This window comes from Somniosus microcephalus, chromosome 18, assembly GCF_052327205.1.
Source record: "Somniosus microcephalus isolate GS21.2 chromosome 18, FLI_Smic_1.0, whole genome shotgun sequence".
NCBI classification, from domain to species: Eukaryota; Metazoa; Chordata; class Chondrichthyes; order Squaliformes; family Somniosidae; genus Somniosus; species Somniosus microcephalus.
The window spans coordinates 45,756,451-45,900,629 of record NC_141004.1 but is presented as its reverse complement, the minus strand read 5'-3'; the positions used below and the strand labels follow the sequence as shown (position 1 = coordinate 45,900,629).

At 43.2% G+C, this 144,179-nt stretch overlaps 2 protein-coding genes across 7 annotated transcripts; one reads left to right on the top strand and one right to left on the bottom strand.

Annotated features, from left to right (window-relative positions):
- Positions 1–3,460: 3,460 nt before the first annotated feature.
- ube2t (ubiquitin-conjugating enzyme E2T (putative)) lies at positions 3,461–53,468 on the bottom strand. Of its 4 annotated transcripts, none has more exons than XM_086011406.1 (7): positions 53,420–53,468; positions 25,181–25,304; positions 23,149–23,218; positions 21,420–21,525; positions 18,028–18,126; positions 9,139–9,228; positions 3,461–3,679 (listed from the first exon to the last, which is right to left on the bottom strand). In XM_086011406.1, the coding sequence occupies exons 1-7, from the start codon at positions 53,465–53,467 to the stop codon at positions 3,560–3,562; spliced, it is 657 nt and encodes a 218-aa protein (XP_085867532.1). In that variant the 5' UTR covers position 53,468; the 3' UTR covers positions 3,461–3,559. The 4 variants fall into 4 exon arrangements, with proteins under 4 accessions (XP_085867532.1, XP_085867534.1, XP_085867533.1 ...); XM_086011408.1 differs by lacking the exon at positions 53,420–53,468 and adding an exon at positions 52,126–52,147; XM_086011407.1 differs by lacking the exon at positions 53,420–53,468 and adding an exon at positions 36,210–36,519.
- An 8,243-nt stretch (positions 53,469–61,711) lies between these two features.
- Positions 61,712–122,644, top strand: LOC147105247 (ADP-ribosylation factor-like protein 8A). Of its 3 annotated transcripts, none has more exons than XM_086011403.1 (7): positions 61,712–62,111; positions 85,223–85,303; positions 86,829–86,902; positions 87,572–87,665; positions 106,504–106,571; positions 114,972–115,042; positions 118,492–120,684. In XM_086011403.1, the coding sequence occupies exons 1-7, from the start codon at positions 61,989–61,991 to the stop codon at positions 118,773–118,775; spliced, it is 795 nt and encodes a 264-aa protein (XP_085867529.1). In that variant the 5' UTR covers positions 61,712–61,988; the 3' UTR covers positions 118,776–120,684. The 3 variants fall into 3 exon arrangements, with proteins under 3 accessions (XP_085867529.1, XP_085867531.1, XP_085867530.1); XM_086011405.1 differs by lacking the exon at positions 118,492–120,684 and adding an exon at positions 120,700–122,644 and having other exon boundaries at positions 61,723–62,111; XM_086011404.1 differs by having other exon boundaries at positions 62,037–62,136; positions 118,492–120,693.
- Positions 122,645–144,179: the final 21,535 nt, after the last annotated feature.

Genomic DNA, 144,179 nt, shown 5'->3' with positions numbered 1-144,179 from the left:
TTATGAATTTATTAAATTCCTCCTCTGTCTCTTCTACCATACTCCTTCCTGAAATCCCTTCAATTCAGTTTTTGCTGTTTTCTAGTTTTATTTATTTTCTGCATTGGCATTTGTGCAGTTAGATGAACATCAGATTATTTCACTGGCAGACAAAAGGATCAGCAGAGTAAAAACAGCATATGAAGTAGTTTATTTTGCTTAGTACATTGTTAGATTAACATGCATTCTATTATGCCACATGTGGTTTTAATTTTCAGCCAGATTTGTTTTATTTGTAAAATAATTTAATGAGGCTTTCACTGATTTCATGAATGCTTTGTTCTGTTGAATGGCTGGTAAGTTAATTCTTATGGGATTGTGTGGATCTGGCTGCTACAAAATGGTTTGTTGACCCATTTCACCGTATGCACTATAGGGGAGCAACCTCAACTAAAGATAGCAAATTTTTGTTAGCCGAAAAACACAACACAGCTGAGAGAAACTGACGTTGTGGAGGCACAAGTTAGTACTATATATTTGTGTATATAGCTATATTTCTCCTGAGAGTACGTGGCATTGTTGCTCCTTTCCCAGAGTGTGTTTTTGAACCTTGACTTTTATTTCTTCCTTTCAGTATATCCTTCACTCCTTCTTACCCCAGTTCCTGCTGCCTCGTTGAGCCTTGGGCCGTTCCCCTTGCCATCACTGGACTTCCCTGGTCCTGCTTCTGATCTTTGTATGGGTCACAACTCGTTCATGGGATGTGGGCATCGCTGGCAAGGCCAGCATTTATTGCCCAGCCCTAGTTGCCCTCGAAAGTGGTGGTGAGCCGCCACCTTGAACCGCTGCAGTCCGTGTGGTGAAGGTACTCCCACAGTGCTGTTAGGGAAGGAGTTCCAGGATTTTGACCCAGCAACGATGAAGGATTGGCGATATACTTCCAAGTCAGGATGGTGTGTGACTTGGAGGGGAACTTGGAGGTGGTGGTGTTCCCATGCGTCTGCTGCCCTTGTCCTTCTAGGTGGAAGAGGGTGCAGGTTTGGGAGGTGCTGCCGAAGAAGCCTTGGCGAGTTGCTGCGGTGCATCTTGTAGATGGTACACACTGCAGCCACGGTGCGCCAGTGGTGGAGGGAGTGAATGTTTAAGGGGGTGGATGGGGTGCCAATCAAACGGGCTGCTTTGTCCTGAATGGTGTTAAGCTTCTTGATTGTTGTTGGAGCTGCACTCATCCAGGCAAGTGGAGAGTATTCCATCACACTCCTGACCTGTGCCTTGTAGATGGTGGAAAGGCTTTGGGCAGTCGGGAGATGAGACACTCGCCACAAAATAGCTAGCTTCTGACCTGCTCTTGTTGCCACAGTATTTATGTGGCTGGTCCGGTTAAGTTTCTGGTCAATGGTGACCCCCCCCACCCAGGATGTTGATGGTGGAGGATTCAGCGATGGTAATACCATTGAATGTCAAGGGGCGGTGGTTAGACTCTCACTTGTTGGAGAGAGGCATTGCCTGGCACTTAAGTGGCAGGCAACATTCGCGCCACACATCAGCCCAAGCCTGAACATCACCCAGGTCTTGTTGCATGCGGGCATGGACTGCTTCAATATCTGAGGAGTTGTGAATGGCTGAACACTGTGCAGTCATCAGCGAACATCCCCATTTCTGACCTTATGTTGGAGGGAAGGTCATTGATGAAGCAGCTGAAGATGGTTGGGCCTAGGACACTGCCTTGAGGAACTCCTGCAGTGATGTCCTGGGGCTGTGATGATTGATCTCCAACCACCACAACTACAGGCACTTCTACCCTCATCATATTGGGCATTGGGCTTCTGGCCTTGGGCCACCTGCCTACCTCTCCTGCCAACTACCGCTCTCCATCTGATGTCTTTTGGGTCCTCTTTTGACAGTTTCTCACCGGGAATTGGCATTTCTTCCCTTAAAGTTCTTATACTCTTCAAATTACCGTATAACTACTTTAAAGAAACTAAAAGTTAATGTTCGCAAATGGACTCTTAGTATTTTAAAGTTTGGGGCTGTATAGATGGAAGGGGGTGGGGGGGGGGAAAACAGAGGAGAAAGAGGGACGAAGAAACTAGACCAGGATAGAGAAATAGTGGGGGGGGGGGGGGGGCGGGGTGGAGGGAATAGGAAGAAGAGCACAGCAAGAGGGGGGAGCAGAGGAATGCAGGACAGAGCAAGGTAAGGAGTGGGGACAGGGGAGGATGGGAAGAGATGAGGGATGAGAGCTCGGCTGACTTCGAGGTTGTAGGAGTAATGAGGCAGAAGTCAATAGAAAGCAGAAAGGGAGTAGAGGTGGTGTGGCAAGAGTGTTGAGGTCATAATTCAGGGGAAAAAGGACAACTAAAGCAGCAATGAGACATTAGCAACAGGAGCATTCCATATAGCTGTTAATGCTACCGAACTGTGGATGTACCAGAGAAGGAGACGAGGGTTAGGGTGACTGGGAAATGACTAGTGGTGATTGTGGACTAAACGGTGCCAGAGTACAAGGAATGTGATGGGCAAACGACAAATACATTGTAAGCATTTTAAATGACTTAACGCCTCCTCAGTACTGAATACCTACTCTGTGAGATGAGAAGATAAAGAGACAGTCAGAAAGTAGAAGACAACACGGAGACAAGCAGAAGGAAGAGGAACACTCCTCTGACTCACCGTGAACAGTGCCATAAGAAATCCAGTAATGCTTTATAAATTTAGAAACTACACATTTTTTGTTAGAAAGTTAAAATTTCTTATTAAATTAGGTATGTGAACATTTGTCAGATCACATTCCACAGCCTCCAACATGACCCCACTCTCAAACACACCTTCCTTTCTCCTCTCTACTTTCCAAAGGGACCGTTTCCTCCGACACCCTGGTTCACTTTTTGACCACCTGCTACCCTTTCCTGGCACCGTCCCGAACAAGCACAAGAAATGCAACACCTGTCCATTCACTTCTCCCACATCTCTGCCCAGAGCCCCAAGCATTGCTATGAAAGACAACAATCGATGTGAATTTATGCCAACCTAGTTTACTGCATCCACAGTATAGTCTGCTCGATACCGGGTTTGGGTGGGGCGGGGGGGGAGAAAGAAAGAGAACAAGTGTGTAGATTAGGTGACCACTGCCAAACAACTCCGTTCTGTCCACAAGTGCAGTCCCAAGCTCCCCTTTGCTTGCCACTTCAATTCCCTGTCTCACTCCCCCTCTGCCAATAGCCATCCGCACCGTTCCACTAAAGCTGAACACAAGCTTGAAGAACAGCACCGTTTCTTTCCAGTAGATACTTTTCAGCCCTCTGACCTTAATATTGTCCAATCTTAGCCATCAACTTTTCCTGTTTCAGATTTGCCTCTCATTCTGCATCTCTTAAATGTCTTTCATTTATTTTATTCTGCTTCATCCCATCATCCCATGTTAATATCACTTCCACCATTTATCCATCTCCTGTTTTCTGTTTAAGCACTTTACAGGTGGTTTACTGCCATAGCCAACAGCTATATTTTATTGAACCAGTGACAACTTTACAGGATAGTTACAAAAACATTAAAAATTAACATCTAAATACAAAAATATTTATAAACAGAACTTTTTGGCACTTTCAGAATCACTTGCAGACCTTTTCCTCGATACTAGTGTATCCTTAGTCACAGCTGGTTCCATCTGGCTCCGATTCTCTTTGAGGCAAGTGGACATCTAAACCAAGGAAGAGAGGTTTCAAGTCATCCACTTGGAAAAAAAGTTACATTTCTCACTTAGTCTGATGGTCTCATACTTGGGCGCAGACGTAAATTGTGACATTAAGCGATACTACTTTGCTCATAGCAGAACTGGTTGTATTGCACACAGAGTGGTATTCTGGTTTCTTACAAAAATCCAGACCGCCACTGCACATGTCATACGATGTACAAACAGGTTACACTTGTGTACTGATGCTTTGGTTTTCAGAAAAACTGGACACCCGAGCATGCACATGCAATTTCATCCAGCTGAATGGGATGGATCTTGCTGGAGTGGGGCAACCAGAGGGACAACGGAGAAGGAGGGAAAATTACAGTCAAATCAGGTACAGAAAGGGAAAAAGAGAAGTAAAAAAAAAAAAAAATCTCCGAGGTATAATTTACTACATGCAGTTTAAATTGTTGCCTTTCTGGGCCAGACAGGTTGATTAGCATAGTATTAACAATTATCACGTCATTAAAAGGGTACTTACACTCTTAATTACTAGCCATAACTTTCTGCGAGAAGTTTCCTGGTCAATTAAAGTTGTTAAAAAATAACAGGGAGGCTTAGGAGGAGATGCCGTTTGTGCAAAGCAAATGGTGGAGCAGCGTAAATCGATCAGCAGGTTCTGGAGATTCGCAACTCGAGGTGTTTCTCTTAATCCCGAGCTTGCTTGCTCATTTGTGTGTTAATAATGGCATCGTTAAGACGCTGTTATTTTTCCAGCAAGATTCGACCCAATATTTACTAGCATGAGTCGCTGAGTTTTTATTTTGGGGGGGGGGGGGGGGGCTGCGTGGTCATATACATATTTATATACCAGTGCAGGACAATTTCAGAGCCATCACAGACTGTTTTGAAACCGCTGAAAGCAGCAAAAATGTCTTCCAACTGCGTAGATCTTGGCAGCGGTCATGCAAGAATACCAGTATCAGATTCATCAAATACGCAGTTGCCAAATTCAGCACTAAGGTGGAAGTCGTGTAACTAAAGGAATGCTCCATGATCTCGTATATTGGGCCAGAATTTGTAGTCGGTATGACGCTGTACTGTCAGAATACGCCGTCATACCGCCTTTGAAATGGACAGCAAGTTCGTGATTTGCGTATGCACTAAATCCCAAACTTGCAATCTGTCAAGTTCCGACATGACCGATCATCTGCTCCGACTGTGAAATCCTTATTGCTGGCGCAGAGTTGAGCTAATTGCCCACCAACTGCCCAGCAATTACGTAGTAAACTTTTACGGGTGGTGCAAACAGGCACAGGAGCCTGTTTGCAGTGTATGTGGAGGGGATATGTAGCAACTTGAAATATACACCCATCATGATAAAAAAATCTTCAATAAATATCTATATTCACCTAACTATCTCCTGATCCCAACACAACTCTACTAAGAATGAGACACTATTTACCGGGGTGAATGAGACTGATTTATTTATTAATATACCGGGGTGAGCGAGACTAAATCATCATGACTGGGCATTGGAGATTTCTGTTCCCTGATTGGAGCACAGCCCCACGTGATCCCAAGTACGCTCACGCACACGGTGCGCCGCGGGATCCACGGGCCACTACGCTGCGCTCAACTCCACAGCGAAACAACGCGAGTTTTCGAAGGCGGCCTCGCACCCGGTAAGTGCGGATTTGTTTCGGAGGTCGGCAGCGTACTCCTTAGCTACGCCTCCGACCGCAATTTCAGGGCCACAGAACTTATTGTAGCTTTTCTAGGTTATAGCATGAACTGTAAGAACTTTACAAAAAACGTGTTGACTTGGAAAGAAGATTCGAAGAAATGTGTTCTCTCGTGCGCCCTGAAGGTAGTGACCGTTCAACAAGAATCAGTATTTATTGCTATTCATTTGCTCTCCATGTACCCATTCTTCATGTGTACAACTAGACAGTCAAATGGCAGGCTATTCAACCATGGGAGGTGATATACCTATCAATTCATCCAATGAAAAGCGACGAGTTAAGAAAGTAACTATAGGTTTTTATTGGCTAAATAACAGAGCCCACCCTCGTGGGTGATCGGATCCAACAAGGAGGAATGCCAGCCAGTCGACCACCTTTATACCTGGGCAGGTAGGTGGAGCCATGGGCGGAGTCAGCAGTGGTCAGCCCAGGTATAACAGCGTGACAAGAGGCGACCTCGTATAGTGATACAACAGTGTGAACAGTGATAACCATAGAGTAACGATATAACAGTGATAACTATAGTGCAACGATAAAAGTGGTTTACCACATTCACCCCTTGTTTAGATTTGAGTCCGGCGGGGTGAAGTGTACTACCAGTTCTGGTATGTCAGTCTGTCCGGAGGCCTCGTAAGCCTTTCTGATCGTCGCAGCGGCGGTGTTGCGTTATCCGGTGTTAATGCTGGTGTCTGCGTGGTCGGCGAAGGCTCGTGGGGTTCCGGCATGCCGTCTACCTGGGCTGGAATTGGGGGGGTGGTGGGGGGTAAAAGGTGGTGTCTCCGGAATGCCCGAGGGTGCGAGGTCTCGTAAGGAGACTGTGTCCTCCCGCCCGTCTGGGTATGCCACATAGGCGTACTGGGGGTTGGCGTGCAGGAGGTTCACCCTCTCGACCAGGGGGTCCGTTTTATGGGCCCTCACGTGCTTTTGCAGCAAGACGGGCCCCGGAGAGGTCAGCCAGGTTGGTAGCGTGGTTCCCGTAGTCGACTTCCTGGGGAAAACAAACATTCGTTCATGGGGGGGTGGCGTTAATGGCAGTGCACAGTAGTGACCGGATGGAATGCAGCGCTGCCGGGAGGACTTCCTGCCAGCGGGAGGCCCTTAGACTTTAAGGCTAAGAGGACGGCCTTCCATACAGTCACATTCTCTCTTTCCACCTGGCCGTTCCCTCGGGGGTTGTAGCTGGTGGGTAAAATGGCGGCGCCCACGAGGTTGGACAAAATGGCGGAGAAGATGGCTGCCCCCACAACTCACATGAGGCACTGCTGGTGTCGGTTGCCTGGATCAAAGATGGCCACCCCCATAACTCACACGTGGGGATGCTGGCATCTGTGGCCTTGATGGAAGATGGCCGCCCCCACAACTCGCATGAGGCACTGCTGGCCTCTGTTGATCTCCCTCTGCTGATCTCCCTCTGCAGGCCTTAGCAAAGTGGCCTTTCTTCAGGCAGCTTGAGCACGTCGCGTTTCTCGCTGGGCAGCGCGCCCTCGGGTGTTTCGCCTGGCCGCAGAAGAAGCAGCCAGCGGCCCGATCGCGGGGCTCCGATGTCGCAGCCGGTACCGGTCGGGTCCGGGACGCCGACGCTGAGGTAGGTCCCAGGGGCGGCGCTGCGAGGGGTATTGCGGTCGGGGTCGGTCCCGAGTCCCAGGGTCGCGAATTACAGTACCTGGAGTACGCCTCGAGGTCCCGATGGGCCACTTCTAGGGAGCGAGCGAGGGCTGCAGCTGTGTTCAGGTCGAGGTCCTTTGCTTCAAGCAGTCTTTGCCGTGAGTAGTCGGACCGCAGGCCTTTCACGAAGGCATCGCGGATATTATCTTCAGTATTTTCTGCCGCCGTTACCGCTTTAAAGTCACAGTCCCTGCCGAGTGTTTGTAGCGCCCGTAAAAATTCATCTACAGACTCTCCTGGCTGTTGCGGGCGGGATCTTAGGAGATGTCTGGCATACATGGAATTTACCGGGCTCTGGTACTGTTGTTTCAGCAGGTTGATGGCGGCCTCGTATGTAGTAAGGTCCCGGATGAGTGCGAATACTTTAGGGCTCACTTGGGCGGTCAGAACTCTTAGCTTGGATCTCTGAGGCACGCCGGATTCTCCCAGGTAGGATTCGAAACAGCTCAGCCAGTGTTCGAAGTCGAGGGCTGAGTTTGCTGCCTGTGGGTTCAGATCCAGGTACGGTGGTCGGAGGGCTCGCAGCCAGGCCGGCTGCTGTGGCTGTTGTAGCTGGGCGTCTGGCTGGTCGTTTGGCTGCTCAAGTAACGACATTTTAAAATTTAGCCAATAAAATTGATATACCTATCAATTCATCCAATGAAAAGCGACGAGTTAAGAAAGTAACTATAGGTTTTTATTGGCTAAATAACAGAGCCCACCCTCGTGGGTGATCGGATCCAACAAGGAGGAATGCCAGCCAGTCGACCACCTTTATACCTGGGCAGGTAGGTGGAGCCATGGGCGGAGTCAGCAGTGGTCAGCCCAGGTATAACAGCGTGACAAGAGGCGACCTCGTATAGTGATACAACAGTGTGAACAGTGATAACCATAGAGTAACGATATAACAGTGATAACTATAGTGTAACGATAGTGAACGATAAAAGTGGTTTACCACAGGAGGCATTAAAGATTAGCCTGATCATGTCCTTGCCCAACACCTACACACAGGCGCTTTTCAGCCGAAGTCAATTGATACAAATCAGGAATAGGAACTCTGGTTGATTCCCCCCTCACCCCCACAATCCCAGGAACACTGCTGTCGACCATGTCGTCCCACCTCTACTTTGACTAATACTGGCTAACTCAGCACAAACTAGGCATCCAGCCTGCAACTTCACTGGTCTGGTTGGACCAGTACCATTCACATGCCGAGATTTCCCATTATGTTAGTCAGCATTTAAACCAGTTTGTGTTTTAAATATTAGGTTTGCGGGCACAGAACACAGCTGAGGCCAATTAATTTACAAAGTGAATAAGCCAAATCCATTTTTATTAAACAAGATTAAGAGATTTTCACTAGTGTTTCGTGGTTTGCATTCTGCAATTTTTTGCATTTTTTCTGATGTAAACTGCAAACCATAGCTGTACAACTGATTCCCTCCGCACCAAGTTACCAACCTCAAGTCCACTACTCAACAGGAAAGAAAGAGCAGCCATTCAGGAATGTCCTTGAACATTTAGCAGTCAGTTACAAAGCAGTACAGGTAGACTATCCTTTATCCGAAAACCTCGGGACCAGCTGAGTTTCGGATAAAGGGGAATTTCGGATTTCGGAAGGTGGGTCGGCGGGGGGTCGTGCGCACGACTTACGCTGACGCTCAGCGTAAGTCAGTCGGGGTCCGCGGGGGGGTCGGCGGTTGTCGGGGCCGGCGGTTGTCGGGGCTGGCGGGGTCGGCGGCCGCGGGGGGGGGGGGGGGGGGTCGGCGGTTGTCGGGGCTGGCGGGGTCGGCGGTTGTCGGGGCCCACGGGGGGGTCGGCGGTTGTCGGGGCCGGCGGGGGGGTCGGGGCTGGCGGGGGGTCATGCGCACGACTTACCCTTTATCCGAACTTCCGAAACCGGAACCCTCTAAAAACCGAAGGTTTTTTCGTTCGTACGCACGACTTACGCTGAACGAAAAAACCTTCGGTTTTTAGAGGGTTTCGGTTTTCGGAAGTCCGGATAAAGGGTAGTCTACCTGTATTGGCACACCCGAGGAATACAGTTATACATTCCCCTGCTTCTCTGCAAATTTTGAGTAAGTTTAAACATACCGCATCCTTTTTTGTTTGTGTTGCATGCTTTAATGTCCATTGCTTTGCATTTTCCAGGAAAGACTGCCTGTTATATTTGAATTCAGATGACTAAAAAAAAAGAAACTATATTAAGAATACATTTTACTAGTTTGTACTATACTGATAGGCATACAGAAAATTAGCTCAATCTAAACAGGGATCTTTGTCTACTGGTGAGTGCGAGCTTATAGGTTTCGTCCACCAAAATATAAAAGCGCAGGAGGGAGGTGGAAGAGGAAATAACCAAATAAGACTGTTTACAGTCAGAAGAAGTAACCCACACCCTTCACACTGTAAATACAACCCTAAATTTCCAACTACAGTATAAAGATAAGTTTAGATATAATAAAATGGAAATGAGAGCGCAATGGAAATCCTTCCACAGATACCAACTGGCTTTTAAAATGTCAGGACCAAGTACAGATCAATGAAACCACTTTACAATTTCTGGCAATAACTAAAGTTGCAAAGATCTTAAAGAGGAAAGGTTTAACAATATATGAAGCCTCCCAAAATACTTTATCAAGTCAAGCATTTCTTTCAAACAATAAAATGCTTCTGTAGATGATTAGTCACATTTCAGTGAGGCCAAAGACAAAAACATTAAGGGACCATGAAATCTTAGAAGTGTTAATTAAATTCAATAAAGTATCGATAGGGCTCAAAATATTTACCCCTCAACAGCTCGTATTTCAAGTTATCCGATAATTCACTTTTTGTAGCACTAAATTCAAATTAAGCAACATATATGGCAGTGGGAATTTAGTGCTGAAAATGAATGTGGGAATTTGATAGAATCTTACATCCTTTTGACCACTGCCATTTACATTGCTTAATTTGAATTATTGGATAACGTAAATATTTTTAGTACAAAAAAACTAATTTGAATCATCAGGAGTAAATTATGATTAGCTGTTCTTTGATAAGCAGTGCAGGGGTGCAGTTATTTTGTGGCACACACTGTTGTAGGGCACAGCACCAAAACCTTCAAGGACTTATTTTGCACAGGTCTGTGTAATAGCAGTTTGTAACACTAGAGGTCCTCTGTGAGCTATGAAGATGGACATACGCCCTCTAGCAAAGCAAAAAGTGCAACATTTCTACTCGTCACACCATTTATCCCCTAGCTGACAACATAACTTTCATATTAAGAACTGCAAACATGCTACCAATTTGTAACATTTTAAAATTATTAAGCTAGTCAAAATGCATAAACTGGTTATCACCCCTTTTAGAGCAACCATTTGCAAATAGGATAAAGAATTTAGGAATGTTAGTTTTCATAATTTAAGTGTGTTTAATGAGTACCCAGGGATGTGCACTGATGATTGTGAATCAGCTCATTTTCAAAAGAAGCACACACTCAAAATGTCATGTTTGCTTAAAATGTAAGTGAAATGATTTAATATGTATCAGTATGTGCAGATGCATGCAGTTCTCTAAATGTGTTTTCAAAATTAATTATGTAAAGCTGACTATTCTGACGCAACAACCTTGCAGATACTGTTACAACAGCATTTTACTCAAGCATAACTGTTCAATAGCTGACCAATTTACACACATCTCCAGGCAGTTTAAAACATCTTCTCAGCTAGAATGAAAAGGATAGCTATTTTAGAGAGCCTAAACTAGTCTTAATTTAAATGATGGAATATGAAACGCGGTAGTACATTTGCAACAATTCCATTACATGCTCAGTATTCAACCACAACGGAATTAATAAATTTAAGTATTCATTATAGGAACAGGGGCCATTAAACCCCTCGACCCTATTCCGCTATTCAATGAGATCATAGCTGATCGGTATCCTAACTCCAGCCACCCGCCTTGGCTTCATATCCCTTAATATCCAAGGCTAGCAAAAATCGATCGATCACAGATTTAAAAATTATTAATTGAGCTAGCATCTACTGCTTCTGTGGGAGAGAGTTCCACACTTCTGCCACCCGTTGTGTGAAGAAGTGTTCCCTAACTTCTTTCCTGAATGGCCTGGCTCCGACTTTAAAGTTATGTCCCCTTGTCCTCGACTCCCCCACCAGCAGAAAAGGCTTCTCTCTATCTACCCCATCAGTTCCTTTATCCTCTTCCTCTACGGTGAAGAATAACAAAGTCATTATTCAACAAGTTTGCCATTTCCTTATTTTCAGTTGCAATATTACCTGCATCTGTTTTTAAAGGACCCACATTACCCTCGACTATCGTTTATCTTCGAATATAATTTTAAAAACTTTGTGTGTTAATCTTGATAGCCCTGGAAAGTTTATTTTCGTATTCCTTTTTGCAGCTCTTACTATCTTTTATGTCTTCCTTTGTTGTTCTTTATTATCTCTCCCAGTCCCCTGGATCTACACTATTCTTTGCACTTTTGTGTGCTCTTTCCTTTAGTTTTATGGTATCTCTCACCTTTGTTACCGACCATGGCTGTTTTATAGGAAACTCTCTTAACCAGCACCTAAATATCCGGAAATCTCTCTTAACCGGCAAAATTCAGGAGTAGGTTCAGGTAAGTTTTACTGTACATTAGTGGCCGTGTAACCGGGGTTCCTGCACCTGTGGCCGTGTAACCGGGGCTCCTGCACCTGTGGCCGTGTAACCGGGGCTCCTGCACCTGTGGCCGTGTAACCGGGGCTCCTGCACCCGTGGCCGTGTAACCGGGGCTCCTGCACCCGTGGCCGTGTAACCGGGGCTCCTGCACCTGTGGCCGTGTAACCGGGGCTCCTGCACCCGTGGCCGTGTAACCGGGGCTCCTGCACCCGTGGCCGTGTAACCGGGGCTCCTGCACCTGTGGCCGTGTAACCGGGGCTCCTGCACCCGTGGCCGTGTAACCGGGGCTCCTGCACCTGTGGCCGTGTAACCGGGGTTCCTGGATCTGTGGCCGTGTAACCGGGGCTCCTGCACCTGTGGCCATGTACAGGGCTCTCGTACCTTGGTAAGTATACCTCTCTGTAATCCGGACTTTTTGATCAACCGGCACCACGCCGGTCCCGTCAGTGCCGGATAAAAGAAAGAGTTTCCTGTATTTGGCATGGAGATCTCTTGCTCCTTACGGGTATATACTGATCCCATATTAAGCTAAATTCTTTTTTGAATATCTCCCACTGTTTATCTGTAGGTTTACCCGATAACAGTTTTGACCAGTTTGCTACTGTCAGTCTCTGTCTCATCCAGTTAAAGTTAGCCGTACCAAAATCTAGAATCTTAGTAACTGTTACATTTTTCCTTTTCAAACCCGACATTAAATTCAATCATATTATGATCACTATTAAATAAATGTTCCCTTACCATTAGATTATTAACTAAGTCTGGCTCATTACTAAATCTAGTATGACCTGTCCTCTTGTTGGTTCTACAACAGATTGCTGCAGAAACTATCTTGAATGCACTCAAGAAATTCACTACTTTTCCAACGTGAGCGACTCTGCTCTTCCCAATCTATATGAAAATTAAAGTTTCCCATTAAAACTCTGCTTTTGCTGCAAGCCTCTCTAATCTCTGAACTAACACACTCTGCCACTTCATTGCTATCAGGAGGCCTGTAGACAACTCCCATTACAGTTTAAGTCCTCTCCTATTGCTCAATTCTAGCCATAGAGTCTCCGCTGATTGCTTTCCCTTACCTATATCCTCTCTTACTAATGTTGTAATCTTCAATCAATAAGGCTATCCCTCTTCCAGTTTCCCTATCCTTTCTGAAGACCTTATAACCTGGAATATTTAACTCCCAATCATGACCAGCTTACATAGAAGATAGGAGCAGGAGTAGGCCATTCGGCCCTTCGAGCCTGCTCCACCATTCAATGAGATCATGGCTGATCATTCAAATTCATTACCCTGTCCCTGCCTTCTCCCCATATCCCTTGATCCCTTTAGCCTTAAGAAATATATCTAACTCCTTCTTGAATATATTTAATGAACTGGCCTCCACCGCCCTCTGTGGCAGAGAATGCCACAGGTTCACCACTCTCTGGGTGAAGAAATTCCTCCTCATTTCAGTCCTAAATGTCCTATCCCTTATCCTTAGACTATGACCCCTGGTTCTGGACTCCCCGACCATCGGGAACATCCTTCCAGCATCTAGTCTGTCTAGGCCTGACAGAATTTTATAGGTTTCGATGAGATCCCCTCTCAATCTTCTAAACTCCAATGAGTATAAGCCCAATCGACACAATCTCTCCTCATACGTCATTCCTGCCATCCCAGGTATCAGCCTGGCGAATCTTCGCTGCACTCCTTCCATGGCAAGAACGTCCTTCCTCAGGTAAGGCGACCAAAACTGCACACAATACTCAAGGTGTGGTCTCACCAAGGCCCTGTACAACTGCAGCAAGACATCCTTGTTCTTGTACTCGAACCCTCTTGCTACGAAGGCCAACATACCATTTGCCTTCTTAACCGCCTGCTGCACCTACATGCTTACCTTCAGCGACTGGTGCACAAGAACACCCAGGTCTCTTTGCACTTCCCCTTCTCCCAATCTATTGCCATTCAAATAATAATGTGCCTTCCTGTTTTTGCCACCAAAGTGGATAACCTCACATTTATCCACATTATAGTGCATTTGCCATGTTTCTGCCCAATCACCTAACCTGTCCAAATCATACTGGAGTTTCATGACATCCTCCTCGCAGCACACCCTCCCACCCAGCTTTGTGTCGTCTGCAAATTTGGAGATATTACATCCAATTCCCTCGTCCAGATCATTAATATATATTGTGAACAGCTGGGGTCCTAGGACCGATCCTTGCGGTATCCCACTAGTCACTGCCTGCCACTTGGAAAATGACCCGTTTATTCCAACTCTTTGCTTTCTGTCCACCAACCAGTTCTCTATCCAAGTCAATACCTTGCCCCCAATCCCATGTGCCTTAATTTTGCACGCTAATCTCTTATGCGGGACCTTATCGAAAGCCTTCTGAAAGTCCAAATGCACCACATCCACTGGTTCTCCCTTATCTATTTTACCAGTTACATCCTCAAAAAATTCCAGTAGATTAGTCAAGCATGATTTACCTTTTGTAAATCCATGTTGACTTTGTCCGATCCTGTCACTGCTTTCCAAGTGCTCTGCTATTACATCTTTTATAATGGACTCTAGCATTTTCCCCACTACCGACGTCAGGCTTACCGGTCTATAATTCCCCGCTTTTTCTCTGCCACCTTTTTTGAATAGTGGGGTAACATTAGCTACCCTCCAATCCATGGGTACTGTTCCAGAGTCTATCGAGTTCTGGAAGATGACCAGCAATGCATCTACTATTTCTAGGGCCACTTCCTTAAGTACCCTGGGATGTAGATTATCAGGCCCTGGGGATTTATCGGCCTTCAGTCCCATCAATTTTCCTAACACCATTTCCCTACAAATACTGATTTCTTTCAGTTCCACCCTTTCATCAGACCCTATGTTCCCCGGCATCTCTGGGAGGTTATTTGTGTCCTCCTTTGTGAAGACAGAACCAAAATATGTATTTAATTGGTCTGCCATTTCTTTGTTCCCCATTATAAATTCCCCCGATTCTGACTGTGTAATGAAATCTGTTTGTCTTGATTCTGTATTCGTTTTGCACTCATGTATATTACCCTCCCCCACGGTGTATAGTTTCACTTCCTCTTTCCCGACTAACCTGGAAGGTTCCAGGTCTTGGCTCTTGGCTCCGCCCCTGACTTCTCTTACATAAAGATCCCAGGATCTGTATGACTCATTCCTGTGAACCAGTGTTGAGATGTTAGCTCTGATCTTAGTGATTAAAAGCCAACTTGTTTAAGTCTATAACTTCTAGTTTTATGGTTATTGAAGGCACATCAGACTGCAAGGGACCTACGCTTGACTTCACCAATCTTTTTCTCTTCACATATCTATAAAAGCTTTTAGTCAGTTTTTATGTTCCCGGCAAGCTTACTCTCATATTCTATTTTCCCTTTCTTAATTAATTCCTTTCTCCTTCTTTGTTGAATCCTGAACTGCTCCCAATCCTCAGGATTATTGCTTTTTCTGGCCAATTTGTATGTCCTCTCCTTGGATCTTATGCTATCCCTAATTTCCCTGGTTACCCACGGTTGAGTCACCTTTTTTGTTTTATTTTTATGCCAAACTGGGATGAACAACTTCTGTAGTTCATCCATTCGGTCTTTGAATGTTTGCCATTGCCTATCCACCGTCAACCCTTTGAGTGCCATTCCCCAATCAATCCTACCCAGCGCGCTCCTCAGACCATCGTAGTTTCCTTTATTTAAATTGAGGACCCTTGTTTCTGAGTCAACTATTTCATTCTCCATCTTAATGAAGAATTCGATCATATTATGATCGCTCCAACCCAAGGGGCCTTGTACAACAAGATTGCTAATTAATCCTTTCTCGTTACATAATACCCAGTCTAAGATGGCCTGATCTCTGGTTGGTTCCTCGACATATTGGTCCAGGAAACCATCCCGTAAACACTCCAGGAATTCCTCCTCCACAGTATTGTTACCAATTTGGTTAGCCCAATCTATATGTAGATTAAAGTCACCCATGATGACTGCTGTGCCCTTATTGCACACTTCTTTAATTTCCCTTTTAATGCCATCCCCAACCTCCGCCTTACTGTTTGGAGGTCTATATACCACTCCCACTAATGTTTTTTTCCCCTTAGTATTTCTCAATTCCACCCATACAGATTCCACATCATCAGAGCTAATATCCTTCATTACAATTGTGTTAATCCCTTCTTTAACCAGTAATGCTACCCCACCTCCCTTTCCTTTTTGCCTATCTTTCCTGAATATCGAATACCCCTGGATGTTGAGTTCCCAGTCTTGGCCATCCTTGAGCCACGTTTCCATAATCCCAAGCAAATCATATTCGTTTACCTCTATTTGCGCAGCCAATTCATCCACCTTATTACAAATGCTCCTCGCATTAAGACACAAAGCCTTCAGGCTTGTTTTTTTAACGCTCTTAGACCTATTCAAATTATTATTTACTGTGGCCACGTTTGATTTAAACCGTTGATTTCTCTGACTGCCACTTTTGTTTTTCTCCTTCCTATCTTTTGCTTTTATCCTTGTTTCCCTTTCCTCTGTCTCCCTGCTCAGGTTCCCAACCCCCTTCCATTTTAGTTTAAACCCTCCCCCACAGCACCAGCAAACAAACCCCCTAGGACATCGGTTCCAGCCCTGCCCAGGTGCAGACCGTCCGGTTTGAACTGGTCCCACCTCCCCCAGAACCGGTTCCAATGTCCCAGGAACTTGAATCCCTCCCCCTGGCACCATTCCTCTAGCCACGTATTCATCTGAAGTATCCTTCTATTTCTACTCTGACTAGCACGTGGCACTGGTAGCAATCCTGAGATTACTACCTTTGAGGTCCTGTTTTTTAATTTACCTCCTAACTCCCTATATTCCGCTTTTAGGACCTCATCCCGCTTTTTACCAACATCGTTGGTGCCTATATGCACCACGACAACTGGCTGTTCACCCGCCCCTTCCAAGATGTTCTGCAGCCGCTCGGAGACATCCTTGACCCTTGCACCAGAGAGGCAACACACCATCCTGGAGTCTCGTTTGCGGCCGCAGCAACGCCTATCTATTCCCCTTACAATTGAATCCCCTATTACTATAGCTCTACCACTCTTCTTCCTCCCATTCTGTGCAGCAGAGCCACCCCTGGTGCCAGGAAGTTGGCTGCTGCTGCCTTCCTCTGATAAGCCATCCCCCCCAACAGCACTCAAGGTGGTGTATCTGTTGGAGAGGGGGATGGCCACAGGGGATCCCTGCACTACCTGCCTGCGCCTAGTACTCTGCCTGTTGGTCACCTGTTCCCTTTCTTCCTGTCCAACCTCTACCTGTGGTGTGTCCAACTCCCTAAACGTACTATTCACGATGTCCCGAGCATCGTGAACGCTCCAGTATGCATCCAATCGCAGCTCCAGCGCCGCAATGCGGTCTGTCAGTAGCTGCAGCTGGGTGCACCTCCTGCACACGTAGTTGTCAGGGACACAGGAAGTGTCCCTGAGTTCCCACATATCGCAGGAGGAGCAGATCACGGGGCCGGGCTGTCCTGCCATGATTTAACCCTTTAATTAATTGAGTTTAAATTAAATCAATCAATCAATCAATCCCACTAATTACACTACAGTTAAATAGTTTTACCAACAGTCCCCGCTACACCAGAGAGACCTTAGAAACTATAAACCAGAGTTAAAGTTTAAAATAGAGAGAAATACTCACCAACCAATCACTTACCTGCTTCCTGCTGACGTCACACTTCGATTACTTTTTACCTCTCTCCCCTGCTGCTGAATTGGTAAGCCTCGCTGCCGCCGCCGCTTTTAAATTGCCACTGCTGCTTTCTCCCAGGTACAGGTCCAGGCTCTGTGGTCGGGCCTCGCTGCCGCCGCCGCTTTTAATCTGCCGCTGCTGCCCTCTCCCAGCCATGTCTCAGTAATGACCACGTCATAGCCTCCAAGCTGTATTTGAGCCTCTAATTCACTCAATTTCTTTCTTAAACTCTGTGCGTTAGTATATTTGGGCAAGAGACCCTAACCTGTTCTTTTACCCTGATGTTCAGTTAAACGGTGGGAGAAAGACAACATGTTTCTTATTTGTCACTCCTGCTGTAACTACTATAGTTATTTTAGTATTCCCTTCATCTGGAGTATCTATATCACTGTTTGTGACCTGAACTCTGCTGTTATACACTTTTTTTAAATTAAACTATTTTTATCATTGCTTCTAACCGAGCCCTCCCCACCATTTATTAGCTTAAAGTCCTTTTTACATATACATTGTATATTTTCCACTCACTATCACAATACTTTCATTTTGAGGTGGACTCTGTCAACATTTTTTGTATAACTAAGCAATTGCAAGTTTAAAAAAAAATTAACTCACAATATCGGCCATGAGAGGATCATCTGGATTAGGTTCAGACATCAATAAGTGAATGGAGGTTAACACAGTAGAGATATTAAGAGATGGCTTCCAAGCTCCCTAGATAACAACGTTAACATCTTAACACATGGTTTATTTCAGCATTAAACATTTCTGGAGATCATTTCTTCACAAGTATTTGCATATTTAGAGTACATTATTTCACATCAATTACCCAGGAGTTATTGAGGCCTTTAATCAGTCGCCAATTTTACAAAGTGAATATCTGTGCAAATGAGAATTTAGACAACATGGTGTAGTTAGGGTCACTATCTCCATGAGGTCAAAAAAGCACTGACATACCTAAGGGAGAGAAAGCTAGTCTATTGCAAGTATTTCACAGTTGAGAAATTGATGGCGGGAAGTGCACTTTGGGGTCCAGTGACACAACACTATTCAATTTTTAGCCAACTTCATTTAGAAAGACACGGATTAATCAAGGATAGTCAGCACGGATTTGTTAAGGGAAGGTCGTGCCTGACAAACTTGATTGAATATTTTGAGGAGGCAACAAGGAGGGTAGATGAGGGTAGTGTGTTTGATGTAGTTTATATGGACTTTAGCAAGGCTTTTGATAAGGTTCCACATGGCAGACTGGTCAGGAAGTTAAAAGCCCATGGGATCCAGGGCAAAGTGTCAAGTTGGATTCAAAACTGGCTCGGAGACAGGAAGCAGAGGGTAATGGTTGATGGGTGTTTTTGTGACTGGAAGGCTGTTTCCAGTGGGGTTCCACAGGGCTCAGTACTAGGTCCCTTGCTTTTTGTGGTATATCTCAATGATCTAGACTTGAATATAGGGGGTATGATTAAGAAGTTTGCAGATGATACTAAAATCGGCTGTGTGGTTGATACTGAAGAAGGAAGCTGTAGACTGCAGGAAGATATCAATAAATTGGTCAGGTGGGCAGAACAGCGGCAAATGGAATTCAATCCGGAGAAGTGTGAGGTAATGCATTTGGGGAGGGCTAACAAGGAAAGGGAATACACATTAAATGGTAGGACACCGAGTAGTGTAGAGGAACAATGGGACCTTGGAGTGGATGTCCACAGACCCCTGAAGGTAGCAGGCCAGGTAGATAAGGTGGTTAAGAAGGCATACGAAATGCTTGCCTTTATTAGCCGTGGCATAGAATACAAGAGCGGGGGGGATTATGCTTTAACTGTATAAAACACTAGTTAGGCCTCAGCTAGAGTACTGCGTGCAGTTCTGGTCACCACATTACAGGAAAGATGTAATTGCACTAGAGGGTACAGAGGAGATTTACAAGGATGTTGTTGGGAGTAGAGAATCTTAGCTATGAGGAAAGACTGGGTCTGTTTTCCTTGGAACAAAGGCAGCTGAGGGGAGACCTTATTGAGGTGTATAAAATTATGAGGGGCATAGATAAAGTGGATAGAAAGGACCTATTTCCCTTAGCAGAGGGGTCAAAAACCAGGGGGCACAGATTTAAAGTAATTGGTGGAAGGTTTAGAGGAGATTTGAGGGGAAATTTCTTCACCCAGAGGGTTGTGGGGGTCTGGAACTCACTGCCTGAAAGGGTGGTAGAGGCAGGAGCCCTAACCACATTTAAAAAGTACTTGGATGTGCACTTGGGATGCTCTAACCTGCAGGGCTACGGACCAAGAGCTGGGAAGTGGGATTAGGCTGGATAGCTCTTTGTTGGCCGGCGCGGACACGATGGGCCGAAATGGCCTCCTTCCGTGCTGTAACTTTCTATGATTCAATGAACTTTTTCAATGTTATAATGTGATATAGTGAGCTACGTCTTTTCAACTAACAAGGGGAAAGCCACATTAGTAAAGTAGCTTCTTACAATTCAAGTTGACATCTACAATCTAAGGATATTAAAAATGTTGCTGCAATATCTTCATTATTAAGATAAGACAACTGTATCATTACATCTTATAGAATGGTATATTTAGCACTAAAATATGACTGACTGAAACGCTTTCTCCATTTATTCAATGGCGACCTTGTCCATCATGGTCTTAACTAAGGCAATAATAACTGTGAGCTGACCTTCACCCTAGAGCAATTCAAGTTATCCCTTCAGACACGTTTACGCTGAATGTCACGGACAACAGGCGTACAGTTCTTCCATTGCCGCCAACACTGTCCAGTTAAAGCTGGTGGATGTGCTAACTGCAGAGATCCACATTTTCGTGGGTGCCACAAGGTGGTGCTAATGGCAAGATTTGGTCTCTCCTTCCACTCCACCCCCACCCCAACAGAAGCAGCACCATTAAACAAATAGAGAGGAGAAATGAAACAAAATTATTCAAAAACAAAAGTTTGGATCAGGGCAGTAAACTCAGTTGGTAGTAGTCACATCAGGGGCAGCCATTCACTCCCTTTTTTAATATAAAAGTAAAAGGCAAACTGGATTTACATTATGGTTGTTGCACAAAAAAATGGGTCTTATGAGCTGTAAAATCATTTAGCCAGTCAATGTGAGAGATGTTCTCAATGTTATTAAAATTGCAATTTGGAGGATCTTAGTATTTTTGTTCGTGGGACGTGGTGGCATTTTTGCGCCCAGGAGTTTCAAGTATAGCACAGGATGGACCCACCGCAAAACTCCAACTCTGCCCCACCTCCACTGCAGCTTGCAACAAAAACAAGTGCCCCTATTGTATCAATGTGATATTTCTTAAAGCAGTTATCATTGTGTCCCTCAAGTGAGACTAATAATTTAGTGAGTTTGTGCTGTTGCACAAGAAGCTGTTTGCTGAGGATTTTCACCATTACAGACTAGGCTGTCAGACAAAAATCACAGGAGTAAGGCTGGATTCCAACAGGTTAAAAAATGTAAATTCTAATCCTCTGAATCCCCCATATTTCATTTCTGAACATAAATACTACTAAGCGATTAATGGAATGACACTGTAAATGAAGATATCCCAAGCAGGCAAGAAACTGTCCTCAAGGCTGGTATTAATACATGAACATCTGGTTTCCCAGTTCAGTATCTGGGGTTGAGAGGTGAATAAACAGGCACTTGAAGCAGTTGGCTGATGATATGGACATGGCTCTACCAAAGTCCTGTTCTCAGTGAAAATATTGCCCATTTAAATTAAATGTTTGCCTGCATTGTGACCATTACAAATCACTAAATGTAGGTTGATCATTTCAGTTGTTAGAAATAGTACACAGTTGTTGCAAAAAGGTAGTCGCAATTGCAAGATGCCACATCACTTTGCAAATTAGTATTTATTTTTCCTCCAAAGCCAATGAAGAAAAAAATGCACCTTTTAAAATTATAAATGAATGCACTAAAATTGGTGAAACTGATGAAAGTTACTTTCAAGCAAAATATCAATAGCAATTATATCTTGAAAAACAATTCTGACTACCTTCGGAGGCAGCTTCAAGATATCCAGGCAGATCCTCCCTGCTGTGTCAATGTTAGGATGATAGATTGGAGTAAGAAAGCGGATTTTTGGAGGTTCAAATGGATATCTAAAATCAGAACATTTAAAAAACATTAATTAAAAACGAGATTATTCAAGTCATCTTAAGAACCTTCCTGGCCTGTATTTATTTATTTTTAAATGAGACAGGATATTTATTATTACAGTTTAGTTGCTTCAAATTATATCCTGAATTATATCCACTTATAGCTCACCATTCTAGATTTAAAATTTTACATTAAAAGCTTACAGAAATACTAGAAAGTAATGCTTATTTTTACATCTGTTCCAGTTGCACATCCACACAAGATTGTAGTTCATTGTTGATGAATAAACCCAAACAGGGAACGTCAGCTATTTGACCATGACAGGCACCACAGTCCTACCCAATCCTATCTTCACCGCATGGCGACACAAGTATACTTTCCAGCAAGGATCATTAGAAATCAATCGAGGTTGGAATACTAGAAGATTTAACTATCCTCTCTTAAACCCAGACACAAGTCAGCCAGAATACCTTAACTCTGGGCCAACCAGGAATTTAATTTTGAAGTTATTGGCCCAAATAACTAAAAGACATTTATCCACAGTTATCGGGGAGCGCACTTTTAAAAAGAGTGGAATATTAGAAGCATGGCAGCCACGCTAATACCTTTGGGTATTATATATACGTAAATAAAACCTGGTGCAGTTGTGAGGTTTGGTATATACCTAACCATCACATGCTGTGATACCATTATTGTGGGATTGTAATTTTGTTTTCAAAGGGATGGGATATTGGTCAGCTGGTGCAATGCTGTCCAAGTTAGACAGCTCTGGGTCAGGTGCCAGACAGATCCAAAATTCTTATTCCCATTGAAATGAATGGAGGTGCTTCAGGACTCAGGCAGCGCCTCTATAAAAGGCATCGCTGGATCAGCTGAGGAGACGACACACAATTACAGATCTTTGGAAGGACACTAAATTTATATATTTGTGGCTCTATTTTGAAAAGAAAGTACTTCAGCTAGACTGTTTTCACCTTTAAGTATGTCGATTACACATCATAACATGTAAGCAAAACTCAAATTACTACTTTTCTATTACAGGAAACTTTGGTTTATCCGGAGGTTGTATGTCCGGAATACTCGATCTAAAGGCAAAATTCAGGAGCCGTTTTCTGTAAGTTTTTTTTAGATCTCATTCTTTTTCCCCCCCCCCCCAAGTCAGCTACTGCAAGGTCTGTAGCTATAGCAACAGCTTCAGCTACAGACACTTACAGCTGCAGCCGACTCTTTAGAAGCTGTTGCTAAGCAACAGGGTTTGTTGTCAGATACGGAGATGAAAACCTCCGTATGCTTCAACATTAACTTTGTATGTCTGGCAGTTTTGATAGATCGGCAACACGCCGGTCCCGTCGGTGCCGGATATCACACAGTTTCCTGTAATGTATTACAACAGTTGTGAAATAGTAATACATATGGTATGATTTAGAAGGTTAACAATGTATTACAATATAGTGTTGTGATAGCCACTTTTGTATTCAGCACAGATAGAGGGAAGGACACAATTCAACCGCAGCTGTAATTAGATTAGCAAACCAGGGAAGGTGCTAGAGAAATTATGCTGTGCAGGTGAATGTGATAGCAGGAAAAGCAAAATATGCATTTGAGATATTAAAAGCTAACTATACCTTTCAGGAACAACAATTTCAAGATTAAATATTCCACCTTCATATGGTGAATTGACATTTCCCAAAATCTCTAAAGAAAACAAATTAGAGAGTTAATATACATAACAATTAGGCCTTCTGATTTTTTTTTCTGAATTGGGGTCAACAGAAATATTGATGTCAGCTGTGACATCTCGGATCAAAAATAAAACGTTAAATCGGAAAACAGTGCTCCACTAACAATTTAACGTTGAGGAACACATACTTTAAGCAATAAAAGTCTACAATGTTCCACATGAAGGATAACAAAGGGCTAATAATACACTCATTAGCTGCATCTTCAGCACCCAGTTCCCCATGTAACTTTGTTCAGTTGTCCAGTGCAATACAGGCAACTGCAGATGCATTCCAAGTTGCTGTTATTATTCATTGGTAGAAAGATTAATACTCCCTGTGCCAAACAAGGAAAGTGATTGAATGCACAGAAGTGCAGAATGCTGATGTTAACATTTCTGGATTTTACCTGGCTGAATTCCAAAATTTAGGTTCACTTTTAACTATTAAGATTTATATCATTTTAAACCCCAAAATCAGAAGGTTTGCACACCATGAATAACCAGGAACCAGAAGTACATCTATGCATTTAAATATAGTCACAGTAAGATTTAATTTAAGAGTTTACTGAAGTCTTACCACACTGACAAGATAAAAAGACAAATACTGTATCAAGTTACACTATCTGGCAACAGTACTCACAAATAAGGGTCAGAATAGGAATGTAATACTTCAAAGTTAACACATCACAATTCAAGTAAAAAATAAATTGAAATCATGTTACAATACGAAGGAATCATGTCCTTTTATTCACTAAATTAGGTACCTAATAAACGGCTCACTGCCAGAACCTTTTTTCTGATTTGGTGAGATATTGGATTACTATACTATTCTTTCACCCTTAGAGCTGGTCTGGAATCGAGCCCAGACTGACCGGATGAAACTTTTTTTCTTGTAGGTCCTTCTAGATGACAGATACCAGTTTCTGACGGTTACCTAAAAGAGTAACCCGAGGCACCTCAAAGCACTGGAGAGGTACCACCAACGCTGCCTCCGCAAGATCCTGCAAATCCATTGGCAGGATAGGCGCACCAACGTCAGTGTTCTCGCTCAGGCCAACATCCCCAGCATCGAAGCTCTGACCACGCTCGATCAGCTCCGATGGACGGGTCACATTGTCCGCATGCCCGATACGAGACTCCCAAAACAAGCACTCTACTCGGAGCTCCGGCACGGCAAGAGAGCACCAGGTGGGCAGAGGAAACGTTTCAAGGACACCCTCAAAGCCTCCTTGAAAAAGTGTAACATCCCCACCGACACCTGGGAATCCCTGGCCCAAGACCGCACAAAGTGGAAGAGAAGCATCCGGGAAGGCGCCGAACACCGAGTCTCTTCGCCGGGAGCAAGCGGAAGCCAAGCGCAATGAGCGCGTGTCAACCAAAGGACCCCACCCACCCGCCCCTTCAACCACCGTCTGCCCCACCTGTGAGAGACTGTAGGTCCCGCATTGGACACATCAGTCACCTGAGAACTCATTTTTAATGTGGAAGCAAGTCATCCTCGGTTCTGAGGGACGGCCTAAGAGAACCCGAGTTATAATGCTGCCATTGCATTGCACCAAGCTGAGTGACAAAGTTGCCCTCTGCACAAGCTTCTTCGGAACAACAATGCACAGCCAGGCAATTTATTTTTCATGTTCGATAGCAATATTTATAATTCAACCAAGTCCTCCTGGTCTATTTTCAATATTCAATTTAAATTTTGGCAAGACCACAGAATAAAGCTGGTAGTCAATTTGCATGCAAATATAGTGTGTGCATTAGGTATCAGGATCACAGACTGTCAATTGGGGGGGGGTGTGGGGGGGACGAGTTTCTGAATTTTAAACTTGGTACAGTCACAAACTCTAGCTTTTAAGATTCCCTGATATCTTGTGCTTTCACTAAGGGAAGGCAAAAAACAGAGACCATGTTTTTCCAGTAAGGAGTTAGAAACATACGTGCTCGTAAATCATCCATTTGATCATGGTTCTGCCAGCAAGAAATTCCAGGTGGAGGCTGGTTCGCCAACAGCTGCATTTCTTTTTTTAACCTCGTAACTCTTTGCATCGTCTTGCAATTAACCTGCAGTGCACATAAATACATAGACAGATGAGAAAATTACAGCTGCAACAACTTGTATTTATATAGCACCTTTAACATAGTAAAACATCCCAAGGCGCTTCACAGGAGTGTTATCAATCAAAATTTGACATCGAGCCACATTAGGAGATATTAGGGCAGGTGAAGGTTTTAAGGAGCATCTTAAAAGGAGGAAAGAGAGGTTTAGGGAGGGAATTCCAGAGCTTAGGGCCTGGGTAGCTGAAGGCACAGCTGCCAACGGCGGAGCGATTAAAATTGGGATTGCGCGAGAGGCCAGAATTGGAGGAGCGCAGAGTTCTCGGAGACTCGTCGGCAATGTTCCCGCAAAGCCGCGCATCAATCTGGAGGTCCCGTGCAGGCAGCTCACTGGCTTTTATATGGAAGGAACAGCGCATGCGTAAAAATTTGAACGGGCCAGGCAGCCAGTTAAAGGGACCACGCACGGAAAAAAAATTAGAGGGAACATTGGTTGTGGGGCTGGAGGAGATTAGAAATAGGGAGGGGCGAGGCTATGGTGGCATACATAGAAACATAGAAGATAGGAGTAGGCCATTCGGCCCCTCGAGCCTGCTCCGCCATTCAATGATATCATGGCTGATCATCCAAATTCAGTACCCTGTCCCTGCTTTCTCCCCATATCCCTTTAGCCTTAAGAAATATATCTAACTCCTTCTTGAATATATTTAATGAATTGGCCTCCACTGCCTTCTGTGGTAGAGAATTCCACAGGTTCACCACTCTCTGGGTGAAGAAATTCCTCCTCATCTCTGTCCTAAATGGCTTACCCCTTATCCTTAGACTGTGACCCCTGGTTCTGGACTCCCCGGCCATCGGGAACATCCTTCCTGCATCTAGTCTGCCAGTCCTGTCAGAATTTTATAAGTTTCAATGAGATCACCTCTCATTCTTCTAAACTCCAGCGAGTACAAGCCCAATCGACCCAATCTCTCCTCGTACGTTCCTGCCTTCGCAGGAATCAGTCTGGTGAATCTTCGCTGCACTCCCTCCATGGCAAGAACATCCTTCCTCAGATAAGGCAACCAAAACTGCACACAATACTCAAGGTGCGGTCTCACCAAGGCCCTGTACAACTGCAGCAATACATGCTTGTTCCTGTACTAGAACCCTCTCGCTACAAAGGCCAACATACCATTTGCCTCCTTAACCGCCTGCTGCACCTGCATGCTTACCTTCAGCGACTGGTGCACAAGGACACCCAGGTCTAGTTGCACTTCCCCTTCTCCCAATCTATTGCCGTTCAGATAATAATCTGCCTTCCTGTTTTTGCCACCAAAGTGGATAACCTCGCATTTATCCACATTATACTGCATCTGCCATGCTTCTGCCCAATCACCCAACCTGTCCAAATCATACTGGAGTTTCTCAGCATCCTCCTCACAGCACACACGCCCACCCAGCTTTGTGTCGTCTGCAAACTTGGAGATATTACATCTAGTTCCCTCGTCTAGATCATTTATATATATTGTGAATAGCTGGGGTCCTGGGACCAACCCCGACGGTACCCCACCAGTCACTGCCTGCCACTCGGAAAAAGACCCATTTATTCCAATTCTTTGTTTCCTGTCTGCCAACCATTTCTCTATCCAAGTCAGTACCTTGCCCCCAATCACATGTGCCTTAACTTTAAGAACATAAGAAATAGGAGCAGGAGTAGGCCAATCGGCCCCTCGAGCCTGCTCCACCATTCAATAAGATCATGGCTGATCTGATCCTAACCTCAAATCTTCTATCACTCTGCATCCACCCGAACCCATGTGATCTCCCGGGAGAGGCGAAAAACCAGATAAAGACCCAATGGCCAATTTGGGAGAAAAAAATCTGGGAAATTCCTCTCCGACCCATCTAGGCGATCGAAATTCTTCCAGGAGATCACTCTGTCCCTATATTTTCTACAGTACTTACCTTCTGTAAAGGTGATCTCCACCCCAGCCAGGAACAGGAATAAAACCATCTCCTGAAATCTAACAGAATTAGAACACAGTAGGAGCAGAACAAGTTTACACACTAATCTCTTATGCGGGACCTTATCGAAAGCCTTCTCAAAGTCCAAATACACCACATCCACTGGTTCTCCCTTATCTACTCTACCAGTTACATCCTCAAAAAATTCCAGTAGATTAGTCAAGCACGATTTACCTTTTGTAAATCCATGTTGACTTTGTCCTATCCTGTCACTGTTTTCCAAGTGCTCTGCAATTACATCTTTTATAATGGACTCTAGCATTTTCCCCACTACCGATGTCAGGCTTACCGGTCTGTAATTCCCCGTTTTCTCTCTACCACCTTTTTTGAATAGTGGGGTAACATTAGCTACCCTCCAATCCATGGAAACTGTTCCAGAGTCTATAGAATTTTGGAAGATGACCAGCAATGCATCTACTATTTCTAGGGCCACTTCCTCAAGTACCCTAGGATGTAGATTATCAGGCCCTGGGGATTTATCAGCCTTCAATTTCCCCAACACCATTTCCCTACAAATACTGATTTCTTTCAGTTCCTCCCTCTCATCAGACCCTATGTTCCCCAACATCTCTGGGAGGTTATTGGTGTCCTCCTTTGTGAAGACAGAACCAAAGTATGTATTTAATTGGTCTGCCATTTCTTTGTTCCCCATTATAAATTCCCCTGATTCTGACTGCAAGGGACCTACGCTTGACTTCACCAATCTTTTACTCTTCACATATCTATAAAAGCTTTTACAGTCAGTTTTTATGTTCCCTGAAAGCTTACTCTCATACTCTATTTCCCCCCTCTTAATTAATCCCTTTGTCCTCCTTTGCTGAATCCTAAACTGCTCCGAATCCTCAGGTTTACTGCTTTTTCTGGCCAATTTATATGTCCGCTCCTTGGATCTTATGCTATGCCTAATTTCCCTTGTTAGCCACGGTTGAGTCACCTTTTTTGTTTTATTTTTATGCCAAACAGGGATGAACAAATTCTGTAGTTCATCCATGCGATCTTTGAATGTTTGCCATTGCCTATCCACCGTCAACCCCTTGAGTAACATTCCCCAATCAATCCTACCCAACTCGCGCCTCATAACATCGTAGTTTCCTTTATTTAAATTCAGGACCCTAGTCTGAGTCAACTACTTCACTCTCCATCTTAATGAAGAATTCTATCATATGATCGCTCCGACCCAGGGGGCCTCGCACAACAAGATTGCTAATTAATCCTTTCTCGTTACATAATACCCACTCTAAGATGGCCTGATCTCTAGTTGATTACTCGACATATTAGTCCGGGAAACCATCCCGTATACACTCCAGGAATTCCTTCGCCACAGTATTGTTACTAATTTGGTTAGCCCAATCTATATGTAGATTAAAGTCACCCATGATAACTGCTGTGCCCTTATTGCACGCGTCTCTAATTTCCCGTTTAATGCCATCCCCAATCTCCGCATTACTGTTTGAAGATCTGTACACCACTCCCACTAATGTTTTCTGCCCCTTGGTATTTCTCAGTTCTACCCATACAGATTCCACATCATCAGAGCTAATATCCTTCCTTTCAATTGTTTTAATCCCCTCTAACCAGCAATGCTACCCCACCTCCTTTTCCTTTTTGCCTATCTTTCCTGAATATTGAATACCCCTGGATGTTGAGTTCCCAGCCTTGGTCACCCTGGAGCCATGTTTCTGTAATCCTAATATCATATCCATTTACCTCTATTTGCGCAGCTAATTCATCCACCTTATTACGAATGTTCCTCGCATTAAGACACAAGGCCTTCAGGCTTGTTTTTTTAACATTCTTACACCTTTTAGAATTATTATTTACTGTGGCCATGTTTGATTTAAACGCTTGATTTCTCTGACTGCCACCTTTGTTTTTCTCCTTCCTGTCTTTTGCTTCTAGCCTTGTTTCCCTTTCATCTGTCTCCCTGCTCAGGTTCCCAACCTCCTGCCATTTTAGTTTAAACCCTCCCCCAGAGCACAAGCAAACACTCCCCCTCGGACATCGGTCCCGGTCCTGCCCTGCCCAGGTGCAAACCGTCCGGTTTGTACTGGTCCCACCTCCCCCAGAACCGGTTCCAATGTCCCAGGAATTTGAATCCCACCCCTTGTACCATTCCTCTAGCCACGTATTCATCTGAAATATCCTTCTATTTCTACTCTGACTAGCACGTGGCACTGGTAGCAATCCTGAGATTACTACCTTTGAGGTCCTATTTTTTAATTTACCTCCTAACTCCCTATATTCAGCTTTTAGGACCTCGTCCCATTTTTTACCTATATCGTTGGTACCTGTATGCACCATGACAACTGGCTGTTCACCTTCCCCGTCCAAAATGTTCTGCAGCCGTTCTGAGACATCCTTGACCCTTGCACCAGGGAGGCAACATACCATCCTGGAGTCACGTTTGCAGCCGCAGAAACACCTATGTATTCCCCTTACAATAGAATCCCCTATTACTATAGCTCTCCCACTCTTTTTCCTCCAGTCCTGTGCAGAACCACCCACGGAGCCAGGAAGTTGGCTGCTGTTGCCTTCCCCTGATAAGCCATCCTCCCCAACAATATCCAAAGCGGTATATCTGTTTGAGAGGGGGATGGCCACAGGGGACCCATGCACTACCTGCCTGCGCCTACTACTCTGCCTGGTGGTCACCCATTCCCTTCCTGCCTGTGCAGCCTTTACCTGCGGTGTGACCAACTCCCTAAACGTGCTATCCACGACGTCCTCAGTATCGCGAATGCTCCAGTATGTATCCACTCGCAGCTCCAGCACCGTAATGCGGTCTGCCAGTAGCTGCAGCTGTATACACATCCTGCACACACCGTCATCAGGAGAAAGCACTGGAGAGGTACCACCAACGCTGCCTCCGCAAGATCCTGCAAATCCATTGGCAGGATAGGCGCACCAACATCAGTGTTCTTGCTCAGGTCAACATCCCCAGCATCGAAGCTCTGACCACGCTCAATCAGCTCCGATGGACGGGTCACATTGTCCGCATGCCCGATACGAGACTCCCAAAACAAGCACTCTATTCGGAGCTCCGGCACGGCAAGAGAGCCCCAGGTGGGCAGAGGAAACGCTTCAAGGACACCCTCAAAGCCTTCTTCAAAAAGTGTAACATTACCACCGACACCTGGGAATCCCTGGCCCAAGACCGCACAAAGTGGAGAAGCATCCGGGAAGGCGCTGAACACCTCGAGTCTCTTCGCCGGGAGCAAGCGGAAGCCAAGCACAGGCAGCGCAAGTCAACCCAAGCACCCCACCCACCCGCCCCTTCAACCACCGTCTGCCCCACCTGAGACAGAGACATTAGGTCCCGCATTGGACTCATCAGTCACCTGAGAACTCATTTTTAATGTGGAAGCAAGTCATCCTCGGTTCCGAGAGACTGCCCAAGAAGAAGAAGAAGGTGGTCGTCAGGGACACAGGAAGCTATTGTAAACATCCACAGATCAGAGCATTTTTAAAAAAAGTTTATCTATAATAAAGAAAAGTTTACATTAGCACCTAGAAAGATTTGTCCAGTATTAAAACATTCTGCAATTCGTTATGAATTGGAATAATACACTTTAAAAAGGTTACTCATGCAGTGGCCATGACGGTGAGTGAGAATAGATACATAGAAGATAGGAGCAGGAGTAGGCCATTCGAGCCTGCTCCGCCATTCAATGAGATCATGGCTGATCATCCAAATTCAGTACCCTGTCCCTGCCTTCTCCCCATATCCCTTGATCCCTTTAGCATTAAGAAATATATCCAACTCTTTCTTGAATATATTTAATGAACTGGCCTCCACCGCCCTCTGTGGCAGAGAATTCCACAGGTTCACCACTCTCTGGGTGAAGAAATTCCTCCTCATTTCAGTCCTAAATGGCTTACCCCTTATCCTTAGACTATGACCCCTGGTTCTGGACTCCCCGGCCATCAGAAACATCCTTCCTGCATCTAGTCTGTCCAGGCCTGACAGAATTTTATAGGTTTCGATGAGATCCCCTCTCAATCTTCTAAACTCCAGTGAGTATAAGCCCAATCTTTATTATCTCTCCCAGTCCCCTGGATCTACACTATTCTTTGCACTTTTGTGTGCTCTTTCCTTTAGTTTTATGGTATCTCTCACCTTTGTTACCGACCATGGCTGTTTTATAGGAAACTCTCTTAACCAGCACCTAAATATCCGGAAATCTCTCTTAACCCGCAAAATTCAGGAGTAGGTTCAGGTAAGTTTTACTGTACATTAGTGGCCGTGTAACCGGGGTTCCTGCACCTGTGGCCGTGTAACCGGGGCTCCTGCACCTGTGGCCGTGTAACCGGGGCTCCTGCACCTGTGGCCGTGTAACCGGGGCTCCTGCACCCGTGGCCGTGTAACCGGGGCTCCTGCACCTGTGGCCGTGTAACCGGGGCTCCTGCACCCGTGGCCGTGTAACCGGGGCTCCTGCACCTGTGGCCGTGTAACCGGGGCTCCTGCACCTGTGGCCGTGTAACCGGGGTTCCTGGATCTGTGGCCGTGTAACCGGGGCTCCTGCACCTGTGGCCATGTACAGGGCTCTCGTACCTTGGTAAGTATACCTCTCTGTAATCCGGACTTTTTGATCAACCGGCACCACGCCGGTCCCGTCAGTGCCGGATAAAAGAAAGAGTTTCCTGTATTTGGCATGGAGATCTCTTGCTCCTTACGGGTATATACTGATCCCATATTAAGCTAAATTCTTTTTTGAATATCTCCCACTGTTTATCTGTAGGTTTACCCGATAACAGTTTTGACCAGTTTGCTACTGTCAGTCTCTGTCTCATCCAGTTAAAGTTAGCCGTACCAAAATCTAGAATCTTAGTAACTGTTACATTTTTCCTTTTCAAACCCGACATTAAATTCAATCATATTATGATCACTATTAAATAAATGTTCCCTTACCATTAGATTATTAACTAAGTCTGGCTCATTACTAAATCTAGTATGACCTGTCCTCTTGTTGGTTCTACAACAGATTGCTGCAGAAACTATCTTGAATGCACTCAAGAAATTCACTACTTTTCCAACGTGAGCGACTCTGCTCTTCCCAATCTATATGAAAATTAAAGTTTCCCATTAAAACTCTGCTTTTGCTGCAAGCCTCTCTAATCTCTGAACTAACACACTCTGCCACTTCATTGCTATCAGGAGGCCTGTAGACAACTCCCATTACAGTTTAAGTCCTCTCCTATTGCTCAATTCTAGCCATAGAGTCTCCGCTGATTGCTTTCCCTTACCTATATCCTCTCTTACTAATGTTGTAATCTTCAATCAATAAGGCTATCCCTCTTCCAGTTTCCCTATCCTTTCTGAAGACCTTATAACCTGGAATATTTAACTCCCAATCATGACCAGCTTACATAGAAGATAGGAGCAGGAGTAGGCCATTCGGCCCTTCGAGCCTGCTCCACCATTCAATGAGATCATGGCTGATCATTCAAATTCATTACCCTGTCCCTGCCTTCTCCCCATATCCCTTGATCCCTTTAGCCTTAAGAAATATATCTAACTCCTTCTTGAATATATTTAATGAACTGGCCTCCACCGCCCTCTGTGGCAGAGAATGCCACAGGTTCACCACTCTCTGGGTGAAGAAATTCCTCCTCATTTCAGTCCTAAATGTCCTATCCCTTATCCTTAGACTATGACCCCTGGTTCTGGACTCCCCGACCATCGGGAACATCCTTCCAGCATCTAGTCTGTCTAGGCCTGACAGAATTTTATAGGTTTCGATGAGATCCCCTCTCAATCTTCTAAACTCCAATGAGTATAAGCCCAATCGACACAATCTCTCCTCATACGTCATTCCTGCCATCCCAGGTATCAGCCTGGCGAATCTTCGCTGCACTCCTTCCATGGCAAGAACGTCCTTCCTCAGGTAAGGCGACCAAAACTGCACACAATACTCAAGGTGTGGTCTCACCAAGGCCCTGTACAACTGCAGCAAGACATCCTTGTTCTTGTACTCGAACCCTCTTGCTACGAAGGCCAACATACCATTTGCCTTCTTAACCGCCTGCTGCACCTACATGCTTACCTTCAGCGACTGGTGCACAAGAACACCCAGGTCTCTTTGCACTTCCCCTTCTCCCAATCTATTGCCATTCAAATAATAATGTGCCTTCCTGTTTTTGCCACCAAAGTGGATAACCTCACATTTATCCACATTATAGTGCATTTGCCATGTTTCTGCCCAATCACCTAACCTGTCCAAATCATACTGGAGTTTCATGACATCCTCCTCGCAGCACACCCTCCCACCCAGCTTTGTGTCGTCTGCAAATTTGGAGATATTACATCCAATTCCCTCGTCCAGATCATTAATATATATTGTGAACAGCTGGGGTCCTAGGACCAATCCTTGCGGTATCCCACTAGTCACTGCCTGCCACTTGGAAAATGACCCGTTTATTCCAACTCTTTGCTTTCTGTCCACCAACCAGTTCTCTATCCAAGTCAATACCTTGCCCCCAATCCCATGTGCCTTAATTTTGCACGCTAATCTCTTATGCGGGACCTTATCGAAAGCCTTCTGAAAGTCCAAATGCACCACATCCACTGGTTCTCCCTTATCTATTTTACCAGTTACATCCTCAAAAAATTCCAGTAGATTAGTCAAGCATGATTTACCTTTTGTAAATCCATGTTGACTTTGTCCGATCCTGTCACTGCTTTCCAAGTGCTCTGCTATTACATCTTTTATAATGGACTCTAGCATTTTCCCCACTACCGACGTCAGGCTTACCGGTCTATAATTCCCCGCTTTTTCTCTGCCACCTTTTTTGAATAGTGGGGTAACATTAGCTACCCTCCAATCCATGGGTACTGTTCCAGAGTCTATCGAGTTCTGGAAGATGACCAGCAATGCATCTACTATTTCTAGGGCCACTTCCTTAAGTACCCTGGGATGTAGATTATCAGGCCCTGGGGATTTATCGGCCTTCAGTCCCATCAATTTTCCTAACACCATTTCCCTACAAATACTGATTTCTTTCAGTTCCACCCTTTCATCAGACCCTATGTTCCCCGGCATCTCTGGGAGGTTATTTGTGTCCTCCTTTGTGAAGACAGACCCAAAATATGTATTTAGTTGGTCCGCCATTTCTTTGTTTCCCATTATAAATTCCCCCGATTCTGACTGCAAGGGACCTACGCTTGACTTCACCAATCTTTTTCTCTTCACATATCTATAAAAGCTTTTACAGTCAGTTTTTATGTTCCCTGCAAGCTTACTCTCATATTCTATTTTCCCTTTCTTAATTAATCCCTTGGTCCTCCTTTGTTGAATCCTAAACTGCTCCCAATCCTCAGGATTATTGCTTTTTCTGGCCAATTTATATGCCCTCTCCTTGGACCTTATGCTATCCCTAATTTCCCTTGTTAGCCACGGTTGGGTCACCTTTTTTGTTTTATTTTTATGCCAAACTGGGATGAACAAATTCTGTAGTTCATCCATTCGGTCTTTGAATGTTTGCCATTACCTATCCACCGTCAACCCTTTGAGTGCCATTCCCCAATCAATCCTACCCAACTCGCTCCTCAGACCATCATAGTTTCCTTTATTTAAATTGAGGACCCTAGTCTCCGAGTCAACTACTTCATTCTCCATCTTAATGAAGAATTCGATCACATTATGATCGCTCCAACCCAAGCGGCCTCTTACAACAAGATTGCTAATTAATCCTTTCTCGTTACATAATACCCAGTCTAAGATGGCCTGATCTCTGGTTGGTTCCTCGACATATTGGTCCAGGAAACCATCCCGTAAACACTCCAGGAATTCATCCTCCACAGTATTGTTACTCATTTGGTTGGCCCAATCTATATGTAGATTAAAGTCACCCATGATGACTGCTGTGCCCTTATTGCACGCTTCTTTAATTTCTCTTTTAATGCCATCCCCAACCTCCGCCTTACTGTTTGGAGGTCTATAAACCACTCCCACTAACGTTTTTTTCCCCTTAGTATTTCTCAATTCTACCCATACAGATTCCGCCTCATCAGAGCTAATATCCTTCATTACAATTGTGTTAATCCCTTCTTTAACCAGTAATACTACCCCACCTCCCTTTCCTTTTTGCCTATCTTTCCTGAATATCGAATACCCCTGGATGTTGAGTTCCCAGTCCTGGCCTTCCTTGAGCCACGTTTCCGTAATCCCAACCAAATCGTATTTGTTTACTTCTATTTGCGCAGCCAATTCATCCACCTTATTACAAATGCTCCTCGCATTAAGACACAAAGCCTTCAGGCTTGTTTTTTTAACATTCTTACACCTTTTAGAATTATTATTTACTGTGGCCATGTTTGATTTAAACCGTTGATTTCTCTGACTGCCACTTTTGTTTTTCTCCTTCCTATCTTTTGCTTTTATCCTCGTTTCCCTTTCCTCTGTCTCCCTGCTCAGGTTCCCAACCCCCTGCCATTTTAATTTAAACCCTCCCCCACAGCACTAGCAAACACTCCCCCTAGGACATTGGTTCCAGCCCTGCCCAGGTGCAAACCGTCCGGTTTGAACTGGTCCCACCTCCCCCAGAACCGGTTCCAATGTCCCAGGAACTTGAATCCCTCCCCCTGGCACCATTCCTCTAGCCACGGTTTAATGCTGCAGTCAGTTATACTGCGGCCGGGCTGAGAGTTTTGAGGGCACGTCAATGCCAAGTGGTGGCAATGGGCAGGAAGCTGCAAGGCCGTCTCAGGGCGGCTGCAGGTGGCACAGAGTGCGGCTTCCAACTCCAGCCGCAAAATCTGCGCTGCCAGTCAGGGTGGGGGAGAAGCGCAACACCGTCACCAGCCGCCCGCTAACTCTACACTCCGAGTATCGCTGACACTTTCCCCGGCGCCAATTCACCGAAGGAAAGGCGCGGCTTGAAGCCGCCAACATTTGCCACACCTACCGTCCGTCACCCGCCGAACTCCTGACGCCGAACAGCGGCCCCGCTCCGCTCGCCCGAGGATTTCAAATCGCCCGCCAATCCCCGCTAGCGCAACGGCTCCTTCCGCTTCCCGCAAGACCCGGTGAGGAGCGAGCAAGCTGTGGGACTGGAGCAGGACGGGGAGGAGCGAGCAAACTGTGGGACTGGAGCAGGGCGGGGAGGAGCGAGCAAACTGTGGGACTGGAGCAGGGCGGGGAGGAGCGAGCAAACTGTGGGACTGAAGCAGGGCGGGGAGGAGGCAAAACCCGGTTAGGATTAAACAAGCTGTGGGACTGGAGCAGAACGAGGAGGAGGCAAAATCCGGTGAGGATTAAACAAGCTGTGGGGCTGGAGCAGGACGGGGAGGTGGCAAAACCCGGTGAGGATTAACAAGCTGTGGGACTGGAGCAGGACAAGGAGGAGGCAAAACCTGGTGAGGATTAAACAAGCTGTGAGACTGGAGGAGGCAAAACCTAGTGAGGAGTATACAAGCTGTGGGACTGGAGCAGGACGGGGAGTTGGCAAAACCCGGTGAGGATTAACAAGCTGTGGGACTGGAGCAGGACGGGGAGTTGGCAAAACCCGGTGAGGATTAACAAGCTGTGGGACTGGAGCAGGACGGGGAGTTGGCAAAACCCGGTGAGGATTAACAAGCTGTGGGACTGGAGCAGGACAACGAGGGGGCAAAACCCGGTGAGGATTAAACAAGCTGTGAGACTGTAGCAGGATGAGGAGGAGGCAAAACCCAGTGAGGAGTATACAAGCTGTGGGACTGGAGCAGGGCGGGGAAGAGGCAAAAACCCAGCAAGGAGTGAGCAGCTGTGGGACTGAGGCGAGGTGGGGAGGAGGCAAAACCCGGAGAGCAGCTGTGGGACTGGAGCAGAGCGGGGAGGAGGCAAAACCCAGCAAGGAGCAAGCAAGCTGTGGGACTGGAGCAGAGCGGGGAGGAGGCAAAGCCCGGTGAGGAAGGAGCAACCTGTGGGACTGGAGCAAGGTGAGGAGGAGGCAAAAATCTGGCGAGGAGCTGGTGGATTGTAGTAGGGAGGGGCGGAGGCAAAACCCGGTGAGGAGTGAACAAGTTGTGGGGCAGGAGCAGGGTGAGGAAGAGGCAAAACCCTGCGGGAGCTAAGGGACTGAAGCAGTGTGGGGAGGAGGCAAAACCGAGTGAGGAGCTAACAAGCTGTGGGATTGGAGCAGGGCAGGGATGAGGCAAAACCCAGAGAGCAGCTGTGGGACTGGAGCAAGGCGGGGAGGAGGCAAAACACGGTGAGGAGCTGTGTGACTGGAACAGGGTGTGGAGGAGGCAAAACCTGGTGAGGTGCGAGCAAGCTGTGGGACTGGAGCAGGGCGGGGAAGAGGCAAAGCCCGATGTGGAGCGAGCAGCTGTGGGACTGGTGCAGGGCGAGGAGGAGGCAAAACCCAGCATGGAGCTGTGGGACTGGTACAGGGTGTGGAGGAGGCAAAACCCAGTGAGAAGCGAGCAAGCTGTGGGACTGGAGCAGGGCGGGGAAGAGGCAAAAACCCAGTGAGGAGTGAGCAAGCTGTGGGACTGGAGCAGTGCGGGAAAGAGGCAAAACCTGGCAAGGGGCGAGCAAGCTGTGGGACTGGAGCGGGGTGGCGAGGAGGCAAAACCTAGCGACGAGCGAGCAAGCTGTGGGACAGGAGCCGGGCGGGGAGGATGCAAAACCCGGCGAGGAGCTGGGGGACTGTAGTAGGGTTAGGCGGAGGCAAAACCCGGTGAGGAACAAACAAGCTGTGGGACTGGAGCAGGGCGGGGAAGAGGCAAAACCCGGTGAAGAGCGAGCAAGCTGTGGGACTGGAGCAGGTCAGTGCACTGCTCCCCGGGGGCTTGCACACACACACACCATTAACCAGCTCCAAACCCAGGATCAAAGCAGCCTGAGCAAAATGTACATGAGAGTGAACAAGGGTTGCATTTCTATAGCGCTCCTCATCTTGGATGGCAAAAATAGGTGATGGTAGGAGGGAAAAGGGGTTGGCATGAGTGAAGAGGAGGGTGTGGCAGGAGGGAAGAGGAGGGGATGGCAGGAGGGAAGGTGGTGGCAGGAGGTAAGAGGGTTTGAGCAGGAGGGAAAGGGGTAGGAAGAGGTTGTGGGTGTCAGGAAGGAAGGGGGTGACAGGAGGATAGGAAGAAGGGGGTGGCAGGAGGGAAGGGGTGGCAATAGGGGGGGTTGCCCCAGTGTCAACAGTGAAATGAATCTCCATGTTCCCCTTTGATTTAAGGAAGCACAGCTATTAAAAGAATTGAAACATGAAGTCCAATTTCAACAGAACAAAAGGGAAACTTATTAAAGTGAAATCATACTGACATTGCGTGTATCTATCAGTCACTCTATTCCCTGTGTCTGCCCACCGATCGCGGAAGGGAAATGAGTGTGTCACCCCCAAAATGAGGCTCATTTAGAAAGTCTGCGAGTGAAGCAAAAATGGAGTAATGGCCTCAGTTCCTACTTTGCTGCTAAGCCATATTATAAGACACAGAAGTGAGTTGGAAAAAATTGACTTTCTAAACAGCCCACTCAAAAATCAAACTGGTCTGAAAGCTGACCGGTGGCAACACTATTTTTTGCATTGATTCAAGACTAGAAGCCAAATACTTGTCGGGAAAAAAATACATATACACACACACACACACTTTCACTTCTGTCATTTGAACGATAGGCTAGAAATTCATTGGCACCGCGCTCATTTTACAGGTATAAATCGGCCGCCTACGTTTCCAATATGACGAGTATTGCCTGCTATATTGGATTGGGCTCCTCCGTAGGTGTCCTTAGGCTCGTGCTGGAATGATTCAGGAAGGGTTTAAATATTGTAGCGCCCTGTCGTGAAATTGGGCTAACCCCAGCAGCCCATGTCTTGCCATGTGATAAGCCCGTTCAGCAACTCATGGCGCCAACCGCTAGCAAGGACCCTTCAGTAGTGCTATTTAAATGGCTCATCTCCTCCATACAGATTAGTTGCTGGTTTGCCTTTTAGTCTGCTGGTTAACTTCAGGGCACTTACTGGCCTATTTTCTGACTTTTACAACTTAATTCTGACTTCTGATAAGTTATTGCTGGTGATGGACTGCTATTGGTTGCTTTCAAAGTTTTACTGCAGTCATGGGTGGTCTGGTAGGACTGCCTTTGGGGCTGGAAGATGATGGGGAGCAGACAAGAAGGCAGGAGCAGCTCAAAGAGGGAGGAGGAGGGCACTGCACAGCAGTCATACCCATAGCCAGTCTTTAAGAACATAAGAAATAGGAGCAGGAATAGGCCACTTGGCCCCTCGAGCCTACTCCGCCATTCAATAAGATCATGGCTGATCTTGGGCTCAAAGCCACTTCCCTGCTCGCTCCCCATAACCCTTCACTCCCTTATCTTGCAAAAATCTGTCTATCTCCACCTTAAATGTATTTAATGACCCAGCCTCCACGGCTCTCTGGGGCAGAGAATTCCACAGATTTACAACCCTCTGAGAGAAGAAATTCCTCCTCGTCTCAGTTCTAAAAGGGCGACCCTTTATTTTGAGCACACCTTGTACCTGAACTTCACTGCTCATGAACTGCACTGCTTACTTCACTAAGGTGCCTTCACTTCTCAAAGGAGGCTTTGCAGCCACAACTTGAGCCTCGAACCATGATTCATTCATCCTCTATGCTGCCTTTATTCCAACTAGGCCGTCAAGTCACAGGCTGGCTACTGGGTGACAAGGGATATCCCCTTCAGACATGGCTCATGACTCCTGTCAGGAACCCGGACACATCTGCAGAGTTGACCTAAAACAAGAGTCAAGCTGCCGCCAGAAACATCATCGAGCAGACAGTCGGCATTTCAAGTAGCTCATCCAAAAACGCATCAAGTGAACCATCCCTCTCTACCCCAATACACCTGCAGTCCCACAATCCTTAACATCACTGTCCTTACTACCACCATCCGATTGCCTTCAGCCTTATGGTCTTACCCTCATTCACTACAAATATTGGGCTGGAATTTGCTGAAAAATTAACGGCGTGTGAACGACGCATGTTGCTATCAATGTGCAAATCGGCCAGCAACTTGTAGCGAGGAAGAGGTACCTCCGTGAATTGCGAATTGCCACAAGTTGCTGGACGATTTGCGCCGCTGCACCGTTACCTTCGTGAAAACTCACCCTTAATCTCCCCATGAGTTTCATGAAGTTGCTGCATTTGCACATTAATTGCCTCATAAACTTGCCACAGAAACTTAAGTCTCGTAATAGCGTAAGTATCCTTTTAACGATGTGATAATTGTTAATTATCACTGACTGGCAGTGGTTGAAAGTGTGGAGTCTCATTTCTTCAGGTAGTGAATTGTTGTTGGAGATTTTAAAAATGTCAAATTTTAAATTTAAATGTTTTTCTTATTTTTCTTCTCTGTTTCTCTGTTCTCTTTCTTAGTCCAATTTTTCTTTCCATCTCTTTATTTCTCTTTCTGTAGCTGATTTGACATTGAATTCACCCACTCTAATTCACCCTCCATCTCAGTCCTTCCTCTGTTTATTTCTCAATCCTTAAATCTAATTAGCTAAGGAGGTACACTGCTGGTCTCATTGTTCACCCTGGTGCCCTCGCTGTGCCATTATCAGTTCACACTTCCAGCAAGTTACAGGGCAAAATATATTTGAGCTAAAGGGTGTAGGAAATAATCTAACTAACCAGACATGCCACAAGGTGTCCTGCTCCAGCAAATTCCAGCCCATTAACACCAACACTAAATCCAGAAAAGAAATATCCAACTCAATTACATCTGTGTGTAATACAGGAAACTCTTTATTATCCAGCACTGACGGGACCGGCGTGGTGCCGGTTTATCAAAAAGTCCGGATTACAGTGAGGTATAGTTAAAAGGTACAAGAGCTCCGTACACAGCAACAAATCCAGGCTTCCCTGTTGCTTAGCAACAGGTGCAGGAACCTCAGCCACAGACCAAGCATCCCTGTTGCTTAGCAACAAGTGCAGGAACCCCAATTACACAGCCACAGATCCAGGAACGGCCACTAATATGAAGTAAAACTTACCTGAACCTACTCCTGAATTTTGCCGGTTGACAGAGATTTCTGGTTATTTAGGTGCCGGTAAATCGAGAGTTTCCTGTATTTAACAGGAATAATTAAGAATCATCCTAATGCAACCCAGTAGTGCCTATCTTCTGTGCTCGCTTACCTATCCAAATGCTCCGATGAAGTCTATCGCCAGTGGCTACAGCTTGAGAGGTGGAAGGCTCCTGAGCTTCTATTGAGGACACCTCAGATGGCCATGGTGGGCAGCCTCGAGCAGTTACAAAGTATTACAAAGTATTTACAGCACAGAAACAGGCCATTCGGCCCAACAGGTCCATGCCGGTGTTATTGCTCCACATGAGCCTCCTTGCACCCCTCTTCATCTAACCCCATCAACATATCCTTCTATTCTTTTGTCCCTCATGTGTTTATCTAGCTTCCCCTTGAACGCATCTATGTTAGTTGCCTGAACTACTCCCTGTGGTAGCAACTTCCACATTCTAACCACTCTTGTTCTTAGCCTTGAGGGCCTGGCTGCAGACTGCAGCATCTTGGCATGAGCCGAGTCAGTCTGGCCCAACTGGCTGTGTGGCACTAACAAGGGCAATGGTGGATTGGGTGGCGGGGAAGTAGGCACGCTGCCACCCTGAGAGGAGACAGCAGGTGCCCCTCCCATGGAGCCAAGGTCACTCTCCTGGAACTATGCCTCAGCAGTCATATGGCTCTGTGCGAGAGCAGAGTGCAGGAGTGATGTGCTGTTCTGAAAGCCCCTGTCAACACCGGTCCCCCCAGAGCCAAGATAACAACCGTCTGAGCTTCCATGGACATAGTGTGAGTTCCATCATGGTGGGCACCACTGTCTTGTTCATGGGGCTGACCACTCACTCCATGTTGGACAGAGTGGTCTCTGTACTCTGCACGAAGCCCCAACACAAGTTGGAGCTGGACTCCTCTATGCTCTGAGCCATTGTGCGTAAGCTCATTTGCAAGCCCAGTGCACTTAGCATTTCCTCGTGTGTGTCCATAAACTTTCTTCGGTAACCTGGGCCCGCGAAAACTGCATACGAGTCCACTGCTAGTATGTTATGGTGCCCTTCAGTGAGCTGGCACCTGTGGCATACTATCCCCCTGCCCTAGCTCCTGCAAACTTGTGGCCAGTGATTCACCATGTGACTAGCAGTACACAGGTGCCTGTCTCTGAGCTGGTGCTTGCTAGGGTCAGAATGAGTGACGGTGCATCTTCAGGAAGGCTGGCTGCATGTTCTTGCAGTGGCAGAGGGGTGTCCACCTTTTCAGCACCTGAAATGAGAGGTACAAGAGTTAGTGTTCAGTGTGAAGCTAGAGCAGAGGAAGAAGTCGCTGGATAAAGCAGTTGCCGTTTGTTGTGCAAAGTGTATAGTCATGAGATAGAGGTAAGAAGGGAAAAAGAGGGTAAGGGTGTGAAGAAACGCTGTGTGGCATCTTCTCCAGCATTGCCACTCACCATGGTTATGACTCTCCATGGCACGGTCAGATTGTGTAATTGGAGTGACAGGTTTACTTTGGCTTTTTCCAGTATAAATATGGACATAGAAATTCAGAATGGAAAATGTTCACACAAAAATTGCGACAAAAATATGGCAAAAGGAAAGCAAGTGGCACAAACAGGAAGTGCACACAGGAGTAAGATTTTTAACATATTCTACAGAAATATATATATAGTTATTTCTAGTCAATCTCCCTTGGCATTGCACACAGAAAGTCAAGACCAAGTATAGTCTTCAGATGAAAGCAGGGGATAATTGGACCAAAGTGTGCATATGTAATTCAGTCCCCATTTTAGATTGATACATTGTCTTTGTTTTAAATTTCCTTTATAAATTCCTATGTCCACATTTATAATGGAACCTGTTTATGTAAACATGTCACACTGTAATTACACCTTTCTGCCAGTTGTGGCACTGCAGTGCCTCCATTGGCAGGAGGGTGTACAGTGGGATACATTTACATTGGCAATTTTAAATGTGAACATAGGAATATATAATGGAAAAAGTTGACGGGAAAGTGCATACATGTAGATGTGAGACTTTTAATATATTTATAAATAGATGTTGGAGATTTGCTGAATTTATAAACAATTTTGCATCTTTTTTCCAAAGGCTTCAAATCCATGAATTTAGCAAACTTTCATGGTTCAAATATTTTTTTGGGGAGTGGATTAAAAAAAAGGTATATGACAGAAAAGGGGTGGGATGAGTAGGGGACTCATGAGTGACCTCAGTTGCTGCGGTTAGTTCGGCTATTAAACAGAATATATCATGGCCAGGCATGATTATGGTAAATATCTCTACTTAGAAGGTTGACCATTGCCTATTGGTAAATTACCCGGTCAGCCTCAGTTATGTAGATATTTGTAATTTTAGATGGTTGGCGACGTCATGTCCTCCATATTATAAAACTGTTCTCATAATAACTGGAAATAATGCTCATGTTACCAAACTTTGATAACAATAGCAAATATAACAACAACAACTTGCATTTCTATAACAATCCTGCTGTAATTAGTGATTGCTCACTAACAGTCATGTATATCATAATTAGCCACTAGCCATATGTGGCTTATTGCATTTTTGATCAGTGAATAAAAAACGAGTAATAGAGCAAACTTTCATGGATCAAATAGTTTTTATGGGGGTAGTTTAAAAAAAGAGGTGTATGACAGAAAAGAAAGGGGTGTGATGAGTAAGGGACTCATGACTGACCTCAGTTGGGGCCGTTGTTAGGCATGTGATCTCAATGCTCATATTTGCACGGTGTATGCACGTGTAAGTTAACCTTTTTGTGCAGAGCATGCAAGTGTTATTTGATCACTATCTGTGCTTTACTTCCTTGGTTACTGCTTATTGGTTATCTGTTAAAATGGTGTGTGCACAGGTGAAAATGCTGGACTTCAGCACCGTGGAAACACCAGCAACATTGTATGGAGAGGAGAGCTGTCATTGTGGTCAGCTCGACCAATCGGAATAACTGTTCCAGGCAGCCAAAGAAAGCAAGCCCAACCAATAATGAGCAGCTCCCACAGGACACCTCAACAGCAACAACAACTTGTATTTATATAGCGCCTTTAACATAGTAAAATGTCCCAAGGCGCTGCACAGGAGTATTTTGAGACAAAAAATTTGACACCGATCCACATAAGGATAAATTAGGGCAGGTGACCAAAAGCTTGGTCAAAGAGGTAGGTTTTAAGGAGCATCTTAAAGGAGGAAAGAGAGGTAGCGAGGCGGAGAGGTTTAGGCAGGGAATTCCAGAGCTTAGGGCCTAGGCAACAGAAGGCATCTCATGGCAAAGGACAAGCAGCATCCGATCGCGTTCTGGATGGAGAGCAGGGGCAGGTGTGCCGGCTCTCGTTGTGCGAGTCGACATTCTCAGCAATCATTCAAAGTAATGCTCGCAACTGCGGGACAAAATCTTCGAAGCTGCACTAAGATGTGCTCTATCTGACATAATCACGCCAGAATTCCAAATCGGTGAAAAAGACTTGCAAAGTTTCGCACTGAATGGTGGTAGATGTTTGTTAAGTAAAGATACATGTGAAGTACCTCTTGTGTGTAAGGTGTTTTCTACTAAAATTAGTGCATGTGGCTAAAATGGTCTCACTGTGGCCACACCTGTGGCTAGTCAGCCATTTCTATTGGACAACACAGATTAATAGATTGTTCTTATCCTACAATATTTTACTACTAGTTTTTTGCATGACCTGCAATTTCTAGCTACCCCAAGCTACAGGTATGGTAGCCTCGTCATTATGGTACCGGATTAGAAATCCAGAGATTCTGAGTCCACGATGCCACCATGGCAAATTGTGAAACTGAATTCAATAATCTAGTAATGTATAGGCAAGCACCAGAAACTGACCAGGAAAATGACCAGATTGTTGTAAAAATCCAATGGTTCACTAATGTCTTTCAGGAAAAGGAACCCCTAACTCATCTGGCCTACGTGTCTATCCAGTCCCACACTCTGTGGTTTACTCTTAATGACCTCAGTGTAACTAGGTTGGGCAATAAATACAGACTTGGCAGCGTTGCCCACATCCCAAGAAAAAAATGAAAAAAACAAGTCTGTTATTGGCAAAGGGGTGGATGGGATAAAAACAATCCAGGACAAGTTCCAATTGGCGAGTATGCCAAGGTGAAAGTAACAAGATTTTAAAAAATTCTTGAGTGTTTGTTTAATCCTATCTGTACCTTCAATACATGATATGAACTATATCATTGGCTTATGTTTTCTGACTCATTATTGTTTGACAGTATGAAACGTCAGTGTCCAAAGGTCTTCATCCAGCGGCAAACTTAAATCAGGCCAGGCTGCTTTCTGGCCGATAGTAATGTTGGTAAATAAATCAGAGCTGTCCAATTTGTATTACACCTTCACAGAAGAGTAACTTTAATCAGAGTTAATGTGGTTGAACATGCTTGTTTCCCTCTTTGACGGGCAGGATGCCAACTGGGTAACCTCATTCTACTGAGGCAATCTTGTTGATACTGGTGTTGCTAAGCAATGGTACCAAACACAAAGAAGCTACTTTGGCAGCAGTTTACTTTGCCCTGGCTTCACAGTCATAGTAGAATCAGTACCTCCTCTGGGGACACTGGTTTTTCTGTTGGTGCAACATCTGAATTAAATCTATACTGCAATGATCTTGCAGGGAAATTTTTTGTGAAAAATGGTATATTAGTGACATGACACCTTGTCAGCTTTTAAGGCTTTATTTACCTGCACTCACACTTTAAAGGAATTACATATTTGCACTCCTTTGCCTCTTTCCAGTGAGTGTATACTCATATTTCTGCCCCCCCCCCACAATGCATTACTTCACATTTCCCTGGTATTGAATTAACTCGGTTACCTGTCTGTCCATTCTGCTAAATGTGTCCATATCCTCCTAAAGTCTTCTGACTCAGAGGCATGTACTATGACTGAACCAGCTGACACTAGTAGCTGAATTTTGCAGTCCTCCTCACTGTTTGCCAAGCTCCCTAATTATGTGTCATCTGCAAATTTCAATATTGTGCTCCTGATGCTCAAGTCCAAATCATCTACATCTATCGAGTACAAAAATGCACCCAGCACTGATCCCTGGGTTATGTAGCATTTTCAATCGTTCTTCAATTTAACAATACCCATTAACCCTAATCCTTTGTTTCCTGTCTGTCGACCAATTTTCTACCTATGCTGTTACATTTCTTCCAATACCATACTCCTGAATTTTCGTGACAAGACTCTTATGAGACACCTTAGTAAAACCATTGTAAAATCCATATACACAACATCTAGTGCATTCCCTTTATCTATACAACCATTCACGACTTCAAAAAACCCCACCATATTTGTCAAACACAGCTTACCTTTAATAAATCCATCCCGTCTGTCCTTCATTTTCTTTGTGCATTTCTAAGTGTTCAATAATTTTATTTTGAATTATGGATTCTAAGTTTGCCCATGTGTCATAAGAATAACTGATTTATCATTAACAATTCACTTCACTTCTCTCCTTTCTTGGGTGTCCTTGTACACGAGTCACTGAAAGTTAACATGCAGGTACAGCAAGCAATTAGGAAAGCAAATGGTATGTTGGCCTTTATTACAAGAAGATTTGCGTATAAGAGTAAAGACGTCTTACTGCAATTATATAGGGCCCTGGTGAGACCACACCTGGAGTAATGTGTAGAGTTTTGGTCTCCTTAGCTAAGTAAGGATATACTTGCCATAGAGGGAGTGCAACGAAGGTTCACCAGACTGATTTCTGGGATGGGGGGATTGTCCTTTGAGGACAGATTGAGTAGACTATACCTATATTCTCTAGAGTTTAGAAGAATGAGAGGTGATCTCATTGAAACATACAAAATTCTTACAGGGCTCGACAGGGTAGATGCAGGGAGGATGTTTCCCCTGGCTGGGGAGTCTAGAACCAGTGGTCATAGTCTCAGAATAAGGGGTCAGCCATTTAGGACTGAGATGAGGAGAAATTTCTTCATTCAGAGGGTGGTGAATCTTTGGAATTCTCTACCCCAGAGGGCTGCAGAGGTTCAATCGTTGAGTATATTCAAGACAGAGATCGATAGATTTTTAAATATTAAGGGAATCAAGGGATATGGGGATAGTGCAGGAAAGTGGAGATGAGGTAGAAGATCAGCCATGATCTTATTGAATGGTGGAGCAGGTTCGAAGGGCCAAATGGCCTCCTCCTGCTCCTATTTCTTATGTTCTTATGAATAAAGGTACTACATTAGCAATTTCTAGTCAACTGACATAGTTTGCATTATTTAAGGAGGATTAAAATGTGCTCAGAGCCTTTGCTATCTCCGCTCTGAATTCCTTTAACAGCCTAAAGTGCATGTCGTCAGGATCCTGTGACTTATAAGGGTACATTTTTTGTCTTCACTGCACGAGTGGTAATTTGGTAGAGAAGATCGGCCCCCTGTTATAGAACCCGTCCAATTTCCATTCCATTAAAATCAATGCAGTGAAATTCAGTAGGTTCTATAATGGACGGGCAATCTGCTCTACCAGATTCCCACCCACGCAATGAAGATGAAAATTTACCCCATCCACTTTGAGTTCTGCTAATTTATCACAACTAATAATTATTTTTCTACAGTTATCTCTAATATTTGCACCATATCATTCTCTAGTACGTTTATATTCTCAATTCCACCATTATTTGTAAAATCTGATGCAAAGCACTTATTTGATTTTGCCAGCCCTGTGGAGGCGGGTTTGGAGGCGGGACTGCTGGGAAAATGGCAGAATCTGGGGGCGGGTGCCCATCCCGCCCCCAACCCGCCTCCATGCCATCTTCCCAGGAGGCAGGTAGCCGAGCTGCGCCGGGTCCCGTCTCCTGGAGACGGGAAGGGGATTACAGCCACTTAACTGCCTGTTAACAAGTTGGTACTGTTCAACCTCCGTCCCCTCCAGTCCAGATCCAAGGTCGTCCCATCCTCTGTCGTCGAATTACAGTATGCAGACGATGCTTGCGTCTGCGCTCACTCGGAGATCGAACTACAAACCATCGTCAACACCTTCACCGAAGCGTGCGAGAGCTTGGGCCTTACACTAAACATCCGTAAGACAAAGGTCCACTACCAACCTGTCCCCGCCACACAGTACTGCTCTCAGATTATCAAAATCCACGACAAGGCCTTGGACAACGTGGACCACTTTCCATACCTCGGGAGCCTACTGTCAACAAGAGCAGACGTCGATGACGAAGACCAACACTGCCTTCAGTGTGCCAGTGCAGCCTTTGGTCGCCTGAGGAAGAGAGTGTTTGAAGACCAGGACCTCAAAACCGGCAACAAGCTCATGGTCTACAGAGCAGCAGTGATACCCGCCCTGCTGTATGCCTCAGAGACATGGACCATGTACAGAAGGCACCTCAAAGCACTGGAGGGGTACCACCAACGCTGCCTCCGCAAGATCCTGCAAATCCATTGGCAGGATAGGCGCACCAACGTCAGTGTTCTCGCTCAGGCCAACATCCCCAGCATCGAAGCTTTGACCACGCTCGATCAGCTCCGATGGACGGGTCACATCGTCCGCACGCCTGATACGAGACTCCCAAAACAAGCGCTCTACTCGGAGCTCTGACACGGCAAGAGAGCCCCAGGTGGGCAGAGGAAATGCTTCAAGGACACCCTCAAAGCCTCCTTGAAAAAGTGCAACATCCCCACCAACACCTGGAAATCCCTGGCCCAAGACCGCACAGAGTGGAGGAGAAGCATCCGAGAAGGCGCCGAACACCTTGAGTCTCTTTGCCGGGAGCAAGTGGAAGTCAAGCGCAAGCAGCGGACGCCAACCCAAGCACCCCACCCACCCACCCCTTCAACTATCGTCTGCCCCACCTGTGACAGAGACTGTAGGTCCCGCATTGGACACCTGAGAACTCATTTTTAATGTGGAAGCAAGTAATCCTCGGTTCCGAGGGACTGCCTAAGAAGAGAAGCAGAGAACAGGCAGTTAAGAAGATTATCCCCATTTTTCCACCAGAGGCGCAGGCTTCCCGACGTTGGGAAACCCCGGCAGGGTCACCAAGGCGAGCAGAGGGTCTGCGTGGGTTGGAGGGGTCCAAAAGTGCGCTGTGGAGGTAAGTGATGGGTACAAGTGTGGAGCGGTAAGTATGTGAGGTGAGTGAAAAGTGATAGAAAATGTTTACTCACCTCTGTTTCTTCCTGCAGGCTCCAACAGTTGGGGATGCGGAGACTCTCGCATCTCACCGGCAGAGATGACAGAATGGCTGCTGCATTCTCCGATGCAGCAGCCATCTAATTTCTGCTCACAAAAGAGGTTTGATGAGTCTTAAATACAAGAACTCATCAAACAACAGAGGATGTCAGTGTTTGACAGCTTCACAGAGCTGTCAAACGATGACAATTCATCTGTCCAAAAATTTTGGACAGATGATACATCATATGTTGACGTTCTCTGTTACTGGCTTCCCCTTAATTGGCCTGCTAAACCCGCTGGGTGGACTTAACAAGGTCAATCAAGAGAAAATAGCGTGGATTGGCCAGAAGTCAATGGAGGCGGGACTAAAACCCAACAAGCAGCAGTCCTACCTCCAACGCGCCCCCATTGACAAAATCACCCCCTATATCTCTACTATACATTCATCCACTGCAACTAGACTCCCCCACTGATCACTGAGCATTCCTACAGTCTCTATATTAATCTTTTAATATAAAACCCTTGCTCTTTCTTTTTATATTATCTGCTAGCATTTTTCATATTCCCTTTTAGCCCACTAACCTCCCTTTTCATCTTCCTACTATACTTTTTATATTCCTCATGATTTTATATCGTATTGCTAGTCCAGATTTTATCATATACCTCTTTATTAAGTTTCAGTTCGCTTTCATCCTTCTTATCTTTAACAAATCTATTTTTGCTCTATCCATCACATATTCCCTATTGCTGATTTGTCATCCTGCTTGGGAACCATTTTGCCCATTTAATTTGGGCCAGACACCTTGGGGGGAATTATAACCCCCAAAAATGGGTGGGTTTGGTTCGGGTGGGAAGAAAAAATGTAAAAAATCTCAAACCCAAACCCAACTTGCCTCGAATTCATCCAGGACAGGGAGCGAGTGGTCAACCCGCTCCCAGGAGGCGTGTCCCTCATTTAAATATTTTAATGAGGCCGCGTGCCTCAGATTTTTTCTCTGTTCCAACTTTAACACTGGTCGACCGGCGAGGACTGCTGTGTGAAAGAGTGTAGAGATTAGGCCAATTAGTAGCTCATCTCTAGTCTTTCAAATAATCAGGATCGACTGCAAACCAATATGGTGGGTATATTGTGTTTAATCAGGGTTTAAGATGGAATATAACATGCTAGTTATACAGCAAAAACATATGACCGTGACAAGCAGCTGGTACCGGTCCCAATCGGACAGACGGCTGGCGTGTGTTAACTGTTCTCTGGCTTCCGGCCTCTCTCCCTCTCGTCTAAAACCTCCGAGTTGGTGAGCATGGGATCACTCTCGAAAGAGCGTTCGACCAACCCAACTTCTGCTTGGCTCTTCCCTCCACCGTCTGTGTGGGCAAGCCCTCAGGATGTTACTTTTATTCTCTTTTTAGGGGTGGGCCTGAGGCCAAATTATTGACAAGACCATCTAACCTATAGAGGCTCCCCTAAAACCTCAGTACCCAATTGGGCATCGAGTTCTTTGTCTCAATTCTTGGATGAAAGCCCTCTCCAAAAGAGGTCTCATGATCTCATCCAATTTGTCTTATTGTTTAATCTTTCTGAAGGTTCTTCCTTTGGAATTCGTGTCTTATCTCCCTGGTCCCTATCCTCCCTCATACAATTGGTACTAGGCCTGGCCTTGTCCCCTTTCAATCATGAGGCCCAAGCCAGAGCTGTCCCACTTCAGCCGGTCGTTATCTCACTTTCATCTAGCAAGTGGCCCCATCCTAAGATGGATACCTTAACCTCACCAAATTCCTTTCATTCTTTGTCTTTTATACTAATTAACTTTTAATTATCTTCACAAGCAGCTTTGTTAAGCTAACTCCAATTCCTACCTTAGCCTTATATCATGGTTATTAGTAATAATAGAAGAAACGTAGGCATTGAACCTTAGTTGGTCCAATTAGAGATACATAAACAATGTTGAATTCCTAACTTGAAAACAGCCGATAGTTAGCTTCAAAGCAAGATTATTTATGACCGTCACACTGCAGAATGCTGTTACATCTGCAGAGAGCCAAAACACAAGCAGATTCTAAGCATCTATCTAATTATCCTAACACTAGTCTGAAGAGACTTTTTGTCTCCAGTTCTAATAGAATCATGTAAACACAGCATTATTCACGTCACAATTTTATTCGCATAACCAAATACATTTTGGACACTCCTGATTTCTAACAAGAGGTAAGTGTTTTTCCAGCACTGCTTGTAGGCCAGCAGGAGCAGGAGTGCTTTCACCCCCCCCGCCCAGCCCACCAAGGAAAGCTATTAACCTCCCCAGTGATCAGTCAACACCGCGCACCCCCCCCCCCCCCCGCCGGCGATCCAATGCCCTCCATGGCCTCCCACAATCATCTCCCCTCCTCCACCGATCTGTCCACCCTGCCCCGCCCCCGCGGTCTTCTCCCCGATCTCTCCGGGCCCCCCAACAATGTCCGCCCCCACCGCCCGCAGATCTCTCCCTCCCTCCTCTACACTCCCTGGCTGCAGCCTGGTGTTGCAGGCCTACCCGCCCGACAGCCAGCCAGCCTGTCAATCTGGCTAGCTACGGCCGGGAAACGGATTTCAAAAATGGTAATCAGATCCTGCCATTAAATAAAGCCACTCATTTGTATCAAACCACTATAAAGAATAACTCCCTACCTAACAGCACTGTGGGAGTACCTTCACCACACGGACTGCAGCGGTTCAAGGCGACCCACCGCCGCGTTTTCAGGTCAATAGGGGATGGGCAATAAATGCCGACCTTGCCAGCAATGCCGACGTCACAAGAATGAATTAAAAAAAAAGTCAGGTAGTGCATTTAGAACAACATTTTATTTACAACTGCACTGCTTGCTGTCTCATTGGTTTCCCACCTTTTCACAAAGGTTGGTGCTATATATTATTATGCATATATATACTGGTTAATCTCCCATTGCATTGCATACTGCAAGTTGGGAAATTTGTCTCTGCCATACCTATGCTGCTGTTTCTCCCTCTTCTGCTATTGTCCCTCTCTCTCTCATCTCTTCTCTACTAATTCTCTCTCCCTAACTCTTTTTATTTCTCTCTTTGTCTTCTTCTGGCTTCTCTATCTCTGATTTTTTCTTTACTTTTGGGTGGGAAGTGGTGGGTGACATAGCATGGCAAGGCAGAGAAAGGAGCCACCAATGGCTGTAGGTTGCATTTGGAGTCGAGACTGTGGAGAAAATGTGGCCCTTAGCAGCTCTCTTCCAAATCACCTCCTCCAACATTCAAGCTTCCCCCACCTACTCACTCCCATCGTGTCCCATACCCCTTCACCTTCCCAGTACCCCTTCCCCATCACTCTCATCACTACCTTTACTTTTTCCCTTTCTAACAAAGCGCTCAGACCCTGTATCCACTCTCTGCTGTCATTCACCTCACCTTTAACCCTTCATCCACTCCCTCCCAACTCCCACCCACTCCCCCAAGGTGGATGGTGAGAGGCCAGATTCCCCATTCACCCTCATCCTGTTTCGCCCTTCACATCACTCCCTATCTGTTGTCCTCAAAGATGTTCTATTTGTTTTCAAAATTTAAATTGCTTGTTTCTTTAAAAAAAGAAATAAAATGAGAATGAGCAAAGTACTCTGTCTGCTTCTCATTCTTTCTATCTGTGTTTCTCTTGTTCTTTGTCTCACAGTGTTACAAATTAGAACCACATCTCACAGGTGTAGCCATCAGAACATTTAACTGTTCTGTCAACTAAACATATGAGATAATTAGTTGGCTTCAAAATTCAACTTAAAAAAAAATTGAACAGTAGTGTGAGGTAAGACTCTCTCTCGGCTTAATACTTTTATAGAATACAAAACCAAATCTACAACAGGTAGGTAGGTAATCAGTATATTCATTTTTGACTCTCACACACAAAAAAACACTCAAACACAGGCAGCCTCTCCGTTAAAAAAAAACTAAAAATAAGTTTTACCTGAATGAAGTTTTTGAAACTTGTCCTTTCGTTTTTCTTCAAAAACATTTTGAAAAACAACTCCACAGAAACTGCTAGAAGTTAAAGAAAAAAATATTTCAATCATTGAATATATGAATGGTACCGATGCATGCTGGGCAAGTGGGTATGTTGCATGTGCTCAGAGTGTCCAATCTGAATTCAGCTAATAACATCGCAGCTCTGAGCCAACTGTTCAAAGAAAATGAAAAAAACACACAATTTCTTTTAATGTCCCGATGACCTTTCTCCCAGATTGCTCGCAGCAGTGTCCAGGAGATTAATCTTTAATTCCTGGAGGCTTGGCAGCCTTAAGTTTGGCTTACAAATATGAATCTGTTTACATGTATGTCACTCCTTAAAATAACCAGAGCTCCACTTGTTCACTATGGTTTACAAACGGTGTCAGTTTTCCGATCATAAATACAACTCCTAACCAATATTCCCTCTTATTTTTTTGGGGTGCGCAGCCCATTCATAGTTTCGCGCATGCGTGAAACTTTACATTGAAAAAGCTGGTCCCGGGCTGTGTGGGGCCGGCAGAGAGCTGCGCAGCCGAGCAGCTTAGAGGGAACGTTGCAACAGTCCCTTGATGTTGCCATAATGACTCACCAATTTCTGTGGCAGGCCAATGAACGCTGCCCACCATTAGTTAGACTTGCCCTTGCCCGTTTAATCTCCATGAAGTTTTACCCTGCAAATTGCTGGAAGAGCGCTATGGAAACACGCAGCTCCCTCTACAGGGCATCTGGGATCTGAGTAAGCAGAGCAAGCAATTCTGTATCTCCTTAACCAATCAAACAACATCTTGCATTTATACTGCACCTTTAACGTAGTAAAACGTCCCAAGGTGCTTCACAGGAGCGTTATCAAACAAAATTTGCACAGACCTGTTAGGCTGAATGGCCTGTTTCTGTGCTATAAATACTTGGTAAAATTGGGCACCGAGCCACATAAAGAGATAGTAGGACAAATGACCAAAAGCTTGGTCAAAGAGGTAGGTTTTAAGGAGCGTCTTAAAGGAGGAGAGAGAGGTAGGGAGGCGGAAAGGTTTAGGGAGGGAATTCCAGAGCTTAGGCCTAGGCAGCTGAAGCCACTGCCGTCAATGGTGAAGCTATTAAAATCGGGGATGCGCGTGAGGCCAGAATTGGAGGAGCGCCGAGATCTCGGAGGATTGTAGGGCTGGAGGAGGTTACAGAGATAGGGAGAGGCTATGGAGAGATTTGAAAACAAGGATGAGAATTTTAAAATTGAGGCGTTGTCAGACTGGGAACTAATGTAGGTCAGCGAGCGCAGGGGTGCTGGGTGAACGGGACTTGGTGTGAGTTAGGAAACAGGCAGCAGAGATTTGGATGAGCTCACAGATATGAATGGTGGAAGATGGAAGGTCGGCCAGGAGAGCGTTGGACTAGTCAAGTCTAGAGCTAACAAAGGCTTGGATTAGGGCCTCAGCAGAAGATGAGCTGAGGCAGGGGTAAAGTCAGGCAATATTATGGAGGTGGAAGTAAGCGGTCTTGGTGATGGAATGGGCATGTGGTCATCTCAGGGTCAAATACGACACATAGGGCTAAAAATTGAGTAGCGCCCCGGAAAAATTATTGCCCCCGCAATGGAAATTGAATGGTAGCACCCCAAGAGGGAAGCGGGGCGCTACTCGAAGCGCGGCGCTACTGGAAGCGCCCCGTATCCCTCTTGGGGCACTGCAAGGGAATATCGTGGCACATCGCGCCGTGGTATTGCAGGCCTTCCTCCCCTTCCTAAAGGGGAGGGGCCTTGTGCAGCGCAACCCAGGGCCCAGCTGGGCCCCCGGGGATCGGGAGTGCCGGCAAAAGAGCCTGGCACTCAAGAGAAGTGCCGGGCTCTTGGAGCGCAGCTGGCACTCCGTGGAGGGGTGGGGGGCAGTTCATGAGGCCGGGGACGGGTGCGCAGGCAGGTGCTGGCAGGCGGCCAGCAACAAAAATGGCCGCCCCGCACCTCGCCTTTAAAGAGCGCCTCCCCGGCCGCAGGTAGGCCCCCCTGACCCCTCGGACAAAGTGTCCGGCGGTAAGTCAGGGAGCGCTCTCGAAGATCATAAGCGGGGTGCTGCGCACGGCGATGACGTCATCGCCGCGATGCAGTGCCACGGGGCGCTACCAGTTAGCGCCACCGTTAACCTCCCGCTGAATTGTGTGGGCGGCGCCGCGCCCGGGCGCTAGTTGCTTTGCGCTTGCAGGAGGCGCGAAGCAACCGAATTTTTACCCCATAGAAACATAGAACATAGAAAAATAGGCCCTTCGAGCCTGCTCCGCCATTCAATATGATCACGGCTGATCCTCTATCTCAATACCATATTCCCGCTCTCTCCCCATACCCCTTGATGACTTTTATGTCTAGAAATATATCTAACTCCTTCTTAAATATATTCAGTGACTTAGCCTCCACAGCCTTCTGTGGTAGAGAATTCCATAGGTTCACCACCCTCTGAGTGAAGAAATTTCTCCTTATCTCAGTCTTAAATGTCCTACCCCGTATCCTGAGACTGTGACCCCTCGTTCTAGACCCCCCAGCCAGGGGAAACATCCTCCCTGCGTCCAGTCTGTCTAGCCCTGTCAGAATTTTATACGTTTCAATGAGATCCCCTCTCATTCTTCTAAACTCTAGTGAATACAAGCCTAGTCGACCCAATCTCTCCTCATACGACAGTCCTGCCATCCCAGGAATCAGTCTGGTGAACCTTCGCTGCACTCCCTCTATGGCAAGTATATCCTTTCTTATGTAAGGAGAACAAAACTGCACACAGTACTCCAGGTGTAGTCTCACCAAGGCCCTGTATAACTGCAGTAAGACATCCTTGCTCCTGTACTCAAATCCTCTTGCAATGAAGGCCAACATACCATTTGCCTTCCTAACTGCTTGCTGCACCTGCATGTTTGCTTTCCGTGACTGGTGTACAAGGACACCCAGGTCCCTTTGTACATCAACATTTCAAAATCTATCACCATTCTGTTTTTCCTACCAAAGTGGATAACTTCACATTTATCCACGTTATACTGCATCTGCCATGTATTTGCCCACTCACTCAACTTGTCTAAATCGCCTTGAAGCCTCTTTGCATCCTTCTCACAACTCACAATCCCACCTAGTTTCATGTCGTCAGCAAACTTGGAAATATTACATTTGGGGGGAAAAATTTGGTTGCTTTGCACCTTCCGTTAAGAGGGCGCTAATGGGGCCCAAAGCAACTAGCACCCGGGTGTGGTGCTGCCAATGCCTCCCGTGAAATTCAACGGGAGGTTAGCAGCAGTGGTAACCGTTAGCGCTCCGTGGCGCTGCGCTGCCGGCGATGACATCATCGCTGTACGCAGCACCCAGCTCGTGCCTCGGCCGTGATCTTCGGTAGCGCCCCCAACCTACTGCTGGACGCTATGTCCGATGGGGTCAGGGGGCTACCTGCGGCCGGGGCAGCGCTATTTAAAGGAGAGGTGCCGGGCGGCCACTTTTGTTGCTGGCCGCCTGCCAGCACCTGCCTCTGCTGCCGTCCCTGGCCTCCTGAGCACCCCCCCCCCCACGGGGTGTCGACTGCGCTCCATGAGCCCGGCACTTCTCTTGAGTGCCGGGCTCTTTTGCCGGCACTCCGATCCCGGTGGCCCAGCTGGGCAAGGCCCCTCCCCTTTAAGAAGGGGAGGAAGGCCTGCAATATTGTGGCACGTAGTGCCGCGATAATCCCTCGCAGTGCCTCAAGAGGGAGGTGGGGCACTTCCTGTAGCGCCCTGCTTCACCTTGGGGCGCTACCACACAATTTTGGTCGTGGGTGGCTAATTTTCTCGGGGCGCTAAAAGTAGCGACTCGGCGAAGTTAGCACCCTGAAGGGGGCGCGACTCAATTTTTCCCCCTTGTTTCCTCATCCAAGTCATTGATATATATTGTGAATAGCTGGGGCCCAAGTACTGATCCCTGTGGTACCCCACTAGTAACCGCCTGCCACCCCAAAAAAGACCCATTTATTCCTACTCTCTGTTTCGTGTCTGTGAACCAATTTTCAATCCATGCCAGTATATTACCCCCAATCCCATGTGCTTTAATTTTGCACACTAACCTCTTATGTGGGACTTTATCAAAGGCCTTCTGAAAATCCAAATGCACCACATCCACTGGTTCTCCATTATCTATTCTACCAGTTTCATCCTCAAAAAACTCCAGTAGGTTTGTCAAACATGATTTCCCTTGCATAAATCTATGTTGACTTTGTCTAATCCCATTGATATTTTCTAAGTGTCCTGTTATCACATCCTTTATAATACTCGAGCATTTTCCCTACTACTGATGTTAGGCTAACTGGTCTGTAGTTCCCTGCTTTCTCTCTCCCTCCTTTTTTAAATAGTGGGGTTACATTTGCCAACCTCCAATCTGCAGGAACTGTTCCATAATCTATAGAATTTTGGAAGATGACAACCAATGCATCCACTATTTCCATGGCTACCTCTTTTAGCACTCTGGGATTCAGATTATCAGGCCCTGGGGATTTATCGGCTTTCAATCCCATTAATTTCTCCAGCACTATTTTTTTTACTAATACTAATTTCCTTTAATTCCTCCTTCTCACTAGACCCTTGCTTCCTTAGCATTTCTGGAAGTTATTTGTGTCCTCTTCCGTGAAGACAGAACCAAAGTATTTGTTTAATTGCTCAGCCATTTCCTTGTTCCCCATTATAAATTCTCCCATTTCTGACTGTAAGGGACCTACATTTGTCTTCACTAATCTTTTTTTTTACATATTTGTAGAAGCTTTTACAGTCCGCTTTTATGTTCCTTGAAAGTTTACTCTCATACTCTATTTTTCCCCTCCTAATCAATCTCTTGGTCCTTTTTTGCTGAACTCTAAACTGCTCCCAATCTTCAGGCTTGCTACTTTTTCTGGCAACTTTATATGACTCCTCTTTGGCTCTAATAGTATCCTTAATTTCTTTTATTAGCCATGGTTGGGCCGCTTTTCCTTTTGTGTTTTTGCACTAGAAAGGAATGTATAACTGTTGCAATTCATGCATTCATTCCTTAAATGTTAGCTATTGCCTCTCCACCATCATGCCTTTTAATGAAGTTCCCCAATCTATCATAGCCAACTCACTCCTCATACCTTCATAGTTTCCTTTGTTTAGATTTAGGACCCTAGTTTTGGAATGGACTTCTTCACTTTCCATCTTAATGAAGAATTCTATCATGTTATGGTTACTCTTCCCTAAAGGACCCCGCACAACAAGAGTATTAATTAACCCCTTCTCATTGCACAAGATAGCCTGTTCCCTAGTTGGTTCCTCAACATACTGGTCGTACACACTCCAGGAATTCATCCTCCACAGTATTATTGCTAATTTGGTTTGGCCCATCTATATGTAGATTAAAGTCACCCATGATTACTATAGTACCCTTGTTACATGCATCTCTAATTTCCTGTTTGATGCCATCCCCTACATTACCACTACTGTTTGGAGGCCTATAGACAACTCCCACCAATGTTTTCTGCCCCTTGGTGCTTCTTAGCTCCACCCAGACTGATTCTACATCTTGATTTTCTGAGCCAATATCCTTTCTCACTATTGCTCTGATTTCATCCTTTACTAACAATGCCACCCCACCTCCTTTTCCTTTTTGCCTGTCCTTCCTAAATATCGAATATCCTTGGATATTCAGCTCCCAGCCTTGGTCACCCTGCAGTCATGTCTCCGTAATCGCAATTATACCGTATCCATTTACATCTATTTGCGCTGTTAATTCGTCTACCTTATTACGAATGCTTTGTGCATTCAGATACAGTGCCTTTAGATTTGTCTTTTTAACATTTTTAGACATCTTGACACCAAGGTTGTCAACGGTCTGATTCAGCCTCAGACAGCTGCCAGGGAGAGGGATGGAGTCGGTGGCAGGGACCAAAGACAATGGTGTTGGTCTTCTCAATATTTAGTTGGAGGAAATTTCTGTTCATCCAGTATTGGATGTCGGACAGCAGTGTGACAAATTAGAGACAGTGGAGGGGTTGGGAGAGGTGGTGGTAAGCAATGCCCATTCAAAAGTCCACGCATGCGTGGTATTTTTCAATTTAAACTCCGGCTCATCGGCTGCACGGGACCCATGGAGCGCTGCGCAACCGTACAGCTTAACAGGATCATTAGTGGTGAGGTAGAGCTGGGTGTCATCAATGTACATGTTGTGTTTTTAGCTGATGTCACTGAGGGGCAGCATGTAGATGAGAAATAGGAGGGGGCCAAGGATTGAAGGATTGTGAAATGAACAGCATAAGGTCTAAACAAGGAAGTGGAAGTTAGAATGGTGAATTCAATGTCAAATCTGGAACAAATGTAAGAAGTCACACAACACCAGGTTATAGTCCAACAGCTTTATTTGAAATCACAAGCTTTCGGAGCGCTGCTCCTTCTTCAGGTGAAGTGGAGGAATGCATAAAGACACAGCTTATATAGTCAGAGAATCATGTCAGATGTTTACAGGTAACCTTTCCAACTGCCATTTATCACACCTCGGCAGAGAGATAATCACAGCAGTCAAAGGTGTGAATGGTGTCCAAGGTGGCCTTCGAGACACACGACAACGCAAAATCGTCGAGCAGAAACTGATAGCCAAGTTCCGCACCCATGAGGACGGCCTCAACCGAGATCTTGGGTTCATGTCACGCTACATGTAACCCCACCTGATGCAGGGTCATCCAGACTCGAGTCGACATTGGCTTGTTCTCTCTACACAGATGCGGCCGGACCTGCTGTGATTTCCAGCCAAAAAAAAAAATGTTTTTCATACAGACCCCAGCATCTGCAATATTTGACCCCTTGTGACCCCACCTCATTGTTCTTTGATGTAATGTTTCCCTGACTGACCTGTTTGGACACCATTCACACCTTTGACTGCTGTGATTATCTCTCTGCCGAGGTGTGATAAATGGCAGTTGGAAAGGTTACCTGTAAACATCTGACATGATTCTCTGACTATATAAGCTGTGTCTTTATGCATTTCTCCACTTCACCTGAAGAAGGAGCAGCGCTCCGAAAGCTTGTGATTTCAAATAAAGCTGTTGGACTATAACCTGGTGTTGTGTGACTTCTTACATTTGTCCACCCCAGTCCAACTCCGGCATCTCCACACCAAATCTGGAACAGAAAGAGAAATAAAGAGGGAAAGAAAGATTGGATTGGGAGAAAAGGAGACAGAAAGAAAAAAGTAAAAAGAAAATGTTATTTTTTTAAATTTCAAACATTAAAACCTGAAGGAAATAAACTCCACACTTGTCATAGTTAATTTTCAGTGCCAGAGAGGTTGACTGGCAGTAATTAACACTTATCACATCGTTAAAAGGGTACTTGGACTTAAAATTACTTGACTTAACTTTCTGTAGCGAGGAACACCCCTCCCAGTCGGGGAACACTTCAGCAGTGAAGGACATTCAGCCTCCGATCTTCGGGTAAGCATTCTCCAAGGCGGCCTTCGAGACACACGACAACGCAAAATCATTGAGCAGAAACTGATAGCCAAGTTCCGCATCCATGAGGACGGCCTCAACCGGGATCTTGGGTTCATGTCACGCTACATGTAACCCACCTGACGTAGGGTCATCCAGACTCGAGTCGTCATTGGCTTGTTCTCTCTACACAGATGCGGCCGGACCTGCTGTGATTTCCAGCAAAAAAAATGTTTTTTGTCTGTTTTTTTGTTTTTCATACAGACCCCAGCATCTGCAACATTTTACCCCTTGTGACCCCACCTCATTGTTCTTTGATGTAATGTTTTCCTGACTGACCTGTTTGGACACCATTCACACCTTTGATTGCTGTGATTATCTCTCTGCCGAGGTGTGATAAATGGCAGTTGGAAAGATTACCTGTAAACATCTGACATTATTCTCTGACTGTATAAGCTGTGTCTTTATGCATTTCTCCACTTCACCTGATGAAGGAGCAGTGCTCCGAAAGCTTGTGATTTCAAATAAAGCTGTTGGACTATAACCTGGTGTTGTGTGACTTCTTACTCTTATTACCTGACCTGGCAGGGCCAAGTACAGTAACATTAAGTTTTCTGACACAGCAGGCCTGTCCTTAAAAAAAACAGTCTCAATTATTGTGGACTTGCGTTTTTGAAAAGTGGCATGAAAAAAAAAATTGATTCCCAATTCTGCTTTCAGTTGCAGCAGCTTTGTTAATGGCTTGTCCCACCCTGAAATCGATGGGCTGCTGTAAACTCCTCCAGGCCAGGAGTGGCGCCAGTGATTTGCAGGGGAGTCAGGCGGTGTGTTTGCGGGAGTTTGGGCACTGTGAGCTGGGTTCCCTCTTGCCGGTGTGTGTGTGTGGTGGGGGAGCAATTTAATTTTTTCCCCCTCCTCTTTCCCAGCTGACACTCGAGCTTCCAGTCAGCGGTGGATTGAGGAAGCACCGAGTGGCGAAAGCGGGGAGGGGGGCCCTCTCGGGGCAGTTTATTTATTTAATTTTTTCTTCCCTCAGACAGCTTCCTTCCCCCTCCCACCCTACCACCCCCTCAACAACCAGTCAATCCACCCACACCGAGAGCCGGGAAGATGTTGGCCCTTTTCAACAAGCTGCTGGACTGGTTCAAGTCGCTGTTCTGGAAGGAGGAGATGGAGCTGACGCTGGTCGGGCTGCAGTACTCGGGCAAGACGACGTTTGTCAACGTGATAGCGGTAGAGTATTAGCGAGAATCATAAGGTGCACAAAGGCCAGGGAGCTGCTCCCAAAGAGCCCCATAGAAACCATCCCAATTGTTGGAATAATATCTGCTGTTTTAATATTAAAAAATAACATCGTTAACAACCTCAATTTTAGAATTCTGCAATGCTTGCTCGTCAAATGTGCATTTGTATTTATTTTTTTGGGAGGTTATAAAAGATGGTGCTTTAATTTTTTTTTTAAAAAGCCCAACTCATTCTGCGCATGATCCACACCTCCAGCTTTAACTTCCTGACTAGTTTCTTAACCCTCTCCGGCCCGTCACTATGTTCAGCCAATGTTGCATTGTTTTATGCGCCCTTTTAGTTTTCTTTTCCTTTTATCCCACCCCCCCCATTCCGTGGATGAATGTCACGAAGATGTTTGTGGGTTTGCACTGAATAAATTCAGCCAGTACTTGTAATTTCTAAGGACTGTAAACACCGAAAATGTGGAACTTAAAAAAAAATTAAAAAAAATGCCAAGACCATTCACTGAGGGCTTTGAGGGAGAGAATATGTCCTGGAGTGTTAACCAGGCTGTAACACTAAAGGAGGAGTTATGAGAATTTATTGGAGTTGCCAAATCTGAGATTGTGTTGTACCCAAACACAGAGGGTTGCTTTATTAAAAATAATAAATGTCTTGTAATGCTTTATATACTGTAATAATTGTTGAGTATTTTAGTGCAGATTGATTTATGTTGGGCAAGTGACTTTCATTGCAATAGATGGATTGCAATTTAGTTGCATCATACGGCAAGTCAATAAGGTTTTACAGGACCTTGGGGCTACCTTATCTTGGTAGTGTTTGTGCAACTCATTGTGGTTACGAAGCAATCCTGTGTATTTTATGCTAGAATAGAGACAGAACATGAGCCAAATCATTATTATAGCAATGATCTTTAATCATCTTTAGACTTTTTTTCTCTTATTACAGCATTACAAGTTAATAGAATGTTCATTATAAATATCTGAATTTCTTGTGACTTTGACCATAGTGAATTGGCGAATACATTATTTTATACCTGGAATCACTAAGTCCTGACACCAACTGTCCCTCTCGCTCCCAGAAGAGCAACAGGAGTATCTCTTCCTTTCTGTCTTGCTTCCTCCTTAAGTAGAGTTGCACTCTTTCTTCTACCCCCCCCCCCCCCCATTACATGTCTCTGTCTCTCCCCCTTTGCACAACGCCACTTTCCTCTCCCTATTCCCCAGTCCCTAGTGCTGTTAAAATGGTTTTGCAATATCTTGATGTTTTAGCCCATGGCTAAAACTATACTGAAAGTAAGAAAAAAAACATCAAAAGGAGACACACTCAAATTAGAATTAACTACTAAGTTACTAATTTCAAACTATAACTAATATCTTTGTATGTACTCTGTACCCCTTTATACTAAATCCCAGTTTTCTTTTCAAATAAATCCTTAATAGAGAGACATCTTTTTAAAAAAAATAATTGAAAAAAATGGATTTTGCACCTCCCCATGAGCACTAGCTGTCTTTCAGCATATCATCCCAGTTTCATGTGAGCCCAACCTGTGAATAGCTTGTTGACTGTGTAGTTGGGCCAGGGGAATTACAGTCTAGCCTAATTCTGAATTCGCCCAATGTCTAGTGTTTTTCCCCAGACTTCCTCAGCTGAGATCAACTAGCTCAGCACAGCTGGAGATGGAACTTAGGACATATAAAAATAAAATCTATAAACCACGCACTCTGATCAGGAGGTAGATGCCCCTGCTATGATTTTGATATAAACAGTGCATAAGTCAGTGGAGGATGCTCTTAAGACCATATGGACTGGTTTGTAAAGAGATTCATGTCAGATGTCAGTGGAGCACATTATCTTAACACTCTCAATTGAAATGTTACTCTTTGGAACCCTTCAGCTAAGCTTTTACTTGGGAAGGAAGTTTTAAAATAAACTAATATAAAGTTGTGTTGAAACTGCTTAATGCCCACCCATAAGGCCACCTTTCACTTTTAATAGCTACTTTGTTAACCAGTAAAATTTGTTCATAATCTTATACTAATGAAATGTTTTTATGATATCTGCCATATCTATGTAAATTATTTAGTACAATATGCTGCAATATACTAATTATGAAGACTTCTCCACATAGCTTATTACCTCATACTAATTTAACTTTCTGTTGTACGTATTGCTACCAGCCGCAATCATGATGGTTTTGTGCTTCTTCCGCAACTCTTATTTGGTGATTTGTGCTTTTAAAAAGTGCCATTTCAGAGATTTTTGTGGAGAATAAACCAACATTTGACTAAGATAAGTACTTTTACCATCGTATCATTACAGCAGTGCAGTTCTGAAATTCAAACTTTGTAACTTTGAAGTTTTTGAAGTTGTTCTCTCATTCAGATAGCCCTTTGTGTAAATATGCTGCCTGGTTAGGTAGTGAATTATGTAGACCTGGATGGCTCTAGGTTTGATCCTTGGTCTGCACTGAGATTGTTGATTTCCACTGGGGTGGTTGGCGCTACAGTTGGCCTTTGTTTTCACCATCCCTACCCAGGAATACAATCAAAGGTTTGCACTGACCACTATCCAATGAACCCTGCTGGAAAAATCCATATAGGCAGCTGAGGATCGGATTTGGCTTTGATGCCTTCCTACAGACAAGTAGCTGCTGATAATTACTGTCCAGGCTCGCACACAGGCTGGTCACTTGGGTGAAGCACCAGATGGCTGTCTGCTCCAATAAAACCTTACCCTGACATGAGCCATTGCTTTCAGGAAGTGAGTTGAGAAGGTTAGAGAAAGCGCAGCCATTTTATTTGTGGGATGTTTCAAACCACCAGACTGTACTTTACCTCTCGGTTACACAGTGACGCATTGTAGCTCTGTTGTATTAAATAGAGGAACAAGAGTTCCTTTCTAATTCACCATCTTTTGAATGCTGATATCCTGTGAGGTTTTGTCAATTTTATGCCAGCAAACTCATTTTCTGTGGGGGCTGTACTATTTTGCAAGGCTAACTAATGACAGCTGTAGAAAATACAAAGTTACAGCAGAGAAACGGGCCATTTTGGTCCATTAAATTAGCAGCAATATTTTTTTTCCCCATATGAGCCATATAGTCTAAACCGACTATCTTGGTTGCTGTCCAAACCCTTCAATATTCCTCATTTTCAGGCAACTATCTATAATTCTCTTTTTTAAAGTACTTGCGGGGGAGTTGGGGTTCGCTGCTTCAACTATAGTTCGTGGCGGATAATTCCACGTTCGATCCACTTTGTGTAACATTTTTTCTAACCTCCCCTTTAAGTCTTTATGATTATTTTGAATTTGTACCCTCCCATTACTGCCTTGCCGGCCAATGGATACCAATGGAAGTGCGTGACAGGCAACAAATTATTTTGGAAGTTTTGTCACTGTTTTTGTAAGCAATTGCAGTAGCCAGTTTGTGCACAGCAAGGTCCCAATAGCAATTGAGATTAAGGACCAGTTAATCTGTTTTTACGGTTTGCTTGACTAATAAATGTCGGTCAAGACACCAGGACAACTCCCTTCGTCCTCTTTGAATGGTGCCGTGGGATACTTTGCGCCGCTTGAACAGGCAAATGGGCCCCTCAGCCGATACAAGGCACCTCCACCAATGCAGTACTCCCTCAGTACTGTAAACAAAAGCAAAATACTGTGGATGCTGGAAATCTGAAATCCAAACAGAAAATGCTGGAAATACTCAGCAGGTCAGGCAACCCTTCATCATCGACCTGAAACGTTAACTCTGTTTCTCTGTACTGATTTTCTGTTTTTATTTCCCTCTGTACTGCTTGGGTTACTGCCTGGATTATATGCTTAAGTCCTTGAGTGGGGCATGAGCCCACAATCTTCTGACTTGGAGCCAAGTTGACTCTTAAGTCTTGGGTTGCAGATAACTGACAAACTGCATAAACTCTTGTGGATAACTATGTCAACTGAACTCCTCAGTTGGATTGCTATCTTTTAATTTACTCCTACCCATCCAGTATCCTCTTAATTATATCACCGAACAGTTAATAGAGAATCAGATTGGAGTCGGGTACAAAATTACTTGCCAAAATCAAAGCATCCATTCATTTGCACTTAAAATATGCAGTATCTTAATACTTAAACTGGACAATTCGTGTCTATTGCTGTTTGTTAACTGAGAATCCCAGCTGAAAAATCAAGGCTCACAGTGCAAGTTATCACCAAGATTGAACAAAGGAAGAGAGAAGACGAGTAGACGTAATTAGATGACACCAAGCTTGACGTAGATTAACAGTTTGGTTGAACAATGATTCAGGTGATATTTCCCCCCCCCCACCCCCCACCCCCACAGCTTGAGCAGTTTGCAAATGTCATTTGACCGTTCAGACACTCCAGCTCGTTACTTCTATATACTGTAATTATTTTATCTTGGGGCTTAGCATTCGTTGTAACACCAGGGTCTCTCTTTCTGCAGTATTTGCCACAGTCGATTTCTAGAACCGTTGCTTCACGTGACTGAAATGTCATGATCAATCAGAAGTCATGTGAGGTGACACAAAGCAGAAGTCGAATCACTTTTTGCCAGAAAATAACAGCTGCTAAGTTCATTATTGCGCAATAGCTTTCTTAAATATTAGAGGCGCTATATCCTTTCAAATTGCATTTGATAGTTTATTAATATATTTGACATTGGTTTTATGTTTCCTATTACACTTGTATAAACGATTAATGTTTTACGTGTCTGAGAATGGGCACTTTAATTCCATGCATTGGGCTGGATAGTCACTTTGGGCAGATAGGTGTGCAAGAAAGAATAAACTTCACCTCGCGCATATCTCGTTCTTTCTTGACCATTGTTTTTTTCTTTTCTGCATAGTGGTGTGGTTTTGTTTGAGTTTTTGGCCAGCATTTCATAGGTAGGGAAACCATTGTTAAATAAATATTAATAGGGACTTCAGCACAATAGAGCCTCTGTGCGTGGTACAAAATGAAAGGAAAAATGACACGGGCTGATTCAAGAAGGCGCACTGTCAGATTTGAATGCAATACGAACATACAAAAATGACCAGACAGGAAAAGACCAGCTGGATCATTGAGCCTGTCCCATACAATCATGTTGCAACTGAGTATCATTATCCCTAATGCTCCCCAAACACCAATAACCATGCAATCTCCTGAGAAGCAAAAAAAAATCAGATTGTAAAAGAAAAATAGGCCAATTCAGGGTAAAAGAAAGAATTCAGGGTTATTCCTCTCCGACACCCTGAGACAATCAAAACGAGTTCCAGGAGACCACAGTGACTGAGGCACGTAGGAAGGAAGAAACATAGGAACAGGAATAGGCCAGTCAGCCCCTCGAGCCTGTTCAATTACATCATGGCTGGTCTGTATCTTAACTCCATCTACCCATCGTGGTTCCGTAAGCCTTAATACCCTTGCCTAACTTAAAAACAAGCAATCTTGGTTTTGAAATTTTCAATTGACCAAGCCTCAACAGCTTTTTGATGGGGAGTTTTAGATTTTCACTACCCTTTGTGTGAAGTGCTTTCTGACATCACCTTGAATGGCCTATCTCTAATGTTAAGGTTGTCCCCTTGTTCTGAACTCCCCCACCTGATGAAAGCTGGTGGAAAGCTCTGGCCCCAGTACAGACCCCTGGGGGACACCACCAGTCACATCCTGCCAATTTGAGTCCATACTCGTTATCCCTACTTTGTCTTCTACCTCCTAACTAATTCCCTATCCAAGCCAATAGGTTGCCTCCAATTCCATGCACACTCATTTTTGTTAAGTCTCTTAGATGGAACCTTGTCGTCGAATGCCTTCTTTTAAGCCCTTTATATATAACATCCATAGACATTCCCTTATCTATCGCGTTAGTTACCAAAAAAATTCAACTAGGTTTGTTGGACATGACTTGCCTGTTACAAACCCTTTACATCACCGAACATCCCAGCTACCTTTTGTATGCAGTGACATCAACCTTGGCCAGAAGCTCCCTATTGAAAATATGCGGTGAATCTGCGTTTGCTGCACAAGCCGGTATTTTGTTCCAAAGTTGTGTGATCCTCCTGACATCTAGCATAGTCCTATGCTTGCATAAATTATACACATGACCCTAGCTGTTCCCTAATTTAGCTAATTCAAATAGTCTATCCACATGGACACTGTCTATTCCTTTTAATTATTTCAAACCTCAATCACATCCCCCTAAGCTCTGTGCTTTTTTAAGGTAAAAAAGACCCAGCTCTTTAAATCTATCATGATAACAAGGTATCAATCTAGTGGCCCTCCTCTGAAGCTCTTCAAAGCGTCTGCATAACCCACCATGTGAGGGGAAGATGGACGGTTTCCACTCTGACCAGATGGAGTTTATAACTTGTGTTGCTTTGGTCATGTTTGAGACCTATTGATTGTATAAATTAGCTTGCAAGACGCAAATGATCAAGTATGAGGGTGGAACTGGGTGACTCATTTTCCCATCCCCTCCTAGCAGAGAAAAATCTAAACGCAGCCTGGCTAAAGACAGGATCTCGCTATGTCGGAAATCATAGGCCAACAGCATCCCTCACTCCATGGTCTGGAAACTGCCTTTTCTTGCTTAGTACTGTGACACTCTCAGATTAAGCTGTATTATGCAATAGTGCGCTGTAGGTTCTTGCCCTGTATAATTTAAATTTTGTCTGAAATTGGCATATGTGGCAGTGAGGATGCTACCACTGCCGTTAATGGACCGTCCAGCAAAAGGGGTCTGGTGTATTCCAGACTTCTCCCCATTCAGTGAGGGGCCCTATAGAATTGTAATTCATTTTTGGGTGCAATCTCTTTTCCTGAAATGTGTGGAAGTTTTTTTTTAAAAAAGGGAAATCTTCTATTTTGCTACCTTTTTTTTTAAAAGGGTGAAAAATGTCCAGTATCTTGTCAGGATAATTTGATTACAAAGGTCACAAAGAGAAATCCTTTGTTAATGAAGAACAGCGGGTATGTGACTTGCATTAATCAATGTCTTTGATTGGATTTTGCACCTTCAGTCGCAGTAATCTGCATGTCCTGACACAATGTCCAGATTACAATATTATTTTGGGGAAAATCTGGAGTGGTTAAGGCATGGTTCTTTTTAAAATATAGGCCCAGAATTTGCTGGGAAAATAACGGTGACTTAAAGGCACACGCCTTTACTATTCAGCAACTTGTAGCGAGGAAGAGATGCGAATGCAGTGATTCGCAAATCACCACAAATTGCTGGACAATTTCTGCCGCTGCACCATTAGCCTCGTAAAAACTGAAGCTCGCTGTCAACCTCCCCATGAGTTTCAAGAAATTGCTGCATTTGCGCTGTTAAAATAAATGAACTAGGTTTGTTAGACATGACTTGCCCTTTACAAATCTTTTACATCACCGAACACCCCACCTACCTTTTGTATGCAGAAAGTTAGGGCTGGTATTTAACAATGTAAGGACCCTTTTAATGACGAGATTTATGTTCTTGCAATGCCACTTAACCTCGGAGCCCAGAAAGGGAACAATTGAAACTCTGGAGTCTCACTCCTGCAGGTAGTAAATTGTTCCTAGAGCTTTTTAAAATTTAAAATTTCTTTCTTTTCCTTTTTGTCTCTCTCTCCATCCAATCTCTTTCCTTCACTTTATTTCTCTTTCTGTATCTAATTTCACTCTTCTTCACCCTAATTTCCTTCTCCGTCAGTCCTCTGTTTCTCTATCCTTAATTTCATTGGTTAAGGAGATAGACTGTCCTGTTGTTTATCAAGTCCCAGATGTCTTGTTAACTTTGCCACGACGTTATCAGTTCGCACTTCCAGCAACTTGCTGTGCAATCATTTTTCTAGCTGCAGGGTGAGGGGAAAAACATCGAACGAGCTGGGCCTGCCACAAGATGCCTTGCTCCAGCAAATTCTGTATCTCTTGATTAAACACATGGTTTATTTAAAAAAAAAAAAAAAAAAAAATTGCTGCTGCATTTAATTATAACATGCAACTCTGAGATACCGTGTCATTGCTACGGTTTCCCTTGATGACTAAGTTCAGCACATGGCAACAAAGATTATTCCAGGTGGAAGTAAGTTGCCTTATGCAGAAATTATTGGTTGGTTTGGACTTCTGAAGTCACCATGTAATTAAGATTTCAGATATCAAAATCAACATGTACATAATTTAAACATCGTGTTCATAGGCACCTGGAGGCATGTGAAGAATTAATGTAATTGTATATTGTAAAATATATAGTTTGAGTGGTTAACGTCTGTGCAGTTTTATTTACTGCTTCCATTAGAAACAGGAAAACGCAACATTCTATGACCTCTAATTCTCCAAACTCCATAAATCCCGATTCTATTTTTTTTTGTTTGTCCACTGAGGATCATTTATCTTATGATTTTGTGCTTGACCTACTCTCTTTCCCCCTTGCTTAATTGCAAAAGGGTTAATCCCAAAAGGCATGAGAGTCTTAAATTGCTGTGTATCATCTGTTTAAATGAAATATCCCAACGTAAAGCTGCTGGACGTTGATAAGATATAGGCCCGAGATCTCTAAGGTGCATTTTTTTTTTTTTCCTTAATGCAGAAACATTATAACCTTTAATGGTTGGGTCTTGTGCAAAAAAAACTTATTTTGTTTGGGTAGTCATAATAAATCAAAAAATTATGGAGGTTGCTATCTGAGAGTTCTGTTCGTACCGAAATAACCTGTAACATGGCAGTGTTGTCACTTGAATTGTTGACTCTGGGTATCAAAATACTACAGCAAAAACTTGAGCCAGTGTGCTTTAATGTTGTGCAATAAGTTTTTTGCAAGCTGCTCTTAACTCATCGTAAATTGCTCCCACCACTGACATATCCATAACCGCCAGTACCTTGCCCTAGTATTCTACAGCTCGGAAAGCTCTCTGCAGAAAGCAGTTCTGAAGGACAAAATCTATAATCGTACTGCGGAGTATCTTTCACAAGTGGATTGGCTTAAAAATTTCACATGCCCTTCATTACATTTGACTAAATTCCTAATGACAACTCTGAAAGGGATTAGTATGTTGACTGAAGAAGGTGTTAAAATGTTGGATTGTACCTAAAGAATCTTTACCTCTGGAAGAGATAACCAAATATTTTTTGAAAGTTTTTTATTGGAATTGAGCAGAGTGGAACAGAAGGGGGAGATTTAATTGAGGTGTATAAAATTGAGGGACCTAGATAGAGTGGATAGGAAAGACCTATTTCCCTTAGCAGAGAGGTCAATAACCAGGGAACATAGATTTTAAGTAATTGGTCGAAGGATTAGAGGGGAGTTGAGAAATCTTTTCACCTAGAGGGTGGTGTGGGTCTGGAAGGGTAGTAGAGGCAGAAACCCTCATCGCACTTAAAAAGTACTTGGATATGCACGTGAAGTGCTGTAACCTGCAAGGCTATGCACCAAAAGCTGGTCAGTGGGATTTCGGCCGGCACAAACAATGGGCCGAATAGCCACCTTCTGTGCCATAAAATTCTATGGAAGACAACATTTTGTGCTAGTTTTGTTTGGGGGGGGGGTGGGGGGGTTGTCATTATTAGGAACCCAATGTTAACATCAAGCACTTGCAGGTCAGATATAGCACAACTAGGTGCAGAGTAAAATTCCTCTACTCTGTTCATAAGCATGCCCCAAACTATTACACCAATATGACTTCTTTTCATTTGCCACACCAGCTATCTTTAGCTGAGGATGCCAGATAGTGCCAAATTAGGCAGTTAGCGAGGGTTTTGTGCTAAAGGCCCGTGCCCACTAGGAACTGGATTGAGACTGCAGCGGACTCTTGCAAGCTGTAGACAGAGGAGACTTTCATCCAATCAAGTCTAAGCTGGATTTGAACCCAAATCCAGAGGTCAAAGGCAAGTGTCTTCCCCTCTGCACCACTCGGTTCCCTGTTTTGCTTTCTAAATTGCGTAATACAGGGTATTTCAATAACCTGGTTTTGATTTTAGTAAAGGTATTGGAAACAGCAGAGCAGAGTGATGGGCTCCTGGAATGTGTCATTTGTTCATCATATACAATTAAAATATTTACATCGTCTAGTTAGGTGCAAGTTTTCCAATTCTCTGTCCACTGGAAGTGGGAAAGTATAATGTATCTAGTTTTCTTTGCACTGCTAAATAAATGGTTCAGACAGTTTATAAAAACCATACTGTTTATGAAACTTAATAGCAAGGCAATGTCCATATTGTGAATTTGAATGTAATAAAGTGTTTACTGAAGAAATTCCAGTGTCTGAATTAATTGATACATAGAAGCATAGAAGATAGGAGCAGGAGTAGGCCATTCGGCCCCTCGAGCCTGCTCCGCCATTCGATGCGATCATGGCTGATCATCCAAGTTCAGTACCCGGTCCCTGCTTTCTCCACATACCCCTTGTTCCCTTTAGCCTTAAGAAATATATCCAACTCCTTCTTGAATATATTTAATGAATTGGCCTCTACTGCCTTCTGTGGTAGAGAATTCCACAGGTTCACCACTCTCTGGGTGAAGAAATTCCTCCTCATTTCTGTCCTAAATGGCCTACCCCTTATCCTTAGACTGTGACCCCTGGTTCTGGACTCCCCGACCATCGGGGACATCCTTCCTGCATCTAGTCTGTCCAGTCCTGTCAGAATTTTATAAGTTTCAATGAGATCCCCTCTCATTCTTCTAAACTCCAGCGAGTACAAGCCCAATCATCCCAATCTCTCCTCATACGTAATTCCTGCCATCCCAGCTATCAGCCTGGTGAATCTTCGCTGAACTCCTTCCATGGCAAGAACATCCTTCCTCCGATAAGGCGACCAAAACTGCACACAATACTCCAGATGTGGTCTCACCAAGGCCCTGTACAACTGCAGCAAGACATCCTTGTTCCTGTACTCAAACCCTCTCGCTATGAAGGCCAACAGATACTGCATTTGTAATGAAATTTCTCCTGGAACTAATTGTTGAGCTAAATTTTTAAATAGAGCAGGGCCACAGGCGCACATTACACACTCTCCGCCCCCCCAAAGCTTGTACCTCCATTAATTTTTGTGCGCATTTGCACCATGAGTTTGCACATCCTTCCATCTAGATTGGTCATGAAATGGATATATATCCATCGCCATCCATAACAGAGATTTTCTGCCCAGACCACCAGAGATCGAACAGATGGATTTATCACCGAACTAGACAATTATATCTCCCACCTCCTTTTCCGGTCCGTTGTATGTATGCCCATCCAAGGAATGCATACACCTCTTTCCACCCACCACACTTCTCCATCCCCATCAATGCCAAGGATCAGACGTATACAATGAAATGTTTAAAACTTGTAACTGCTGCTTGGTGTAGTAGCTAGCAGAGTCTTGATGGAGTGGGAAGCTTGACCACCAGAAGTGTGAAAAATAATTTCCCCTTTTTGTATGCGTGCAGAGACCAACTCGAGCAAATGGGACTAACTGCACTCTTTGGAAGCAGTGCAAGGAATCCAATTCAGTTGTGTTTTGGGTCTGACCTTTTACATAATCACGATCTACTTGTAATTAAAGTCTGTGTAGTGACCTTCTATCATTAGTTCCATAGGGAATTGTGGAAAGTGTCTAATAAGAATGTATGATAGAAACAAGAAAAGACCTTTGGGCTCATCCATTTGGCCATGTTGTGTATCTCGACAACTTGCCTTTTATATAGCACCTTTTTTAATGTTGAAAAGGTGCTTTGCGATGGGGAGAGGGAGAAAAATAACGAAGCAATAAAGGAGTGGACAATGAGCCATGGTGTAAGCATTAGGAGAGGTGATTGGAAGTTTTTGTTTTGAGCAGGTTTTTATAGCTGGCAAGAGAAGTAGAAAAGCAAAGATTAGGAGGGAATTCCAGGAAGTAGGACTGGAGCGGAAACTCTGCCACTAAAGGTAGTGAATGGGGGGAAAATGTACGAAAAGTCAAGAGTTGGAAGACCAAAGGGTGTGGAGTTAACACCAGGCTGGAGGGGGATTGCTGATGCAGGTTTGGATGAGGCCATGGAGAGATTTGAAATGGCCACGAGCATTCTAAATTCTATGTCAGCGAGTGATGGATGAACAGGACTTAATGTGGTACAGGCGGCTGGGGTTTAGACCAGGTGAATTTAATGAAAGCTGGAGAATGGGAGGCAAGCAAGTTGAACATTGGGGAAGTTGAGTCTGGAGATGAGAAAAGTATGGGTTAGGGTTTCAGTGGCAGCGTAGGGCCAATGTTCCCCCCAATTAAAACATTTTGGTGCGCGGTCCCTTTAAAGGACATTCAAAGTTTCGCGCATGTGCAAAATTTCACATTGTAAAGGCGGGGCCGCAGACAGCTTAGCGGGAACGTTTGGTAGCAGTGGAGGCTGGTTTACATTATCTTAACATAAACTAGTACCTTCAGGCATAAAACCCCTTGTGGTACTCCAAAATACAACAGATTTGACATTTATTGGTAAACTACTTTTATTTTGAAAAGCCTAATTTCTTATTAGGTCATTGCTAAAATTGCGTTTTACTTGGTTTTTGTCAGTAGAACCCATTGTACTGACAATGTTTTAACAAATTTCAGGTTATGGTGTATTTTTGCTTCTTTAGAAAGTAAATTTCCATACAGGGTGACTTAACTTGGAATGGTTTGATTTCCTACCACTGAATTGCAGTTTGTTTGAAAAAGACTAACCGGAGTAGGCAATTCAGCCCCTCGAAGATTATGGCTGATCTGTACCTCGACTCCATTTAACCACTTTTGATCCACATCCCTTGTTACCCTTGCCTAATAAAAATCCATTGATCTCAGTCTCTGAAAATTCCAATTTACTTTGAATTAGAGCCTTACGGAGGGGAGAATTCCAGATATACTTTACCCTTTGTGTGAACGTGTTTCCTGATTTCACTCCTGAATGGCCCAGCTCTAATTTTAAGATTGTGCACTCTTGGTTTGGATTCTCCACCAGAGAAAAAAGCTTCTGTCTCTACCCTGTCTAATCCCTTTATCATTTTAAACACTTCAGATCGCCATTCAGCCTTCTAAACTCGAGGGAATACAAGCCAAATTTATGCAATCTGTTCTCATAATTTAACCTTTTAAGCTCTGCTATCATTCTGGTGAATCTGCTCTGTACCCCCTCTTAAGACCAACATATCCTTCTTGATGATGTGCGGTGCTGAAAACTGAATGCAGTACTCAAGGCGGGGTCTGATAAAGGCTCCACAACTGAAGCATTGCTTCCTCCCCTTTGTATTGCAGCTCACTTAAGATGAAGGCCAACATTCCATTAGCCTTTGATTACTTTTTATACCTGCGCACCAGCTTTTAGTGATTTGTCAAAGGGCTTCTGATGCAACAGTTTTTGAAACAAAAACATTTCACTACGGAAGTGTCCTGCACAATTTAAAACGAAGCTAAGCAAATAAACAGTATGTAGGTGACTTCTATTTACTCTAGTTTATCGAGATCGACTATCGATATCTAGACTATCGAGCTCCCTAATCTATATACGTCATTATTTATTAATACTTCATCTTGCTGTACAAAAGGCACTTCTATTATTTATTTGATCTAGTTGGTCTCCATTTCCATATGCAGGATTTGAGTCATATTTTTGTTTGTATACCGATCGGTACAAGCTGATTCCATTGCATTTTTTTTGCAATGGGAGAAACGGCGAAAGCAGCTAATGCTGCTAGTGGAGCTACAATGTCCTATTCACCTCGAGGTTCTATACGTTAGTGAAAAGTATCTGAAGGGGTCTCCAGGAAGTAGAATTAACTACAATAAACCTAATAAGTTCATAAGTAATGTACATCTTTCTATATGTAGTCATTTTTCTACTAGCGATTAAACCTGGGACCTTGATGGCACAGCTTCCTACCAGATAAGCTCAGTTGACTGGACTGTCAGGGAGGCCCCCTTAATCCCTTTCACAATGGAGTTCAATAAAATCGTTTTAATTTGAATTATCTACTTCATAATATTTTTTTGAGCGTTAAATTACCACTTTGCTGGGTTACTTACACTGCTTAATTCAAATTGTATTGGATAATAATTGAACTTAAAATTATCAGTAGGCTTATGTCTCCTTGAGTTCTGAGCAGTTAATTTGCAATGCAAAATGTATTTCAAAATATTTAATCAATTCTACACTAAATTGATTTAAAGTTTTAGTACATTTGCCTCTAGTGACTTTTGAAACAGTGACAATTTGCACCAACCATTTTGTGTATCCTATACATCTGCAAGCGAGAAATTTTCTGCACTCTATTCTCTTGGATATGTGAAATTGCGACCCCCCCCCCCCCCCCCCCCCTTCCTCGCGAGATACAATAGCAGCATTACAATGGAACAGTGTCTTCCTGTCCAATTTCCCATAAAGCAAGATCTCTGGCTTGTCATGGTCAAAAATGGGTGCAAGGCTGAATCTGGTTGCCTCTTCACAGGGAGTGATCAAGAGAGACTTTAGGATTGTACATAAGAACATAAGAAATAGGAGCAGGAGTAGGCCATTTGGCCCCTCGAGCCTGCTCTGCCATTCAATAAGATCATGGCTGATCTGGTCTTCGCCTCAACTCCACTTCCCTGCCCGCTCCCCATAACCCTTGACTCCCTTACCGTTCAAAAATCTGTCTATCTCCACCTTAAATATATTCAATGACCCAGCCTCCACAGCTCTCTGGGGTAGAGAATTGCAAAGATTAACGACCCTTTGAGAGAAGAAATTCCTCCTCATCTCTGTTTTAAATGGGCGACCCCTTATTCTGAAACTATGCTCCCTAGTTCTAGATTCCCCCACGAGGGGAAGCATCCTCTCTGCATCTACCCTGCCAAGCCCCCGCAGAATCTTGTACGTTTCAATAAGATCCCCTCTCATTCTTCTAAACTCCAATGAATATAGGCCCAACCTGCTCAACCTTTCTTCATAAGACAACCCCTTCATCTCAGGAATCAACCTCGTGAACCTTCTCTGAACTGCCTCCAATGCAAGTATATCCCTCCTTAAATAAGAAGACCAAAACTGTACGCAGTACTCTAGGTGTGGTCTCACCAACGCCCTGTACAGTTGTAGCAAGACTTCCCTACTTTTATACTCCATCCCCCTTGCAATAAAGGCCAACATTCCATTTGCCTACCTAATTACTTGCTGTACCTGCATGCTAACTTTTTGTGTACGCTAGGCTGCTTTCACTCGCCACCAACAGCAACTTGTGATTGGTTGGTGAGTATTTCTCTCTTTTTTAAGCTTAAACTGTGGTTTATAGTTTCTAAGGTGCGATATTCATCATCTAGATTCGGGGCAGGGGGTATTTAAGAATATTAATACATTTAATTAATTACATAGAATGGGAGATCAGGTGATGTGTTGCTGCTGCAATATGTGGGAGCTGATGGACACCATTGATGCTCACGGTGATCACATTTGCAGTAAGTGTTGGCTGCTCGAGGAATTCCGGCTCCGTGTTGAAGAGCTGGTGTCCGAGCTTCAAACACTGAGTCACATCAGGGAGGGGGTGAGTTACCTGGACTCTGTATCAGGAGGTAGTCACACCAATTAGATTAATTAATTCAGATGTAGTCCGTGGCCAGGGTCAGGATGGTGTGACTAGAAGTGAGGCAGGTACAGGGATCCAGGAGGTAGTGTTGGAGGAGCCGCAGCCCTTGCTCTTGTCCAACAGGTTTGAGGCTCTTACTCCCTGTGAGGATGGGAACGGGGACTGTGGGGAGGATGAGCAACCCGGCCACAGCACCGTGGAGCGGGGGGCCATTCAAGTGGGGGGGGAGATAAAAGAAATGTTGTAGTGGTAGGGGATAGTATCGTTAGGGGGATAGATAGAGTTCTTTGCAGCCGAGAGCGAGAGTCCCGAAGGCTGTGTTGCCTGCCCGGTGCCAGGGTTAAGGACATCTCCTCTGGGCTGGAGAGAAACTTGGAGTGGGAGGGGGAGGATCCAGTTGTCGTGGTCCATGTTGGTACCAACGACATAGATAGGACAAGGAAGGAGGTTCTGCTGAGGGAGTTTGAGCAGCTAGGGGCCAAATTAAAAAGCAGAACCACAAGGGTAATAATCTCTGGATTACTACCTGAGCCACGTGCAAATTTGGCTAGGGTAAATAAAATTCGAGAGTTAAATGCGTGGCTCAAAGACTGGTGTGGGAGAAATGGGTTTTGCTTCCTGGGACACTGGCATCAGTACTGGGACGGGAGAGAGCTGTTCCGTTGGGACGGACTTCACTTGGCCAGTGCTGGGACTAGAGTCCTGGCGAATCGAATAACTAGGGCTGTAGAGAGGGCTTTAAACTAATTGGTGGGGGGGAGGTTTTAAGAGAGCGAAAAATAAAAATGACAGTGGAGAAGGCAATAGAGCAAGGTGGCAGTGGGGGAATTAAAAACCAGAGCATGTCAGGAAGGGACAGAATGTATAATGGTAAAGTTAAAGTAGTAAAAGGGGTAAAAGCAGGAATAAATTGTCAGAAAACATATTTGAAAGTTCTTTATCTGAATGCACGCAGCATTCATAACAAAATTGACGAGTTGACGGTACAAATAACTACACATGGGTATGATCTGGTGGCCATTACAGAAACATGGCTGCAAGATAATCATGACTGGGAACTAAACATACAAGGGTATTTGACAATTAGGAAGGACAGACAGGAAGGAAAGGGAGGTGGGGTTGCTATGTTAATCAAGAATGGAATCACTGCAATAGTCAGAAATGATATTGGGTCAAAGGATCAGGATAGTGAAATAGTTTGGGTGGAGATAAGGAATAATAAGGGGAAAAAGTCACTAGTGGGCGTAGTCTATAGGCCTCCTAACAGTTGCAACTCTGTTGGTCGGAGTATAAATCAGGAAATAGTTGGGGCTTGTAATAAGGGAACAGCTATAATCATGGGGGATTTTAACTTTCATATTGACTGGACTAATCAAATTGGGCATGGCAGCCTTGAGGAAGAGTTCATAGAGTGTATTAGGGACGGGTTCCTTGAGCAGTATGTAACTGAACCAACCAGGGGGCAGGCAATCTTAGATCTGGTCCTGTGTAATGAGACAAGATTAATAAAAAATGTCCTAGTAAAGGATCCCCTTGGAATGAGTGACCATAATATGGTTGAATTCCAAATTCAGTTTGAGGATGAGAGAGTTGGATCTCAAACCAGCGTACTGAACTTAAATAAAGGAGACTATGAAGGTATGAGAGTAGAATTGACTAAAGTGGACTGGGAAAACAGATTAAAGTGTGGGATATGTGTTGGTGTAGGGGTTACAGGGATCAGGTGGGATATGTGTCGGTGCAGGCTCGATGGGCCGAAATGGCCTTTATCTGCACTGTGGCGTTTCTGTGATTCTGTGAAGAGCAGTGGTCTACATTCAAGGAGATATTTCACATCTTTCAAGATAAATATATTCCACTGAGGAAAAAGGGGAATAAAAGAAAAGACAGCCATCCGTGGCTTAGTAAAGTAATAAAGGATAGTGTCCGACTGAAAACAAGGGCATATAAAGTAGCCAAATCTAGTGGGAGGATAGAAGATTGGGAAGCATTTAAAAGCCAGCAAACAATAACTAAAAGATTAATTAAGAAAGGGAAGATAGATTATGAAAGTAAACTAGCAAAAAATATAAAAACAGATAGCAAGAGTTTCTACAGCTATATAAAAAGAAAAAGGGTGGCTAAAGTGAACGTTGGTCCCTTAGAGGATGGGACCGGGAAACTAGTGGTGGGGAACATGGAGATGGCAAAGACGCTGAACAAATATTTTGTATCAGTCTTTACAGTAGAGGCCACTAAAAATATCCCAACACTGGACAAACAGGGGGCAATGGGGGGGGGGGGGGTGGGTGGGGAGGAGCTAAACACGATTAAAATCACTAAGGAGATGGTACTCAGTAAAATAATGGGACTTAAGGCAGATAAATCCCCCGGACCTGATGGCTTATATCCTCGGGTCTTGAGAAGTGGCGGTAGGGATTGTGGATGCATTGGTGATTATTTTCCAGAACTCCCTGGACTCGGGAAAGGTCCCGGCAGATTGGAAAACTGCTAATGTAACACCCTTATTTAAGAAGGGAAGTAGACAAAAAGCTGGAAACTATAGACCAGTTAGCCTAACATCTGTGGTTGGCAAAATGTTGGAGTCCATTATTAAGGAAACAGTAACAGAGCATTTGGATAAACATAATTTAATAGAACAGAGTCAGCATAGTTTTATGAAGGGGAAGTCATGTTTGACAAATTTGCTCGAATTCTTTGAGGATGTAACATACAGGGTGGATAAAGGGGAACCAGTGGATGTGGTGTATTTGGACTTCCAAAAGGCATTTGACAAGGTTCCACACGAAAGATTACTGATCAAGATAAGAAATCACGGGATTGGGGGTAATATACTGGCCTGGGTGGAAGATTGGCTATCTAACAGAAAACAGAGTTGGGATAAATGGTTCATTCTCGGGCTGGCAATCAGTAACTAGTGGTGTTCCGCAGGGGTCAGTGCTGGGACCCCAACTCTTTACAATCTATATTAACGATTTGGAGGAAGGGACCGAGTGCAACATATCCAGGTTTGCCGACGATACAAAGATGGGAGGGAAAGCAGTGAGTGAGGAGGACATAAAAAACCTGCAAAAGGACATAGACAGGCTAAGTGAGTGGGCAGAGATTTGGCAGATGCAATATAATGTTGGAAAGTGTGAAGTTATGCACTTTGGCAGGAAAAAATCAAAGAGCAAGTTATTATCTAAATGGAGAGAAACTGCAAAGTGCTACAGTACAAAGGGATCTGGGGGTCCTGGTGCATGAAACACAAAAAGTTAGTATGCAGGTTCAGCAGGTGATCAGGAAGGCCAATGGAATCTTGGCTTTTATTGCAAGGGGGATGGAGTATAAAAACAGGGAAGTCTTGCTGCAGTTATATAGGGTATTGGTGAGGCCACACCTGGAATACTGCGTGCAGTTTTGGTTACCATATTTAAGAAAAGATATACTTGCTCTCAAGGCGGTTCAGAGAAGGTTCACTCAGTTGATTCCGGAGATGAGGGGGTTGACGTATGAGGAAAGGTTGAGTAGGTTGGGCCTCTACTCATTGGAGTTCAGAAGAATGAGAGGCGATCTTATCGAAACATATAAGATTGTGAGGGGGCTTGATCGGGTGGATGCGGTGAGGATGTTTCCACTGATGGGTGAGACTAGAACTAGGGGGCATAATCTAAGAATAAGGGGCTGCCCTTTCAAAACTGAGATGAGGAGAAACTTCTTCACTCAGAGGGTAGTAAATCTATGGAATTTGCTACCCCAGAGAGCTGTGGAAGCTGCAACATTAAATAAATTTAAAATGGCGATACAGTTTCCTAGCAGATATGGGAATTAGGGGTTACGGGGAGAGGGCAGGGAAGTGGACGTGAGTGTAGATTCGGATCAGCCGTGAGTCTAGATTCGGATCAGCCATGATCCTATTGAATGGAGGAGCAGGCCCGAGGGGCTGTATGGCCTACTCCTGCTCCCACTTCTTATGTTCTTATATAGTGCCTTTAACGTAATAAAACATCCCAAGGTGCTTCACAGGAGTACTATAAGACAAAAAATTTGACACCGAGCCACATAGAAGAAATTAAGGCAGGTGACCAAAAGCTTGGTCAAAGAGGTAGGTTTTACGGAGCGTCTTAAAGGAGGAGAGAGAGGCAGAGAGGTTTAGGCAAGGAATTCCAGAGCTTGGGACCTAGGCAACAGAAGGCACGGCCACCAATGGTTGAGCGGTTATAATCGGATGCTTTTGCAATCGAGGCGCTGCTTAACCGGGAGCCAATGTAGGTCAGCGAGCACAGGGGTGATGGTGGAACGGGACTTGGTGCGAGTCAGGATATGGGCAGCCGAGTTTTGGATCACCAAGTTTATGTAGGGTAGAATGTGGGAGGTCAGCTAGGAGTGCGTTGGAATAGTCACGTCTAGAGGTAACAAATGCATGGATTAGGGTTTCGGCAGCAGATGAGCTGAGGCAAGGGTGGAGACGGATATAATCAACGGTGTTGGTAGAAGTTGAGAATAAATCGCCTGCTTCCCCTTAATTAGGAGATAGTCTGTGTGCTGCGGTATTCAATACTTTTTGAGAACACCAAACATGTAAATTGTCATGTAGGAGAGGTGAAATATCAGTAATTTTTACTACTGGCACAAAAAATGATATAACTTCAGTGGTATCCTGCAGATTTTTTCATTAGTGTTGTGGATCATAATCCTCTGTTTTGTGTCATGTATTTGTTATTAATCGTTTTTGCTAGTGTCTCGAAGGAAAACTCATTTTCTATGTTAGAACTGTAAAGAAATTTGAGTGCAATGTACTTTATTCAGCAGTATCTGTTGTATTAATATTAGGAGACAATTTAGCAAGGCACAGGTTGCCTAGTCTTGTGTGTAGGACTTCTTTACACAGTACTCTTAAATAAATTGCATATCCTTTTTTGTATTTGTTGTCCAACTCTCGAGGGAATGTGAAAATCTTCAGTATACATAGATACATAGAAGATAGGAGCAGGAGTAGGCCATTCGGCCCTTCGTGCCTGCTCCGCCATTCGATGAGATCATGGCTGATCCTTTAATTCAGTATCCCGTCCCCGCCTTCTCTCCGTAACCCTTAACCCCTTTTGCCCGTAGAAATATATCTAATTCCCTCTTAAATATATTTAATGAGCTGGCGTACACTGCCCTCTGTGGCAATGAGTTCCACAGGTTCACCACTCTCTGAGTGAAGAAATTCCCCCTCATCTCTGTCCTAAATGGTTTAGCCCTTATCCTTAAATTATGTCCTCTAGTTCTGTTCTCACCCGCCAAGGGAAACATTCCTTCTGCATCCAGACTATAGTATAGTGCTAACAGACTTTTACCTCCATGGCCTCAATAAATATGTTTCCAATAAAGTTAGCCACTAAATTGACTTTGCATGATTTTGTTGCTCCTAGTACAGGAAACTTTGTGCTATCCAGCACCGACAGGACCGAGCTGTTGCCGTCCCATCAAAAGTGCCGGACAAACCAGCGCTAATGTTGAAACATACGGAGATTTTTGAGCTCTGTATCTGGCAACAAACCCACAGCTTCTAAACAGTCGGCCGTACCTTGCAAGCATCTCTGTAGCTTAGCAACAGCTTCAGCGAGACCTTGCAGAGCCTGACTGGTGGGGGAAAAAAAAAGCAACGAAAAGAAAAAAAAACTAACGAAACGGCTCCTGATTTTTGCCAGTGGCTCGAGCAATTCGGACAGTTAACCTCCGGATAAACCAAAGTTTCCTGTACTATAGCAGTGTCAGTTGAGGGCTTCAGCATTCTGATGTCCTTTTGATCACTTTCATTTCCTAGGCGATCTTTTTGAGCATTTTAAAGTTCTGTATAAAACGATGATTGCTCATGTAATATATTGATTTGTAAAACCTGTTATAAATTTTAGTTTACGATACTACTGTGATCTTTGTGAACCAGGTTAATGAAGTAAAATGACGAGGCACATGAAACCTAGAAATTGTATAAAGCTTCATTGGATTTGAGAGATCTATTGCAAAAGGGAGAGTCGAGCATGGTTATTGCCTGGGGAACATGGGAGAAAGTGCATTGCCAGTTTGTTTAGATTCATGGAATATTACAGCACAGAAACAGGCCATTCAGCCCATCAAGTCTGCCAATGGCTTTTTTTTCCACATGAACCACTCAGTCTAATCCCAATCTCCTGCTTGCTCCCCCATATCCTTTAATAGCCTTTTTCAAACAACTAATAATTCCTTTAAAGAATTTATGGCCTGTGCTTCAACAATGATTGTGGCAAAAGAAATTGCATATTATAACCAACCTCTGAAGACATTTTTCTAACCTCTTTCATTCTTTCCATGATTTATTTTAAATTTATGTCCTCTTGTTGCTGACCAGTAGAAACCATCTACTAGCACTAACTCTTCATGACCTTGAAGCCCTTATCAGGTCACCCTCTAACCATCTAGCTCTTGTCAAAAAAACCTTCAAGTTTCAAGCCTCTTCATAATTGTAACTCTTCATCTCTGGTGACATCCTTATGAATCTGTGCTGCACCTTTTCCATTGTTTTCATATCCTTCCTACAGGGGAATGCCCAGGACTCGGCTCAGTACTTCATTTAAAATCTTCTCATTTAAGGCGCATTTCCTTTCCCTATCATTATTTCCACTTTGCATTTTCTACATTTGAACTGCATCTGCTACCTGTCTGCCCATCATGCTATCCTATCTATGACCCCTTTCAATCTTTCACAATCCTCTTCGCTATTTGCTAGCATCAGAAAATTTTTCCATTAGTTCCTAAGACCAAATAATTTATCTGCATAGTGAATAAGAGTGGCCCCAGCACAGACTGCTGTGGAACACAACTATCAGCAAAAGAGAAAACAGAAAACCAATGAATTGATGGTGCTTTACTGAAAATATTTTACCCTTCATGTCCATGAAAGTCTAGATATCAGAATTCAGATAAATGCTGGTGTTGCAGGTTTCGTCTGTTGAATATTAAATGTGTGGATAGATTCTCTCTTTTTCTGGAAAGCCTAGGAGTCTGACTAAAATGTTTGACAGAGCTAGTTCTCCACACTGCTGGTTGCCCTAGACACCCATGACTCACCAAATCCAGTGACCGTCAATAATTTAAGTTCTGCACATTAATATTCATTGCAAAGAAAACGCACTAGAAACCCCTACTGAGAAGGGACCCGACAGTGACCTTGGTCTGCATTTTTCCCTTTGGAAGCTTTTTAAAAGTTAAATGTGGTGAGCCTGCTATGTGATCTTTTATTTCTAATGTTTGTATTTTGACCATTCTGTAAGGCCTCTATGATGGAATAGAATATTTTTTCAAGTTGGGAAAAATAGGGGACGATCCCTTTTTTTATGAACAGAGTTGACTGGTGGAATGGCATTTTGATAATTCTGAAATACATTTCCAAGTATTTTGACCTGCCACCCACCATGTTAATGAGTGATACGGGAATGAAATATAAAGCAGTGTTGGTTTTTGAAGAGAGCTGCAACATATTGTAATAAACTTGATTCATTCCATTGTAAGAAAACCTTTCTATTATACCGCAGTCTCTTCTGTTTTCATTAAGTATTTTTGTTTTTTTTGTGCCAACAGTCTGGACAGTTCAGCGAAGACATGATCCCAACAGTTGGATTCAATATGAGAAAAATCACGAAAGGAAATGTTACCATCAAGGTACTTGGCTGCTTCTGATCTTCCAGTGGCCTGATTTTTTTTTTAGATCAAAAACTAGCTAATATATCCTGAATTTATCTCCATGTAATGTAACAAGCTGTTTAGTGCATTTCTAAATTCTCAGTGGTACTATTTAATAGTTTAGGTATTGTTGTGTTTTATATAAAGAAACTAAATTCATTTATCAGATTACAGCTTTATTTTAAACTTGTTTCTTTTATAAAAAAAAAAAAAAAAAAAAAAAAAAATGGTAGATCTTCTATTCAAATCATATTGAAAATCAGTCTGGTAGACCTGACCAATAATATGTGTGCATGTACTCTACTGGGGAGCTGAGGGTGGGCGAGCTGATTGAAGATTGTAACCTGCTATCCTTTTGTTTCATGTGAATAGAGTATTCTCCCATTTCTTACTACATCATCTCCATGAGCACCATCTTATTACTTGATATCTGTAGATGAAACCCCCAAGTTTTTTCAGTTTCCATTGTGACTGTCCGTTCAAGCTCGTAATGGTTTGGTGTAGATACTACCTGCCTGTGAAAGCTGCCCTCAGTCTAAATTGCAGTGATGGCTACTGATCTGTTTGGTAGTGAATCACATCTACAGCATTGCTGGGAAGTGTATGCACTCTCCTTTGCTGGGAAAGCATTTTTACTGCTGCTTGCAGCAGATCAGTTCTGATATGGATTACTGCTAGAGTTGCTGCCTTTTAAAATAACACACTTATATCTAACCTAAGCTGGCGCAGTAAGTCATGGCGACACAAATTAAATATTGCTTCAGAGTTGTATGCTCTTGCTTTTTCTAAAACTCAGACCCACTGCCTGTGTATACTGTGTCGTGTCATATTTGTCTACTTGTGTGCAATACAACTTCAAGTTTTGCCTGAGTGCACAGTGAATACTGGCCATGCTACTGTTTTTGTATAGTTCTGTTTGGCTCAGTAGATAGAAACTTCAGCTGTGGTATGTGTTGGTAAGCCATAATATGCATTGGATTATCTGGTGTTTTACTGATTGGAAATGGTAGGTACTCTACTACCGGACCACCATATTGGTTTTGTTGGACCATTTTGGATTCAGAACTCTAGGCTAGGATCGTGAAATCACAAAAACTTAGTAACTTAGGTAGTAGTGGTTTGCATCCTGACTCTTGCAAAATGGCCCACTACTAGGACTGCCATTTAAATTGCTTAGATTTGAATTCCATATTCATCTGTCCTTCAATATTGGGTAGTCCCTGGGAAAGTGTATTTATTTTTGTTCTTTGCTGTACTGCAAGATTGAACACCTCATAGTAGTAAACACTGCATTAGAGAAGGAAGAATCAGTAGCTAATTTATTGCATGATACTCAGTAAGGGCAAGTCTTTTGTGGTAGAGAAAGCCATGATAGGAAACACAAAAAAGGATAAAACCGAGGTTGAACAGAATAAAACTTCGAGTATATTCCTCCTTTATGTAAATTTGACATTTTTTAAGAAGTACTTTATATATTATACTTAATTGCTTATCTTAATTTTAGCTTTGGGACATTGGTGGGCAGCCTCGATTTAGAAGCATGTGGGAACGATACTGCAGAGGAGTCAGTGCAATTGTGTAAGTACTTGAATTGGTTTATTAATGGGGAAAATTGATTACAACATGTATTTCATTTGATGGCTGGTTCTGTAGCTTAAAGAAACTATTCGTTTGGTGATATCACAATACAGTTGTGTCTAATTAGGCCATCTTTTCTTCCTTGGCTCTAAATTTCTGGTCAGAGGTTTGCCACGTCATATATTTTTTGAACAGTGTTTCTTTCTGCACGTTGTCCTTTTTAAACAATTTTCTCTTCTCTCCTCTCACATCCCCTCCCTTTTCCCAAAGCATTGACCATTGACTTGCTTGTGGTTCTGTGGGTGCCAGACCTTGCCCCGTTGGTTGATTTATTGACGTGCGACCTTTGCTGAGTGTTGGCAGGCTATTTGATTGTGGAGGGCACAAAAGCCAAGCCCAGTCCTGTGCTTACCTGACATCAACATGCTCACATCCAACAGTAGTTGCTGAGCAGCAATCGGGAACAGATGCTGGCCAATTTTCCCCTTTTCTATCCTAGGGCACCGAAGCCAATTGTGGTACCCCTACTATTGTTCTGGTCAAAATTAGCTACCTTAGCACAAACCAGAAATCAAACCTGGGGTGTTCCTGGTCAGCTACTCATTGGAGCCACTGTGGAATGCCATTCAAACAGAATTTTTTAATAAGTCTTATTTATGCATTCTTCAGGTACATGGTGGATGCTGCAGACCAGGAGAAGACAGAAGCTTCAAAGAATGAATTGCATAATTTATTAGATAAACCACAGTTGCAGGGCATCCCGGTACGTCTATCCCTTCAATTTATAATGAGTCAAAGCAAGCTATTCTGAATATTTAACGAGAAAAAATAAGCTTCAAAGTCGTCTTAGCATTGGAAGCGAATGCCTTTAGAATTCATTTGTTTCATTCTGGTTCGGTGACTTGGGGTTCTGACATAATGGTACAAAACTTGTATTGTGCAATAATTGCCTTTTAAGGATTTTGAATTCTGAAAAAGTTAAACTTTTCTAGACTAAAAGAGGAAGGGGTGATGTAATGGTTAACCAACATTTTAGCAAACACACTTTAGTATATAGACAAAAGGTAGTGTTATGTATGTAGCCAATTGGTACTTAGCTGTTGCTAGAATAGTATCATCTTGTCTTCTTGAAAAGCACTTGCCCAGTGTGAGACAATGGTGCTGGTATAATTTCTAGTTTATCTTTTATCTATGTGTTGAAACTATCTTAGTCATTGAACAGAACACATGGTTAACAGCAAGGCCCTAATAAAACCGCTAAAAACACAAAATCAAGTCAATTTCGCAGCATCCAGAGCAATGGTATATAATGAACTAGAAACATGCTATCATTATACAGCAAGAATGCTGAAGAGAATTGCCATTTCAATTATTGTTGCTAAAAACATTCACACTATTACAAGTGAACTATTTGCTAAGATTTTTTTAGGAATGCGATTTACATTTTTTTTAGTTTTGATTGAGCTGATTTACATCCAATATGCAAATATGTAGTTGGATAGTTTGAAACATTCAAAGATTATGTACAATTTTTGACCTGTGTACTTGAATATTTTCCTCTCGTCAAACAAAAGTATTGAAAATGCTGAACTTCAGAAACTACCAAAAATTACTAAAGCACTTGCATGATTTAAGTAGATGATCCATTTAAAATTAAACAGAAAATGCTGGAAATACTCAACAGGTCAGGCAGCACCTGTGGAGAGAAAAACAGAGTTAACGTTTGAGGTTGATGAAGGGTCACCGACCTGAAACGTTAACTCTGTTTCTCCCTCCACAGATGCTGCCTGACCTGCTGAGTGTTTCCAGCATTATCTGTTTATATTTCAGATTTCCAGCATCAGCAGTATTTTGCCTTTGTATCCATTTAAAATTAATTGGTTCAATAAAAAAGTCAGCGTATGTGATTGCTCATTTGAATCTGAGCAAATATAAAGACTGTAGTTAAAAACATTTGTGGTTCTGTTTTGCCAGCGGAAGGACATATTTCAGAAGGTGGAAATAAATCAGAAGATGGAATCTATACTATACTGTCTGATACTGTTTACATAATCATTAAGGAGTAGTGACATGGTCTTCCATAAATTACTTCCACTATTGTACTACTTGTACTAAATTTTTAATTGTAATACCATTAAGGACCGTGCACTGTTTATGGTAATATGCAAACCTTTCTGAGATGGGTGTATGCTCGTCAGTGGTGACGGACCTGTAGGACCCTAATCAGATACAGATGGTTCTGCATGTGTCTTAAGGTTGAGCTTTAGGAAATTGTATTATGTTTTTAAAACTGTAGATTAAAGGGATGCCTTTCCAAAGAGTGAAATCTCAGTTAACCTAGGTCTCTGTCGAGGAAAATCATATGTACAATAATAGTTATATCTTGCACTATTTTTTCCCAGGCAAAGAACTGCTTTCATTTTATTTGCTGCTCGAGTTTTTCCTGGGGATTTTGCTGCTACACAATATTTAAACGATGAATGGAAGGCAAAATCATTATTCAATTATCATGTCCTTTTCCTTAATAAGTACCAACATTTTTCAACCACAAATGTAGATGTTCACACTTTTAAATATGTATTCATCTTCGATCTGTACAAAAACATAACATTTAATTCAGAGTGTTCTTAAAACTGCACTTCATTGCTAATAATGCTTTTATCCTCATTACATTAATGGTATATTGTTGGGAACTATCTTCATTGGAAGGATCAAGAATCACAATTTTCTCTGCAAAACCTCCAAGAGGTTTGCCACAATGGTATGTTAGCAAGGGGGCAGGATTGGATCTGGGATCTTAATTCCTTCAGGCACACAAATTATTATATGAACAACTGCAAATCTCAGCAATAGTATTGGAACACAATATATAATGGGTAGTGGTTTGGAGTGTTACAATCCTGACAAAATTGTTCTTGGTTCTGATGACACGCAAGCGAGTTAAGTTTGTGCACTCCTCTGATCATCCCTACCACAGCCTGGCTGAGATCTGAACTTTGATTCAGTCTTGGGCTGCAGCCTGAATCTAGTAGCTGTAGACTATGTAGTGCAGCCGGCAAGGCTGTGACATGTACTCTGCCCATCAGGGGAGAGTTTTGCATATATGTACTTGTAGGTATGTGCAGAGCTGTGCTCTGCTGATTGGATATTAATGTTTTAAAAAACGTGATGCTAAATTTGAGGGATGAATGTTGGCTGAGCTCCCTGCTTTGCTTCAAAAAAATGTCTCAAAAAATCTTTTACATCCACCTGTACAGACAGAGAGGGCCATAATCTAACGTCTCAGAAAGACGGCACCTCCAACAGTGCAGCACACCCTCAGTAGTGCACTGCAGTGCACGCCTAGATTATGTGCTCCAGTCCTGGAGTGGGCCTTGAATCACAATGTTCTGACTCAAAACGAAAAATACTACCACGAAGTCAAACTGACAGTATTATTTACAATGACATTTGCATCACTTGGTGTACTTTTCAAAACCGATTTTATTTTGCTTTATTGAATATTTATCACAACCTTTTATCAGCACCTCTAGATTATGGTGATTTAATTGTACATTGAAAATCAGTTTGGCAGCAGGTTGTATCCAGTGAGGTGCTGAACCATAGTCAGAAGGCCCCAAGTTTATTCCCCAGTATCTTGAGTTAACTGATCTCAACCAGAACAGCAATAGGAATGCAACAATTAGTCTGTGTTCCTGGGTTAGCAAGGTGAAAATCAACTCAGATCCCCATTCCTGATTGCTATCGGGGGGTGTGTGTGTGTGACACAGTCAGAGGAAGGCAAGATTGTGTTCGCCTGTATTGTCCACAGTGGTCAAATAATCTGGCGGCACTTGAGGCTCGTGTATGAATAATGACTACTTGGGTAAGGTACTGATATCTGCGAAACTGTTCCTCAACATCTTTGGTGGGGGGAGGAGACTGGAAGAAAATTGGGTCAACAGTACTCTGGCTTTTGCTTGAAAATTAGGATTGCAATTTTAATCCAAGACTGTCCACCCCTCCAGGGAACAGTTTATGCCCTTGCTCCATTTTGGCAATTAGGAATTCAGTGCTTGCAACATGACGCTTAAAAGATCTCAATACAGTAATAATTCTACTGATCTATCGGGTGTAGCTTTTTGCTGCAATAAAATATACACCTCAATCAAATCTTTGTTTAAAAACATTTACTTCTACTTTGCCTTTCTCTATGTGGAACACTGTATAGTACCATGCTAGCAATTGCACTTTGTGTTTGATTTCCAACCTGTTTTCTAATCACAGTAGAAAGTTATGGATGCTGTTGTAGGAAATGAGGCACCAAATCCCACAGAATACCCACAATATATAAATACTGCATTGGAAAATTCCATTATGTAACCTATATTAGACAAATTGCTCCCCACTTTCACCAATGGACATGCATTGGGAAATATGATTAGCATTTACAGTTTCATGATGTCTAAATGAGCTCACATGGAACTATAGAACCTGTCTGAAAGATTGCTAACCATGCCAGATCTGTATACAGTGGGACAGTAGTACAGCACTGAGTGCGACACAACTTAACACTTGCGTGCCACAGACACCAAATACGAAGACAGAAATGCATTAACTGACTAGACTTTATTTAACAACATCTGCACTAATACAAGATTAAGTATTGGTGATTGTTATCAGTTTATTGTTCAACTCCAATCAACTGAACAAAATCATAAATGTAACAGTAGCTTAATTGTATCACACTGTCTCAGCATAGCTGTGTTTCACTTAAGCTTCAAAATAACCGTTACACTGTTGCTAAGATTACAGTATGGACTTGGCATGGTTAAATGCGGTCTATATTCAATGTGGCTTGGTAGGTTTCCTGTGTTGAAATTGTATCTTGACATGAGCACAGAATCATCTGACTGAGCAGTAAGCTGGGTGAAGCATAGCTCTACCTTCCTCTGGGGACATCAACACCAAGTTTGGTGTTAATGTCTTTCTCTGGTCCTCTTCTCTTTCTAGCTTTTGCTGACCTTGCTTGCAATAGATTTTTCTTTGCCTAGAACTACTAAATTAACTGTTGTGTTGTACTTCCATTTTGATCTAAAACAACTTGGCTTTTCTTAACTCTTCCAAATTTACATTCAGTTCTCTCAACTTCCAAAGATCACCTCGAGTCTTTTACCCTTCTGAAAATTTCCTAACCCTTCCCAAAACACTGAGGTGCATGATGTATGACCTTAAATATCTTGTGCTACCATAGAGAATCCTACTTAGTGACATGTCTAATCAAAGGGATCATGTTTGGCCACGTGACCGCATTCAAAACTGTCAGTTGATCAGTCAGTCATATCTCAAGACATGACAATTGACAGATTTTAATTTGTTTTGCAAAAAGCACACTTCCAATTATTTCTACTCTACTTTTTCCCCAGCAACTAAAACACTGACCGTAAATAGCACACTTATAACAAACTGCTCTCTCAAACTTCATTAAGGCTAATCAATTCAAGAACCATGACCGATCCATTTGCCTTGTGTCTTAAGTACTGACAGGCCCCTGATACTAGGGTACTAATTAGCTACATCTGCCTATACCATCATTTGTGTTTGTCTTACAAGGATTAACCATTTAACTTGAGCATCACACCATTCATGTAAAATGTACAAATGTTCTGTCAAACCACTTCCTCCTACCATCAAAAATGTGAGAAAACATAGAAAAAAAGAAGCAGGAGTCGGCCATCCAGCCCTTCGAGCCTGCTCCACCATTCAATATGATCATGGCTGATCCTCGATCTCAATACCATATTCCTGCTCTCTCCCCATACCCCTTGATGCCTAACTTAATTTGTAAATGGAACACAATAGACAAATGTACATTGAAGAAAAATAAGGTACTTCCATTTATATAGCATATATTACCATGCCTACAATCGTCCCAAGGCACCTCACTTATAACAAATTGCTTTCATAGGTACCAACTATCTGCATTTTGCCCGGGCCACCAGTGCTTTTATAGTGTTGTCCATGTATATGTTTCTGCTGAGGAAAGTTACCGTCAAATGCCAAAAATGTTTGTTGTGTGCATTTACAGTGCCCCACATTATGATCATATCTTCAGTATACATGAGTTCCCTGCTTACATCTACCTGATGATCATTAAGTGACCGAGAAAAAATTCCAATATGTGACCGCTGCACACTTTTTATTTGACGGGTATGAACATAAAACTGCACAATTCCACAAAAAACAATGAGACATGGGAAGAATGGCATTACTGCCAAAAACAGAAATTCTTAAGTTCTATACATGCCAACCAGCATTCTTTCACACGGTTACCACTTTGCATTGTATATTGGCATTTGCTAACAAAAATCAACGTGGGCTATGCTGCTGTGCTGCTCCGCTGAAATTGTCCCACAGAGCTGTGGGATCATCTGGGGCACGTGCACAATGTGACCATGGGTACGGAACTTGTGCACAGCAGCCCACTTGGGTGGTTTCCGTACTGGCTTGTGATGAAATACCACCAGGCAGTGTCCAAGCACTTCAAGTCTTCAGAAGAAGATGAAGACTTGCATTTATATAGTGCCTTTCATGACCACAGGATGTCCCAAAGCGCTTTACAGCCAATTGAGTACTTCTTGAAGTGCATTCACTGTAATATAGGAAATGTTATATTTCAGGGGAGAAATAGTTCAGAGATTGCTTACATAAATTGTTCTTGAAAGCCAATGTGATGTAAAATATATTAAAGGGAGATCTGCAGCAAAGATTGATATAGAGTGAGATTATGATGTAAAACATACTGGAGACACGAATACAAAATGTGCAATTGGGGAGGTGACACATATCAACCATTAGTATTTCACTAATCTAATTGAGGTAGGTGTGGCAAGATTCTTTGAGAACAGCTGTAGGAATCAATGAGTCAGTTTTGAAGTGCCTTTTCTGAGGATTTTCTGTCTGGTATGCTTACCCCTGATGTTAGAGTTCCAGTGGTTTTTATCCAGTTATTACTGGCTTTTCAGGTGGCTCTTTGGCTTGGCACGGTGTACATCAGATGGTATGGAGGCCTGCAGAGTAATCGGAAAGGAACAAACTGGGTTTTGCTCTAGTGTGGGACATGAGCAAGTTGTGGTTTTGAGATTGCTAAGTGTTGTAAGGCTAGAGAGAAATCCATTTGCATTGCTCTCATTGATTTTCATCATTTCTTTTCTTCTAGTACCTCCCGTAGCCTTCATTTAGAAGTTGCTAACTATATAAGAGCAAATGTTCGATTTTATCCAGCATGCGTAATCCAGCTCCCAAATCCATGTAGGTTGATGGAAGACTCCATGAACCTACCTATCGCAAAAGTAAAAGCAAAGATTGTCCACTGGTCCCATCCTATTTAATGTCTTTGTCAATTGTGTTGGATGGTGTTGTAAGGGACGCCCTCTGAGTGTCTGTTCTCAACACTTCTGAAAGATGCTTGTTTTCACAGTTGGCATCAAGTTGTTGCCAGATTCACCTGGGATCACGTGCACTTTACTAACACTTTTAATTTCATTTGCAGAATGCAGAAAAATGTACCAAACAAGCATCAAAATCAAAATTTATGGGGATTATGCCCAGACTGCCCTTGGAAATATGTTTTGCACTATCAAAGCTCACTCTCTGAAGACTGGGAATACCTGCAACTTAAGCCATGTTCCACTGCACACCTGTGCAACTATTTTTGCTTTCACATGTCATAGGCGAGGCTTTAAATTTCAGTTTTCACAGAAAAACAAATTGAATTGTGGAATATGAACCCTAAAACATCTTGGTAAAAAACCTGCAATCTGTAGTAATAGAAAAATAATTTTACTTATCTGAATGCAGTGGTCTCAGTCTTGGGCCTATATTGAGGGTTGTTTGAGTTGGTTGTTTTGAGCTGTCGGCTTTTTTGAAGCTGTTGCTTAGCTTTTGCAAGTTTACTAGCTTGGCATGCATGTACTTTGAAGTGCAGTCACTGTTATGCAGTCAGCAGCCATTTTGCTGTCCTACAAATAGCAGAGATGAATGAATGACCAGTTAATCTCTTTTTTTTGGCATCACTGCCCTCTGCTGAAATCCAGAGCTATAGTTAAAATCCGAACAAAACTGCCTCCGTGAATTCTAACATTATATAACTAATAAAACAGGTTGGATTTATTTCAATGTCATTTTGGGTTTGGAAGGCTTTTTAGAAACTGCTGGATATATGCTTCAACAATGTCTAGCTTTCAATATTTAGCATTTTACCACTCTTCAGGCTGCGTATTTTGGAACACCATTCCATGATGGGACTGCGTCTGTCTATATATTATCATTTAAATAAATGAGAACATTAAAGAATTGGCATGCTACAACTTAAAAAATATAGCTTTTGAAAATCGTTCTTTATTGATGCTGAAATGGACAGTGCATGTTTTAATCCAGCAAGAACATCGTCCCTCTATCTATTCTGCATCAAGTATAATTAAGATCACCATCACGTCTGTTGTACCACATGTCTGGGAACCCAAATTTAACTCCTGAGTTATCAGCCTTGGCTCGGTGGTAGCATTCTTGCCTTGGATCAGAAGGCTGTGGGTTCAAGCTCCACCCCAGAGATTGAGCACATTCAGTGCAGTACTGAGGGCGCACTGCTGTGTTTGAGGTGCTATCTTTAGAATGAGACGTTAAACCGAGGCCCCCTCGTGTGGGGGGGGGGGGGCCTCCTTGTCTACAAACTGACCCTTAGTGACATTATCCAAAGATGTCAAGCAGCTTTCACATCTACACACCACCTCTCTCTACCCCATCCTTTGTGTCTCTGCTCACCTGGCTGTCCTTTCCTTGTCTTCACTCTAACCTTCAGCTCATCCGAAGCTCTGCTGCTCATATCCCATCCTGCGCCAAGTTCTGCTCATGCATCACTCTCGTCCGTGTGGTCTACATTAGTTATGCAAGCCCCCTCCTTCCCCCCCCCGCCCTAACCATCGCCAGCCATACTTTGAGCTGTATAGGCCCCACACTCTGCAATTCACTTCCAAAGTTCTACCATCTGCCTGTCCTCATTTAAGACGCTCCTTGAAACCCATCTGGTTAACCCCCAATTCCATTTTCTTTTGATTACCTCTGAGGTGCCCTGAAATGTTTTTCTCCTACATTAAATGTAAGTTATTTTGGTAGGTAAAAGGAGTGCTCATCATATTCCGTAAAATCCGATGGAAGGAAAATAGTTTTAGAAATACGTTGGGCAGAATCTTAAATGCTAAAATATATAATTAACTATTTATGCAGTATGCATGCATACTGCTCTTGCAAACTGGGGAAGCTGCAAAATTTTGATCCATAAAATATTCTGCTTCATTTCAGTGATTAAATTTGTCATTAACTGAGGTGCTATACTCATTTGGTTTCTGTGGTGCATAAGTGAGAGCTGTTTGAGTGTTGGGCTGTTCCTTATCATGGTCCCTGGTAGTTTTTGTGCTGGATTTCGCTTCAAACCGGAATTGCTTAGGATGCTTCTTTACAGTAATACCAACTCTTCACTGCTGTAATCATGGGAAAAGTTAGGAAAAACAATCTAATAAACTTATAACATTGGTATTGTTTTAGCAATCCAGAAGATACAGGCTTAGTCTGGAACCAATGTCTTAAAGAGGGATTATCTCCAATAATTGACATACATTTTTGTGTTGTCAAACAAATCTCATTGAAGCACACGGTACTGCAAACCTGCCAACATGATATTTGTGGTGGATGATATTGTGATGAAAATGGCCTGAGACTATTCTATGTGTTTGTTCACTAAGGCAGTGCCTTTTGAAGCTCTATTCCTACACAATTTTGCCTTCCAATGCAGAGTTCTAATCTCAATTACCAGAGGCATCAATCTCTTTCAGATTTACCTAAAATATGGACTGACAGAAGCAATAACACTTTCACTAGAGGTAGAAAGCAAATATGTTTTTGCCCTTTTTTCCCCTTGTGTGAACAATTGTAATAATAGATTTGCATCCACCTGCAACTTGTCAATTTCCTCTCCATGCACAGAAATAAACATACAGCGTGCAATTGTGCAGCCGATTTATTATAGCTGCTGACTAGAGAAGAAATGGATGTGTGCTGTCCTCCTAAAGATAAGCTTCTTATTCTGTTTTTCTGTAGCAATTTCTTTTGTTGGCAAAATAAATTTTTCCCCAGTTGGCACATTAAAGTCTGCTTCATGCTGATCTTCACCACATACAAATCCAGGAGGCTGTTAACCTACGCGGTGCAAAAAATTGTAGTGCAGTTCATATAATCCATCTGTGCATGTTTCAAGCTGACGTGCCCCAAATTCAGGTTCTGGATTTACTTTAGTCTGTCAGGTACTGTTAAATGAATGTCAGATTCTCATAAATGTTCAAGATACCAATCGACTGCAACAGGACATAGAAAGGCTAGCAGAATGGACAGACAAGTGGCAGATGGAATTTAATAGAGAAGTGTGAGGTGATGCATTTTGGCAGAAGGAACAGGGAGAGGCAATATACACTTAATGGCACAGTTTCAAAGAGTGAGCAGGGACAGACGGACCTGGGAGTTAATATGCTTAGGCCCCTGAAGGTGGCAGGACATATTGGCCCAGAAATTCAGGTCGGGGGCTTCCCGCGGGTGTAAGTCCCCGACCTGCACTTACCTTGCGCGCCGGCCGTTGAGCTGTGGGCCCCCATGGAATTCCGATCCTGGGCCTGCTCCAGCTGCCGGCGCGCAGTGCTTGCGTATCCCAGGGGCACAGTTAGTTCGATGCATCCCCTGGGATCACATGGGCCATGGGGAGCCAATCGGAGCAGGGAAATGCCCATTCATAAGTTTGACAGGAAGAGCTGCCAAAATGTAGAAATACTACGGGCCCAAAAACATCACTAAATCTTCAAATAAATTTTTAAAAAACATCACATTTTTTAAATAAACTATAAATTACATGAAATAACTATTTTAAACAATAACTCAAATTTTTGAAAAAAATAATTTTAATTTCTAACAGGGCTAAAAATAAACTTACCTTTCTTTAAAGTATTTAAAAATAATAAACCTGTGGGGAAAAAAATGTTTTAATTTTAATTAATTCACCACTTACCTTGTAAAAAGCAGGCCTTTTTAAATGTGTAAATTCTGCAGACTTGCCCTCCCGGGAAAACCTGTAATAATAAAAAAATAAAAAAAATAAATAAAAAGTTCGATGCGCATGTGCAGCCTCTCCTGCGCACGCGTTTGAACTCTGAACCCCTTCTTTCAGGGGAACGGAAGTGCTGGTTTCCCGCGCATGCGCAGTGCATGCAGGAAGCCGGCACTTCCATTGGGCCTATGGGTGCGTACTCGCCCGTGGAGACCCGAATTTCTGGGCCATTGAGAGCGTGGTTAGCAAAGCATATGGGACCTTGGGCTTCATAAATGGAGGTATCGAGTACAAAAGTAGAGAAGTTATGCTGAACTTTTTATAAAGCGCTGGTTAGGCCACAACTGGAGTATTATGTCCAGTTCTGGTCACCATACCTCAGGAAGGATGTGAAGGCACTTGAGAGGGTGCAGAGGAGATTTACCAGAATGGTTCTGGGGATGGGGGAATCTTAGCTACAAGGACAGGTTGGAGAAGCTGGATTTGTTTTCATTAGAGCAAAGGAGGTTGAGGGGTGATTTGATAGAGGTATACAAGATTATGACGGGTTTGGATAGGCTAGACGGGGAAAGGCTGTTCCCACTAGTTGATGGTACAAGGATTAGGGGGACACAGATTTAAGGTTTTAGGCAAGAGATACAGGGGGGATGTGAGGAAAAACTTTTTTACGCAGCGAGTGGTGAGGACCTGGAATTCGCTGCCGACGGAAGTGGTGGAAGCGGACACACTCAATGTTTTCAAAGGGAGACTGGATAGGCACTTGAGGGAAATAAACTTGCAGGGCTATGGGATAGAGCGGGGGAATGGGACTGACTGGATTGCTCAACAGAGAGCCGGCACGGACTCGATGGGCCGAATGGCTTTCTCCTATGCTGTTATGACTCTAACAACTCTAACTGTCACTGATATTTGTCCACTAGATCTGCTGATTGATTTACTAATATGCTGCAGTGGTGATTGATCACACATCCACAGCAGGTGTATTGTTTTGTGCTTGTGCACTTGTACACATATGTGTGTGTGCACACATCTCTTTTTATATGTCTATCTAATGGTCAATCACTTGTGATATTGTACGGTGGGAGCTAAGAACTGTATAATGTTCAACTGTCATTCAAAAAGCAGACTGCAATGGGGAAATGGCTTTTCAAAGCTGAGGCTAGGCCAAAGTATTTAAAGATTAGACAGCACCAGAAAAGGTTGAGGCATCTCAATAGGCTTTTGAAATCATAGGATGGAGCTAGCTTAACGGCGGGAGGCAGAAATTTATCGAACGCTGGCAAAGTAGACATGGAGGGGAAGTCTTTTAGCCTTAATTTGTTTTGAAATCTGGGCCTAAAAAGCAGACATGACCAGGAAAGGCTGCTTTAATGGCCAGGCCATTAAAGATGGGGCTGAGGCAGGGGCAGAGGTGGGTGATGTTGTGAAGGTGGCAGTCTGCAGCCTTTGTGTTGGAATGAATATGGAATCCAAAACTCTGTTCAAGATCAAATAGGATGCCGAGGTTGCAAACCGTCTGGTTCAGCCTGCGACAGTGGCCAGGTAGGGGTTTGAATTCAGCAACGAGGTGCAGAGTTGAGAGAGTGAGGGGCGGGCAAGGATTATGGCTTTGGTCTTACCGCAGCATGTAGAGGAGGAAGCCAAGCATAGATCCATGGGGGACTCTAGCTATGATCGGGTAGTTGAGTGCAACCAAGCAAGGGCTGTCCACTGAATTGGACAACAGAGGACGGGCTGGGGGGAATATGGTGTGGTCGAGGGTGGTATAGTCGATCATGTTGAATGCTACAGATAAGGGATAATGTATCACAATCACAGACGATATAATTTGTGACTTTGGATAGGGCCGTTTTCAGTGCTGTAGCAGGGCATAAACCTGATTGGAGCGATTCAGGGTAGGGATTTGTGGGGGAAATGAGCATGGATTTGGGAGTTGACACACATTCAAGGACTTTGGAAAAGAAAAGGAGATTGTAGATGTGGCGTTGGTTTGCTCAGGCAGAGGGGGTCAAAGGTGGGTTTTTGAGGCAGGATAATGATTGTTTTGAAATACAGTACCTGAGAAGAGGGAACAATGTACAGTGTTGGCTAGCATGGAGACCAGGAAGGGACTTTGGACGATCATCTGTTTCGTGGGACCAGGGAGCAGGAGGTGGGTCTCGTGGATAAGACTCGGAGAGGGCATGTGGGGAAATGGGTGAGGAACTAGAGAGAGACATGGGTTCAGACCTAGGGCGGGGTGAGCCTGGAGGGAGGTGTAGCTTGGTTCACAAGGAGAACACAAGCTGAATGGATGGTCTCATCCTTAGTGACAAAGAAGTCAATTAGTTCTTTGTACTTGTTGGTGAGGGTGGAGGAGGTAGGGGAGTGGAGTTTGAGAGGATTGGTAGTGAAGAAAAGAAGCTGGGAGTTATCTTTACTCTCAAGGCTGATCCTTGAGTAATGGGTAGTTTTGGCAGTTCTGATGGCATTTGATGTAGTCCAGTCAGATCTGGTGATGGATGGTTAAATCAGTTGTGTGCCAGATACGCTTAAGTTGGTGCCACTTGGACTTGAGCAAAAATGGGGCTATACTAGGGCAATGACCAGGATGAGAGTGGGTAAAACTTTTGCTGGGGACAAGGGCATCCGAGCTTGACATGAGGGAGAGGCTGTGCAACTAAGCAAGGGCTGTCCACTGAACTGGACAGCAGAGGATAGGCTTGCCAGCAAAATTGAGGCCATGGAATAAAAGGGACAGTGGCAGCCTGGATACAAAATTGGCTAAGTGACAGGAAACAGAGAATAGTGGTGAACGGTTGTTTTTTGGACTAGAGGAAGGTATACAGTGGAGTTCCCCAGGGGTCAGTTCTAGGACCACTGCTTTTCTTGATAAATATTAATGACTGTGACGTGGGTGTACAGGGCACAATTTCAAAATTTGCAGAGGAGACAAAACTTGGAAGAATAGTTAGCAGTGAGGAGGAGAGTGATAGACTTCAGGAAGACATAGTGAAAAGGGCAGACACGTGGCAAATGAAATTTAACGCAGAAAAGTGTGAAGTGATGCATTTTGGTAGAAAGAATGAGGAGAGGTCATATAAACTAAATGGTACAATCCTAAAGGGGGTACATGAACAGAGACCTGGGGGTATGTGTGCATAAATCATTGAAGGTGGCAGGGCAAGTTGAGAAAGCGGTTAAAAAGGCTTACGCGATCCTGGGCTTCATAAATAGAGGTATAGAGTACAAAAGTGTGGAAATTATGATTAATCTGTATAAAACACTGGTTTGGCCCCAACTGGAATAGTGTCCAATTCTGGGCACCACACTTTAAGAAGGATGTGAAGGCCTTGGAGAGGGTGCAGAAAAGATTTACAAGAATGATTCCAGGAACGAGGGACTTCAGTTACGTTGATAGCTGGAGTAGTTCTCCTTTGAGCAGAGAAGATTGAGAGGAGATTTGATCGAGGTGTTCAAAATCATGAGGGGTCTGGACAGGGTAGATAGAGAAACTGCTCCCATTGGCAGAAGGGCCAAGAACCAGAGGACACCGATTTTAAGGTGATTTGCAGAAGAACCAAAGGCGACGTAAGAAAAAACTTCTGGAATGCACTGCTTGAAAGGGTGGTGGAGGCAGACTCAATGTTATCTTTCAAGAGAGAGTTGGATAAGTATCTGAAGGAAAACAAATTGTAGGGCTATGGGGAAAGGGGAGTGGGACTAGCTGAGAGTTAGCACAGGCTCAATGGGCTGAATGGCCTCCTGTGCTGTAACCATTCTATGATTCTAGGCGTTGGGGGGAATATGTTGTGATCGATCATGGTATGGTCGATCATATTGAATGCTACAGATACATAATGGAAGATAAAATCTAAGCAAATAGGAGTTTGAAAGTGCAGTAAATGACTTGGGGAGGGTTCTTTTCCAGCAACAGATGGATGTAGAAGGAAGTGGGTTTGGAAAAGTGTAGAAGGATGTGGGTGGTGAGGGATACAAGGAAGAGGTCAGAGATAGCTTTGTCAGTGATATAAGCCTTTGGGCGTAGAGAGGCTGTGAGATGTGATGGTTAAGGGGACAGCCATGAATATGGGTCAGAGTTTATATGGAGAGATTGTTTAGGGGGGGACAGCAGCGCAGTGGATTCAGAGAAAAGAAGGCAGGAGTGAGATGGAGATTGAAATCACTGAAGGTGAGTCGCTCAGTGTAGAGGCTAACTGACTAAAGGAGGTAGGATATCTCTGGGAGAAACTGCAAGTGGGACTTGGGAGGATGGGGTAGTAGACACAAATGGTTTTAAAGAGATGAGAGGGGTGGAACAAGGTGATGTGCTCGAAGGAGGAGGTGCCAGAAGAGTAGGGGACAGACCAAGATGTGACTTGGTTATAAGGGCCACACACTACTGCACGGTTTGGGTGGGTCAGGTGGTGGATAGTATAGTCAAGTAGGGAAATTTCTGTAAGAGGCAAGGTGTCTCCACCTGTGAGCCAAGTTTCAGTTAAAGCCAGGATGTCAAAGCGACCATCCACAATAAGGTTGTGCATTGCAAGGGCCTTGTTCACGAATGAACAGAATTTTCTGGAGGGGATATATGGAGAGATCAGTGACTGATCTATCTGTTGGCAGATTCCAAGGTGGGGTAGTGGTGGGTGGGATAAATGGAATGGGAAGAAGGTTGTTCATGTTAGCTCCCAGCAAGTACGCTGGGCAGGAGGGTTGGCAAGTGAGGAGGATGGAGCAGTTGAGGTTGCTGCTTGTAAGGAGTCAGTGACTGGTGCCTTGATGGGCTCTTCACAGTCTGCCAAGAGTGGCGCAGATGATAACTGGGGGGTTATTCAAAGGGGTTTCAAGCTTGGAACAGAAGGCAGAGGAGTAGTGGTGATTTTTGAAGGGTAGGGGTGGTAAAGTACAGCAGAGCAGAGAAATGGAAGGTGGCATGACTAAGCAACACGAAGAGGAGGCGACAGAGAAATTCCTGAGCGGATAAGAGGGAAAAAAGGGAGATAGAAGTAATTGGCTTGGTCCAAAGCAGCAGTCAAATTGTGCATGCACGTAGCTTTTAAAGGGAAGTGGACAAATATTTGAAAAAAAATTAACACGGCAGGGAATTGGGACTAAGTGGATAGCTGTATCAGAAAGCTGGGCTGTCATTTAGCTTAACTCTCTATTTGTTAGTTTCATCTTTGTCTTTGAGTTTTACAGGTTCTTTTCACCCAACTTTCCCTTTTTTTGGGGGCTACAGTTTTTTCTCATTTTTGATGAAAATAACATGATGAACACCTAACACAGCCCAAGGTTTTAAAGCTGCAATTAAAACTGACGAATGAACTTTTTTATTTGTGAAGTAGCAGTGATTCTCTTTAAGACCAGTGGCTTCTTTATGGAAGTTTGTATAAATAATTTATATCTATATATTTATATCGCTATCTATCACTCTCATGATATTTATTTTAGGTGCTTGTTCAAGTCTTTGCTACTACACTAAATTAAGAAAAGATGCAAATTTGTCCTGTTGCTGTCTGTCATAGCACCTTTGGAATTAATGGGACCAGGTTTTCCTGCCAATGGCAAGATCAGCAACTTAGACTATAAATTTAGCTGTTTAGCAATCTGATCTCCATGTCGATAAGTTCGTCCATTTGTAATTGGAATACGCCACAGCGAGGATGGTGGCGCATTAGAAACAGCGTGGCCATTTTCCCCAACTATTCCACTGAAACATCAACAAGTTAGCAATTTTAAGTTTTAAAATTGTCTTGCTGCAATTCCAAAGTGTGGTCTCGTCCAAAGTGCTACTCCCACCAGGCCGACCTCTTCTCGGTGGAATCAGTCAACCTGATTCAGTTTAGAGCGTGTCATGAATTGGAGTAGGGTGATTCCACGGGTGTTCTCAGCCTGTTCTCTGGCCTCAGACTAGACCATGTTTAATGGTTTGAGCCCTCATTTAACAAAAACCCAATCTATTAGCTATAAATCACGCCGCTGCCAGGTCACCAACATTAATTATTTTTAAGCCAAGTGGCAGCGGTGTAAAAAATGATGAGAATCCAGCAAAATACCGATCGCCATTATTTTTAGATGGTGGCGGAGCTGTGAAAATTATTTTCTAATGGTTATCAGCGCAGGGTAACGGCGGAGTGGCACAAAAGTTGTGGAAAAATATGGACGCCGTGAGTGATGGAGTAATTACTCCATAATTTCCTCTCTTGTGACATTCAAAGGTCCACACACGTAGGTGCACTGTTATAATGGTGTAAGTCTCCAGGAAAATCTGAGCCAATCTGTCATTTTAAGTAGACATTTTTTTTAAGTCTATGTACTGATGGGGTATAGTAACTTTAGATTGGATTGAATATGTAAATCCTACATATCTTTACGAACTAGCATGTTCCATGGATGTTCTCGGTATTTAACACAGGATGGGAAAGGTAATCTTGGTGATGTAATTGATGTGACTATTGGACCAGTGTATCTTGAGAGGCATAAATCAGCTTAAGCTTTGAATTACCTATTTTTGAAAACTCATTTTTAATGTCTGTTAATTACAGTTTCAAAGTACACAAGCAGATGCATTTTGAAGCTTGATTATGTATGGCTTGGAATATGGCTTAATTCTAATTAGAAGATAAATCGGAGTTTGATCTGTTGATTGTAATACATGGACTAGCTCTGCTATGTATTTTAATAAAAATTGAAGAATTGGTGTTCTGATCTCAAAGTTAAATACAAAACAGAACCTATTAAAGTAAAAAAATCAGCATGACAACTTACCTTCAAATCATTACATTCGATGACTGATACGAAGTTTATTTTCCCCATTGTGCTCAAGAAAGCATCTCTAGTATTTTTTTTAATGATTTTGCAGGTAATTGTTTAGCTCCATTATAAGTACAGTAAACTCTTGTTTAAACGGCACTTAATCATCCGGAATTCTTTAATAACCGGCAAAATAGGTAACCGGTAATCTTGCTGAATCCATCCAGCACTGGTTTTGCCGAGTCCGAGTCTCCTGCGGTGGCCGAGTTAGTCAGTGGTTTTTATTTTTGTTTGTTAAAAATCGCCTACCTCTGTTATCCAGAATTTTTCAGCAACTGGCACCATCCTGGTCCCATAGGTGCCAGATAAGAAAGAGTTTACTGTAGTTAAACATGGACAACCCTAATATACTTGAGTGTCAAGACCAGATAATGCAGAAAGACGATGGTGAAGGCAGTGTCCCAGAGCCTGAAGCTCACTGGATTACATAATGCTTGTATATTGCTGGTACAGTATTAACAACTAGCTTCTGAATTCTGATTTGCAAAAGAGACGTAGAACGGCTTGGAAAGAAGCAACGTCATTTGTGTGGTATTGTAGTTTAGGACACTTCTTTCATTTGAGATCACGGGTTGAATCCAGTCGAAACAGGATGAGGGTATAAAGTGACGTTTTGGTACTCAGTCCCAGTAGGCACAAGATTACAATACAGACCTCTCTTTTTAGTACTGTATTGAAATCTTTACGCAAGAGATCACAACTATTAAATTTACCACTGCAAAAAGGAAGATGTTAGTGGCATGTTAAAGAGGCATCAAACAAATTACTGTGGGATATCCACACAAATTGCCAGTAGAACTTAATATGGGATCAGAACCTGGTGCCAGCATGAAACTTACCATGTAGGTAGGAGGGCAGAATCTGAGACCACAGTGATTGCATTAATTGCTGACACCTACCACTCTATTCTGACTGGGAGGTCACCACACTTCATTTGGCCTCAATTTAGTAAATGCAAGTGTGGTACTAATATCCTCTTAATGTTTGGCTATATTCTTGAAACTTGCATCATCTAACTATCCTCCTCCTGGAGGTACCTATTATTTCTGGTCACCAGAACCACCAGGAAATGGTTCAGCTTATGTCAAGTGGTCTTGCATGAGTGGCTGCGCAGGGAGTAGTAAAGTACCTTGACATCCTTCGTTTATTCTTGACACCAAATTGGGAGACATGCAAGGCTGAAAATATAATTACTAAAGTTGTAAGAGCCAGGTGCCTCTTAATCAACATTTAGAATGGGACAGAAAGGCAATGGATGCTTTCTGTGTAGCCATAGACTTTAGCTGAGTAATTCCTGACTGAACCTGTTGATCTAAAAGGCTGGTTGACCGGAGGAAAGGACTAAATTTAAAATGACGTACATACATTTTTTTCTCTTGTAATTGCCTAGTTGGAGTAGATGGGAATCATTAATTTTTAATGAAAACATTTCATTTACTTTAAATGATTAATCATGGTAATGCTGAGGACAAGTTATTTGGCGGGGTGTTTGTTTGGAGGCACGTTTTATTACTGTCAGTATTTTAAATGTACCTTTCCTCGCATCGATGGATCGTTGGTGGGGGTCACACCATGTGATACAAATTCTGCTATTATAAAGATTCTGCATTGTTGCTTGTTAAATATTTTACATTGTACAATTCGAATAATAATCTGGTGAGTCTCTTGTTTCTGTTAGGTGCTAGTTCTTGGGAACAAGCGAGACCTACCTGATGCGCTGGATGAAAAAGAACTTATTGAAAAAATGTGAGTAGCATGCTTTTTTACGCTTCTGTCACATCTTCTGTTTAGCCTTCAAATACAACAGCTATTACTTGTATTTATATTGTGTCTTTAACGTAGAAAACATCCCAAAGTACTGCACACAGCCAAAATGGTTGTCAAACAGTTGTCGGTAAGTTGTGAGGTGACAGAAAGCATGGCCAAAAAGATAGGTCTTGAAGCTTTTAAAGGCAGGGAAGTTTAGAAGAGCATTCTAGAGAGTAAGTCTAATATGGCTGAAGACTTTGCCACTGCTGGTAGGGCAGGGAGGAGAGGGATGCATGGGAGGCTGTAGAAGACTGATGGCTACAGGCTAGAATATAGAACTGGAGGAGGTTGCACATCTAGATTGGGGTGAGGCCATGAAGGGACATGCAAATGAGGTTTTTGAATTCCGTGCATTGGAGGGCAACAAACCAGTGAGTTAATGGTTGACCCGCAATTTGTGGTGGAGAGGATGCTGGTGGTGGAGTTTTGGATCAGTTACAATTTTATACGGTGAAGATGGTAGACGTTAAGCCTGGCGTTACTGAAAGCATGGATATGGATTTCAGTGGAGTTCAGAAAAGAGCAGAGGCAAGTGATGTTTTAGAAGTGGCCTTGCAGGACATTCAGAATGATTATTGTTCATGCTCAGTGCGTACCTCCATGACGTTGATTAATAATCTGATAACTGAAGTTGTATGGTGAAGTTTGGTGTTAGAGAGGCATAACTAGGTGTTGTTGAGAGATACATACATAGGAGTGCAACCATGCAAGGGCAGTCCCATGAAAATGAATAGTAAAGGAGGATGGAGCGCTCTATGTATTGAATGCCTGGATGAGTGCAGCTCCAACAACACTCGAAGCTCGACACCATTCAGGATAAAGCAGCCCGCTTGATTGGCACTCCATCCACCACCTTCAACATTCACTCCCTCCACCACCGGTGCACTGTGGCTGCAGTGTGTACCATCTACAAGATGCACTGCAGCAACTCGCCAAAGCTCCTTCAACAGCACCTTCCAAACCCGCGACCTCTACCACTTAGAAGGACAAGGGCAGCAGACGCATGGGAACATCACCACCTACAAGTTCCCCTCCAAGCCACACACCATCCTGACTTGGACCTGTATCGCCGTTCCTTCACTGTCGCTGGGCCAAAATCCTGGAACTCCCTTCCTAACAGCATTGTGGGTGTACCTACACCATATGGACTGCAGCGGTTCAAGAAGGCGGCTCACCACCATCTTCTCAAGGGCAATTAGGGATGGGCACTAAATGCAGGCCGAGCCAGTGACGCCCACATCCCATCAATACATTATCCCACTTGAATATTTTTTTTTTTTAATGTGCTACAATCTGAATCACAAAGGGGGTTGTCGGTGACTTTGACCAGGATGGTGTCAGTGCAGTGGGCTGAGTGGAAGTTAGGCTTAAGGGTTTTCTCCAGAGAATTGTTTTTGAGTGAGGTGAGTACAGAACTATATAATACTATGCATTTAAGGATCTTGGAGGGGAAATGTAGTTTTTGGGGGGGTGGGGGGCGCATAAGGTCAAAGGTGAACTTTTTGAGGAGGTGGTGATCGTAGTTTTGAATGGGAGTGGAGAGAGACAGGACTGAGGTAAGGTCGTTAAGTGGTAAGAAGTTGGGTGGGGAGGATTCGAGGTTGCAGGGTAGTTATCTGGATATGAGCTGTTGAGGGTTGAAACTACAGAGTGATAAGTTGGGACTGGGGTGGGGAAAAACTAGTTGGGGGAGTTACGAATGCAGAGGAGGAGACATTGGCTGAGGCAGCTGTGCAGATGGTTTCAATCTTTGCAAAAAAAAAAGTCTTCTTGCACTGAAGGTAAAGAAGTTGGGGGAAGAGTTAGCTGCTTATTAAATGGATTCTGGGTTTGGCCTTGCCTTTCAGGAGATCCTGAAGGAGTCGGAAGACTTGGCCATGGAGATGAAGGCATCATATTGCTCAAGGTGATCAAGTCACATCTAGCGATAGGCTAGTTAAGACTTGAAACTGGAGGTGGGAATTGTTCCAAGGGAATGGAGAGTGGGAGATCATCAGTTATATAGTAAGGGTGAGGACAGCAGAGACAGAAATAAAGGAACTGTTGAAGTCAACAAAGGCAGCAATGATGTTGCAGATGGAGGTCCAGAGGAGACGGAGTTAACACAATTATGAGGGAAGTGGGAGAAGATTCTTTTGTATGATGATGATGAATGACCGTAATGGGGTTGTTGGTGAACAGGGAGATGAGGAAGTAATCCAAGAATTGTCTCGTCAATGTTTGATGCTTTAGAGGCGCTGAGGCCTCGTGATGTCAAGGTCAAAGGTTGTGGCTGTAGGTGGGAAAGTTGGTTGTATATGATGTGTGTGGACAAGGAAAGGGAGAAAGGAGAATTTGGGTAAACGTTGAAGTAATCGAAGGTAAGGAGTCACAGTGCAAAGCGAGCAGATCTAGGTGAAGAAATCACTGGGCTTGGGAAGCCTATGGGATTAAAGGGGCAGTGGTAATGTGGATATGAAATTTGGCTAAGTGACAGAAAGCAGAGAGTAGTGTTGGACGGTTGTTTTTCAAACCGGGGGGAAGTATACCGTGGTATTCCCCCAGGATATTGGGGCCACTGCTCTTTTTGATGTATATTAATGACCTGGACTTGGCTATACACAAAACTCAGAAATGTAGTAAACACTGGTTAGGCCCCAGCTGGAGTATTGTGGCCAATTCTTTAGGCAGGATGTCAAGGCCTTGGAGAGGGTGCAGAGGAGATTTACTTGAATGGTACAGCGATGTGCGACTTCAGTTACATGGAGAGACTAGATAAGATGGTATTGTTCTCCTTAGAGATGAGAAGGTTAAGGGGAGATTTAATGTGTTTAAAATTATAAAGGGTTTAATGGAGAAAATAAGGGTCAGTAACCAGAGGACACAGATTTAAGGTAATTGGCAAAAGAACCAGAGGTGAGATGAGAAATTTATATAGTGAAAAATATTTTTAATTGTGCTTTCATTATTTAAAAAATAAATTTTGTTCATTGTCTATTTTAAACGGATTTTCTTTCAAAAGTGGCGCAGGCATTTGGAAGATTAAGCACAATGAACTCTCTCTTTTTAAGGACATATAGTACTTAAATACTAAGTCAGTTTGACCAAACCTATAGTTCATGTGTACTCACATAGGCCATTCGGCCCAACCAGGCCGTGCTGGCATTTATGCTCCACACGAGCCTCCTCCCATCTTTCCTCATTTAATTCTGTCAGCATAACCCTCTATTCCTTTCTCCCTCATGCTTATCTAGCCTCCCCTTAAATGCATCTATATTATTTGCCTCAATTACTCCGTGGTAGCAGGTTCCATATTCTCACTACTCTCTGGGTAAAGAAGTTTCTTCTGAATTTCCTATTTGATTTCTTTGTGACGATCTTACATTGATGGCCTCCAGTTATGCTCTTCCCCACAAGTGGAAATATTCTCTCTCTATCCACTCTTATCAAAACAGGGATCGGTCCTTGGACCCCAGCTATTCACAATATATATTAATGATCTAGCAAAGGGAACTAGATGTAATATCTCCAAATTTGCAGACGACACAAAGCTGGGTGGGCGTGTGTGCTGTGAGGAGGAGGTCGAGAAACTACAGGATGATTTGGACAGGTTGGGTGATTGGGCAGAAGCATGGCAGATGCAATATAACGTGGATAAATGCGAGGTTATCCACTTTGGTGTCAAAAACAGGAAGGCAGATTATTATCTGAATGGCAATAGATTGGGAGAAGGGGAAGTGCAACGAGACCTGGGTGTCCTTGTGCACCAGTCGCTGAAGGTAAGCATGCAGGTGCAGCAGGCGGTTAAGAAGGCAAATGGTATGTTGGCCTTCATAGCGAGAGGGTTTGAGTACAGGAACAAGGATGTCTTGCTGCAGTTGTACAGGGCCTTGGTGAGACCACATCTGGAGTATTGTGTGCAGTTTTGGTCGCCTTATCTGAGGAAGGATATTCTTGCCATGGAAGGAGTTCAGAGAAGATTCACCAGGCTGATACCTGGGATGGCAGGAATGACGTATGAGGAGAGATTGGGTTGATTGGGCTTGTACTCGCTGGAGTTTAGAAGAATGAGAGGGATCTCATTGAAACTTATAAAATTCTGGCAGGACTGGACAGACTAGATGCAGGGAGGATGTTCCCGATGGACGGGGAATCCAGAACCAGGGGTCACAGTCTAAGGATAAGGGGTAGGCCTTTTAGGACAGAAATGAGGAGGAATTTCTTCACCCAGAGAGGGGTGAACCTGTGGAATTCTCTACCACAGAAGGCAGTAGAGGCCAATTCATTAAATATATTCAAGAAAGAGTTGGATATATTTCTTAAGGCTAAAGGGATCAAGGGGTATGGGGAGAAAGCAGGGACCGGGTACTGAACTTGGATGATCAGCCATGATCGCATTGAATGGCGGAGCAGGCTCGAGGGGCCGAATGGCCTACTCCTGCTCCTATCTTCTATGTAAAACCTTTCATAATTTTAAAGACCTTTATTAGGTCACCCCATAGCCTTTTTTCAAGTGAAAAGAGACCCAGCCTGTTCATCCTTTCTACATTTCTGGTATCATCCTTGTAAATCTTCTCTGCACCCTCTCCAATGCCTCTATATCCTTTTTATAATATGACCAGAATTAATGGAACATAAGAACATAAGAAATAGGAGCAGGAGTAGGCCAATTGGCCCCTCGAGCCTGCTCCGCCATTCAATAAGATCATGGCTGATCTGATCCTAACCGCCAATCCACTATCACAGAACCATCTCCTGAATCTAACAGAATTAGACACACGAAATAGGAGCAGGATCAGGCTACACGGCCCCTGGGCCCGCTCCGCTACCCACAGGGCCATGACCGATCCGAACCTAGACTCATGTCCAAATTCCTGCCCGCTCCCCGTAACCCTCAATTCCCTTTACTTCTAGGAAACTGTCTATTTCTGTTTTAAATTTATGTAATGATGTAGCTTTTTGGGGCAGCATATTCCATGGACCTACCACCCTCAGTGAAGTAGTTCCTCCTCATCTCAGTTTTGAAAGAGCAGCCCCTTATTCTAAGACTATGCCCCCTAGTTCTAGTTTCACCCATCATCGGGAACATCCTCCCCGCATCCACCCGATCCAACCCCTTCACAATCTTATGTTTCAATAAGATCACCTCTCGTTCTTCAGAACTCCAATGAGTAGAGTCCCAATCTACTCAACCTCTCCTCATATGTCCATCCCCGGGATTAACCGAGTGAACCTTCTTTGTACTGACTCGAGAGCAAGTATGTCCTTTCTTAAGTATGGACACCAAAACTGTACGCAGTATTCCAGGTGCGGTCTCACCAATACCTTGTATAACTGAAGCAATACCTCCCTATTTTTATATTCTATCCCCCTAGCAATGAAAGCCAACATTCCATTGGCCTTCTTAATCACTTGCTGCACCTGCATACTAACCTTTTTGAGTTTCGTGCACCAGGACCCCCAGATCCCTTTGTACTTCAGTACTTTCCAGTTTCTTGCCATTAAGATAATAACTTGCTGTATGATTTTTTTTCCTGCCAAAGTGCATAACCTCACACTTTCCAGTATTGTATTCCATCTACAGTGTATGCAGTGCTGCAAGTGTGGTCTAACCAAGGTTCGATACAAGTTTAGCATAACTTCACTACTTTTCAATTCTATCCCTCTATAAATAAACACTAGTGACTGGTTGGTTTGCTTTTTTACGGCCTTGTTAACCTGTGTCGCTACTTTTAGTGATTTGTGTATTTGTACTCTGAGATCCCCTTTGCTCCCCTACCCCACCCAGACTCGTGACCTCCCTATTCTTCCTACCAAAATGTAATACCTCACATTTATCTGTTGAATTTAATTTGCCAATTATATAGCCCATTCTGCAAGTTTATTAATGTCCTCCTGTAATTTGTTGCAGTCCTCCTCCGTATTAACTATTTCCCCCCCCACCACCCCCCAACCAATTTGGTGTCTTCTGCAAATTTAGAAATTGTATTTTTGATTCCAAAGTCTAAATCATTAATATAAATTGTGAACAACAGTGGTCCCAGCACTGATCCTCGTGGAACACCACTACCCACCTTCTGCCACTCTGAATAGCTACCCTTTACTCCTACTCTCTGTTTGTATCTTGCCTACTCTCTGTTTGTATCTTGCCATACAAACATTTACCCTGTTCCTTATGTAAGCGTTATTCTGAACAGTTAACTACCTGAATCTCAAAATGAACATTCGCCTCTAAACTGCTTTGCTCTTTGTGAATTATGAAACAGTTTGTTACATTAAATAGTATTTTTGTAAAAAAACACATTTGGTGTTTCACAGCTTGCTATTGGCAGATTTCTGTGGGAGAATTATGAAACACTAACTCGAGTGATAACTTTTTGAAAATCTCATTTTTTAGGACCGTCAGCTGTTCTAGTAGTTCTGGCATCTGAGATGCATTGTAGTGGAGGCAGCCCCGGTGTGGAGTTAAGCGCCTCCTGGTGGTAACTCAAAAGCTTTAACATTCAGACCAGAATTTACAGTGATGTCATGGGAACTGAGCATTTCTACTTTGGAGCACATATCTCAAACACCTCAGAGCATGTTCTGATGTCTGGATTTGCCATGTTTTGCAGAACTGCACACTGAATTTTAAATCAAGCTTGTAGGTTTAAAAAGAAAACTCTTGGTGTACAATTACCAATAAAAGTATTCTACATGTTAATCTGCAGGGAACCGCTTCTTTTAAATGAGTAGATAACTCATTACCTCACAAATTAAAAAAAATCATCAGTGCCCATGAAAAGAGTAAGCTCTTTATAGATAGACTTCGTGCATTTGTGTACCAAACTAATCTTCCCTTTGGCTTGGCACCTGTTCCTTGGGCCTTGAGACATTTTTCTATGTTAAAGTTGTATAAAATCAAGTTGTTGTACTGGTCAACAGTCAAGTAGATATTCCTAATTTAGTATCTAATTGCTCATCCTTTAGTAGTTGAAGCCAAGGGTGCTTATTTCCACCTCCGTAACCTCGCCCAACTCCACCCCTGCCTCAGCTCATCTGCTGTTGAAACCCTCATCCATGCCTTTGTTACCTCCTAGATTTGACTATTCCAACACACTCCTGCTCGGCCCCCATCTTCCACCCTCCATAAACTTAAGCTCATCCAAAACTCTGTTGCCAGTGTCCTGACTTGCACCAATACCCATTCACCCATCACCCTTGTGCCCGCTGACCACATCGGCTCCTGGTTAAGCAACGCCTTGATTTAAAAAAAAATTCTCAACCTTGTTTTCAATCCCCTTCGTGGTCTCGACCCTCCCTATCTCTGCAACCTCCTCCAGCCCTACAACCCTCCGATCTCTGCGCTCCTCCAATTCTGGCCTCTTGCGCATCCCTGATTTTCATCACTCCACCTTTGGCGGCCATGCCTTCAGCTGCCGAGGCTTTAAGTTCTGGAATTCCCTCCCTAAACCTCTCCACCTCTCTACCTCTCTTTCCTCTTTTAAGATGCTACTTAAATCCTACCTCTTCTGCCCTAATATGTCCTTGCGTGGCTCGATGTCAAATTTAGTTTGATAATGCTCCTGTGAAGTGCCTTGGTCTGTTTTACTACATTAAAGGCACTACATAAATGCTGCTTGTTGTTGTAATGCATGTCTGAAGTTTGTCATTATTTCTGTTTTCTGTGATAACTAGTTTGTCGTTATTTTAAATTCTTCCATCCATTCTTGCCACAACTGAACTAACGTGCATAAGCCAAATTGTGTTAATTCGTGTTGCTGGGCTGGGGTGTTCCCTTCATTTCAAAGTGATTCACAACTAAAACAAATTCTGATCCATCCCCTTTTTCAGAGCTGATTACTTTAATGAGAATTCCTGAAATGCATGTTGTGGAGTCATGCATATATAATGAAGCTTTGGAATTGAAAACATTTTACAAATATGCAATAGAATATGCCCCATGTTGGATGGAACAAAAATGGCAGTGTTCTGCTGTTTTGTTACTCCTACCTCATTAATTATTTAAATGCAAAACCTTGCAGGAAGAAAAACAAAACAAATATTCATTTGCACTTAATTTAAAATATTAGTTTTTGCATATCTTTAGTTATAGGTACCTTTTTCAAAAAGGAATCTTGTTTTTATCAATTTTTATTAAAAGATTGTTTAGTTAACCATTATAAAACAAAGTTATTTTATAACCTGTTAAACTGCAATAAGATTTAAAATTTTCTGCTAAGTTAATTCCACAGGCCTTCCACTAGTGTATATAGCTGTTCATATTGCATTTTTGGTGTGGACATTGCTCGTTGCATTATTAGTACTTAAATTTTTTTTGTTTAAATATTAAATTTGCCCTTTGTTTCATTATACTAGGAACCTGTCTGCTATCCAAGACAGAGAAATCTGTTGCTACTCCATCTCCTGCAAGGAAAAGGATAACATAGGTAAGTGCTTGTGGGCAAATTAAAGAACACTTGACAGTCACCTATCAGGGAATTGAGGATAGGCAGGTCATTAGAAAAATAAAGCTGCAGATTGAGTCCTTTGATCAGCCTGCCTGTTCTCCATTCAGTGGTGCAAGACAGCTGGAGTCTAGTTTTGCTGTTCAGTCAGGCCATGGCCACGTTTTGTAAGAGGATTTTTTTCTTCTCCCTTCTGCTTTCATTTGCCAATAATTTGGGGACTTTGCATTCAGTGCAAATTTGGAAAAGAGAGGGCACAGTAAAATGGGGTGAAAGATGAGAAGAACCAGGACATATTGTGTACAGCAGCACAAAAGGCACCCACAAAAGCTAGTTGTAATCATTGTGAAAGGTGTTTTTAAAAAAAAACATAATTCTGTTTCTCAGAAGCCATTTGACTGGGTAATCTATGTCTAATCGTCTTGTTTCTAGCTCCAAAAGTTTAATTTCAGTTCCTGTAAGTAAGCCTCGTCCCCATAAATCTGAAAGTTACACCTTTTTAATAATCTACTGTTATCGAGTTGCAGGACCCCCATAGGGTTAACGGCTATCCTACTTGCAGTACTAAATTAAATGCACTTTTGTGCTATCCTGTGCACTCAATTCAAATATTTCATATTAAATGGAATTTTGAAGCATAAATGAATTCAGAAAATATTAATACAGCTCTACACAAATACAATAAGCAGCTTGTAACAGGTTGCGTATCATTTTTCAAGAAATGTCTTTGGATAGTAGTCTGTAGTTTTGCCTATCTTTGGCTTCTTGCCTAATTTTGGTGCCTATTGGTTGGAATTGAATCAAGATATAAGCCTCGCATTGGAGTCCTTCTGACAAATCACAGACCAATACATGAACTGCTGAACAACCACCCATTTTTATATAATATCTTTAATGTAGAAAATGTCTTGAGATGCCTCGTAGAGGATTAGCACGCACCGAGCAGTAGTGGAAAATAGGAGAGATGACCAACAGCATTATCAAAAAGATATGTTTTGAAGAGGCTTTTAAAAGCATCGAGAGAGGTACGAGGTGGAGCCGTTTAGGGAGAGTACCCCAGAGTATAGGGCCAAGATGGCTGAAAGTTGTGCCACTGATGGGGGAGTGGCAGAAGTAAAGTACACAGAAGGTCAGAGTCTGAGGACTGAAGGATACGGGTTGGAACGTAATTCTGAAAGAGGTTGTAGAAGGTGGAACCAGTTTAATTGAAAGTACATAAGAGCAGACCTGGGGAGGTGGACCATAGAGGAGATGCAGTGGAGCAGGAAGATGGGGTCAACCCTGTTGAAAAGCTGAGGTCATTGGAGGGATAGTATGCAACAAAGGATGCTTTTTGACCAGTCTTGCTGCAATGGGCAGCATGAAAAGTGAATAAAGGGAGTTGAATACTGAATTAGGAATTAGATCTGGGAGGTGACAACAGCTTCAAGGACCTTAGAGGATGGACCGGTCAAGGGTGGGCTTTTGAAAGGAAGAGGCAAGGACCGATAGTTGAATGGTCAGAAGTTGGAGGCTGAGGGGTCAAGGTATTAGGAAATAGAACTCCGAGCAGATGAGCCTATTGAGTGTGAGGGGGAAGGAAGGGGAGAAGCTACCTTCAGTTTTTGGCATTGTGTTTTCCGAGCCTTCTGTTCTAGGAAGGCTCAATATCTACTTTTCTGCATAAGAAAATAATGATGTTTGCATTTGGATTCTTGTAGATAGATTCCTCAGTAAACAGAATGTGCTTAATTCAAATCTGAAATATTACTATATCATAATGTGTACTTGTTCCATAGCTCCACTCAGTTTTTATAATACACAACCCATTAGTTTGTTCATAATTGATTCAAGAAATGTTGCTATCTACATCAATGTAACCATCAGCAGTGCCACATTCTGACACTAGCAGAGTTCACGCATTTGTAACAAACTTTGCTGCTGGAATTCATGTGTGATTGCGTTGTGGCGGTACAATTGAAAAATCTATTTTGTTTTATCAATTTTGGGGTTTTAATTGAGGGGAAACAATTGTACTATTCTATAATCTTGTAGCGGGCTGATGCCCAACTACATCTTTCTGATGCAGAGAATGGACTCTGGCATTGAGAGAGTCTGGTATTTATATAGTGTCTTGTCTCAAAAGTTCCCCAAAGTGTTTCACAGGCAATAAATTATGAAGTGCAGCCACTGTTACCTAGGGAACCGTTGCAGCCATTTTGCACACAGCAAGATCCTGCAATGTGATGAATGACTGTTGATTTGATGGTTGAAGGAAGAACATTGGCCAGAGCACTGGAAGAAGTCCCTGCTCCTTTTCAAATAATGCCATGGGATCTTCACCTAAATCAACGGAGCAGACAGATGGGGCCTCATTTTAACATCTAATCCGAAGGATTACACAGGATATATGGCACAGAAAAGGGCCTTTCGGCCCAACCAGTCCATGCCGGCGTTTATGCTCCACTTGAACTCCCTCCCGTCTTTCCTCATCTAAATCTATCAGCATAACCCTCTATTCCCTTCTCCCTCATATGCTTGTCTAGCCCTCCCCTTAAATGCATCTATACTATTTGCTTCAACCGCTCTCTGTGGTAGCGAGTTCCACATTCTCACCACTCTTTGGGTAAAGAAGTTTCTTCTGAATTTCCTATTGGATTTCTTGGTGACTATCTTATATTGATGGCCTCTAGTTATGCTCTTCCCCACAAGTGGAAACATTCTTTCTGTATCCACTCTATCAAAACCTTTCATAATTTTAAAGACCTCTATTAGGTCACCTGCAGCCTTTTTCCAAGAGAAAAGAGACCCAGCCTGTTCATCCTTTCCTGATATGCATACCCTCGCATTTCTGGTATAATTCTTGTAAATCTTCTCTGCACCACCTCCAGTGCCTCTGTATCCTGATGGTCAGTGCTGAAAATAACGAACCACTTGTCTTTCCATTGTCCAATCTATTGATCTTTCTGTGGTGATTTGGCATCATTTGTTTTACAGATGAGGAATTAACTTCTGTTTAAAGGATAGCCTAGTCAGCAGTGAGACACAGGTTATTGATGGATACGAGAAGAAGAATTAGTATCATGCCTCTCTAAGATTACATGGCTGCTGGTGGGGTGGACAACATTGGGGTCATGATGCTTATTTGCAAAAATGGTTGTATGGGACAGGCTTGATTGACCAGCTGTTTTTTTTTTTCCTGTCCATCAGTTTTATATGTTCGCACAGGGACGAAAGGGAGGGGAATAGTGCCAAATGAGAGAGGACCATTTTCAATGTCAGCAAACCAAGTACAGCTTCAGTGTATTTATATGATCAAGGATAAGTACTAAATAAGCCCCTTTCATCTCCTCATAAAACTTGCACAGAAAACATTTTATGTGGCTGCTGCAGTATTCCAATTTTGTTTTAAAAATTCCACTTGATATCTGTCCTTTTATTTTTCGTCTCAGTTTGGCTTTTCAGCACTGCAGTTGAAGGTGAACCAAAATATAGGAATTCCATGGAGCCCCTCTTTGCTGTACTGTGTAGGATGCAGTACATAATAGGCAATCCACTAATCCAGGGCTATGGCCCAATTAAGTTCATATTTTTCTTGAAAGTCCAGACAGGCATATTTGAAGGTGAGGTGCTTTTTTTTTTTCCTATACTCTCCTTCCCTGGACTACAGGAAACTTTTTTTTATCTGGCACGGACGGGACCGACGTGGTGCTGGTTCATCAAAAATTCCGGATAACCGAACGCTATAGTAAAAGATAGGGAGAGCCGACTGCTCCGTATGAAGCAACAAACCCTGTTGCTTAGCAACAACTGTAGAACAATGAACACAAGTTTCAAGCGTCTCTGTAGCTTAGCAACAGCTGCAGCCACACCCTTGCACAGCACAGATGGAAGAAGGCAAATAAATATGAAGTAAAACCTACTCCTGAATTTTGCCAGTTAACCAAGATTTCCGGTTATTTAGGTGCCGGTAAATCAAAAGTTTCCTGTATTAATCTTTTTTTTTAACCACTCTAGTAGATGAGCTGTGAACTTCAGCCTTGTGGCTGTTGCTTAGTTTGCTTTTAATAGTTGACCTGATGTACAATAAAGGCAGATTCCACTGTAATATGTCATAATCCACAAGGTGGGATGTGTTGTTAGGCAGTAAATATATTGAGGGGCTGAGAAAACATAAACCAATGGATGCTGAACTCTGATTCATCAACTGCATTTTGATCCTGTGATAAAGCTCAATAATAGCAGTAATGTATTCATTAACCGAGGGGCCTTTCCAAAACTTGTCATTTCAACTATGTATGTTAGTGCACTAGGGATGAATTAGATTCATAATGCCCAATAAGCCACTTTTTTTATTAAATTTAAAAACTGATGAGGGTGAAAACTGTGACTTTTTTAAAAGAGTGTAGTGATAAAGCCTCAAAGAATAAATTGTTTATAAATTTTTATTGTAATTTTTTATACAGTTGGCTGTGTGTGCACTAATCAATAGATTGAATTCCAGTTAATGTATTTTTTAAAGTTTAAGACTATATACATTGGCAGGGCTGTAGCAATGTCTGTTGGAAGAGGCTACATAATTTTAACAAGACAGCAGTGGGTAATGAAGGAGGTTATAATTTGCAAGTAATATTTAAATGAAAATGGTTCATGTTTGAGGTTGGGATTAATTAATGCACTGTGTAATCAGTCAGAATTGCTGTTGGTGTTCTCAATTACACTTGGCTTTCAGTGATATTTTATATTTAAAAAAAAAAAAAAGTGGAATTTTATACCACTTGCACTTCTAATTAGTAAACCGTGAGGAAGATGGTAATAGACTTCAAGAAGACATAGACAGGCTGGTGGAGTGGGTGGACACATGGCTGATGAAATTCAATGCAGAGAAGTGGGAGGTGATACATTTTGGTAAGAAAACTGAGACTGCACACTAAATGGTACAATTTTAAAGGGGGTGCAAGAACTGAGACCTTGGGGTACTTGTGCACAAATCTTTGAAGGTGGCAGGACAGGTTAACAAAGCAGTTAATAAAGCGCATGGGATTCTAAATAGAGGCATAGAGTACAAAAGCCAGGAAGTTATGCTAAATCTATATAAAACACTAGTTCGGCCCCAGCTGGAGTATTGTGTCCAATTCTGGGCACCACACTTTAGGAAGGATGTGAAGGCTTTGGAGAGGGTACAGAAGAGACTTACTAGAATGGTTCCAGAGTTGACGGATTACAGTTGCATGGATCGACTGGAGAAGCTGGAGTTGTTCCCCTTAAAGCAGAGAAGGTTAAGAGGAGATTTGATAGAGGTGTTTAAAATGATGAAGGGTTTAGATTGAGTAAATAAAGAGAAACTGTTTCCAGTGGCTGGAGGGTCGATAACCAGAGGGCACAGATTTAAGGTGATTGGCAAAAGAACCAAAGGCGACATGAGGAAAAACTTTTTTATGCAACGAGTGGTTAAGATTTGGAATGCACGGCCTGATAGGGTGGTGGAAACAGATTCAACAGTAGCCTTCAAAAAGGAATTGGATAAATACTTGAAGAAAATATTGCAGGGATATGGGGGAGGAGTGGGACTAACTGGATTGCTCTTCGATGGGCTGAATGGCCAACTTCTGTGCTGTACTATTCTATGATTCTAATTTTTGTTTGCAAATTAATTTCAGATATAACACTACAGTGGCTCATTCAACACTCAAAGACCAAACGTAGCTGAGAGCAAGGATGTTGATTTCTTGCTCATACCCAGGACCTGCCATAGTTAACCCCGACCTCCTTCCGTGGAAAGAAAGTTTAGAAAGCTGTCCAACAACAGAGGTCAAATTAATGTTTTTATCATGAGAGTGTACAATATTATTTTGCACTTTTTTTTTTGTTTTTTTATGTTTTTATATAATCGGAGTTACTAAATTTGACCTTGTGAAACTTAATACTTTACCCACTGTCAGTTTGAAAGGGGTTTTGTTATATAAATGGGACGTTTTTATTTTTAATATGCATTCTTATAAAGCCCCATTATAGGATGGAACTCTTCTCCCAGAATGCCACAGTTGCTATTGAGGAAGCATATTTACATTCCATTGCATCAACTGAGCATGCTCAGGGGATTCATGCAGTGGCCCAATTGTAACAGAGTAAATGTACATTTGTTTCATTACTCCACCTAACGAGCCTAGTCTTGTTATTTGCACCTCAAAAATAATTGTGGGTAGTCTGGAGCTGCTCGGTACGGTGGCTAACATATTTATAAAAATAAATGTCAAAGCAGGTTATCTACAGAGAAGCCATATCTCTTGTATCTTTAATTGTGAGACAATTTAGATGTCATGCCCAGTCGATGAATGTCTGTTACTGGTAAATGATGGAGAGAGATGATATGTGGTCATTGTATAATCTGCCATACACATAGGTAGTGAATGTTTTACTGATTCACTGCAAAAAAAACTTTCAACACCCCTCCAATAATCTAGTGATTAGCATTAGCAAATGCCAGATATCAGTAGCTTTGAATATGCACTCAACAAACATCTGAAGTTGGTAAATGATGGCAGTTTACAATTACTGCAAACCTAATGGGGGAAGATATTAAAGAGCGTAATATAGCCTTGAGTTCAGGTATGTATGATTAATTTTACTCTTCAATTGTGGCTCTAGCCTTGAGACTATATATATTCTGTTACTCAAAAGCCTGCTATTCAGTTGTTTAAGTCATTTCCAACAATTGACAAACGGTGGACTACACTGAGAAACTTTATTTATCGAGTTGCAGTTTGGTATCTCTCTCTGTTATTTGGCATGTAAAATGAGCATTGTGACCTCGTAAGGGTTAGCACTATCACTAGTCCAGCAAAGAGGCTTGAACTAGCTTTCACTGATATCCTTGCCACATACAGTAAATTGTGTTCATGCTTGATAGCTGAAATCTGATTTGAAGATTTTTTTGATATGCATGTATTTTTTTAAAAGCGCCATTAAAGCATAGAAAACTACTCAGGATGGGGAAATGAGACAAGCTACTACTATCCACTTTTAAATTTTTCTTGCTTTTTTGCCTGCATGTTTCCTTAAGTGTTTAAACTGCTGCTGATTTAATAGCACATCCCTATAGTTGCACATTGAAGTATTTTTACTTTTGACAGGTAACATAACAGGTGATAAGCTTGTTTTTTTTTGTTGTGACTTGCCTTTTAATAAGTTTACAATCTGTTTTCAATTGCAGTTTTGTACATACAGATTTAAACCAAATCGTTGAAATTTTTAAAACATACAAATAAATTTGTGATAAATATTGTACTAGATAGTAATTTGCTTAAATACAGGTACTTGGCTGTAAAAGCTAATGGTTAGCAGTGTTTGCTATTGTATAAGGAGAATGACGGACTAATAGCTTGTAGTGTGTTTTTCTTGAACTGTAACTGGTTTTAAGTGAATCCTTTATCCTGCAGTTTTAAGAAATCAATAAATAATTGAAGTTAATGCATACTGTGTCATATATAATAGCTTGTTGACTCGTACAGTCAACTTGTCAAATATTTGTCCTGCAGGTGATTAGTGTACTGTTGCTCTTGTCATTTGATGAAGCTAGTGCTGTAATAAATACATCCACACACATTCTGTCTCTTTTCTTGTCATTTCACACAAATAATGTGTTTTTATTTCCCTTGCGGTGTATGCAACATTTTTACGTCAGTTACTTTACAGTTTTATTCTTAACAAAAGTTAGTCTAAATTTAGGCACTTTGGATGCATTGGTAAGTTTGGCCTTGGCTCAGACTTGGTAGAAAGTTTGGGATCATGTAATTTTGCTAGTTGGTTTAAAGGGTATACAAACACTTCATACGGTCTGATTATAGACCTTGTGCTCAAGTCCTGTATCATGCGATTAGATGTATTTTGACTCTTGTTTTGTTAGCTTCTATTCCTAGACTTGCTGAGTCTTCAGTGCCTTAAGTACAATAATGGACATTGAGCCAAGGAAGGAGATATTGGGGGTTACCGAAACCTTGATCCAATAGGTGGGTGTCGATGAGAGCCTTAAAAGAGGAGACGGAGATAAAGAAACAGAGGAATTTGAGTGTGGCCCATGGTGACTGAAGACATAGCCGCCAATGGTGGAGCAAAGGGAGGAGGAATTCACAAGCTGGCGTAGTACCATTGTCCTTGTAGACAGGATACATAGGGCAATGGAGGACAATTTAACTCTTAAGAGGACACCAAAAGCAGACAGAGCATATTGAATGCTGGAGCTAGAAAAGATTGAAGCAGATGTTGTGGAGCGGAGGAGGGGCATGGTAGACAGCAGTTTGAGTGTAGACAGTGATGTAAAAAGGCAAGCAGAACATTAGGATATAGCTACTTCAAAGTAATGACAATGAAAAAAATTAGGCTGGGAAATGGGGTAATGTGCCTCAGAATTGTACACAATTGCCAGGCGTCTTGAGAATAAAATAAGAGTCTAGAGGTTTATTCCAGCAAGGGGAGCTTTGATCTCTGGAACCATTGCGACTTGGCTCAATCATCTAAATTGGTGGGTAAATTTACAGGATTTAAATTGCTTTCCAGAGATCATGAGGGGTGTGGCTCTTTAATGTGAAGCAGCAATATATAACTAGTGTTGACAAAGTGGAAACATTTTGGATCAAGGTAAGTGAATTAATATGAGAGGGGAGGGGGAAAAATTGGGATCTACAATAAGCCACCATATGAGGGATCAAATCTAATTGTTATTGGTGACTTAAGTTTACTTAGAATGTCTATAGTGGGGGTGGGGGGGGGGGGGGGGGGGAGGAAGAGGAGTTGAAATGTTTCTGGACTGCTACATGTCTCATGGTTAAGGAATCCACCTCATGAAGTGAAGCTCGACTGCATACAATATAACAACTTCTGGGGGGGATCAGAAATTGCTCAATCGGGAAGCAAGGAGTAATTGTACATGGAGCTGCATCAGAATGGAAGGTATTCAGCAGGATGCCTCGGAAGTCAGTGTTGGGGCCATTATTGTTTGTAACTTAATGGTTTGGAAGTAGTGACAAACCAAGCTAGCAATAAAAAATGCGGTGGGGTGGGGGGTTGGAAATAACTGAGCAAATGCACAGGAATGGCCAATGGGAATACAAGATGAATAATGAAGCAAATAAAAGCACATAACACACAAGAGATCATGGGATGCTCATTGAAACGGTCAGTGTACTCAGAGCAGTAAAACAGACAAACAAGATATTAAGTGTGTATATCCAGAGGTTTCAGGTAGTGGTGAGCTTGTATAGCCCACTAGTTCAGCCCCACCTAGGGCACTGTGTGCAGTTCTGGCCTCTATTATGATGAGGATCTTCTTGTTTTCAAGGGGGTATAGAGGAGGGCAATTAAATTGATGGGGATTAAGCACTTGAACTACAAAGGAAGCTGAGAATGCTTACAATGGAAAAATTAAGTGTTGGCAACTTTTTTGAGACTTTAAGAGGTACAGATAAATTGAACCCCAATAAATTGCCATAACCCCAAATTCTGTAACATGGGGCACAGACTTGTGCTTGGAGGGAGGAAAGATGAACAGAAAGTTGAGATAATTAAACAGGGTGTAGTCTGTGTGGAGTAGATTACTCAGCAAAGAATGGAGGCAAACAAATTCAAGAGGGCTGCATTTGTTTAGTAATTGAAGGGCATAACAGATGTGGCATTTAAATTTTCTTGAGTGGGGCCAACTTGATGGTCTTGCACTAATATAGCACGTTTAAAACAGCGAGACGTTTTAGAAAAAGCTATAGAAGGGGGCAGGGGGAATGAATGGACACTAAGCAGGAACTGAGGGAAATGTCGGGGAGGTGACCAAAGCTATGGTGAAATGCATAGGTTCTGAATAGGCATTTGGATTTGGTCAAAGATGTGACGAGGCAGAAGGGTTTAAGAAGAGAATTCTGGGGTTCAGGGCATGACGTTTGAAGATTCTGTGCACAATTGGCCAGAATCAGAAGAACCAGCTGGGATATAAGGCTGGATAACATTGCAAAGGTAGAATGGAACAAAGCCATAGAGGGATTTGTAATGAGGATGAAGATTTCCAAATGCATGTCTTGGGGGAATTTTTTTCTCAGCACCTTCACCATAGCAACAACCAGTAAATAAGCAATGGGCTTAAAATTAAAAGTTCCAGTCATGTATTATGTATTGCACATAGCCGTTAATTATACGGAGTGTTAAAGCTATAACAACATTTTGGCATTCACATCTCCTTTGCAATAAGCTTTGATCTTGCTGCTCACATTTGAATTCCTTGATTGTGTTACAGCATTGCAGCACATAGCCATTTTGGGGTTGTAAAACATCTACATTAATCCTCCAGTAGCCTAAATATCGATTCCAAGCACAGTTGAGTCCTCTTGTTGTGCTCAGTTTGTCAGCAAATTTGTCATATTAGGTTGCCTGACAAAGTTGAGAATAGAGTAGGGAGATTGTGCGCAACTAATCATTATTTCAACAGTGAGGATATAGAGAGGGCAACAAACATGAATGATGGCATATTTGCTTGCACTTTGAGAAGAACAAGAGGTGAAGTGATTTGCTGGGAATTCCTCATTTGGCTGCATAACTTTGGCGAATACCCCATTTGCTGTCTCGAGGAGTTTGGCCGATTGGGATAACCCCCCCCCAAAGAAATTCCCAGTGATTTATATCAGATCCAACCTAATACCATAGCACTTTTCCTGCAAATTGTCTATAACAAATACCCAACTGTGTTTGACAATATTTAGGCTACCTAAGTATCTTTGAAGTTTTCCTGTTTAGTTATTTAAAATTTTTTATTTTCAAATAAAGGATATATAAAAGTTAAATGGCGTACGGAGGTTGCAGAAGGTATTTGAAAGATTAACTTGCCAACCTGAAAGATCAAAGTTAAGATTTGTGTACAGACAATACCACTATTTATATACTTGACTTGGGGTGGGGGAGCAAAAGTGTGATCTGAATGCAGTGGTACTGATGATACCTAGGCTTAGTGGAAGAGCATTGAGGGTGGTCCTGGGATCGCTGAGCACTCTCTGGGTGGGGCGGGGGGCTACTGATTTCTATGGGGCCGCAAGAAGCAAGAATGTTCTCGCAGGATGAGGGGGGGTGGACACACACCAACGCCTGCTGATGCATAGATTACATTCTGGGAAATTCTGTTAAACTCATGTACTCATTACACTGATGTGATTGAAACCTCCCTCCAACTGTTGAGGGAGGTAAAAAAATATCAAGTCAAAGCCAAGGCTTTTGAGAGTCTGTCCCCTTTAAGTAAAGACTTCAATGAAAGAATAAAAAGACACGACAACATAATGGGTAAAATTATTGTGAAATGCGTACTTTTAGAATTAGATATTTTGGACTTTTTATTTGGAAAATCATTTGGAGATTCAATTGGTTATCTTCAAAACATGACGATCAAACATTTATATATGGTTTTGCCAATATAAATGTTGCAGGAAATAATGTGTGGACAAGAAGTGCGTCATACACAAGAATTTAAATGTATAGATTCTCTAGAAATTCTAATTTGCTTAATATCATGCAAGAATCTGTTTCCATGGTACTATAAAGGAAAAGTGTCTAATAATTCTATCTATGCAAATTCATACTAAATTGAAGTTTGTTCCTGACCTGATCAATAATTGACAGTGCAGTTGTGTAAAGTCTACTTCAGCTGTACATATAAAATGCGAAGTGTAATTATTTAAAAGGTTAAAACAAAACAAATTTCTCCAATTAAAAATTGCCACTAACAACTTTTGTTTTTAAGTTAACAGTACCTTTTGTAATGTGTGGTTAGAACATATACATTGCATAATAAATAGTCATTGCAACTAAAAAACACAAAAGTTCAGGAAAACTTTTCAGCCCCCAAAAAAATTGCAATGTTGGCTTTAAACTTTTAAGCTGTAGCAACTTCAAGTGTTCCTGCCAAGGCAGTGCCAAAAACATTGTTGATGAATAAGACATAGATTTCCTTTAGACTTCAATGTTATTCAGCACTTGGGCTGAATGATGCTATTTATTGGCAGAAAATAATCAGATTTTCATATGCTATATTAAAATGAGTGGATTTCATTATCATTTAGTTTTTGTTCACCACCTTGTTTTGCCTGGGAGCTTACTGCATGTTCGCATTCATCGAACACTCGCCAGATTTCTAAAAACTACAAAGTAAGACCTTGTGCTTTAAGCTGTGCACAGATTGTTCTTGACCTTGCCACCACCAAATGTTTTTCTCAAGTATGTTAGCTGGTAGATTCATTAATTCGGATTGCTGCTTTTTTTTTTATGCTCTTGAACATTGTGCCTATTGTTCTCCCTCAGTAGCCGGAACAAAGGACTCCTATGCTGCTTTGGTGTAGGTAACCATTGATTGCTGGCAGTATAGCAAGTCTGAATTCTCTGGGAAAATCGTTTTTTTTCATTCAGGAGCACTGTTAAAAGAAAGTTTACTTATGCATATTAGAAAGAATTAGCTTCAGCTCTGTCCCTGAGATTGTCCATTCAAAAACTGCACACCTTGAATTCTAAGCAACGATTTGGTGGAAATGTTTGTCCCAATTTTCAAGTGGGAATAGGATGGTAGTAGGTCAAAAGTTGGAAGGGCACTACTTACTTTCTTGTTTTGCACACTTTGTACAAAAATAATAAATTGCAGGACAACGGAGTATTAGTTTATTATGAAGCATTAGGCCTGTGTTCACTCATATAGCACAGTGGGACAAGATGGAGTTAGGACCCCTTACAGATGCCTGCAGGCCAATGACAACTCAGCATGTGATCACGTGAATATAATACGTATTCCTTACAGATGCCTGCGGGCCAATGATAATTCAGTATGCAAAGGTTACATCCCCTTTTAAAAGAAAAATGTTATGCATTACTTTCAAACTTCTTCTACATAATGTTCTCGGTAGCATAAACATATAAGTAAACTCAACATTTAACTAGCACTGAAAACATCTCAATGTTTCAATAACGATGTACAGTTATTTTTTAGGGCAGCGCTCCGCCTACACCCTTTGACAGTTCACAAGTCAAGGATAACTCTAGGCTTGACCTCTCGTCCCGACCTTGTGTGGTATGGAACTGAGCATGCTCCTGGATCGGTCAACAAATCAGGTTCAGGTAAGTATGATGTGTTTTGTGTATTGCTCTGTTCATCACACTTTGTTGAACTGATCCTCTCGTCGGAATGATGGTGTTCCTTGGTGTTCAGGAGGTGCCTGCGATTGCAGCGGTATACCTGTCCTTCTGGGGTGCAGACGTGATACGATCGGTCAGTGTCAGCTGACTGGATGACGACTGCTGGCTTCCAGTAGTCATGCTCCTGGATTCTGATGGATTCTCCATTGTGCAGCGGCGGCAGTAGTCTAGCTGACCTGTCATAGTATCTCTTTTGGTGTTGCTGTCTCTGTACACGTTTTGCATGCACTTGCTTGCAGCCGACGACCTGCCAGGGCCTGTCTGGGATACGGTGAGTTATCATGGGCTCTTTGACATTTGATGGGCAGCGTTCTAGACAAATGGAACATTTTCCGACAATGTCCTCAATGTGTTGGCACATTCCAGGCCAAAACATAATGTCACGTGCTCGTTGTTTGCATTTTTCCGTGCCCATATGTCCAGCATGAAATTTTGTCAACATCTCTGAGACTGGTAGGAATGATGATTTTCTCCCCTTTGAAGACGATTCCGTTGATTTGTGACAGTTCGTTTCTGTGGTTCCAGAATTCAGATATGCTCTGAGGGCATTTCCTCCTTTCCTCAGGCCATCCTTCATGTATGACTTTGCTCAGCAGTGTGAGTTGTGCATCTTTCTCTTTCTGCTCGGATCTCCTTCAGATTTGAGTCACTCACAGGTAAGCTGTTGTACACCATGTGCACCTGCACATCCATACCTTCACTGAGGCTGCTGTCCTGGTAGCTAAGAGACTTTCTGGAGAGCGTATCTGCGACAGGAATGTCTTTGCCTGGACGGTGAATGATTGTGAAGTCGTACTTCTGTAGCTGAAGGATCATTCTCTGTAGCCTTGGTGGGGCTGCGGCTAGTGATTTCCTCATGATTGACTTGAGGGGCTTGTGGTTGGATTCCACAATGACTTGTCGGCCATAGACATACTGGTGGAAACGCTTACATCCAAACAGAATTGCATAGAGCTGTTTCTCGATTTAAGCATAGTTGATTTCACTGTCTGAGAGAGATCTGGAAGCGTAGGTGATGGGCTTTCCTTCTTGCAGTAATACTGCGCCTAGTCCGTACTTTGACACATCCACTTGTAGTCTGAGCTCTTTGTTGGGGTCGAAGTAGGCAAGAACTGGTCCTGGTTCTCTGGTGATTAGGTCTTTCATTTTCTGAAATGCTGTGTCATGTTGTTTGTCCCACAGGAACTCATTGGATTGTTTGAGCAACGGACGCATGGGTGCGTTGATTTCGGAGAGGCTCGGGGTAAACTTGGCTAAGTAGTTAACCATAACTAGTACCGTCTCTCTAGCTCTGCATGGTTCTTCGGCGGTTCCATCTTCTTGATGGCAGAGATTTTCTCTGGATCCGGCTTAATGCCATCAGTTGAGAGGTGATGCCTGAAATAACTGATCTCGGTGGATCCGATTATGCTTTTCTTGGGGTTGAGCCGGATACCTTTCTCCTGTGATCTTTGTAGTATCAGACGGAGGTTCCTGTCATGTTCCTCTCTATTCCTGCCACAGATGAGGATGTCATCTACGATTGCGATTACTCCGTCGAGGCCTTCATAGGTTTCGTCGATCTTCCACTGGAATTCATCCTGAGCTGAGATAAGACCTGGTAAACGCAGAAATCTGTAGCGTCCAAATGGTGTGTTGAACGTTGTTAGCTTAGATGACTCTTCCGTGAGCTTGATAGTCCAGTATCCTGATCGTGTGTCCATTACACTGAAGTAACGTGCTCCCACTAGCTTGGGTGTGATGTCATCTAGCGTTGGTAGAGGGTAGTGAGGGCGTTTGATAGCCTTGTTCAAATCTCTGGGGTCGAGACAGACTCTGAGCTTGCCTGTACGTGGTTTCTCAACCACTACTAACGCGTTGACCCACTCTGTCAGTTTTGTTTCTCGGACGATAATTTCTGTTTTCTCCATGCTCTGCAGCTCCTCCTTCAGGTGACTACGTAGAGCAAGAGGTATCCTTCTCGGTGGGCAAACCACCGCGGTTGCTGCTGGGTCAAGGTGAATAGTCCGATTCCTTTGAAAACGTCAGCAAACTCCTCCATGACTGTCTGCTTCTCAACTGGTGCTGTCAATAATAGCACTAGCTTGACTAGGTCCATGTCTAAACATGCCTTTAGACCTAGCACTGGAGGTGCTTGAGTGTCAACAATGTAAAAGTCCAACATCATGTCGCTTTCTTTCTACTTGCATTTCATCACGCATGTGCCTTTTACACTAAACTGCTCACCCCCCTAGCTGGTCAGTCTGCATGAGGTGGGCTGTAGCTCACACTCATCCTTCGAGCTGTGATACTCACTCAGAGGAATTACATTAACCTGAGCTCCAGTGTCTAGTTTAAACCTAAGGTCTGTGCCCTGTTTTCCTATCAATATCTGCATAGGCTTGCTCAGTCTCTGAAATCTGTTTTTTCTGTGACACAGAATCAATAAACAGTTCCTCTGCATTTGGCTCTCTATATGGCATTTGGCTGTCACTCACTGTGTGTACTGCTCTTCCGAAAACAGTCCTGCAAACTTTAGCAAAGTGGTTCCGTTTAGCACATTGCCTTCCTTTGGCAGGGCATTGCACCTTTTCCCCGTGCATCTTGTTTCCACAGTTTTGAAGTGTTTTATGTCTGTGTCGCTCATTTTTAGAACTCTCTCAGTTCTTTCTGTTCTGAAACACGCTCTCTGGGCGGTGTTCTTTGCTGTGTGTCTATTAACTGCGTGCACTGTCTGTTCACTCGAACTGCTCATGGCGCCGGTTATGTTTTCAACTGTGCTTGGGCTATCTTGTGCGATCTAGCTATCTCTATAGCTTTGTCCAGCGTTAGCCCGGACCCAACATTCAAAAGTTTCTCTCTCACTTTAGCTGAATGTATTCCAAACATGATGCGGTCTCTGACCATCTCATCTTTATCTGCATATTCACAGTCTTTTACCAGCAGTTTTAACTCAGTCACGAACTGTTCAAACGACTCACTAGCTCCTTGTACTTTCTTCTGAAACTTGTACCTAGCGAATATCGTATTTGTCTTGGGCATCACATATGCTTCAAAACGGTCAAAATAACTTTTCAGTACCATTGCTTCATCTGCAGTGAGAGACCATGTGTTAAAAATGTCTCTCCCTTTTTCTCCGATCCACAGGACTAGGTAGCTGCATCTTTCTTCCTCCCCTTTGCTTTTCAGTGGACCTGAGAACATCAATTCCACGTATTGCTTGAACATAGAAGATAGGAGCAGGAGTAGGCCATTCGGCCCTTCGAGCCTGCTCTGCCATTCAATGAGATCATGGCTGATCATCCAAATTCAGTACCCTGTCCCTGCCTTCTCCCCATATCCCTTGATCCCTTTAGCCTTAAGAAATATATCCAACTCTTTCTTGAATATATTTAATGAACTGGCCTCCACCGCCCTCTGTGGCAGAGAATTCCACAGGTTCACCACTCTCTGGGTGAAGAAATTCATCCTCATTTCAGTCCTAAATGGCTTACCCCTTATCCTTAGACTATGACCCCTGGTTCTGGACTCCCCGGCCATCAGAAACATCCTTCCAGCATCTAGTCTGTCCAGGCCTGACAGAATTTTATAGGTTTCGATGAGATCCCCTCTCAATCTTCTAAACTCCAGTGAGTATAAGCCCAGTTGACCCAATCTCTCCTCATACGCCATTCCTGCCATCCCAGGTATTAGCCTGGTGAATCTTCGCTGCATTCCTTCCATGGCAAAAACATCCTTCCTCAGGTGAGGCAACCAAAACTGCACATAATACTCAAGGTGCGGTCTCACCATGGCCCTGTACAACTGTAGCAAGACATCCTTGTTCCTGTACTCGAACCCTCTTGCTACGAAGGGCAACATACCATTTGCCTTCTTAACCGCCTGCTGCACCTGCATGCATACCTTCAGCGACTGGTGCACAAGAACACCCAGGTCTCTTTGCACTTCCCCTTCTCCCAATCTATTGCCATTCAAATAATAATCTGCCTTCCTGTTTTTGCCACCTCACATTATAGTGCATTTGCCATGTTTCTGCCCAATCACCCAACCTGTCCAAATCGTACTGGAGTTTCACGACATCCTCCTCACAGCATACCCTTCCACCCAGCTTTGTGTCGTCTGCAAATTTGGAGATATTACATCCAATTCCCTCGTCCAGATCATCATTAATATATATTGCGAACAGCTGGGGTCCTAGGACCGATCCTTGCGGTACCCCACTAGTCACTGCCTGCCACTCGGAAAACGACCCGTTTATTCCAACTCTTTGCTTTCTGTCCGCCAACCAGTTCTCTATCCAAGTCAATACCTTGCCCCCAATCCCATGTGCCTTAATTTTGCACGCTAATCTCTTATGTGGGACCTTATCGAAAGCCTTCTGAAAGTCCAAATACACCACATCCACTGGTTCTCCCTTATCTATTTTACCAGTTACATCCTCAAAAATTTCCAGTAGGTTAGTCAAGCTTAATTTACCTTTTGTAAATCCATGTTGACTTTGTCCGATCCTGTCACTGCTTTCCAAGTGCTCTGCTATTACATCTTTTATAATGGACTCTAGCATTTTCCCCACTACCGATGTCAGGCTTTTTCTCTACCACCTTTTTTGAATAGTGGGGTAACATTAGCTACCCTCCAATCCATGGGTACTGTTCCAGAGTCTATCGAGTTCTGGAAGATGACCAGCAATGCATCTACTATTTCTAGGGCCACGTCCTTAAGTACCCTGGGATGTACCAGGCCCTGGGGATTTATCGGCCTTCAGTCCCATCAATTTTCCTAACACCATTTCCCTACAAATACTGATTTCTTTCAGTTCCACCCTTTCATCAGACCCTATGTTCCCCGGCATCTCTGGGAGGTTATTTGTGTTCTCCTTTGTGAAGACAGAACCAAAATATGTATTTAGTTGGTCTGCCATTTCTTTCTTCCTCATTATAAATTCCCCTGATTCTGACTGCAAGGGACCTACGCTTGACTTCACCAATCTTTTTCTCTTCACATATCTATAAAAGCTTTTACAGTCAGTTTTTATGTACCATGCAAGCTTACTCTCATATTCTATTTTCCCTTTCTTAATTAATCCCTTTGTCCTCCTTTGTTGAATCCTAAACTGCTCCCAATCCTCAGGATTATTGCTTTTTCTGGCCAATTTGTATGTCCTCTCCTTGGATCTTATGCTATGCCTAATTTCTCTTGTTAGCCACGGTTGAGTCACCTTTTTTGTTTTATTTTTATGCCAAACTGGGATGAACAAATTCTGTAGCTCATCCATTCGGTCTTTGAATGTTTACAATTGCCTATCCACCGTCAACCCTTTGAGTTCCATTCCCCAATCAATCCTACCCAACTCGCTCCTCAGACCATCGTAGTTTCCCTTATTTAAATTGAGGACCCTAGTCTCTGAGTCAACGACTTCATTCTCCATCTTAATGAAGAATTCAATCATGTTACGATCGCTCCGACCCAAGGGGCCTCATACAACAAGATTGCTAATTAATCCTTTCTCGTTACATAATACCCAGTCTAAGATGGCCTGATCTCTGGTTGGTTCCTCGACATATTGCTCCAGGAAACCATCCCGTAAACACTCCAGGAATTCCTCCTCCACAGTATTGTTACTAATTTGGTTGGCCCAATCTATATGTAGATTAAAGTCACCCATGATGACTGCTGTGCCCTTATTGCACGCTTCTTTAATTTCCCTTTTAATGCCATCCCCAACCTCCGCCTTACTGTTTGGAGGTCTATATACCACTCCCACTAACGTTTTTTTCCCCTTGGTATTCCTCAATTCTACCCATACAGATTCCACATCATCAGAGCTAATATCCTTCATTACAATTGTGTTAATTCCTTCTTTAACCAGTAATGCTACCCCACCTCCCTTTCCTTTTTGCCTATCTTTCCTGAATATCGAATACCCCTGATGTTGAGTTCCCAGTCTTGGCCATCCTTGAGCCATGTTTCCGTAACCCCAACCAAATCATATTCGTTTACCTCTATTTGCGCAGCCAATTCATCCACCTTATTACAAATGCTCCTCGCATTAAGACACAAAGCCTTCAGGCTTGTTTTTTTAACGCTCTTAGACCTATTCAAATTATTATTTACTGTTGCCGCGTTTGATTTAAACCGTTGATTTCTCTGACTGCCACTTTTGTTTTTCTCCTTCCTATCTTTTGCTTTTATCCTTGTTTCCCTTTCCTCTGTCTCCCTGCTCAGCTTCCCAACCCCTTGCCATTTTAGTTTAAACCCTACCCCACAGCACTAGCAAACACTCCCCCTAGGACATCGGTTTCAGCCCTGCCCAGGTGCAAACCGTCCGGTTTGAACTGGTCCCACCTCCCCCAGAACCATTTCCAATGTCCCAGGAACTTGAATCCCTCCCCCTGGCACCATTCCTCTAGCCACGTATTCATCTGAAGTATCCTTCTATTTCTACTCTGACTAGCACGTGGCACTGGTAGCAATTCTGAGATTACTACCTTTGAGGTCCTGTTTTTTAATTTATCTCCTAACTCCCTATATTCCACTTTTAGGACCTTATCCCACTTTTTACCTATATCTTTGGTGCCTATATGCACCACGACAACTGGCTGTTCACCCTCCCCTTCCTCGATGTTCTGCAGCCGCTCGGAGACATCCTTGACCCTTGCACCAGGGAGGCAACACACCATCCTGGAGTCTCATTTGTGGCCGCAGAAACGCTTATCTATCCCCCTTACAATTGAATCCCCTATTACTATAGCTCTACCCCTCTTTTTCCTCCCATTCTGTGCAGCAGCGCCACCCCTGGTGCCAGGAAGTTGGCTGCTGCTGCCTTCCTCTAATAAGCCATCCCCCCCAACAGTACTCAATGGTCTATCTGTTGGAGAGGGGGATGGCCACAGGGGACCCCTGCACTACCTGCCTGCGCCTAGTACTCTGCCTGTTGGTCACCCGTTCCCTTTCTTCCTGTCCAACCTCTACCTGCGGTGTGTTCAACTCCGTAAATGTGCTATTCACGATGTCCTGAGCATCATGAACACTCCAGTATGCATCCAATCGCAGCTCCAGTGCCGCTATGTAGTTGTCGGGGACACAGGAAGTGTCCTTGAGTTCCCACATATCGTAGGAGGAGCATATCACGTGGCCGGGCTGTCCTGCCATGACTTACCCTTTAATTAATTGAATTTAAATTAAATCAATCAATCCCACTAATTACACTACAGTTAACTGGTTTACCAACAGTCCCCCGCTACACCAGAGAGACCTTAGAAACTATAAACCAGAGTTAAAGTTTAAAAAAGAGAGAAATACTCACCAACCAGAATGAACTTGCTCCATTCTCTATGTAAGTTCAAAGATTCCCAATTCATTCGAGGTAAGGGAGCTCCAACGATGTTCATTTCAAATCCCACTTCTGACACCATGTCTTGTTTTGCACACTGTACAAAAATAATAAATTGCAGGACAACGGTGTATTACAGTTTAAACTCTTTTATGAAGCATTAGGTCTGTGTTCACTCATACAGCACAATGGGACAAGATGGAGTTAGGACCCCTTACAGATGCCTGCAGGCCAATGACAACTCAGCATGTGATTATAATAGGTATTCCTTACAGATGCCTGCGGGCCAATGATAATTCAGTATGCAAATGTTACACTTACCACCCTGTTCCCTTCTACATCCGGCCCCTTGCGATTTTCGAGCGGGCCAGGAAGCAGGCGAGCAGTGCTCTCACCTGAAAGGTGGGACCTTGTGTACATATGCAAATTGGGGTCCTACTCCATCTGTAGGTCCCTGATGTAATGTTGGCATTCAATTAGGGCGAAGCGTGCACCCAGTGGAACTGATTGTTAAGCGGCCAAGCCACCAGTCCTTAAATTAGGCTTTTCCAAAAGGCCTTTTTAAAAAAAAAAAAAAAAAGTCGTGCCACTGATTTCTCTGCAGCCAAAAGGAGGCATGAATATTCCTCATAGCCCAACAGGAATCTTCTCACCCACTGCCAGTCACTCTGCAGCCATTCTTCCCCCTGGATTACCTTCTCCTTTAAGGGCCTACTACCAGCTCAGCTCTGCAGAGGAGTCATCAGGTTTCCCACCCCTCCCAGATTGGTGAACTGCCCGTGCGCTAGCAACTGACCATAACTATTCTCGTGAGGCTCAACTATGAAAATGGTTCAGACCTCTCGCTGGTGCCGTTGGGTGGGCAGTGTGATCATTCCATCCACCTTTGACTGCTGTGCACCCAAAACAAAAAAAGCTCCTTTATTTGTTAGTTATACTAATGGCTTTGCGTTACTACAAAGCAGTTTTGACAGTTATGAAAAGTTTTCCTAAACTCAATTTTAAATCTTTCTAATGCCTTCCATTGGCTCTTTCCTAACATTAACTGGCACTCAGAAGCAGATGCAGCTTAGTTGTCCTTGGGCAGAGTGTGATACTGGAGCTGGCAGTGGAACTCTGGTCTAAGATCACTAGCTGTAATATAACTTGCCTTGGAGGGAGTGCAACGAAGGCTCAATAAACTGATTCCTGGGATGAGGGGATTGTCCTATGAGTGGAGATTGAGTAGACTAGACCTTATATTCCCTGGAGTTTAGAAGAATGATAGGTGATCACATTGAAACATATAACCTTCTTAAGGGGCTTGACAGGGTAGATGCAGGGAGAATGTTTCCCCTGGCTTTGGAGTCTAAAACTAGGGGTCACAGTCTCAGAATAAGGGGTCAGCCATTTAGGACTTGAGATGAGGAGAAATTTCTTCTCTCAAAGAGTTGTGAATTTTTGGAATTCTCTAACCCAGAGTGCTATGGAGGCTCAGTCGTTGAGTATATTCAAGACAGAGATCAATAGATTTTTGAATACTAAGGGAATCGAGGGATATGGGGATAGTGCAGGAAGGTGGAGTTGAGGTAGAAGATCAGCCATGATCTTATTGAATGACGGAGCAGGCTTGAAGGGCCGAATGGCCTATTTCCTGCTCCTATTTCTTATTATATTCTTAACTGGCTCCTTAGTTACGTCCTTTATCATTTTAAAGATTACCTTTTTGTGTAGGAATATTCTACCAGTTTCTGACAGTCACTTTTTTAAATTATTGGCTGCTTTGCAGATACAGTTAATTAATACAACAGGTGAAGAATTTGAAGGCAGAGGAATACTTGTGTAATAGTAATTAGAATGTCACTAGGTTTCACATCATAACATGGGTAGCAGCAAGAGGCAATAAAATGAATATTCTAAATTTTAGGAAAGCTGATTTAATAGCAGCAAGAGACAAAAAAATGAATATTCTAAATTTTAGGAAAGCTGATTTTAAAGTAGAGGGGTGTGAACTTGGAAAGATACAAGAGTAAAACACTGGGGAAAAATATGGGAGGACAAAAGTGTGAATCAAATATTGAATATTTTTAGCATATTTAAGGGAAGGTGCACATTAAAATTACTCCATTTTAGTCAATGTCAAAGCCTGGACTTAAAAGGTTAATGAGAGAAAATAACACATGTAAAATATGTAAAACTGTTAAAGATAATCCCAAGATTATCTTGAGCATCCCTGGTTTTAATTACTCAACCATTGATGGCTGTGCCTTCAGCTGTCAAGGCCCTAAAGTCCGGAATTCCCTCCCTAAGCCTTTATGCCTCTCTACCTCTCCTCCTTTTAAGATGCTGCTTAAAACCTACTTCTTTGAACAAGCTTTTGGTCATCTGCCCTAATTTCTGCTTATGTGGCTCCTGTGAAGCACCTTGGGATGTTTTGCTACGTTAAAGGCCCTATATAAATACAAGTTGTTGTCGTAAGAGAGAAATATGAAAAAATATATTGAATATTAGAATGAATAAAACGATAATGTCAAAATATTAGGCTAAGTATTAAAGAAAAAAATGGGGTTCCTTAAAGTTAAATGAAGTGGATGAATATGTGAAGAAACCTTGAGGTAATGCCTTTAGATTTAATTTGCACTATTGAAAACAGTGGTATGTTCTTTGCAGTAGTGGGGTAGGTATAAATGCAAATTCGTGAAGAAAATAGAGATTAGTAATGAAATGCTCGTTAAGAAAATGAAGTGTTTGAATATTCATTAGGCAGTGGGAACAGATGAAATTCAGCCAAGAATACTTGAAATGAGGGTAGCACTAGAGGGAATTGTGACTGACGTTTTTGGTTGCTCGTTAATCACAGAAGGTACAACTAGAAAAAAATCTCATTGTTCCTTATTTTACAAAAAAGTAAAGGTTAGTAGCATGATGCTGAGAATTGTATGCCTTTGAGCTTAATTATCTTCAACAGGAAAATCTTGGCACATATTGTAAAGGAAGCAATTCAAATGCATTTAACAAGAATAAAGGCAATACTTCAAAACCCAAATTGTTTTATCAAAGCTACACATTTGCTAGAACTCTTTGACCACATAACTCAATTAGTGAATGATGGTAAAGTGATGGTTGTGGCATATCTTGACTCTCAGAAACTATTTGATAAGTGTCTCACGAACTCGTGAAAGCTCTTGACAGGGGCGATGAGAAAGTAATATATTGGATAATAAATGCGTTAAATGATGGGATACAAAGGACAGTGATCAATGATAATAGTTGTAATTGGACAGTTCTGTGCCCCAGGAATCAGGTTTAGGATATCTTTAAGTGTTTATGATAAGATTATTGAAAATAAACACCTGACCTTTCTGTGGTGGTTTTCCTGATTTCCCAACATAACCTTATGTAAGATTAGCAGAAGACCTGGAGAAACGGAGTAAAGGGCCATTTATGTTGCTTCTCCAGGGATTCTGCCGATCTTTTGCCAAAGTTACGGAGTGATATCGGGAGAACACTACAGACATTCAACCTCAAAATATCTTAAGTTTGCAAATAATATCAAGTTAAATGGAAAGGCAAGAGGTTGAGGGGGTAGAAATAAAAGTTGAAGAGATCTAAGTCTAGAAATTGCCATCAGCATAATGCCTTACACTGGTAGTAATTGTGTGGTGTGGGCAGCAATTTCTCATACTTCTCAGTGAATGCTCATCTTAAAATTGCGGCTACTTTTCAGTGGATGGTGCACTTTCTCACCCAGACTGTGCAGTAATGATATCAGCAATGCAAATCCATTTGGCTCTTAAGAAGTGAGCACACTAAACTGATATTTTAATGTTCGCTTTGTCCACATCTCACCCATGCCAAATGGGGTTAAGAGATTATCCAGATTCTTACACCTGTGCCTTGGCATTTTATTTTGTTTAAAAGTTCTAAACAAATGGCCACATGTATCAAGGAGGACTAGTTGCATTATTCAGCGGGGTCAATGACCTCTTCACATTCAACAATTTGCTCTATTGTGTATTGTGTGAAGTTTGACAGCTTGATTTGGCATGGTGTTTCATCTGTGTAACACCTAACCTACCTCTCCTACATAATTTCTTTGTGGAAGGAGTACAAGATTTTACTGTCAACCTGCTGGGACTCTGGTGGCCCTAGACCTCCCTGGGCTATAAGTCAGCCACATTTAGGACTATAATGGGTGACTGGTATTGGCTGTTTCAGGTAGTGCCTCCCATGTCTGCTGCACTAGGTGCCACCTTTCCCTGAGTGTTTTCAGAAGCTCTTGCAGCTCCTGGCCAATTAAACTGTCTTTTTAGCAAAAAAAAACATATCTCTGCCTAAATTACAGCAACTTACTGAGTAATTAGTCACCTTTGACTTCCCAATTCTGTTTCAGGTGCTTACCCGGCTCCTAATTGCAGCTCACGGTTGATTTAGAGGATTTAGTGCTGTTCTCTTATCATTGGGTAGCCCAATGTGCAGTTGAGACATCCCACAGACTGAAAATAGCAAAATTGTGTGTAAACCAGCCCATGATTAACACGTGAACAGCAATTTTCAGGCTCTACAGTGAGATCAACTAGAGAGATGAATCACAAGATCACAAAATAAAAATGATCATTTGACCAAATCCAGTTCACCCATCCAGAAAGACTCTAATGCGCCCCGATTGATGCATCCAATTGTTTCTTAAATAATTCCAGGGTTTTTGTCCCCATTACCCTACTTGGAAGTATATGCTGTGTGAAGAAGAACGTGCTGATACCAGTTCTTAATTTGTCAGAAAATTGGCCCTTTAATGTGAGATCGGCAGATGGAAGTTGAGCAAGAGAGTAGGTGTAAAGGCAAAGCTAGGTATCATCAGCATACATCTAGAACCTGATCCTCTGCTTCCAGATCATGTCACGAAGAGGCATCATATGGACAATGAAGAATAGGGGACCAATAATGAAAATATGGTGCATCAGTGATCACCATGTGGGCATGGAAGGAAAAAGAGAAACCTTTGGAGAATATGTAGAGTTGTTTTGGTGGCAGGTATGACTACTGGGGAAAGGTGATAGAAGATAGAATGATTAACAATGTCAAAGGTAGTTGATAAAGAAAGGGAAAATGGAATATGAGCACAAACTAGCGAAAAATATAAAAATGGATTGTAAAAGCTTCTATAGGTATGTGAAAAGGAAAAGACTGGCAAAGGTAAATGTAAGTCCTTTAGAGTCAGAGACGGGAGAATTTATAATGTAGAATGAGGAAATGGCAGAGAAATTAAATAAATACTTTGTTTCTGTCTTCACGGAGGAAGACACAAAAAACCTCCCAGAAATACGAGAAAACCAAGGGTGTGACGAGAATGAGGAACTTAAAGAAATTAGTATTAGTGAAAAAACAGTACTAGCAAAATTAATGGGACTAAAAGTCAATAAATCCCAAGGACCGGATGGCCTACATCCTAGGGCTTTGAAAGAGGTGGCCATTGGAATAGTGGACGCATTGGTTGTCATCTTCCAAAATTCTATAGATTCTGGAATAGTTCCTGCAGATTGGAGGATAGCAAATATAACCCCGCTATTTAAGAAAGGAGGGAGAGAGAAAACGGGGACCTACAAACATGTTAGCCTCACATCAGTAGTTGGGAAAATGCTGGAATCTATTATAAAGGATGCAATAACTGGGCACTTAGAAACTAATAGTAAGATTGGGCAGAGTCAATATGGATTTATGAAAGGGAAATCCTGTTTGACAAACCTATTGGAGTTCTTTGAGGATGTAACTAGTTGAGTAGACAAAGGGGAACCGGTAGATGTGGTGTATCTGGATTTTCAGAAGGCCTTCGATAAGGTCCCACAAAAGAGGTTGGTGAACAAAATTACGGCACACGGAATTGGGGGTAATATACTAGCATGGATTGAGAATTGGTTAACAGACAGAAAACAAAGAGTAGGGATAAACAGGTCTTTTTCAGGATCGCTGGCTGTGACTAGTGGGGTACCGCAAGGATCGGTACTTGGGCCCCAGCTATTCACAATCTATATCAATGATTTGGATGAGGGGACTAAATGTAACATTTCCAAATTTGCTGATGATGCAAAGCTAGGTGGCAGTGTCAGTTGCGAAGAGGATGTGAAGAGGCTTCAAGGGGATCTCGACAGGCTCAGTGAGTGGGTGAGAACATGGCAGATGGAATATAATGTGGATAAATGTGAAGTTATCCACTTTGGTAGAACAAACAGAAAGGCAGAATATTTCCTAAATGGTGAAAGATTGGGGAATGCAGATACTCAAAGGGACCTGGGTGTCCTTGTACATGAGTCACTGAAAGTGAATGTGTAGGTGCAGCAAACCATTAGGAAGGCAAATGGTATGCTGGCCTTCATTACAAGAGGCTTTGAGTACAGGAGTAAAGAAGTCTTACTCCAATTATATAGGGCCTTGGTAAGACCACACCTGGAGTACTGTGTACAATTTTGGTCTCCTTACCTAAGGAAGGATATACGTGCCATAGAGGGAGTGCAACGAAGGTTCACGAGATTGATTCCTGGGATGGCGGGACTGTTGTATGAGAAGAGATTGAGTAAACTAGGCCTGTATTCTCCTGAATTCAGAAGAATGAGAGGGGATCTCATTGAAGTATACAAAATTATTACAGGGCTTGATAGGATGGATGCTGGGAGAATGTTTCCCTTAGCTGGGGAGTCTAGAACCAGGAGCCACAGCCTCAAGATAAAGGGTAGGGCATTTAGGACTGAGATGAGAAGAAATTTCTTCACACAGAGGGTGGTGAATCTTTGGAATTCTCTACTCCAGAGGGCTGTGGAGACTCAGTCATTGGGTATATTCAAAACAGAAGTCGATAGATTTCTGACTAGTAAGGGCATCAAGTGATATGGCAATAGGGCCGGTGAATGGAGTTGAGGCAGAAGATCAGCCATGATCTCATTGAATGGTGGAGCAGGCTCGAAGGGCTGAATGGCCTACTCCTGCTCCTATTTCTTATGTTCTTAGAGGTCATGGCTGTCACAATCCTAGAGGATGTAATTTGTGACATTGTCCCAACACAGTCTCTGTGCTGTGGCAGGGGCAGAAACCAGATTGCAGGGTCTCAAATGAAATGCTTGGTGATGTCCCAAGCCTTTGGGGGGGAAGGGAAGTCAGAAGAAGTAGAGCCTAGTAAGACAGACAAGTGATGGACCTCGCGCTAAGAGTCCAGAGGTTATCCTGCCGATCAAAAGAAACCAGGAAAGTCTGAGGCTGGAACAGTGATGTAAGCTGTTTGAAGTTTGGTGATCAAAGCTAACAGGTAGGAGGTCAGGGGTGGTCTGATGGTTGGAAAACAGGAAATTAGGCTTGCTGGTGAAGAAAATACCTATAAGAGAAGTAATTTTCAGCTGAACCTTAGGGTACAGTGCCATCTGGAAGTTGACATGGTTTGGTACAAATTTCACTATAAATGATAATCAGACAACTTTATTCCAGTAGCAGCCTGTCTTCCCGTCATATTCCTACTGTCTTGTGGTCAGGAATAGAATGATCCCTCAGCCAAGAGCCCAAGCAAAAGTATTTAATAAAGCTATTGTACTGATCTTTTAAAAGAAAGAAAAGGAATTGTTTTGGAGTGAGAATTTGACACTGAGAAATATAAAGGCTGCAAAATACTTTGAAGCATATGCTTTGCAAGAAAGGTTGTTGACATTACATAAGAACATAAGAAATAGGAGCAGGAGTAGGCCAATCGGCCCCTCGAGCCTGCTCCACCATTCAATAAGATCATGGCTGATCTGATCCTAACCTCAAATCTACTATCACTCGACATCCCTCCCAAACCCATGCGATCTCCTGGGAGAGGCGAAAAACCAGATAAAAAACCCAATGGCCAATTTGGGAGAAAAAAATCTGGGAAATTCCTCTCCGACCCATCTAGGCGATTGAAACTCGTCCAGGAGACCACTGTCCCTATATTTTCTACAGTACTTACCTTCTGTAAAAGGTGATCTCCACCCCAGCCAGGAACAGGAATAGAACCATCTCCTGAAATCTAACACATAATTAGAACACAAGAAGTAGGAGCAGAACCAGGCTACACGGCCCCTGGGCCCGCTCCGTTACCCACAGGGCCATGACCGTTCCGAACATAGACTCATGTCCAATTTCCTGCCCGCTCCCCGTAACCCCTAATTCCCTTTACTTCTAAGAAACTGTCTATTTCTGTTTTAAATGTATTTAATGGTGTAGCTTCCACAGCTTTCTGGGGCAGCAAATTCCACAGACCTACTACCCTCTGAGTGAAGAAGTTTCTCCTCATCTCAGCTTTGAAAGAGCAGCCCCTTCTTCTAAGATTATGCCCCCTAGTTCTAGTTTCACCCATCATTGGGAACATCCTCACCACATCCACCCGATCAAGCCCCTTCACAATCTTATATGTTTCAATAAGATCGCCTCTCATTCTTCTGAACTCCAATGAGTAGAGTCCCAATCTACTCAACCTCTCCTCATATGACCACCCCCTCATCCCCGGGATTAACCGAGTGAACCTTCTTTGTACTGACTCTAGAGCAAGTATGTCTTTTCTTAAGTATGGACACCAAAACTGTATGCAGTATTCCAGGTGCGGTCTCACCAATACCTTGTACAACTGCAACAATA

Coding starts and splice junctions, on each gene's coding strand:
- ube2t (XM_086011406.1), bottom strand. CDS start 53,467: ATGTTTTTGAAGAAAAACGAAAGGACAAGTTTCAAAAACTTCATTCAG. Junction 25,305..53,419: donor GTTTCAAAAACTTCATTCAG/GTAAAACTTATT, acceptor TGTGCACTGCAG/GTTAATTGCAAGACGATGCA. Junction 9,229..18,027: donor ATCCTCTCATGGCCGATATT/GTGAGTTAATTT, acceptor CTTTTTTTTTAG/TCATCTGAATTCAAATATAA.
- LOC147105247 (XM_086011403.1), top strand. CDS start 61,989: ATGTTGGCCCTTTTCAACAAGCTGCTGGACTGGTTCAAGTCGCTGTTC. Junction 62,112..85,222: donor CGTTTGTCAACGTGATAGCG/GTAGAGTATTAG, acceptor TTGTGCCAACAG/TCTGGACAGTTCAGCGAAGA. Junction 115,043..118,491: donor CAAGGAAAAGGATAACATAG/GTAAGTGCTTGT, acceptor TTTTCGTCTCAG/TTTGGCTTTTCAGCACTGCA.